The sequence below is a fragment of the Schistocerca nitens genome, chromosome 9, assembly GCF_023898315.1.
Source record: "Schistocerca nitens isolate TAMUIC-IGC-003100 chromosome 9, iqSchNite1.1, whole genome shotgun sequence".
Lineage (NCBI taxonomy): Eukaryota > Metazoa > Arthropoda > Insecta > Orthoptera > Acrididae > Schistocerca > Schistocerca nitens.
In genome coordinates this window covers 34213180-34357358 of record NC_064622.1, presented here as the reverse complement: position 1 = coordinate 34357358, position 144179 = coordinate 34213180, and the positions used below count along the sequence as shown (strand labels likewise).

At 43.8% G+C, this 144179-nt stretch overlaps 1 protein-coding gene across 2 annotated transcripts; it reads left to right on the top strand.

Moving 5' to 3' along the window:
• The first annotated feature begins 31166 nt into the window (after nt 1–31166).
• LOC126203273 (phenoloxidase 2-like) lies at nt 31167–143174 on the top strand. 2 transcript variants are annotated; one of them, XM_049937529.1, is made up of 13 exons: nt 31167–31264; nt 84299–84451; nt 86131–86326; nt 112718–112941; nt 121091–121293; nt 121632–121782; nt 123588–123689; nt 136134–136298; nt 136666–136794; nt 139572–139760; nt 139836–139971; nt 141842–142068; nt 142832–143174. In XM_049937529.1, exons 1-13 carry the CDS (start codon nt 31202–31204, stop codon nt 143087–143089), a joined length of 2196 nt encoding a protein of 731 aa, XP_049793486.1. In that variant the 5' UTR covers nt 31167–31201; the 3' UTR covers nt 143090–143174. The 2 variants fall into 2 exon arrangements, with proteins under 2 accessions (XP_049793486.1, XP_049793487.1); XM_049937530.1 differs by lacking the exons at nt 31167–31264; nt 84299–84451 and adding an exon at nt 84995–85108.
• Nucleotides 143175–144179: the final 1005 nt, after the last annotated feature.

Genomic DNA, 144179 nt, shown 5'->3' with positions numbered 1-144179 from the left:
CCGCGCTGAGGCGCTCAGTCACGGTTTGGCAGTCTTTGAGAATGGAGCTCCCGTTGGATGTTACCGCCTGGTGCGAGGTGCGCGCAGTTATTCGGTTTTTGAACGCAAAGGGCACTGCGCCCCGATTGAAATCCATCGCCAATTGACAGAAGTGTATGGTGAGTCGTGCATGTATGTCAAAAATGTTCGTAAGTGCTGTAGGTAGTTTGCAGCTGGTCGGACCGAAATTCACGACGAACAATGAAGCGGGAGACCGTCAGTTTCTGAGGAGACAGTGTTGAAGGTTGAGCAAAGCATGCGTGAAGATCGGCGGATCACCCTGGATGATCTCTGAACGTTGGTTCCTGAGGTTGCCCGAATTACCGCTCACAGAATTTTAACGGAAACATTGAACTACCGGAAGGTGTGAGCAAAATGGGTGCCACGCATGCTGACTGAGGGCCAAAATGCGGCAACGAGTTGAGGCTTCCCGCGCATTTCTTCACCGCCTTTCAGCCGAACAGGACAACTTTCTGGACTCAATTGTCACGGGTGACGAAACCTGGGCATACCACTGTACACCTGAGACCAAGCAACAATCAACCGTGGCGGCATCCCTCTTCGCCAAAGCCGCGGAAATTCAAACAAACACAGTCTGGCGGTAAAGTCATGACAACCGTTTTTTGGGATCGGAAAGGGGTATCGTTGGTCGATTTTGTGCCCACTGGGACCACAATTAACGCTGACAGGTACTGTGAGACTCTGAGAAAACTCAAACGGGCAATTCAGAACTGGAGAAGAGGAATGTTGTGCAAGGGCGTACACATTCGCCATGACAACGCTCGCCCACGCATCGCACGGCAAACCGTTGCTCTCCTACAGCAGTTGCAGTGGAACATAATCACCGACCCACTCACCCCATAGTCCTGACTTGGCGCCCAGTGACTTTCATCTGTTGTCTAGGTTAAAAGAACATTTGGCCGGAAAGCGACTCATCTCTGATGACGAGGTAAAAGAAGAGGTTCATAACTTTCTGAACACCTTGGCGGCGAGCTGGTATGACATGGGCATACAAAAACTGCCACAGCCTCTACAAAAATGCATCGACAGAAATGGTGATTATGTCGAAAAACAGCTAAATGTTCAAGCTGTAAACTGATGTAAACGATTGTAGAAATATACGGGTCTAGGTACTTATAAAAAATAGGAGACCTTACTTTTGGGAATACCCTTGTAATATGATGACGAAGAAAAGAAGAAAATGAGCTCTAACGTGGGAACGTAGGGTTTGCAGACTAATTTCCATGTAACACATTTTATTCCTCTAAGTGTGAGGAATGTTTCCTGACAGTTTGGCCGTACCTTTTTGTTACACGCAGTAGACAAGAACAGCATCCGCAGAACATTTGAGGTTACTATTAATACTCTCTGTTCTGTCAGTGATATACATGAACGCTAAGGAACCCAACAAGGTTTGCTAGTGTATTTACTTCTGAATCTGTCTATGGCTTACCATCCGAGATGACATGTGCGCCCCCCCCCCCCCCCTCCCCAAACAATCAAGAAATCCTCGTATGTTACCTGATGTGCAGCATGCATGACCCATTTTGGGAGAGCCTTCAGTGGTCAACCCAATGACACAAATTTCCTGCGTTGAATTTTGGTACTGTGAATGTAAGTCGCGAAATGGCTAATTTCCTAGTGATTTATCAGTAATGGCGTGTGCTGCTATTCATTGTTGTACCAACATTCCTGAGTGGGTATCGTTATCCTGTAGAAGTTTCTTCAGATCATAGTTTTTCAACATTTTTGCAAAAATAATTTTTATTTAACATCAATGTTATGAGGAATATAGGCAACATTTCTAAAATGATCCAACTGGAGATAATAACGTAGAGCTTAACATTGAACAGTACACGTTTGCTAAAATGGATGTTGAAAACGCACGAGTTTCAGAACCTAATTTGGCACCATCCTCTGGAATTGAAGCAGATGTTATGACATATAATTTATTGTGTAAGATGGTGCTCACTTAGGTAATCTTTCACCTAGTATAATTCATCAACCCAAGAAGTAAATGTTCTGGGGGGAGGGGGGGGGGTATATTTCACTTTGAAATGAACACCGAAATACCAAGTAATCTCGTTATTGTTTAAAAAAATTTATGAAAACGAGGGTACAATAAGAAAACAACCTGGTAACATAGAGAAATTGACTGCTAATGTTTCACAGTGCCTTTCACAAAAGGATGAAGAGGTAAATGACAAAATAAATTCCTAACTAGAGTATGTCGTAGATGAAACTGTCACAGTCTCTACGTCTGAATGAAACAGTTGCAGCGAACCTGTAAAATCAGAATTAAGTCAAATCGAGGCCACAGTAATTGAAGATTTACTGGAATGGCGTGACCAGATAAATGTGCAAGTTGAAAACGTACCACAAGAAATGTCTACAGTCGGGGACATGGTTCAAAGTACCCCACCGAATGTCGGTAAAGTACATGATTATTACGCCAATCGTACTGCAGTGAACAAGTGGTAGCGACACAGATTCTAATAATCTGTCGCAAGCTTTCGTACTATTATGAAGTAATGACTGCACAATCACTTTCTTTTATCCTACCTGAAGAAAGTTTAATTCAGCGCGGGACCATGTTGCAGAGCTGAATTACAGTTCTACTTTTTATTAATACGAATAAACCTAACGTAAACAAAGACAAATGTGATGATCGGTCAGCAGCCTCTCTCTCACTTTAACGACATTGTCAGTTAGATTAATATTCGTATTTTAAGTCATGATTTCGGTGTTCTCCAATACTACATTTGCTGTGTGTTGTTAATAACTTTTGGCATCAGGAAATTGTGTCCTGAATGTTCTTATAACTGCATGTGTAATCTGTAGAGAACGTACAGAAGTTGTACCCGAGGGGTTGTAGTGGAGGTGATGGACAACAGGGAGAGACATCAGTTGGAGGCCATAAATGCTGACTGCAGCGACATGGCTATGAGAGTGATTCTGGGAAGCAGCTCTCAATGGATCTTACCTTCAGAGGGGCTTCTGGCCAACGCCTTCTCCACTTTCCGCTTAGGGTTGGACAGAAAGGCGCCGGTTTGCAAAACATTTTACCTGGGCCAGGTGGCAGTCCATCACGAAGGTGTCCGGATGGCAGAAAGTGACTGAAGGAAACCATTTAAGAAGGACTGCAGCAAACTGAGCTATTGTGCAAATTGTGGGAAGGTGATAAAACTCTGTGCATCTCATGTTAGAAGCTGGGACGGTACGGAGACAGCAGCTGGCGCATGTGTTTAGTGTAGACAAGCCTGTAACTCTCCTGAAGCCAGGAAGTCGCCAGGTTCTTTTAGCAAGCGAACAAAACATATATTTACCGTGGGTGTGACTGTCTGGGGGAGCATAACGGCCTTTTTTCAAAAACTGGAAATGGTTGGCCTGGAAAGATCAGATATCTCCGTAAATGAGGGACTACAGTTCCATCTAGGTAGATGTTTTTTGCCAAATCATGGCTATGGTTGCCGTGAGAACGCCTCCCTAGTCTAAAATCTTCTTTTTTTGAGAAAAGAGAGATTTAGTCGCTGAATGGCTGCTCTCAGGATATTCAAAGTAGAGGCTTGCTCGCTAGTGCTGTGTCTGGATTGGCTACCAGGCCAACAGAACAGTCAAGAGGAGAGATTCAATGAGCAGAGGTTAGTGCGATTGGTTTGTGCAATGCGGGGGCGGTTTAGATTTTGCTAATTCGGCTCCCATACCGAGGCTTGGTGGAAAGCGGTTTTGATGCTTTGTCTTATTCGTCTTCTGGTCCTCCGCTGGTGGAGAGCTTCTGATTTACCCTAGTGAGTGAGATTTGCGATTTTTATCTTGTGGTGGACTATGAGCCAGTGGCAGTTTCCAACTGTACCGACAGTGAACTGCTTGTCATCTCGGACATATTGTGAGTCACGAGGGTGTACTTATTCGTCCTGAGTCGGCCGTGTGCGTTTGACAATTCCAGCATGCATCGTCGTGCCTTTGAGTCAAATTGGTTTGACCAGACCAGCGAACGGGTACAGCTCACGCTGAAATCTGCCGGGATTTCAGGGCTCTGATGGGGAAGTTTCCCGCGTTCTGACAATAAGAACGCCAGACCGCGTAGTTTGCATGTTTTCGTGGACGTATCAGCAACATACAGCTGCCGCAGCGCACCGCTCCGAAAATTGGTAAACTTCCACCCCAATGTATGCTTTGCTTATCAAACAACATTCCTTAACTGATTTCTGTTTGTCATTTTTGTGTACGATTTATCAGCTGGTTCTCCAGAAAGTCGTTGTTGCAAAAGGGTTAATAAAACTTGTCATTATTTTCTAAACTTAAAGATGCCACTGTTCTGATTCATATTCCTTCTGCTATTCACTGTTTTAATTTTATTGTGGTGTTCCATTTGTATACAAGCAATTTAAGATTCAATCTTATGAAATTAGTTAATTTAACTATTAATTTGAGTTCTGAAACTGAACACAGACATTAGGCGACGAAAGTGCCATGAGTAAATTCACTAATTCGTATATAAAAATTAAGGGTAAAGCACGCAGTTTGAAGATTATTGAGGAGATAATACTTTTCTTTATGTAAAAATAATAACATTTAGCAATACTCAGATGTATATTTATGACTGAAACAGGCGACAGCTTGCACTACTTATGTATTAGATATCTTATTACTAGGGACAGGCAAAAGTGGTGTTATTGTATGGCCAAAATCGGTGTTATTTTTTGCACTTTTCGGTGTTATTTGTCGGTGTTATTTTCTGGCAAGCTTTTTCTATTATCAGTTATCTATTTTTGTCATATTTAACCATTTTTCCATGCTATGTTGAAAATGGAACTATTCCTAAGATAGGTTGGGCCAAACATGATACAAGTGTAGAGAAAAATTATTTTAACAAAAATGTTTGATACAAATAATTATTTAAAAACAAACACCAAAGGTAAAAATGAAAATAACAGTGTGATGCAGATATTTTATTGATGACATGTTTCCCGTTATTCGTATCGTTCTTGAGCCGTGGAGGCCACAGAAGCCAGTCTCCGCTGCTCAAGAATGATCTGAAGATCCGCTAGGAGCGTGAAACGTGTCATCAATAAGGTATCTGCAACAGAGACTATTATTTAAATTTTTAACATTTGTATACTGTTGCTGTGCTTGGCCAGAATGGTGTGGAGTGATACATGTATTTTAAATACTGGGAAAAAAATAATTTATCAATTTTGTATACAGTAGATTAAAAAATATGAAGAGCTTCCCTTTTTTCCGGTCCGCAATCAATTTTTGGAACTCGACAATTTTTCTCATCGACTTAAATATTTATGTTAAATGGCTGAAATTTCTTATGGAATAACAATAATGAAACTTAGAAGAAAATCTTTTGATGTAAAGAAAAATGATTGCCTTTATAATGCTATTCTTAATAAATAAAATGTCTTGGCTTCATCCCCAAGAGATTTTTCTGTATGAATATCACCAAGAAGCCTTGAAGGTTATTTTTTAAGTATTCCTAAGTAACAAAATACTTATAAACATTTACAAAAGGTATCTAACTTGGGTTAAAAATAAGACAAAATTTCATTTTCTTAATTTTTTTATGTTCACTCAGACGTTGCTTGGAAACAAAGTTTATTTTATGTTTCAGCACACGGTTTGAGTTTTAAATTCCATTTTCCATCAGTAACACAGTCTTTTAATACAAAAATACTTTCTTTTCACGTAGTATCTTTTTTTGACACAGATATACAACTGGTAGTAAGACTCATTTATGTGCTGCATTTTCAGCTGTTCTTACACAGATCTACACAAAGTGGGTGAAAACAGGCAAAACATCTGATATGCTTACCTTACTATTAGCAACGAAGTGTAAACATGAAATATCCGAACGCGGGAACTGCAATAGCTTCGAAACGATTCAAAAATGCGCCACAAACAAACACGAGTCAAGTGAAGTGTACCCCCACTTTAACTCAGACAGCTATGCGCATCCACGGATCTGGCAGCTTTGCAGCGTCAGAAATTTTTTTTCCGGGTGGATGCTGGCTGCTTTCTCTCACTGTTTATACACCAAACAGCCACACTCCATGTAGCCAGAAGGAGGAGTAGGCGCTGCTTATATGCGATTTCAGTTCTGCGCATGCGCGGCAAGCTGTCTGGCAACTGCTTAAACGAACACTATTTCAACGAAATTTGAAAACAATCATATCGATGAAAATTCCCTGGCAGATTAAAACTGTGTGCCCGACCGAGACTCGAACTCGGGACCATTGCCTTTCGCGGGCAAGTGCTCTACCAACTGAGCTACCGAAGCACGACTCACGGCAGGTACTCACAGCTTTACTTCTGCCAGTACCTCGTCTCCTACCTTCCAAACTTTACAGAAGCTCTCCTGCGAACCATGCAGAACTAGCACTCCTGAAAGAAAGGATATTGCGGAGACATGGCTTAGCCACAGCCTGGGGGATGTTTCCAGAATGAGATTTTCACTCTGCAGCGGAGTGTGCGCTGATATGAAACTTCCTGGCGGATTAAAACTGTGTGCCCGACCGAGACTCGAAGTCGGGACCTTTGCCTTTCGCCTTTCGCGAAAGGCAAAGGTCCCGAGTTCGAGTCTCGGTCGGGCACACAGTTTTAATCTGCCAGGAAGTTTCATATCAGCGCACACTCCGCTGCAGAGTGAAAATCTCATTCTGGAATCATATCGATATTAATTAAAATTTTCCATAGTTAATACTCACAGAAAAATACACACTTAGGGTTGGCAGCAAGCATACGTAAAACAGTTGTCCTGCCAATGAATGGTCTCTCTAAACTTGACTAATGGCTTGAACACAATCATGTACAGTATTAACGTGGTTTGCGTTCTATTACGGATTACACCTTTTTCTTTGTTTGGATGATTTAAGAAAGGGTTCTGATACGTGAAACCGATCATCAATTAAACAAAAGTAACTGCATTTTGCAACTTTGGCTGTTTTCTACATAAAACTGATTAACACAAGTCGCTGTCCCGTTATTAATCCAGCGTGCTGGAAATCCAAAAAGGTGAATTTTTTAGCTGCTCGTTTCCGTCGTAGAAATTAGCGCTGTCCTGTAAAATACCTGCCTCACCAACCATTCGGAACTCATCACATATTTGGAAATAAACACCCAAATATTTATTTCATTCTCCGATCTCTAATCAGACGTTAGTGCATCATTTATTGCAGAACATATTTGTATTACACTTTCGGATTTTTTCCTTTACTTTTACTGTGAAAAGTTGAAGAATTGTAAGCTCAATGATCGATGACGGTGTTGGCAGTGTTCGCGCTCACCCTCCTTCCAAATACTTGCATTATTTTCACAACAAAAGACCGAAACAGTGTCGACAATGCTACGATGAAAAAAAAAATGTATTAGCATGCAGGGGAACACAAACTTACGTCCATTCGTATCGTAAACCACGAAACTATCCGTGACGTCATGGCTTACTCATTCGGCTGCTGTCTCCTCTCAATGATCACATTTCTTCAAGCCTTATATCGCTGCTGCGTTATTAACCGCATTTAATAAACATTGGTGCCGTGTTTGTGATAGATTTTCATTGCGCCATTGCTTTTAAACGGCATACTGCGGCACATACACTGCAGAAGAAATACGTAATCGAAATTCACACAGTGGTCGTTCGTACGCCATCGCAAAAGTCGATAGTCGAAAGGCCACTAGTTACGTCACGACTGCAAAAAGTAGTGCGACCGTTGAACATAGAATATTTCAACATCAAACGTCATTAGATTTACGACACTTCTTACGAGCACACAGAGAAATTTTGTAGAAAAACTCCGATTTTGCATTACTTCCTTAAAAACCGCCGAATTCGCGTTACCTCCTTAAAAACAGCTGAATTTGCGTTATTTCTTTAAAAACCACCAAATTCGTGTTATTCGTCGCGTTATCGTTTAAACGAATTTTTCCTGTCCCCACTTATTACTACATTACAGCAAATGAAGCTTTAAGATATTGATTGTATTACCAGCCATCAACGTTTTTCCTAGTCTTACTTTAGCTGTGTAGTTTTTATTTCAAAAATCGTCTACTGTCTCAGTCCGTAGTGTTGTGCTCTGACTGTCGCGCTGTTAATACTTAGTGTGAAAATGGCCGAAGCTGCTTCCTTCTCTGTAATGAAACATGCGCGTGGAACATCATAAAAAATGGCGAGAAATAGATTGTTCTTAATTTTTTTCACAAATTTACAGAAATAATCAGCTTCGAAGTTTTTTGAGGAACTATATTTGCCAAAGTTAAGGGGCGACCTTAAGCGAGATGTATAGCTGAAAAAAAAAAAAAATCGGTTGCGTTGTTGAATGGTAATCCTGTACAATCCGCGTTTCGATAGTTCCAGTGTCTCTTTGATGTTTCTTTTTTCCGTTCAGTGTGGAAATCTACATATTTTAAACGTAAATTCATCAAATATATGCTAATTAAAGCCTTTCTAATCATAATTTTAATGAAAATGCACGGCTTCATGTTTCTAATTGCATATTGCACATAAAATTACAGTTTTCATTGCAAATATGAATTCTTCGTTATCGATATTTTATAAAATATTGTTAGCAAAGGTTTTTCAAATTAAGAAAGCACAACAAATCACATTTTAGGACAAAAATATTAAACCAGATCCTTTCTTTTGGACTAAGTCCTTTGTTTTTAGCACAAATGTGTTGTCACACGAGCGATCAGTGTCGTGAAAACGCCGGCCGTGGTGGACGAACGGTTTAGACGCTTCAATCTGGAACCGCGCGACCGCTACGGTCGCAGGTTCGAATCCTGCCTCGGGCATGGATGTGTGTGATATTCTTAGCTTAGTTAGGTTTAAGTAGTTCTAAGTTCTAGAGGATTGATGACCTCAGATGTTAAGTCCCATAGTGCTCAGAGCCATTTCACCCATTTGAACCACTTGTCGTGAAAACAGGTTAAGCAATAATTTTCACATCATCGAGCACAGCATTTTTAGAGTTGCTACCATATCACTGAAATATGAGCCCAACAGAACTGATCTGGCGCTTGGACAGGTTCGTGGATTCTGTTGTTGATTGACTCGTTATCATTGTAGCGGGTTGCACTTCCAGTACTGAAATGTACAGGGTGATTCAAAAAGAATACCACAACTTTAGGAATTTAAAACTCTGCAACGACAAAAGGCAGAGCTAAGCACTATCTGTCTGCGAATTAAGGGAGCTATAAAGTTTCATTTAGTTGTACATTTGTTCGCTTGAGGCGCTGTTAACTAGGCGTCAGCGTCAGTTGATGCTAAGATGGCGACCGCTCAACGGAAAGCTTTTTGTGTTATTGAGTACGGCAGAAGTGAATCGACGACAGTTGTTCAGCGTGCATTTCGAACGAAGTATGGTGTTAAACCTCCTGATAGGTGGTGTATTAAACGTTGGTATAAACAGTTTACAGAGAATGGGTGTTTGTGCAAAGGGAAAAGTTCTGGACGGCCGAGAACGAGTGATGAAAATGTAGCACGCATCCAGCAAGCATTTGTTCGCAGCCCAGGAAAATCGACTCGCAGAGCTAGCAGAGAGCTGCAAATTCCACAATCAACTGTATGGAGAGTCCTACGAAAAAGGTTAGTTGTGAAACCTTATCGTTAACTACCCGAGGCGATGGATCGGCCGCCAGGCAGCCCGTGACAGAGCACTTCATCACTGGCCTCCAAGAAGCCCTGATCTTACCCCCTGCGATTTTTTCTTATGGGGGTATGTTAAGGATATGGTGTTTCGGCCACCTCTCCCAGCCACCATTGATGATTTGAAACGAGAAATAACAGCAGCTATCCAAACTGTTACGCCTGATATGCTACAGAGAGTGTGGAACGAGTTGGAGTATCGGGTTGATATTGCTCGAGTGTCTGGAGGGGGCCATATTGAACATCTCTGAACTTGTTTTTGAGTGAAAAAAAAACCTTTTTAAATACTCTTTGTAATGATGTATAACAGAAGGTTATATTATGTTTCTTTCATTAAATACACATTTTTAAAGTTGTGGTATTCTTTTTGAATCACCCTGTATTTCTCGGATTCGGATATGGGAGGAGTTCAGAGATTACTGACAACTGGCTGTAAGTAACACACCTCCTTATTATCATACTCGACCATATTCGAGACAGCTTCGCTACCGCTCCACTTGGAACGAAATCCATCGAGATTCCAGCAAACACAGAAGAATGCGTGGTGTAATGTTTACATCATTCTTATTCCTATAATGAACACAGTGTAGCCCACCTAATAGCTGCCGCGCTGCTCAGGTGACGTCATCTCCCACGTCACATGTTTGTGACGCGCGGCTTGTTGACCAGTGTACGCGCTACCAGAAACGTAAGCAGAAGAAAGTACAGTAAACGATACCACGTCACCAAGGAAGTGCAGGTGGACTATTCTACAGAAATAAACGCAACGGTGCTGGCATTTGCGAAATGCGAAACACAACCAAGTAAGAATAAAAATTACTCACATATAAAATAATCAGATGTCCCATGGTTCTCCTGACACTAGCTGGCAGAATTACGTCTTGTCCTTAAATATCCCTGATGTGAATCATAAACCACAATCGGACAACCATAACCAAGTTGTGACAAATTCATTTCGATGTTATTAAGCCCCCCGACGACGATTTATTACAGGGTGGGGGCAATCACGTCAATCTCTGAAGGTGTAATGACGGTATTGATATCAGAGATGAATTGATTAAAGGGCAATCTCTGAACACTAAACATACACAAGTTTTAGTACAAGCCTCAATACTTGCCACAGTGGGAAAAATTCCTACAAAAGCAGCTTAAGACACAGATGCCTCTGTTAATGTTTTAACACAAAACCTGTTTAAAAAGCAGACATAGTGCCGATCCACCCTGTACAAAATTGTATTGCTGAAGCTTTAGGAGCTAAGTCGCAAACTGTCAAGTGGCAGAAACAAGTAAACATTTTGTCGGAAACGGAGTGATCTTATGGCTGTCCCTGATTCCAAGGTATGTTATCGTCGACTGCTTGCTGGGTATGCAGTTTTGTCGGGAGAAGGGTGAAAAATTGGATTATTCTTTGGTTAAGTGCTACTTACGCATGGAGAGCAAGGATATTGAAGTAGATTTAATACAAATCCCAGTGGAATAATGTAAGTACTACCAGGGAATTAAAGTAAAATTTTTAAAGGCAGAGAGTGTACCCGTTGTTTCTCAATCCACTAAGGTGACAATGGCAGTAACAAACCATATGTACAAGATAAGGCAATGGAATCATATTATCTGGATTCCCAACAGCAGTTAGATTTAAGAAACACATTTTTGAAATTCTTAGGTGCTTTTGAGAAGAAACCTGGTGTAATAAACACGTATGTGTACACAGGGACGTGACACCATGTGATACATTTTGCCGTAAATCATATTCCATGCCATGGATGGAACGAGAGGCTGTCTATCAGAGGAAAGTAATTGAACCATCACATTCATCTTACTGTAGTCCATTATCAGCAGTAAAGATGGCATGCCATTAATAAAATAATAATACCAGTCTGTACGCAGGCAGAAAACCTAAAAGAGCAATTACAAAAGTTTTATGCAGTATGCTATTTGACTAGCCCATATCATTGCTGTTTCTACTGGCAGGACTTATTGTCGAATGAGTGTAGGAAATACACAGCTTTTGTCCATGCTGGCAAAAGTTGTTTACGTTGTGTTTTACGGTTTGGACTTAACTGAAGTTCTGGTGTATTTATTGTGGCAGTAAGTATAGTTCTCGGAACAAATCTCTTAGACAAAGTAAGACTCTATGTTGATGACAATTTGAGTGCAACTGTCACATGGGAGGAACACCTTGAATAACTGGACTGTACATTACGTAAATTTTCAGAGGTGGGAGTCACAGTTAACTTGCAGGAATCAATGTTCGGTCATAAGGAAATTAAATTTTGAGCCAAGTCGTACTCCTGCAGGAGTAACACATGATGCTGATACGATAAGTGCAGTAAATTTTCCCGTTGCAAACACAAAACTGCAGTTGTAACCTTTTCTTGGCATTTGTTCGCTTCTTGTCGTTTTGTTTCTGGACAGTTGCTTAATAGTCCAACATTGTTGGCACTATTAAAAAATAATGTCGCATGGCAATGGTCGTGAAATTGTGAAGCAGATTTGGATGCAATAAAGAATACTTTAGGAAATTCTGAAATCCTATGTCGTCCTGATATGAATATAGATTTTTGCGTTGCCACGGGCGCATCCTTTAGGGCAGTGTTTTTCAACCTGTGGTCTGCGACCCCCTGGGGGGTCGCAAAGTCTTGCTCAGGGGTCGTGGTCGTTGGAGAAAGCAGTTGTAACATGGCTGTTAACGTGAGTTTCATGACGATCATCTGCTCCAACGGTTAATCAACTTCTTTGGAATGTTTAGTTGAGAGGTGACGCAGAAGCGTTGATGGTTTCATACTCTCATGCGACAACACTTCGCCGCAAATTACACATTGCGGTTTATTGTTCATGACAGTAAAACCATACTTACAGATAACTGTCGTCATAAAGTCTATTTTTTCGATTTTGATTCGCTTCCGCCACTACCACTTGTACAAGACGTGGAGTGCTGCACAGATCTTTTAAGAAACTTGTACATTTCATGCTCGTTCAGAGCGAAGCACGAAGACAATAATCACGTCCGTACTTGCTGGCGTACTCGGTCAACTGGTTGTAGTGATGAAAATCACGCGACTATGCCCCCGCTGACCCCTTCTCGACACCACGCATCTACCCGGCAAAGAATATACGCATATCAAAAAAAGTTTTTCATCACCTCGGTACCGAGAGTTCCGGAAACTGTACAGAAAATTGGAATAGAAAGCAACATAAACATCATTTCCTCCCTTTTTATTGCTCATGAAAACCACACATTACATGTTGTACCACCATACAGCGAGACCTTCAGATGTGGTCGTCCAGATTGCTGTACACACCGGCACCTCTAATACTCAGTAGCTCGTCCTCTTGCACTGATGCATTCCTGTATTCGTTGTCGCATACTATCCACAAGTTCATCAAAGCGGTGTTGGTCCAGATTGTCCCACTCGTCAACGACGATTCGGCGCAGATCCCTCAGAGTGATTGGTGGGTCATGTCTCCATAAACAGCCCTTTTCAATCCATCCCAGACATGTTCGATAGGGTTTTTGTCTGGGGAACATGGTGGCCACTCTAGCTGAGCGATGTCGTTATCCTGAAGACAGTCATTCACAAGATGTGCACGATGGGGACGCGAATTGTCGTCTATGAAGATGAATGCCTCGCCAATATGCTGCCGATATGGTTGCACTATCGGTCGGAGGATGGCATTCACGTATAGTACAGCCATTACGAAGCCTTCCATGACCACAAGCGGCGTACGTCAGCCCCACATAATGCCACTCCAAAACATCAGGGAACCTCCACATTGCTGCACTCGCTGGACACTGTGTCTAAGGCGTTCACCTTGACCGGGTTGCCTCCAAACACGTCTCCGACGATTGTCTGGTTGAAGGCACATGCGACACTCATCAGTGAAGAGAACGTGATGCCAATCCTGAACGGTCCATTCGGCATGTTTTTATGTCCATCTGTACTGCGCTGCAAGGAGTCGCGGTTGCAAAGATGGACCACGCCATGGACGTCGGGAGTGAAGTTGCGCATAATGCAGCCTGCTGCATACAGCTTGCGTCGTAGCACGACGTCCTGTGGCTGCGCGAAAAGCATTTTTCAACATGGTGACGTTGCTGTCAGGGTTCCTTGGAGGCATAATCCGTAGGTAGCGGTCATCCATTGCGGTAGGAGCCCTTGGGCGGCCTTAGCGAGGCATGTCGTCGACAGTTCCTGTCTCTCTATATCTCCTCCATGTCCGAACAACATCGGTTTGGTTCACTCCGAGACGCCTGGACACTTCCCATGTTGAGAGCCTTTCCTGGCACAAAGTAACAATGCGGACGCGATCGAACCGCGGTACTGACTGTCTAGGCATGGTTGAACTACAGACAACACGAGCCGTGTACCTCCTTCCTGGTGGAATGACTGGAACTGTTCAGCTGTTGGACCCCCTCCGTCTAATAGGCACTGCTCATGCATGGTTGTTTACATCTTTGGGCGCGTTTAGTGACATCTCTGAACAGTTAAAGGGACTGTGTCTGTGATACAATACTCACAGTCAACCTCTATTTTCAGGAGTTCTGGGAACCGGGGTGATGTAAAACTTTCAGTATTGTATCGATAGAAAGAAAATTACATACGTTGCATTTGAAGTCGCTGACATGTTTTTAATATCGTTCTGGGGGTCGCCATAATATTTTTACTTGGAAAGGGGTCGCGTATTCAAAAAGGTTGAAAAACACTGCTTTAGGGGAATCGGTGCACGTCTATTTTAGATGTCTAAAAAGGAGAGAAAGATTGAACTTAACATGATTAGTTTTCTAGTTGAACGCTTTCGGAGTGGAAGTGTGGATATTATGCTACACAGTTAGTAAATCTGGTCGTGATGTGGGCATTCAAGATGTTCAGTTATTATGTTGATGGAAAACATATTAAATATTTTGTGACCTCCGCCCTCTAAGCTTTTTACTAACCTATAAACTACTGCAGCCTAGTCCTTAACTCGCGAGCTGACTTTTCTGTAACGTATACCACGAGGTGGGGTCTCCGGGACCCCCATGTTTAAACGGATAGTTAAGGCAAAAATCATTTGAAATTTTTAATTTATGCAATGTAAGATTTATTTTTACAATTATTGAAGTGTTGTTTAAATGCTTCTAGTTTATTTTATTGCACTAAACAAAGCCTGCAGCATTTTATTATTTATCACACAAAAGCACATAATTTTGTGTGGTTCTTCTAAATAGTACACATAAAGAGACTGTTAGAGTACTGAATTTTACATTCTGAAAAATTATACAGTCCTTGTAGCAAATAAACTTCCAAACAAAACTAAATTCCAGGGTTTAAATTTGCGCATAAAAATTCCGCGCGACAGGTACAAAAAGAGAGTCGGTCAAATAGACATTCATTGCTGGGAACCACATTTTTATCACCACTCAGAAGACATTCGATTTTAACAGAATCTTTAAGTACTTCATTAAAGAAACAGACAGATCCCTATCACAACTTTCCTGAAATTCTTCCTCTGAATGATATTCTTGTTCGATAGCAGAACTGTAAATGTCGTGTGACTAGGGCCTCCCGTCGGGTTGACCGTTCGCCAGGTGCAAGTCTTTCGATTTGACGCCACTTCGGCGACTTGCGCGTCGGTGGGGATGAAATGATGATGGTTAGGACAACACAACACCCAGTCCCTGAACGGAGAAAATCTCCGACTCAGCCGGGAATCGAACCCTGGTCCTTAGGATTGACGTTCTGTTCTGTCGCGCTGACCACTTTTTTTTTTTTTTTTTTTTTTTTTTTCGTTGCAATTGTTCGTGGAGGACGTCCCCTGACGCCCGTTGAAGTTCGTTATTGATCCATTCACTCAGTTGTTTTTATTACAGAGGGCTGCTAACCCTCTGACCGAGCACGCTGAGCTACCGTGCCGGTTACAACTCAGCTACCGGGGCACGGACAGCAGAAGTGTGATCACTGGCTAACGTAAAATCGTCGCCCTTTTCGTTTATTTCTTGATCTATATCACTGACACCTTCCTCAAACCGACTAACAATTTCATCAAACTCGGGAAAGTTAAAAATGACACATTCGTGCCAACGCATTTTGAGCTATAAGGTACCGTACTGAAGAAAAAAGGTTCGTAATTCATAGGGCGCGGTGTAGGAGACTCAATACCTATCAGTAACACGTGTCAACAATAAACAGAGAAGGCGATAACGCAACCGACAGCAAGACATCGTAGGCTTGGCAAATTTAAGGAGGGTAGGGGGAGTGGAGTATAGAAGCATTCCATCACAAGTGTCCTTGGAGAGCTAGTTCGAACATTTTCGCGCGGTCTGAGAGGCCACAATTCGTGAGTTAAGGGCTAGGATTACCATGTGGACAGATTTTCTACAGGAATCAGACTTCGAGGTAATGCACGTAAGAGGTAAGAACAATGTTGTTGCTGAAACTTTGTCGCGTCTAATGCAAGGACTAACTGATCCTTCAGATTTAACGGGACAAGTAACTGTTTACAGAATTTTGTTAATGAAAGACACATATTGCAAACAATACTATTTAATTATGAATAACAGCATGCTTACATTGCAAGATGCAAATCCGAGGTGGTGTAAAAAGAAAACTCTCCTTACATGAAACCACCTGTGAAAATTTTACAGCATTCAAAAAATCCAGGCTAACGTTTCTGGTGACAATAGAGACAGAGGTGTGTGTGTGTGTGTGTGTGTGTGTGTGTGTGTGTGTGGTGTATGCATTCCTGATACTTTTAAAGAAACTTTAGTTTGGCATACTGATTATGTTTGGGGTGATTACGGTATCACAAAATGTTGAATGAAACTGAATTTATTTGGTACTTTCGAAATCTGCGAAGGTTATGGTAAACAGCTGTTAAAATCTTGTCCACTGTGTCAGAAAGCAAAGCCTGTGTCTCTTGATGTCATCGGGACAATGCCCTCTGGACGAGGTGGTGTTTAGTATTTACATCTACATCTACGTGATTACTCTGCTATTCACAATAAAGCGCTTGGCAGAGGGTTCAATGAACCACCGTCAAGCTGTCTCTCTACAGTTCCACTCTCGAACGGCACGCGGGAAAAACGAGCACTTAAATTTTTCTTTGCGAGCCCTGATTTCTCTTATTTTATCCTGATGATAATTTCTCCCTATGTAGGTGGACGCCAACGGAATGTTTTCGCAGTCGGAGGAGAAAACTGGTGATAGAAATTTCACGAGAAGATCCCGTCGCAACGAAAAACGCCTTTGTTATAATGATTGCCCCTCCAATTTAGTTGCTCTGAATGACCTTTTTTTTTCAAAATATGGAAAGCTGTATGCTACAAGATCGTCGGTAGCGTCCACTTTCATTAGGAGAATCCTCAAACATTACATACCAGTAGTTGGCAAGACTGTCACATTCCTCACAGATGGTACGTCGAATTTTACGTGCAAGAGATGGAATGACTGTTTACAAGACAATAACAGTTTTAAGCGCATTTTGATATCCCGGTACCACTCTCAAAGTAATTCGCTTTAATGTATCTTCAGAGAATTCAGTCGCTTCATAAGAGCTTATGCTAGTACACATCACACACGACAGATGGAATTTATTGAACCGTTTGAAAATATTGTAAATAATTTACCTATTTACAAAACATAAACATACCTGTGGAATTACTTAATAACCATAAGGCAACTAACGAATGGATAAATCCCCATTGCCACGCCTTCCTAAAGAAGAATCCGTACTGGAGGGAAAGGTAAGGAACGCACTTGATGCACTCAATGATCAGTCTAGCATCAGAGTAAATACATACGACAGAAGGTTAGGCCATGTTTAGAAATATTGAGTTGGAGAAACAGTACTACTTAAAACGCATCCGAAATCGTCTACTTTACATTTGAAAAATAGCAAATGACAATTACTGTATACAGAACCCTATCGAATAGTCAACACACCACACCCATGTAGTTACCTGCTGGCTTTTTCAAAATCTGATCAAATTAAAAGACTTTATTGTCACCAAGATCTGAAAAGATATGTGCATGTGTAACGGTAATGATCTTTTTCGCTGATCTGAGAAATCATTATATGTACTAACTTTGTTTTGTTTTGCGAATGACAATTGCGAAAATTGAAGTAACCAGATATCGCAGCCTACGCTTTTATAGTGTGAATTTTAGATTTAGATTAATCACATATGTGTAAGAAAAGTACGAAGTAACAGACCACAACTTAGATAATCCTGCTGTAAAATGTGGGGATTTTGTTCACTAGCTTTTGTAATTATTAAGTCTGAACATAACAGTTTTATCTATGAACGGTAAATTTTCTCAAGATACAGCTTTTCTTCTTAATTAAAACGAACTTCTGGGTAATATAAAAATATAAAATATTTCAAAAAATACCGAGGAAACATTTTTCCTTTTAACACAACACATCCTCCAAAAGGAAAAATAAGAAATCAGTCAAATAAACAAATAAAAAGTTACTGTTGCCATACTGAACGCCAGTCTCTGCACGCAGTAGATTAAATCGAACTCTCTCACACGGCTTTGTCAGAACATCGGTTAACACATTATTTCCATATATATGTTCCTACATAGTTACACCATTCAGAAATCTTTCACGAACACAGAAGTGTTGGACTTTATACGCTTTGACTGACGATGATATTCAGAGTTTTTTGCCAATTTTAATGCCCTAGTATCGTCAATATCAAGTGTTGGAGGTTGTCCCTGCGTTTCAACTAATTCAGTTAATAAATGACATAACCAAATTAATTCTTTGGATCCTTATCTCGTTGAAATAATTTCCGCTTCAGTTGACCCATCTTCTGTAACTGACTTGTCCATGATATTGCTCTAACAGAGCACTTTTCCACAATGCCGGTTTTTGAATGTCTTGTCCGCTTGTTCCCAGTAAAATCAGCCACCGAAGATTCTCAAATATTTTCTCTTCATAAATAATACCAGAATTAATGTACATTTCTGATACTGGAATATGCGTCTCACTCGATTCCAGTCCTCTGTAGTTGGTTTTTCCACAGCTCGAGCAGCTTTATTCATTGCGAAAGTTATGTCTGAACAAGATGCGTAAGACAGCGAATTGCCTCGCAACAGGGGACAGAGAAAGAAACTGCTTCATCTTGATCATTTTCCTCATATCCAATGGGAGCTGAAACCATGTTGAATTCTACTATTCGAAACCTTTTCAATATTTGTTTATGAGTATTTTCCTTGATTTACCGTAATGGTTCCATCGACATTTTGCTATATTTTTATGCCACGGAAATTTACGAGTCCTCTCTGTTATATCAAATTCACGTTGTAAAGTGTTCAGAAAAGCTTTAATTTCTTCTTTGTCATTACCAACAGTTAGACCACCATGAACGTGAATTGATACATAAAGATTTCTTAATTATATTTAAGATAAAACGAACAAGGATCTGCAGCACTGTTTTGAAACCTCGCCTTATTCATGAGTGAAATATAACGTTTGTTCCAGGAGGGTGGTACTCATGTAAGTCCACAGAGACTCCGTTTTAAGAGACATATGCATTAACTTCACGGCCTTCTGGTTGTTCCACCTATACACTTCTTCTGGAAGTATTCCGTTCAAAAAGGCCGTCTTCTCATCAAATTGTTTCAAACCATCTTCTTTGAAGCAGCTAACGCTAGAAAAACTCGAATGGTGCCATAACTTGCAGCAGGATTATAGACATCTTCACAATCAATTCCTGATTGCTGAATATACTCTTTAGCAACCAATCGGGCTTCGAAGAGAGTGCTTCCATCAGATGCAGCTTTTCGACGTAGAACCCAGAGATTGTCAGTACTTTGGAATTAGAGAGGCATTCAACTAACACCAACGTATTTTTTCTCTTTAGTCTTCTATTTCTTCATTAATAGCTTGTATCCATTTTTCCTTTTCATTTGAGTGCAATAAGTCAGCAAAACAGTTTGGATCTTTATGTTCATCAGCAATAACTTTTTCTGGTGTCAAGAAATGGCCACTGTCTATCATGCTAATACTCTTCATTGTCTTCTGCTCTCCAATTTATCTACATCAGAAAATTAGCTGGCTTCAGCTTTCAGGAATTCTGCTGAGTCTATATTATTTGACTTCCTCCGCGAGCAGACTGCCAACGAATGTCAAATTTAATATGATCAGTACGGAAATTACAAACAGCTTCTGGCTTAAATTTCACATCTTGACTCATGACCACTTTCTTTTGGAAGGAATCCCGTCTCTAAATCGACATACCCAACAAGTTGACAAAAAAACAGCCTTATTATCAGACTTCGAAAGAAAATTGTTTATATGAACTCTGTACCTGTACCAAAAATTCTGAGGTGATCAAGTTTTCCTACTGCTCGACTGTGTCGCAGTTCATAAGAAACTATGTATGGATTTTCGTAACACGTTACACTGTCCGAGCATTTGTTGTGTTGTGTGATTAAAAGAAACTTGCGTCCCTGTATAAAACGGAACAGATCTTCTAGGACATTTTAGAATCTCTTGAGATCTCTTTGGATTTATCACAGCATTTATAAATTTTCATTTGGTTTTGGAAACCCTTTGGTTTTCAAAACATTTATTTTAGCACAACCGTCTTGAGTCGTGCAAAAGCATCATAGATTCTGTCGCACAATTGTTTCTTGATCCTATGTGGAAGATTTGACGGCTATCTAAATAACTTTTGGCCGAGTCGTGACATCCAGGAACAGTACGGACAAGAAACTCATCTCCTGGATCCCGTTCCCCCAAGTGGAACTGTCCACCAACTTCTGTCGCCTCTCCACCAACCTCTGTCGCCTCTTTCATCTGACTTCCCCGGGCATGTGGTCTACCGTTACACCGGTCGGTGGTAAAGCTTAGAAAGAAATGAAAAAATATCCGCTCAAAAGACAGAAAACAATTTCTACCTTTCTAAACGACATCAGTAAGTTGTTGGTTTGTTCATATGATACAATGTATTTCGTCTTATGTGAGTTCAAGGGGAAAAAGGAACGCATAGACATTATGTAGTGACTTGTTGAACGACATTGTCAAATTCATTGTGAAGAATTGTTCCAACGCCATTCAAGGTGGTTGTGTAATCCCACAATTTATTAGTCACAGCTCACTGATCTCTGATATACAGGGTGTTTGAGAAGTGATGTTCAAAATTCAGGGATATGACAGGAATGATAATTCGAAACAGAAAGGTCAAGTAAACATGGGCTCTGCAACGCATCCCTTAAGATCTATGGGCAATTCTTGATCTGCGATACTGTGAAACAAATCTCTTTTACTGCAAGCTCTATGCTTTCCATATTTTGGAAAGTGGTAGTATGGACCAAAACAAGAAAAAAGTGTCTAGTAAACAAGGGCTCTAAAATGCATACCTTAAGAGTTATGAGCACTTGTTCATCTTCGCTAGCTTGAAACACAACTCTTCTAATGAACAAGTGCTCATAACTTTTAGGGTACGCATTTTAGACCACTTATTCACTGTGCATTTTTTACTCGTTTTAGTCCATACTACCACTTCCCCAACTATGGAAAGCAAAGAGCTTGCATCACAAGAAATTTGTTTCACAGTATCGTAGATAAAGAATTGCTCATAGCACTTACGGTAAACGTTTTAGACCCCATGTTTGCCTACCCTTTTTTTTCGAATGATCATTCCTGTCACACCCCTGAATACTGACCATCACTTCTGAAACACCCTGTATGTTCTGTGACTTATTTACGATACGATATTGTTTTATAACAACTGCTAGTGTCTTATTACTGTCTTGTACTCACACTCTTCTGTCGTAGCCCTGCTAGTGAACGGATGTAATAAAAGGTGATGGCTTATTGTGACTGTTTAAGTAGCTTGAATTATATAAATCTGAAGATTTATTTTATTCACCTGCATTATTTAATTTACTCCTTGTTCTTATCAAATATTTTTAATATTTTTCAGCAAATATTCGTTGCTGGTCGTCTTAATATGATGATGCAGTGGATTCGTCGCCATTGTGAGAGCCTTAAGTGCTCATGACACTTTTCAGAAAACGAAACTGTCTTCACTTAATTACGTGATAGGGAAGTCCGATGCCGATTTATGAGCGTCATTAATTCTACGCACAAAACTGATAAATGATCTTTCCAAGGTACAGAGCAGGCTTCCCCGTGTTTCGTCGATCTTCTCATCAATATCTCTCTTTGATTTTTATATTCACTCCAACAAATATTAAAAAATTCTAAGCGGAAAGATTATAGTAGGGAGACCAAACATCCAGGAAAAACGGGACTGTGCAAATTTTTCATGGTAATATACCGGTGCCGAAAAATTGTTTCGGGACTCCCCGAAGGTCCCGGAATTCTGTTTTTAAATATATTTTGTGAAGTTGTACAAGGTTTTAGATATTTCGTACAACTAAACGGAATACGACACTTTCAGTTAAAACATTTTACCTTATTTTTCTATCCTCCGTAGTCCCACAGTAATTACAGAGTCAATGTTGATACATTAAAGCAATAATACATTTGAGAGCTACTGTCGCTGGAGAGCAATACAGTTCTGCAACAGTTCAAGGCTTTGCAATTGAGAAGAGTTATGATAACTGTCCGACTGTCGCATGACTAATCACTGATATTTTCAGAATAGTGTAGTAGCTGTGTCCGACAAGCTGTACCTGTGGTTTCTCGTATCAGTCATATTGTTGCCAGTGAGATAAAACGCAGTGCCGAAACGTGCCTGCAAATTCAGAGGAGGTTAATAGCATTACGTTTGATAATTCTTTCACTGTAAAAAAAAGTTTAGTTGGGCAGGAACTAAAGTATCAGCCTTAGTAAGCGGAGTTATTGCTCCACAGAGCTTAAAGGAAAGCTCTGAGTGCATCAAGATGTGGGATATCCACTGATCGTAGCGATCATAAAGCCGCTAAAATATTTCCGTTTATTGTTAAACTTTTCGATATTAATGAAGGAATTCAGTCCAAACGTTTAAAGGTGAGTTCCCTAGATAATGAAACATCTGATGAAATTTCAATATTTTGTATTAGTAGTATCGAAATGTTTGATCTCGAAAAAAATGAATGTGTGGCATTTTGTCTTCGACCATAAATATAAATAGACTGGCCCTGACGTCATTTTCGTGGCTCCAACATCTCTGGGCTAAAGTCACGTGAATGTTGCCGAAACATGGTTGTTTCGTGTTGCGCTTATGGCTGTACTCAGCGTTTTGTCGGAGAAAATGGCATTACATTTCACGTGTGTTTCTATGACAGTGCAGATGTGTTTATTGAAATCTGCTGAAGTGACTTTTATATGTTTTTTACACTTGAAATAGAGTATCACGTAAATTAAAGTGTTGAAAGTGATGCCTGTAAAGTCAGACTCATATTAAATTTTGGAAACTATCTGTGATAATTCGGTTACAGAAGTAAATATAACTGTTTCTCGTTCCTACTCATAGGTTCCCTAAGGATGAAAACCGAAGGCAGTTTTGGATACAGGCCCTGAAACGGAAAAACTTTAAGCCATCGGCATCGCCTTTTTGTATATACAAGTGAGATTATAATAAGGTAAGAGCACCTATAGTCGACACTTGAAGAGAATTTTTTTCTACCTTCTAATACTATCAAATAAATGTAGGCTTCAAAATTATTTTCTGAAACTTCAAAGTCTCACCTTTCATCTAAAATATCATTTTTTTTTTAAACTGATAGTTTAAACTTTTGTAAAAATAGTAGGAACTGAACCTTTGAAGTGCACCTAAAATTGATACTCTAAAATGGACCTGCTCCTAAAGTCTTCAATTTTGGCACCTATAGTTGACATAATTCCCATATCCCATTTTCTTTTATAAAGTGACTAGAGCTCAAAACGCGGCTAATCCAATATTTAAAGTTTTGACACAAGCCCACTCTTAATGTTTAAAAGAATTTTTATGACATTTTACTTTAATTGATAGTTTATAGTAATTTCGTCCCGCTGCCCACCAGAGGGGCGTTCGATGTATTTGTTAGATTTTATAAATGATACGGTGGGCAAATCCAGGTCAGATCTAGTTCTGCCATAATTTTTCGCAAATAAAAAAGGAAGCGTTTGACAGTCAATTGAGAAATGTGGGTAAAATACGATACAAGCATTGGATGGCAGACCGCTGATTTGAAATCCCGCCACGTTTTGCCAACAGTCACGTGGTTTATGTTGGAGCCACACCAGCCCTATAGCTTCTGCACAGCAAGGCCAGTCTACTAGTATCTATGGTCGAAGCATTTTGTTAAGACTATACGAACACGAACTTTGGTGGTTTAAAAAGAGAAGGCAAATGTAGTGTATTTACCAAATTAAAGAGAACATTGCATGAAATCATTTAAGGGATAAACTGTTCTTCACATGTTTTACGCAATGGCATGCAGACCTCTACTAATACTTTGAGCTGTGATGTTGAAACTATAATTGTAAAGGTATTCTCGTACATTTCTACGTACACAGTTAGAACAGAGAGTGTTAAAGAGTTTTGGTCGAAAATCCGCTGGTTATCACTTTTTTCAGTAGCTCAAAAGTCCTCAGGCCGTTTGGTGCGTTAAAAGATTTTTTTCCTAAACGAAGAAAGAGCGCCCAAAACATTGGTTAAATTTTTCAGCAATCTTTTAAATGAGGCCTACTTATGGTTCATCCACAGCAAGCTTAGCACTTTGTGGCATGGGATGAAGGAAATGTGAGGGAAATACGAAAAGTGTAATAGCGGTAAAGGATGTATCGTAACATACTCTTGAACTTTTGCTAAGAGAAAAGAGCAGAAGTTTATTCCTTTTAATGTTAAACATCTGATGAAATTCCCCCCCCCCCCCCCCCCATGAACCATAGACCTTGCCGTTGGTGGGGAGGCTTGCGTGCCTCAGCGACACAGATAGCCGTACCGTAGGTGCAACCACAACGGAGGGGTATCTGTTGAGAGGCCAGAAAAACGTATGGTTCCTGAAGAGGGGCAGCAGCCTTTTCAGTAGTTGCAGGGGCAACAGTCTGGATGATTGACTAACCTGGCCTTGTAACATTAACCAAAACGGCCTTGCTGCGCTGGTACTGCGAACGGCTGAAAGCAAGGGGAAACTACGGCCGTAATTTTTCCCGACGGCTTGCAGCTTTACTGTATGGATAAATGATGATGGCGTCCTCTTGGGTAAAATATTCCGGAGGTTAAATAGTCCCCCATTCGGATCTCCGGGCGGGGACTACTCAGGAGGACTGGCGTTCTACGGATAGGAGCGTGGAATGTCAGATCCCTTAATCGGGCAGGTAGATTAGAAAATTTAAAAAGGGAAATGGATAGGTTGAAGTTAGATATAGTGGGAATTGGCGAAGTTCGGTGGCAGGAGGAACAAGACTTTTGGTCAGGTGAATACAGGGTTATAAATACAAAATCAAATAGGGGTAATGCACGAGTAGGTTTAATAATGAATAAAAAAAATAGGGGTTCGGGTAAGCTACTACAAACAACATAGTGAACGCATTATTGTGGCCAAGATAGACACGAAGCCTACGCCTACAACAGTAGTACAAGTTTATATGCTAACTAGCTCTGCAGATTACGAAGAAATTGATGAAATGTATGATGAGATAAAAGAAATTATTCAGGTAGTGAAGGGAGACGAAAATTTAATGGTCATGGGTGATTGGAGTTCGAGAGTAGGAAAAGGGAGAGAAGGAAACATAGTAGGTGAATATGGATTGGGGCTAAGAAATGAAAGAGGAACCCGCCTGGTAGAATTTTGCGCAGAGCATAACTTAATCATAGCTAACACTTGGTTCAAGAATCATGAAAGAAGGTTGTATACATGGAAGAACCCTGGAGACACTAGAAGATATCAGATAGATTATATAATGGTAAGACAGAGATTTAGGAACCAGGTTTTAAATTGTAAGACATTTCCAGGGGCAGATGTGGACTCTGACCACAATCTATTGGTTATGAACTGTAGATTAAAACTGAATAAACTGCAAAAAGGTGGGAATTTGAGGAGATGGGACCTGGATAAAATAAAAGAACCAGAGGTTGTAGAGAGTTTCAGGAAGAGCATAAAGGAACAATTGACAAGAATGTGGGAAAGAAATACAGTAGAAGAAGAATTGGTAGCTTTGAGGGATGAAGTGGCGAAGGCAGCAGAGGATCAAGTGGGTAAAAAGACGAGGGCTAGTAGAAATCCCTGGGTGACAGAATAAATACTGAATTTAATTGATGAAAGGAGACAATATAAAAATGCAGTAAATGAAGCAGGCAAAAAGGAATACAAACGTCTCAAAAATGAGATCGACAGGAAGTGCAAAATGGCTAAGCAGGCATGGCTAGAGGACAAATGTAAAGATGTAGAGGCTTACCTCACTAGGTGTAAGATAGATACTGCCTACACGAAAATTAAAGAGACCTTTGGAGAAAAGAGAACCACTTGTATGAATATCAAGGGCTCAGATGGAAACCCAGTTCTAAGCAAAGAAGGGAAAGCAGAAAGGTGGAAGGAGTATATAGAGGGACTATACAAGGCCGATGTTCTTTGAGGACAATGGAAGACGATGTAGAAGTAGATGAAATGGGAGATATGATACTGCGTGAAGAATTTGATAGAGCACTGAAAGACCTAAGTCTAAACAAGGCCCCGGGAGTAGACAACATTCCATTAGAACTACTGACAGCCTTGGGAGAGCCAGTCCTGACAAAAATCGACCATCTGGTGAGCAAAATGTATGAGACAGGCGAAATACCCTCAGACTTCAAGAAGAATATAATAATTCCAATCCCAAAGAAAGCAGGCGTTGACAGATGTGAAAAGTACCGAACTGTCAGTTTAATAAGTCACGGCTGCAAAATACTAACGCGAATTCTGTACAGACGAATGGAAAAACTGGTAGAAACCGACCTCGGGGAAGATCAGTTTGGATTCCGTAGAAATATGGTAACACGTGAGGCAATACTGACCCTACGACTTATCTTAGAAGCTAGATTAAGAAAAGGCAAACCTACGTTTCTAGCGTTTGTAGACTTGGAGAAAGCTTTTTGACAATGTTGACTGGAATACTCTCTTTCAAATTCTAAAGGTGGCAGGGGTAAAATACAGGGAGCGGAAGGCTATTTACAATTTGTACAGAAACCAGATGGCAGTTATAAGAGTCGAGGGACATGAAAGGGAAGCAGTGGTTGGGAAGGGAGTGAGACAGGGTTCTAGCCTCTCCCCGATGTTATTCAATCTGTATATTGAGCAAGCAGTAAAGGAAACAAAAGAAAAATTCCATGGAGAAGAAATAAAGACTTTAAGGTTCGCCGATGACATTGTAATTTTGTCAGAGACAGCAAAGGACTTGGAAGAGCAGTTGAACGGAATGGACAGTGTCTTGAAGGGAGGATATAAGATGAACGTCAACAAAAGCAAAACGAGGATAATGGAATGTAGTCGAATTAAGTCGGGCGATGCTGAGGGAATTAGATTAGGAAATGAGACACTTAAAGTAGTAAATGAGTTTTGCTATTTGGGGAACAAGGTAACTGATGATGGTCGAAGTAGAGGTGATATAAAATGTAGACTGGAAATAGCAAGGAAAGCGTTTCTGAAGAAGAGAAATTTGTTAACATCGAGTATAGATTTAAGTGTCAGGAAGTCGTTTCTAAAAATATTTGTATGGAGTGTAGCCATGTATGGAAGTGAAACATAGACGATAACCAGTTTGGACAAGAAGAGAATAGAAGCCTTTTAAATGTGGTGCTACAGAAGAATGCTGAAGATTAGATGGGTAGACACGTAACTAATGAGGGAGTATTGAATAGGATTGGGGAGGAGTTTGTGGCACAACTTTACAAAAGAAGGGATCGGTTGGTAGGACATGTCCTGAGGCATCAAGGGATCACCAATTTAGTATTTGAGGGCAGCGTGGAGGGTAAAAATCGTAGAGGGAGACCAAGAGATGAATACACTAAACAGATTCAGAAGGATGTGGGCTGCAGTACGTATTGGGAGATGAAGAAGCTTGCACAGGATAGAGTAGCATGGAGAGCTGCATCAAACCAGACTCAGGACTGAAGACCACAACAACAACATGTTAAATCTGTTCTTAAAAAAGCAGAAGTAACACATTCAACAGAAAAGGACTTTAAACAAGAAGTTAGCGAATTTTATGATACTCGCATGGAATATCTGAGTAGGTGGACCACCTCATATCTATCATTATTGTCGGTGTTTGGTTGGATGTTATTGAAGGGAGCGCCAAAATGGGAAAACGTTAAACAGATAGTTTCTTATTTGAAGGGGAAAATTTGAAATCGATGACCCCACCCTCTTTGGTCAGTTATAGATAATAACAAAATTTTGTTGAAAATATTTACAAGTACAATGATGTAGACGAAGCACCACTGAAGTGTCATGAAAAGTGAGTCAATTTTTTGTGGCTGTCTTCAGCAATACTCTGAGATGGTAATAATTGCACCGTATTTGTTTGCAACATCAGTCCGTAATGTCAACGTAGAAAGAACTTTTCGTTCATGGATATCCAGTAGACTCATGCAAGGAACAGACTGGAGGGGGACTCTCTTGAAGCAATCCAACAGATCCTGTACAACTGAAAAAATCGAGCATGTAGAATTTTCCACTGTGTCTAAAAGAATAAAGACGTGATCAAGAAGTCATTTTTGAGAACATATGTCGTGGAGAAACAGAGCTCTGACTAAAAGTACTTTAAAAATGGACTGTATACAGTCTCAACCGCAAAACATTTATTTAGATGGCAACATTGACGTTCGTGGAGTCACTCAAGTCTGCTCCGTTCACCGCCACCGCGGATCATCATCGTATGGGGGTCTGAGGATGGTCAAATACTGACCTAAACGGATCACCATTGAAATAAGTGTTTTAGCGGTCGAGAATGTTTATAATCCATTTCCAAAATTATCAAGAAGTCTTGAAACAGTGAAATATACTTTTTTTCTCCAAGAGCAGTCAATGCCGTCTACCAGCTCTCAGTGATACTTAAAGCTTATGTTAATTTTCTTATATTAAAAATTTCATGGCTTTCATATTTTGAAAATATCATAATACGTTTTTAATAGTGTATATTAAACATCATCCATTAAACAGATATTACAGAAATAAATAAAGAAAATTGTGTTTATCTTTTTCATTGATAGTAAATAGGCTGTCATAAGGTTAACGAAATGTTTTAACAAAATATTAATATGAAAAAATTAAAGGAACTTGCGTACTTTTGGTGGGGGGGAGGAGGCATTGGATTCTGGCTCATTGTGTTCCCGTTTTCTCCGAAAATGGTTTGGATGCCCTAATCTAGTGACTTTTAAATACTTATCCAGTGTCCATATCAACAATGTTCAACATTTTAAATTTCATAAAATGGGCGCCTATCTCCTGTGTGACTACATGCCACGTCTTCAGTTTACGTCATAAGAGACAAGGAAACTGGATAGGACAGGAATGGGGCATTAATTCGACCACGGCATTGTCAACGGAACCTCTCCGGCATTAATGAATGTAAAATGAGTGAGAGAAAAGACGGAGCATCTAAATCTGAAAAGCAAGATATGGATTTGATGCCCCTTCTCCCGATTGCGAATCTAGTGACTTAACTAGTATGTCATTTCGTTAGTTTTCAGTCTTCCGTTCTCTGATAAGAACTAATTTAGTCACACATACACCGTGTTCCGCAGTCGCTGGAGAGTGGTCAGGTCTGTGGAACGGCCCAGGAATAATAGCAGTAAACAGCAGTTGTCACAAATTGCGTACGGTTGCTGGAGCAGTACCCATTATTATTACCTTATTAATGTACATCGGTTTGTGTTAGCGATAACAGGTCTTGTTTGGGTTGTTATGTCCTGAAATGATTGTGAACAGCATTCACTATTAATCTACACGGTATATCATTGCTCGGAAGCCTCTAAAGTTTTCTCTTTGGTCTTTTTATAGTTATGAACATCTTAGCATAATGTTTTTAACAGATTTCCGCAGAGTGTCTACGAATAAATTTAAAATTAAGGTTAGTAAAGGATGCTATACAGGGTAAGAATGCAAGAGACCTTTAATGGCCGACGTCCGTTTATTACGCTGTGCTATTTAAAATAATAATTGTTGTACTATACAATATGCAGTGTGATGCAAGATAATATGGTATATACCGGATGTTTCAGAAGTGATGGTCAATATTCAAGGAAATGACAGGAATGATCATTCGAAACACGGGCTCTAAAACGCGTACCCTACAAGCTATGAGCAAGTCTTGATCTAAGAAACTTTGAAGCAAATCTCTTCTACTGCAAGCTCTTTGCTTTCCGTATTTTGGGAAGTAGTAGTGTGGACCAAATCAAGAAAAAAATGTCCAGTAAACATATCCTCTAAAATACATACCTTAAAAGTTACGAGCACTCGTTCATTAGAAGAGTTGTGTTTCAAAATGTCGAGAAGATGAACAAGTGCTCGTAGAACTTAAGGTATGCATTTTAGAGCACATCTCTACTGTACGTCTTTTTCTTGTATTGGTCCATACTACCACTTCTCAAAATACGGAACGTAAGGGGCTTGCAGTAGAAGAGATTTGTTTCACAATATCAGAGATCAAAAATTGCTCATAGCTCAAGGTATGCGTTTTATAACCCATGTTTACTTAACTTTTTTGTTTCGAATGATCATTCCTCTCATATCCCTGTATATTGATCTTCACTTCTGGAACACCCTGTATAATGTCATGTGTGTTAAAACTAATAATTGATTGTATACAACACCTGACATAAATGAAGCATTGTACTACATGAAAATAGTCACCCAGTTTATAGGATTCTGCAAACATTTTACTGGCGTATTTAGCTGTACTTCAGTTAGTGAGTTACTAAGTTATTGGAAACATGACCTTAGCGTTCAGTAGATCAGAAACTGTGTTAAGCATGCTGCGTTACTGTACGGTGATGAGAGTTGCGTTTAAACTTCGACGATAGCCATTACACGAGGGGAAAAACGTGCTCAAAATGAATAACTCTACTGTATTTCACACTTCCAAAAATAAGTTACATCGATATTTATTAAAACACTGATCTGTTTGTTGAATGAAAGGAGGAACAACAGTTCGTCTGCGAAGAAGATTGGTAAAAAAAAAAAAATCTTGAACGATATATGGGAGAAATCTGAATCGCATGAAGATGCTATATGAGTTCTCGTGCCATTTTTTTAACCTACATGAGAATATCACAGTAACATTTCACACCGAGTCGAGACACGTGCAGATTTCAGTATCCGGTTTCCATTGAGAGATATTGGGGCATCAAGTAGAGCCGCTGTCACTGGACGAACCGGTACGAACGCAATGGTATCGTGTAACGGAAAATACCCCCTGCAGCGGATATCGCAGTGACGTGTACAGTGCGAATGTATATGAAACACTCGTTTCCCGAGAGCGTTTGGGTAAGCGTTGCGTGCATTCAAAGACAATCTTAGGACTGCTTTCGCGCAAATGAGCTTTGGAGACGCCGGAAAGTTTGCTCGTATATAAACGGCGTGGTAGGCACTGCGGCGGAGTATTTGCACCATGGAATCGTTGTTTGTGTGGTGGTGGCCGTTACTGGTGCTGCTGTCTATTCAATACGTCCAGGTAAGTGTATACAGGAGTGGTGTCGTGTGTTTGTTTTGTGGGAACGGAATGTGTGAATTGTACTCTGCATGTAATGTGACCATTTCCGATCCCTGTTATACTTAAAAGTTTGTTTTTCTTCAGTAATGTTCAGTGTTCTGCAGTTCTTTGAGATGAAGTAAAACGTGGCCATTTCACGAGTAAATATTGTAACTCGGCTCTCCAAAGTGTTTGTTGAAGCCGTACAAAAGTAACGTTTCCCTTTGTGGAAGGCAGTGAATAGGAAGATCGGTAGCAGAAGTAGTTACTTATTTATTCGATCTTAGACCATTCCGTTAGATGTATTATAGGAATAATACCGTTACATATACAAAACCTAAACAACGTAGGAAAGGGTTAGGCGATGATACGTTAGGAAGTTGGCCATGGTCTAATCGATGGAACCATTCCAGCGTTCATCTTATCAACTTAGGGAATTAAGTTTCCCTAGTTCCGATACAATAAAAATCTTCACATTTTGCTTACCTGTGTCTCCTTATAACTATAAATTTCAGTTCAATGTATGAATAAATATAACGTTGAACGCGTGAAGAAATAGTTAAATGTACGGGTCCCTTCATACTGACTGTACTTGGTGCCGATTGTTGTCTGGCGTTCAAAATTGTCTTAATTGCAGCCGCCCTCGATATCATTTGTTCTGAGGATGAAGTTTCTTCCATTGAAATTAGGATGGACAATGCATCGGCTTTTTATTGTAAAACTGTGTAAGCAACAGGAAAACCTTAAGTTTCAGATGTGAAAATTTCTTCCTTAATATCGTAACAAAGAAAATCACGGATTTCTGATGCGAAGTAATGAGACTGAACACTAAATCAAACAGGGCTCGAGAAACGTGTTGGCCCAGCGGTTGCAAGTGCGTCATACTCAGCGGACCGTAAGGCGGGGAGAGTCCAGACGTTGCCGTTATGCGAGAACTAAAATTAATACTTCGTCTGAGAACTGAAATATGAGTGTACCTGATGTTAAGGCAGAAAGTGGTTCTACGTTAAACTGAACGACGTAGTGGAAAATGTTCTAACTCTAGTCTAAATTGTGCAACGGCTTTCACTCATAACTAACACTGTAAATACGAACTCGGCAAGCAGCCACATTGAGAAAACTGTCTTCTGTTTTCATTACATCCATGGATGAAATGCGGCAACACTACTGTAAAACTTTGCCTCTAAGGCAGCATATCTTCACGGTCCCGCCGGGAAAACATTCGTAGATTAGTGTTTGAAAATCCGTTCTTGTTGTAAGTTTTCGTATCCATCGTGGGACTCTGTTTCTGCCCCTGCGGACGTAGTACCCGTGCTTAAACTTACCGTGGATGAAACAAGTAGTGTACTCGATTTAATCTAATAAGACCACTGTTTATTTAGCCGATATTTTAGTGCAAACCTTAGAAGTAGGCTGTATTACAAGCAATTTCTTCGACGAGCTTTGGCTTGTTGGTATAATTAAAGTTAATGGAAGCACTTCCTTTACACGGTCACTAAAATTGACCGTTCAAATTCATATCCACCCGCATTGATACATAAAAGGCTCGTAACTAACTCAAAACTGTGACTTGGTAATAATCAAATCAAACGATTCTACACTCACAAGGGGAAGGCCCACATTTGACATGCCGCTTCACTACAATCTAAAGGCACGAAGGTATTTTTGAGAAAACCAATCCTAAATTGATGACGCGCAATCGATTCAGTCGAAGAGATCTTTAAGTAACTGGACGTTCATCATGTATGGTATCAGCAAACGCATATTTTCCAGAAAATCGATGGAAGTAACTTTCTACCGCTTTTTGTGTGGACATAAAGTAACCGCAGTTAAAAGAGCGTCTGTAATAGCGACCAATGCATCTGGCTGGGGAGCACAGAAACTGGATTTCTCAGATGCGTTCTGTATTTTTCATTCTTTTTCCGCGTTGAAAGCAGTAGAAATAAGACAGGCATAAGGTAGGCAAATTACGCAAGACTTGGATTGGTAAGGAATTAAAATATTGTCTCATTATAGGGAAAAAAGAGTCGAATAAGATAGTTACGAAGACTATCATTTTACGCACGTAAGGAAGAGAAACGAACCCTTGTCGCAATTTGTAGTACACATAAAATAACGCACATTGCGCAATATTCAATCACATCGTCTGGAAAACTGTTGCTTAACATTTTCCTGTGCATATAAGAAACTAATTAAATTCGTCCTCGGAATATAATGGTCAATCGTTTAACCATCAGTATAGTTCAATGTTCACGACACTTGCTTCGTACGCCTGAAATTTTAAACTTAAGTTTAAAATACGTATCGTGAACGTTAGAAAAATCATAAGTTACTGATAAAAAGTTATATCTGATACGGGATTTCAGCGGTGGACAAGCTAATAACGTCATATATAACAGCATGTTTATATATGGTCAACCGACTTGAGCAGAAAAAGTAATACCGCCAAACTGGATGCCTGTGTGCCTGCCAGGTGATGCTTATTTCTATCTCAAAGTTAAAAACTTTATTTCGAAGCTACAAGATTGAAATTTGCTTCTGGAAACCAAGTGGAAATTGCACAATTGCACAACTGCGCGGATGCATTCTTTCACAGCATAATTGATTAAAAAAAACTTCCAGCATAACTTGGTGCCGCGAATATATTTGCTTCGAATGTTCTGAGACCGATTTGTTCGAGGGAAAATGGACATGAAACAATGAGAAAATCATTGTAAAGCGATCAGAATTAAATTTTTATTTATTTGCTAATCAAAATTATTTGAGAAATTTGCCTATTGTTTTATATTTACTTACCTTATTGACTGTCCTATTCCTACCAGTTTCGAAAGTGGAAAAAAATGAAATGCGTAATCCTTTCGGGAATCACAGGTTCTCTGATGTCCAGCCAGACGCTTTCATTTTGTTGCCGGTACGCCAGGGGCGGCTTCGCTTAGCAGCGTTTACCTTACGGGTAAATAAGCGGCAGTTGTAAAATTACTTTCCTCGTTTTGTATGTAGTCTGCAGATTTCATATTCATGAAGAATGCTCAATTTTAAATTCGATAGACTCCGCCAATGTTAAGTTCATCGTGCATCATCAGCTTTATTGGTGACTTTCTCGAAAACGGTTTTGCGCCAAAATATCTTAAATTTTCGGTTGAACACAAGCGACCTACCAAATGAGCTGACTCGGTTAATCGTGTCTGGGGCGCTAACGTTAAGTTTCGTGAACAGCGTTGTGCCGCCTGCGGAATGCATTACGGTACTGAAATCCAGTCAGGGATACACAAGAACAATAGCGACATTTGATTTGTTGAGCGTGAAGAAGGGAGGAAAAGAGGGGAATGTAGGAAATTGTTGCACAGTTTACAGATGTCGACTTACCTTTTCACTTCAAAACTAAAGAAGAATATCGATCTCTTCCTTTCGCATGGCGCCGGTAGCTCTAGATTATCTGAGCGAAGTATCCTAGCGTTTGTTTAATGTCTGGATCACATCTTCGGCCGTTCGGTTTATATCGGGCAGTAGGTTCTGATTATGCACATAATTGTCTGCAGAGAAAATGAGACCCGGAATACATAACAAAATAACAATGACGTTAGACGAAACGGCGCATACATCGTATAAAGCATAACAAAAATTATTAAAACCAAAAACTCGGTGGACTTCAATGAAGAATGCCACTAGTTTTATTTGCCTGTAAACCATATTTTTGCAGTAGATGCGTCATGTTCATATCTCTTGTACTGTTACACTAGGAGAAAAATGCACAATGAACTGCAGGAAAGCCGACATTCTGGTGACAAGAAAACATTATAGGAAATCCCATCCCGTCACTTGATCTGGGATTCTCTCCCGTCACCCAACAAAATGAATATCAGCAACAGTACAGTTAACTCTTCACTGGCACATTTTAGTACTCTTTCACTACAACAAATACGCGTTAAGTTGCAAAACCAGTGAAGCTTCAGGCTTCTGTCAAGTTTTGACCGAAGTAAACATTAATGAAGGCTTTCTCATGTGTGAACTTGCGTCATAGTGGGAGGAAACTGGTAGTCGCAGTAGCACTCACATAAAAAAGCCAAATTAAATCCAAGATGTTGTCAGTAAATTCTAACTTTAGGATATTTTATGGAAAGCCCAATATACATAGTGGGTGATCTTCAGATATATTTCATATAGGTTTACATTATTGTAAACACACTTGAAGCTGTTTATTATTTTAATAAAGTTGAAACATGTAGTAGAAGTAGAAGTAGAAAATTTAAATCTTTCAGAAGGATGCTCATTTTATAGCAGTAAAATTTCGTAATTTCCAGTTGTATATTTTACGTAAAAAATATTAAACATGCTAATAGTTTGATTCACACCTGACAAAAGAATGCCATAAGGAAACATGATTTATGGAAATGCGAATTTTAATGTGATCGTGTTACAGTATTAACAAAAATGGATGGAAAGAAAGCTCAACGACACACACACACACACACACACACACACACACACACACACACACACACACACACACACACAAACCATAATTTGTGCATAAATTGCAAGCATTAAAAGTAGGTAGGCTAATTGGTGTTTTATAAATTTTTACCAATCCTCCTTATCTCTGGGTGCACAAGACTCACAGCTTAGCCCATTCTTGTTTATGGATCTGTGTCATCAGATTCTGAATCTGAGCAGTTTCCTTAATTCTTCTTTCGTTAGTAATTTTTCTTGTGTAAGGGTGCAGCTCAAGCCTTCTAATTTATCACTGGCAGCTTTGTAAGCTGCCTCATAAAACAGATCAAAGTATGTAATCAGTACTGAGCATCTGAGAGAAATGACTGCTGTGTAAGATACTTGCGAAAGTTTAAAACAGTACTGAACGCAAATTTAGCAATTTTTCTGTATTTCATTAAGTGATGGCTAATGGACATCATATACATGGAACTGGAGAGCAAATAAATTCACATGTCCCATCCTTAATTTCAGTACACTTAATTCTTACTGCAAACTTCAACATTTTTGAGTCACCAGTCTTCTGACTGGTATGATAAGGCCAGCCACATATTGCTGTCCTGTGCAAACCACCTCAGAGTAATTGTTACAGCCTAGGTCCTTTATTACTTGATGGATGTGTTCGTCAGTCTTCCTTTACAATTAACCTGTAAAACTCCCTCTAGTACCAAGGAGGTTATTCCCTGGTGCCTTAACACATCCTATCATTCTCTTCCTTCTTGTCAGTGTTCTCCATGTAGTCCTTTCCTCGCCAACTCTGGTGAACCCCATTTTTTCTATCTTAAGGATCAAACTTTCAATATTTGTCGGTAGCAACATATCAAAAATGCTCAGATTCTCTTCTGTTCCAGTTTTCCTACAGTCCATGTTTCACTGCCATGTAATGCTATGCTCCTAACACACATTCTCCCAAGTTTCTACCAAAAATTTATGCCTATATTTGATACCAACAGACTTCTTGGCAAGGAATGCCCTTTTTGTCAGTGCTAGTCAGCTTCTTGTGTCATTCTTGCTCCATACATCATGGGTTACTTTGCTGCCTACGTAACAGAATTTTTGAACTTACTCTACTTCATGATCACTACTTCTTATGTCAAGTTTCTCTCTGACCTCATTTCTGCTAATTATCATTACGTATATCTTCCTTAAATCTACTCTCTATCCATACTTTGTGCTCCTTACTCTATTTCTTTTCAACACATCATAAAGTTCTTATCACCTTTCACTGATCATAGCAATGTCATCAGTGAATGTTATTAGTGATACCCTTCCACCTTGAATTTTAACCCCACTCTTGAACCTTTGTTTTATTTCAATCACTGACTCTTCGCTGTGTAACTGAACAGTAGCAGTGAAAGATTAAATCCCTGTGTTACACTCTTTAATCTTGTTCTTGCTCTTCCATTCTTATTGGTCTCATTGTTGTACACATTGCTTATTACCCAGCTTCCCCTATAGCTTACCCAGATTTTTCTCAGAATTTGTTAAATCCTACAGCAAATCCTATGAATGCATCAAGATTCTTTCCTCGCTCTTGCTTCCATTGTTAGCTGAAAAGTTAAAACAGCCTCTTGGGTGCCTTTACCCTTCCTACAGCCAAACAGATCATCTCACAAAGAGTAAATTTTCTTTTCCGTTCTTCTGTTATTCTTCTGAGCAACGTCAATGCATGAGCTGTTATGCTGATCGTGCAAGAAGTCTCACTCTTATCTTGCCTTGCTGTCATTGGAATTAGGTGGATGAAATTTTTCCAAAAATCTGATGGTGTTGCAGCTCGTAGGTTCATAATGCCAACTGCAGTTGTCATTTTGTTACTGCTTTCCCAAGAATTTTGAGATTCTGATGGAATGTTACATATTGCTCCCGCCATATTTCATTTTAAGTCGTCCAAAGCTCTAATACTGCATCCTGTTTCAATACACACTATCTGCTCTTTCCTCTGCATTTAACAGCGGAATTCCCATTTCCCTCCTGATGTTACTGCCCTTGGTTTTAATTTTTCAGAGGATTATTTTGACTCTTCTGCATGCTGAGTCGTCCTGACAATCATTTCTTTTTGGTTTTATTTTCATGCAGTCATTTCACTTAAAATTCACAGCACATTCTATTTATTTCATTCATAAGTAACTTAAATTTCTATATTCCTGAATTTCCTTGAACATTTTTTGTAAATCTTTCATCAATTATCTGAAGTATTTCTTCTGTTAGCCATGGCTTCTTCAGTTACATTCCTTCTACCCATGTTTTTCTTTCAAACTTCTGTGGCTGCCCTGTTTAAGAGGTGCCCATTCCTCTTAAACCGAACTACTTAATTAGCTATTCATTATCGCAGTGTCTATAGCCTCGGTGAACTCGGTCTACATCTTCATTCCTTAGTACTTCCATATCTCACTTCTTTGCCCATTGATTCTTCCTGAATAGTATGAGACTTAACCCTACTCTTCATCACTAATAAATTTTAATATAAATCTTTATCTGCTCCTGGCTAGCCTTACAATCCAGTATCTGATTTCAGAATCTCTGCCTGACCACAATTTAATCTAACTGAAATCTTCCCATATGTCTTGGCTGTTACCCAGTATACCAACTCATCTTGTGATTCTTGAACAGATTATTCACTAGTACTAACTGATATTTACCATGTAACTCAATATTTGCCCATAATCCCGTCTTCTATCATCTCCCTTACACTGCATTCGAATCTTCTATGGCTATTAGTTTTCATCTCTTCACACATTGAACTATTCATTCAGTATCGTAGTTTGCTTTGTCTCTTGATCATCTGCTTCTGATGTTGGAGTGTGTCAACGATTTTTATGAGTATTTGTTCGCTGTAGATTGTGATGAGCACGACCCTATCACTCTACTGTTAACAGTAACTCCCTTTCTACCCTACCTTCCTATTCTATCCCCATTGCATCATTTTCTGCTGCTATTACCATATACTAGGACAACCAGAAATCCTTGCTTTCCATTCCATTTCACTTCACTGTCCCATGCTCTACATCTAGATTGACTCTTAGCATTTCCCTTCAGATTTTGTAGCTTTTCTTCCACAGTCTACATTTACACCTATGTACATACTCAACAAGCCACTGTAAAGCATGTGGTGGAGGGTAAATTCTCACCACTAGTTTCCTTTCCTACTCTACTTGCAGTTACGGAGGGAAAAGTTACTTTCTGTATTCCTTAGTATGAATGTTAATTTCTGGTACCATATCTTTGTGGCTATTATGTGAGATGTATCTTGGTGGCAATACCAGTTCTGCAGTCAGCTTCAAATCTTTCTCTAAATTTTTTCAGTAGTGTTCTTCAAAAAGAATACCTCCTTCCCTCCTGGGATCACCATTCGAATTTCCGAAGCACCTTGGTAACACTTGCTTGTTGTTTGGACTTACTGGTAACAAATCTGGCAGTCCACCTCTGAACTGCTTTGATGTCTTCCATTAATCTAAACTGATGTGGATTCCAAACACTCCAGATGTACTCAAGAATGTGCTACACTAGTAATCTGTATACAATCTGCTACACTGATAAATCACTTTTTAAAAAATTCTCCAACTAAACGGAAGTCAACCATCCCCCCTATGCAACAATCCTCACATACTTAGCCCCCCCCCCCCCCCCCCCCCATGTGGCTCGCCACTCTTAAACGGGTTTGTGCTTGGCTACCACAGGGCCCCAGCATTTGCAGCATTTTTTCCCATCTGTACTGAAAGTCTATCCTCTGGCTTTTATTTTCCCCTCCTTTGGGGAACGTGTCTGGGGTATTACTGGAAATGTTCCGCATTCTATCGCTGACATGCGAAGTCTCACCTTTGTTTTTTGCTTCCTTTACCTTTGTTTCCCTTCTCCTGTTGTTCCTCCACTTCAGTATTTAAGTATCCTGTTTTTCTCCTTCCTCCCTGTGTGCTCCTGAAGGCCGCCCCACATGTCTAACGTGTAACAGGTGACTGGGTAACACGTAATTCCCAGCCCTGGGTCCACAGGCAGGGTTCACATATACCCCTGGTACAAGCCAGGCCCAGGGAGGGGTAATTGCCTGAACTGTAGCCTTCCCAAATTGCCGATTGGTCTAGAGGTGTGACCTGAGGTGTGAACAATCACCTAAGGCGGGTGCACCCCCTTGTGAAGGGGGCTCCCAGTTGCAAGGAGCACACTGAGACCCACTGGCAATTATGGGGAAATTCCCACGTGATTGGTCAATCATCTTCCCACTGTCTACAAAATGTAAACGTAATGAGGCTAATGATTCAAAGGCACTTCCCGCTGCACCAGTGTCTCGTGTACTTTCATTATTCGGAAAGGTGTTGATGCAATTGCTGGCCCTGTGAAATTCTGCTCTCGTCCACAAGTGGCACTTTGCTTTTGGAGACTGCTTCTTACCCTCGGGCACAATTACTGTTCACTGACTCGCTTCTCCACGGTTAACCTGTTTGTGTCGAGGCCCATAGAACTTTGAATTCTTCCCTTCATCTACATATACATGGTTACTCTGCAATTCACACTTAAGTGCCTGGCAGAGGGTTCATCGTACCATTTTCATCCTGCTTTTCTACCATTCCACTCTTCAATGGCGCGTGAGGAAAAAGGAACATAAATTTTTCTGTTCGAGATCTGATTTCTTATTTTATAATGATAATGACTTATCCCTAAGTAGGTGGATGCCAACAATTTTCTTTTTTTTTTTTGCACCCTTTCGATGTCCTCCGTCAATCCCACCTGGTAAGGATCCCACACCGCGCAGCAATATTCTAACAGAGGACGAACGAGTGTAGTGTAAGCTGTCTCTTTAGTGGACTTGTTGCATCTTCTAAGTGTCCTGCCAGTGAAACGCAACCTTTGGCTCGCCTTCCCGACAATATTATTTATGTGGTCTTTCGAACTGAAGTTGTTCGTAATTTTAACACCCAGGTACTTAGTTGAATTGACAGCCTTGAGAATTGTACTATTTATCGAATAATCGAATTCCAACGGATTTCTTTTGGAACTCATGTGGATCACCTCACACTTCTCGTTATTTTGCGTCAACTGCCACCTGCCACACCATACAGCAATCTTTTCTAAATCACTTTGCAACTGATACTGGTCTTCGGATGACCTTACTAGACGGCAAATTACAGCATCATCTGCGAACAACCTAAGAGAACTGCTCAGATTGTCACCCAGGTCATTTATATAGATCAGGAACAGCAGAGGTCCCAGGACGCTTCCCTGGGAACACCTGATTTCACTTCAGTTTTACTCGATGATTTGCCGTCTATTACTACGAACTGCGACCTTCCTGACAAGAAATCACGAATCCAGTCACACAACTGAGACGATACTCCACAGGCCTGCAGCTTGATTAGAAGTCGCTTGTGAGGAACAGTGTCAAAAGCTTTCCGGAAATCCAGAAATACGGAATCGTCCTGAGATCCCCTGTCGATAGCGGCCATTACTTCGTGCGAATAAAGAGCTAGCTGCGTTGCACAAAAACGATGTTTTCTGAAACCATGCTGATTACGTATCAATAGATCGTTCCCTTCGAGGTGATTCATAATGTTTGAATACAGTATATGCTCCAAAACCCTACTGCAAACCGACGTCAATGATATAGGTCTGTAGTTAGATGGATTACTCCTACTACCCTTCTTAAACACTGGTGCGGCCTGTGCAATTTTCCAATCTGTAGGTACAGATCTATCGGTGAGCGAGCGGTTGTATATGATTGCTAAGTAGGGAGCTATTGTATCAGCGTAATCTGAAAGGAACCTAATCAGGTATACAATCTGGACCTGAAGACTTGCCCGTATCAAGCAATTTGAGTTGCTTCGCAACCCCTGAGGTATCTACTTCTAAGAAACTCGTGCTAGCGGCTGTTCGTGTTTCAAATTCTGGAATATTCCATTCGTCTTCCCTGGTGACGGAATTTCGGAAAACTGCGTTCAATAACTCTGCTATAGCGGCACAGTCGTCGGTAACAGTACCATCGACACTGCGCAGCGAAGGTATTGACTGCATCTTGCCGCTTGTGTACTTTACATACGACCAGAATTTCTTCGGATTTTCTACCAAATTTCGAGACAATGTTTCGTTGTGGAACCTAATAAAGGCATCTCGCATTGAAGTCCGTGCCAAATTTGGCGTGTGTGTAAATTTTATCAAATCTTTGGGATTTCGCGTTCTTCTGAACTTTGCATGCTTTTTCCGTTGGCTCTGCAACAGCATTAGGACTAGTATTGTGTACCATGGGGGATCAGTTCCATCTCTTACCAATTTGAGGTATGAATCTCTCCATTGCTCTTCCTACTATGTCTTTGAATTTGAGCCACATATCGTCTACATGTGCATAGTCAGTTCGGAAGGAATGGAGATTCTCTTAGGAAGGCTTCTAGTGACACTTTATCCGCTTTCTTAAATAAAATTATTTTGTGTTTGTTTCTGGTGGATTTGGAAGAAACGGTATTGAGCCTAGCTACGACCTTGATTACTAATCCCTGTATCAGTCATGATGCTCTCTATTAGCTCTGGATTGTTTGTGGCTAAGAGGTCAAGTGTGTTTTCGCAACCATTTACAATTCGCGTGGTTTCATGGACTAACTGCTCGAAATAATTTTCGGAGAAAGCATTTAGGACAATCTCGGAAGTATTTTTGCCAACATATTGAGGGAAGGTTGAAGTCCCCACCAACTATAACCGTAGGAGTGGGGTATTTATTTGTTAAGAGACTCAAATTTTCTCTGAACTGTTTAGCAACTATACCATCGGAGTCTGGGGGTCGGTAGGAGCAGCCAATTATTAACTTAGTTCAGCTGTTAAGCATAACCTCCACCCTTACCAATTCACACGGAGTATCTACTTCGACTTCACTAAAAGATAAACCACTACTGACAGACAAAAACACTCCACCACCAAATCTGCCTAATCTCCCCCCTGCGGGTCCGGGGATTAGAATAGGCCCGAGGTATTCCTGCCTGTCGTAAGAGGCGACTAAAAGGAGACCATCCCCCTCACGGGGGTAGTTAGCGCCTGCGTCCGGAGACGGACGGTTTCCCGACCTATAATCGTGGTCTTTTTGGTTTTTCACTTCTCGTTTCTTCATTCCTTTTGTTGGTTCCTTTCTTTGCTCTTCTCCACTTCACTGTCTTCCTTACTCTTTCCCTTGACTTCTCCTTGCCTTCTCATTGCCTTTTTCTCCTTGCCTTCTCATTGCCTTTTTCTCCTTGCCTTCTCATTGCCTTTTTCTCCTTGCCTTCTCATTGCCTTTTTCTCCTTGCCTTCTCATTGCCTTCTTCTCCTTGCCTTCTCCTTGCCTCCTTCTCCTTGCTTTCTCATTGCCTTCTTCTCCTTGCCTTCTCTGGTCTCCGCCTCGGCGTTTGAGACAGTCTGTCCTCTTTCTCCCTCTCTCTTCTTTTTCCTCTTCTTCCTTCCTCCCTGTGCGTGTCTGAAGGCCGACCCACGCGTTCGCACGCGTAGCCGGTGACGGGGTAACGCGTAAGTCCCCGCCCTGGGTAGACATGTAAGGCACGCGCGTACCCCCTGGTAAAGGCCAGGCCCGGGGAGGGGTGATTGCCTGAGCTGATACCTTCTGACCATGCCGATTGGTCCCTCCGTCTGTTTCTCGGGAGGTGTGACCTGAGGTGTAAACATTCACCTAAGGCGGGAGTGCCCTCTGAGAGGGTCCCCACAAGGAAGGAGCGCGCCATCGGAGACGCTGGCAATCATGGGGGATTCCTCCGCAATGGATTCTACTCCATCGCTTTCGACTTCGACCCACAAACGGAAACGTGACCAGCCAACAGTGACAAAAATACTACCGCCTGCCCCACAGTTCCTCGTCGTTTCTCGATCTGAGGAAGGAAAGGATTTTTCCTCTGTCAACCCTTTCGTTATCCAGAAGGGCGTCGATGCCATAGCTGGATCTGTCAAATCTTGTACCAGATTGCGTAACGGTACCCTATTACTCGAAACTGAGAGCGCCTTTCAGGCACAAAAACTGCTTCGGGCCACACTCCTTTACACATTCCCTGTCCGGGTGGAGGCTCACCGAACTTTGAATTCGTCTCGTGGTGTGGTCTATACTAGATCCCTCGACGGCTTGACTGACGAGGAGATTCAATCTTTCCTCGCTGAGCAGGGCGTGACGGCTGTCCATAGGGTCATGAAAAAGGTCAACAATGACCTTGTACCGACCCGGACACTTTTCTTAACCTTCGATAGTGTTCAGCTGCCATCGCGCATCAAGGCGGGCTACGAGGTCATTTCAGTTCGCCCCTATGTCCCGACACCTACGCGCTGCTACCAGTGTCAGCGTTTCAATCACACTCGACAGTCTTGTTCCAATGCGGCTAAATGTGTCACTTGTGGCAGGGATGCCCATGAGGGTGACTGTCCACCTCCGTCTCCTCGTTGTGTGAACTGTCAGGGTGACCATGTCGCATCCTCCCGCGACTGTCCTGTCTATAAGGAAGAACGCTGTATCCAGGAAATTCGAGTCAAAGAGAAAGTGTCCACCTCGGCTGCTCGCAAGCTATTGGCTAGTAGGAAGCCCACGCTGCTCCCAGCGGGGAAATACAGCACTGTCCTCGCCTCTCCTCGGACTACCCGGGAGGTAGCAACCCAGACATGCGATCTGACCTTCAGCACCCCCCCTGCGGGTCCGGGGATTAGAATAGGCCCGAGGTATTCCTGCCTGTCGTAAGAGGCGACTAAAAGGAATCCATCCCCCTCAAGGGGGTAGTTAGCGCCTGCGTCCGGAGACGGACGGTTTCACGACCTATAATCGTGGTCTTTTTGGTTTTTCCTTCTCGTTTCTTCCTTCCTTTTGTTGGTTCCTTTCTTTGCTCTTCTCCACTTCACTGTCTTCCTTACTTTTTCCCTTGACTTCTCCTTGCCTTCTCCTTGCCTTCTTCTCCTTGCCTTCTCCTTGCCTCCTTGCCTCCTTCTCCTTGCTTTCTCATTGCCTTCTTCTCCTTGCCTTCTCTGGTCTCCGCCTCGGCGTTTGAGACAGTCTGTCCTCTTTCTCCCTCTCTCTTCTTTTTCCTCTCCTTCCTTCCTCCCTGTGCGTGTCTGAAGGCCGACCCACGCGTTCGCACGCGTAGCCGGTGACGGGGTAACACGTAAGTCCCCGCCCTGGGTAGACATGTAAGGCACGCGCGTACCCCCTGGTAAAGGCCAGGCCCGGGGAGGGGTGATTGCCTGAGCTGATACCTTCTGACCATGCCGATTGGTCCCTCCGTCTGTTTCTCGGGAGGTGTGACCTGAGGTGTAAACATTCACCTAAGGCGGGAGTGCCCTCTGAGAGGGTCCCCACAAGGAAGGAGCGCGCCATCGGAGACGCTGGCAATCATGGGGGATTCCTCCGCAATGGATTCTACTCCATCGCTTTCGACTTCGACCCACAAACGGAAACGTGACCAGCCAACTGTGACAAAAATACTACCGCCTGCCCCACAGTTCCTCGTAGTTTCTCGATCTGAGGACGGAAAGGATTTTTCCTCTGTCAACCCTTTCGTTATCCAGAAGGGCGTAGATGCCATAGCCGGATCTGTCAAATCTTGTACCAGGTTGCGTAACGGTACCTTATTACTAGAAACTGAGAGCGCCTTTCAGGCACAAAAACTGCTTCGGGCCACACTCCTGTACACATTCCCTGTCCGGGTGGAGGCTCACCGAACTTTGAATTCGTCTCGTGGTGTGGTCTACACTAGATCCCTCGACGGTTTGACTGACGAGGAGATTCAATCTTTCCTCGCTGAGCAGGGCGTGACGGCTGTCCATCGGGTCATGAAAAAGGTCAACAATGACCTTGTACCGACCCGGACACTTTTCTTAACCTTCGATAGTGTTAAGCTGCCATCGCGCATCAAGGCGGGCTACGAGGTTATTTCTGTTCGCCCCTATGTCCCGACACCTACGCGCTGCTACCAGTGTCAGCGTTTCAATCACACTCGACAGTCTTGTTCCAATGCGGCTAAATGTGTCACTTGTGGCAGGGATGCCCATGAGGGTGACTGTCCACCTCCGTCTCCTCGTTGTGTGAACTGTCAGGGTGACCATGCCGCATCCTCCCGCGACTGTCCTGTCTATAAGGAAGAACGCTGTATCCAGGAAATTCGAGTCAAAGAGAAAGTGTCCACCTCGGCTGCTCGCAAGCTATTAGCTAGTAGGAAGCCCACGCTGCTCCCAGCGGGGAAATACAGCACCGTCCTCGCCTCTCCTCGGACTACCCGGGAGGTAGCAACCCAGACATGCGATCTGACCTTCAGCACCACGGTCGTCCGTTCGGCCAGTGCTAAGATCGCGCGGTCGACGTCTCCTCTTCGTCCCATCACCCCACAGACACCAGCCCCTTCATCAGCTTCTGCTAAGACGAAGACCCAGAAGTCAGATGCACGGGCCTTCAAGAAGGAACCGTCCCGTGCAGACTTCCTACGTACCTCGACCTCCCAGCCTTCGTCCGGTACTTCCACCAAACGACCATCCAAGAAGGCTAATAGGAAGCACAGTTCTCCTTCTCCGCCACGGCGCATTTCTTCTCCTGCGCCACCCAGCGGTTGCCGCCCCAGGCCGTCATCCCTTTCGCCTGGCCGCACCGCTGGTAGCCGAACATCTGGCCGTTCACCGGCGGAGGAAGCTCCCCCTCCCGGCCATCTTCCCAAGATGGCCGATGAACCTATAGAACCAATGGACGATGACTGTCCGCCTACTGATAGCGGCGGCAGTGCTCGCTCGAAGCCAGGCCCTCAGCGGCCTTCGAGGTGACCCCTTCTCTCATCTTCCTTTTCTTCCGATGGCACTTATTAACTGGAATATTCGCAGCGTTCGCTCCAACCGAGAGGACTTGAAGTTGCTGCTCCGCTCGCATCGTCCGCTCGTCGTAGCCCTCCAGGAAACGAAGCTACGCCCATGCGATCAAATTGCCTTGGCACACTACACCTCTGTGCGTTTTGACCTACCCCCTGTGGTAGGTATCCCAGCTCATGGAGGGGTTATGTTGCTGGTCCGGGACGATATTTACTACGATCCCATCACGTTGCACACCGGCCTGCAGGCAGTTGCCATCCGCATTACTCTCCCCTCTTTTACGTTTTCCTTTTGTACCGTTTACGCTCCATCGTCATCTGCCGTTACCAGGGCAGACATGACGCAACTTGTTGCTCAGCTACCTGCACCATTTTTGTTAACTGGTGACTTCAATGCCCACCATCCTCTTTGGGGCTCTCCAGCATCCTGCCCGAGGGGCTCCTTGTTAGCAGACCTTTTCAACCAGCTCAATCTTGTCTGCCTCAATACTGGCGCCCCTACTTTTCTTTCGGACACATCTCATACCTATTCCCATTTAGACCTCTCTATATGTACTCCCCAACTTGCACGCCGGTTTGAGTGGTATGCCCTTGCTGATACATATTCGAGCGACCACTTCCCGTGTATTATCCATCTCCTGCAGCATACTCCCTCTCCGTGCTCCTCTCGTTGGACCATCTCCAAGGCAGACTGGGGGCTCTTCTCTTCCAGGGCGACCTTTCAGGATCAAACCTTCACAAGCTGCGATCGTCAGGTCGCACACCTCACGGAAGTCATTCTCGCTGCTGCTGAATATTCCATCCCTCACCCTACCTCTTCTCCACGTCGCGTACCGGTCCCCTGGTGGACCGCAGCATGTAGGGACGCTATACGTGCTCGTCGACGTGCTTTACGCACCTTTCAACGCCACCCTACAGTGGCGAATTGTATTAATTATAAACGATTACGTGCTCAGTGTCGTCGTATTATTAAAGAAAGCAAGAAAGCCAGCTGGGCTGCTTTCACCAGCACCTTCAACAGTTCTACTCCTTCTTCTGTTGTCTGGGGTAGCCTGCGCCGGCTATCTGGCACTAAGGTCCACTCCCCAATTTCTGGCATGAAGGTCGCGAATGAAGTCCTTGTGGCCCCTGAGGCTGTCTCCAATGCCTTCGGCCGCTTTTTCGCCGAGGTTTCGAGCTCCGCTCATTACCACCCTGCCTTCCTCCCCCGCAAACAGGCCGAGGAGGCTAGGCCACGTGACTTCCGCTCCTCGAATTGTGAAAGTTATAATGCCCCATTCACCATGCGGGAACTCGAAACCGCACTTGGCCGATCACGGTCCTCCGCTCCAGGGCCTGATTCTATTCATATTCAGATGCTGAAGAACCTTTCTCCTGCGGGTAAAGGTTTTCTTCTTCGTACATACAATCGCATCTGGATTGAGGGACATGTTCCCGCATGCTGGCGCGAGTCTATTGTTGTCCCGCTTCCTAAGCCGGGGAAGGACAAGCACTTGCCTTCCAGTTATCGACCTATCTCGCTTACCAGCTGTGTCTGTAAAGTGATGGAGCGAATGGTTAACTCTAGATTGGTTTGGCTGCTCGAGTCTCGACGCCTACTTACCAATGTACAATGTGGATTTCGAAGGCGCCGCTCTGCTGTCGACCATCTGGTTACCTTGTCGACCTTCATCATGAATAACTTCTTGCGGAAGCGCCCGACCGCGGCTGTGTTCTTTGATTTGGAGAAGGCTTACGACACCTGTTGGAGGGCGGGCATTCTCCGCACCATGCATACGTGGGGCTTTCGCGGTCGCCTCCCTCTTTTTATTCGTTCCTTTTTAATGGATCGACAGTTTCGGGTACGTGTGGGTTCTGTCCTGTCCGACACCTTTCGCCAGGAGAATGGGGTGCCACAGGGCTCAGTTTTGAGCGTCACTCTCTTCGCCATCGCGATCAATCCAATAATGGATTGCCTCCCAGCTGATGTATCAGGCTCCCTTTTCGTGGACGATTTTACCATCTATTGCAGCGCGCAGTGTCCACGTGTCTTGGAGCGCTGTCTTCAGCGTTCTCTTGACCGTCTTTACTCCTGGAGTGTCGCCAATGGCTTCCGTTTTTCTGCCGAGAAGACGGTCTGTATTAACTTCTGGCGCTACAAAGAGTTTCTCCCACCGTCCTTACGACTCGGTCCCGTTGCTCTCCCACTCGTGGAGACAATCAAATTTTTAGGCCTTACCTTTGACAGGAAACTTAGCTGGTCTCCACATGTGTCATATTTGGCCGCCCGTTGTACCCGTTCTTTAAATGTCCTCCGTGTTCTCAGTGGTATGTCGTGGGGAGCGGATCGAACCGTCCTACTTCGTCTATATCGGTCGATCGTCCGCTCCAAGCTGGATTATGGGAGCTTCGTATACTCCTCTGCACGGCCATCCATCTTACGCCGCCTCAACTCCATACAACATCGGGGTTTACGACTTGCGATCGGAGCATTTTATACCAGTCCCGTAGAGAGTCTTCATGCTGACGCTGGCGAATTGCCACTCACCTACCGGCGCGATATACTGCTTTGTCGGTATGCCTGTCGGCTACTGTCAATGCCCGACCATCCTTCTTATCATTCCTTTTTTGACGACTCTCTTGACCTTCAATACGGGTTGTATGTCTCTGCCTTGCTACCCCCTGGAGTTCGCTTTCGTCGCCTCCTTCAACACCTTCATTTTTCACTCCCTGCAACCTTTCGAGTGGGCGAGAGCCGCACGCCACCTTGGCTCCAGGCTCAGGTCCGCGTTCACCTCGACCTCAGCTCGCTCCCAAAAGAGGTCACCCCCGGTTCGGTCTACCACTCCCGTTTTTTGGAACTTCGTTCGAAGTTCAACAACATGACTTTCATTTATACAGATGGCTCTAAGACCAATGACGGGGTCGGGTGTTCCTTTATTGTCGGGGCACAAAGTTTCCAATACCGGCTCCATGGCCATTGTTCGGTCTTCACAGCTGAGCTCTTTGCCCTCTACCAGGCTGTTCTGTACATCTGCCGCCACCGACATTCTGCTTATGTCATCTGCTCAGATTCCCTGAGCGCCATCCAGAGCCTCAGTGATCCGTACCCGGTTCACCCTTTCGTACACCGGATCCAACGCTCTCTTCAGCAGCTGGTGGACGTCGGTACGCCGGTTAGCTTTATGTGGGTTCCTGGCCATGTCGGTATCCCTGGGAACGAAGCTGCAGATGCCGCGGCCAAGGCTGCGGTCCTCCAGCCTCGGACAGCTTCTTGTTGTGTCCCTTCGTCCGATTTTAGCAGGGTCATTTGTCGGCGCGTTGTGTCGCTGTGGCATGCCGATTGGGCTGCACTTACCGACAACAAGCTTCGGGCCTTAAAACCTCTTCCCGTGGCTTGGACGTCCTCCTCACGCCCTTCTCGGCGGGAGGAGGTCGTTTTAGCAAGGTTAAGAATTGGACACTGCCGGTTCAGCCATCGCCATCTGCTGACGGCTGCGCCGGCGCCGTTCTGCCCATGTGGGCACTTGCTGACGGTTAGTCACATTTTAATGTCCTGTCCCGATCTTAAAACACTGCGCCTCGATCTTAACCTGCCTACTACTTTAGATGCCATTTTAGCGGATGACCCACGAGCAGCTGCTCGTGTTCTTCGTTTTATCAATTTGACAAACCTCGCTAAGGACATTTGATGTTTTTTAATCCTATGCCTGTCAGTCTTTTATTGTGTTTTCCCTTTTAGTTGTTGTTGTCAACTTGTGCCTCGCGGTGCATTCTTAGAGTAGTCAGGGCGCTAATGACCATTGAAGTTGTGCGCCCGAAAACCACAAAAAAAAAAAAAAAAAAAAAAAATCTGCCTAATCTATCTTTCCTGAACACCGTCTGAGACTTCGTAAAAATTTCTGCAGAACTTTTCAGGCTTTAGCCAGCTTTCTGTACCTATAACAGATTTCAGCTTCTGTGCTTTCTATTAGCGCTTGAAGCTAAGGGACTTTCCCAGCACAACTACAACAATTTACAACTACAATTCCGACTGTTCCTTTGATCCAAGCACGTCCTCTGCCATGCTCCCGTTGAGATTGCAGCCCACCCCGTACTTTCCCGAGGCCTTCTAACCTAAAAAAAACCGCCCAGTCCACTCCACACAGCCTCCGTTACCTGTGTAGCCGCCAGCTGAGTGTAGTGAACTCCTGACCTATTCAGCGGAACTGGAAACCCCCACCACCCTATAGCGCAAGTCAAGGAATCTGCAGCCAACAAGGTCGCAAAATCGTCTGAGCCTCTGATACAGACCCTCCACCCAGCTCTGCATCAAAGGTCCACACTCGGTTCTGTCAAAGATGCTGCAGATGGTGAGCTCTGCCTTCATCTCGTAAGCAAGACCGGCAGCCTTCACCAAATCAGATAGATCTTGACCTGGAAGACTTGGTGTACTTTACACTAGGCTGCTCATTGGTCTAACGGAGGCTGAAATCCAATCTTACCTCTCTGATCAGGGTGACATTGCTGTCCATCGTGTAACGAAAAAGGTTGATTTCTCCTTGGCGCCCACCTGCAGTCTCTCATCTTCAATAGTGGTGCTTGCCCCCCTGCGGGTCTGGGGTAAGAATAGGCCCGAGGTATTCCTGCCTGTCGTAAGAGGCGACTAAAAGGAGTGTTTCAACCGTTTCCGCCTTCCATGTGATGGTCCCCCTTGGGGTTTGACCTCCATTTTTCAAAATTCTACAGAAGTACGAGCCTTTTGCGGAAGGACGCCTTACGTGGTGTACCACTGGTCCTCAGTGCACTAAGACCTTGGCACTCAGCATTGTAACGGCGTCATAACCATACCCACTATTCCTCAAATTGGGCCTAAACGCCTGATGGGTTGTACAAGTTACGCCCATAGTGCGTCCCCATCTGCACCTACGATCATGGACTTTCCATAGCACCCAAAATCCAGCACGGCAGCCAGCCCGTTGTGGTGGGGTCGTCATGTACCCTCAAGGTTGTAGCCCCCTGACAACACAGGGATCGTACTGCCGATACCTGAGCTGCACCCTCCCCACGTTGGCCAAGGAGTAGATGCCCGTCTCCTTGGGGCATCAGGACTCCCGGCAATGGTCATCCTGCCAGGTGGCCCTTGCTGAGGCTGGGTGGCGCCCGTGGGGAGAGCCCCTGGTCGGAGTGGGTGGTATCGGGGCAGACGTTTCGCAGATGAAACATCAACATGTATCAGGTCGCTCTGCGGCTGAGTCTTTTAAAAGGAAAGGTACTGTCTCTGGTTCTGGTTCTCCTGCCCTTGCCCCCTTGGCCACTCCCTGGGAGGAAGGACAGGCCCGCCGGCTTGGGGCGAAATACTTCCCCCACTATTTGGTCTGTTCTCGAACCGATGGGGGGACGTTCGCCACCTCCAAGCCCATGTTATTTGTTCAGTACATCGAGGACATCTTCGGGGAAATGGAGGCTCTCAGTAAAATGCGTTCGGGGTCCGTTCTTATAAAGACCACCTCCGCCACACAGTCGGCGGCGCTCCAGGCGTGCGACCGACTAGGGGACATCCCAGTGTCCATTGTCCCGCATCTGGCACTGAATAGGACGCAGGGGGTTATTTTTCATCGGGACTTCCTGCTGCAATCTGATGAGCTCAAGGCCAACCTGGAGCGCCGAGGCCTGCATTTCGTCCGGCGAGTCCAGCGCGGCCCCAAAGACCATCGCATCGACACCGGGGCCTTTATCCTCGCCTTCGAGGGGGACGTTCTCCCGGAGAAGGTAAAGGTGATGTGCTACCGGTGCGACGTGCGACCTTACGTCCCGCCTCCTATGCGCTGTTTTCGGTGTTTGCCCTTTGGGCACATGTCGTCACGGTGTGAGGCTGAGCCCCTTTGTGGCGATTGTGGACGTCCTCTTCGTGAGGAACATACATGCACTCCACCACCTTGGTGCGTAAATTGTCCTGGCATCCACTCGCCTAGATCCTTAGACTGCCCCGCGTATCAGAAGGAGAAGCAGATTCAAGAACTCAAAACTTTGGATAGTCTCTCTTATTCTGAGGCCAGGAAGCAGTATGACCGCCTCCATCCCGTGACGTTGACCACTTCGTTTGCCTCAGTCGTGTCCACTCCTTCCACAGTATCCACACCCCTATCCTGTCCCACCTCCACCTCCTCCCCCCATCCGGGGCCTATGCCTCCGCCTCCCAAATCCCTCCCTTCCAAATCCTCCTCCCCCACGGCCTCCGCCCTCTCTGCCCCAGGGGCCACCCTTCCTCCTCCTCCTCCCCCCCCCGCCGCCTGAGAAGCGATCCTCTTCTCAGGCGTCCATCGGGGAAACGTTCCGGACCACAGCTTCCGAGGTCCGGCGTTCCAAAACGGACCCCGCGCATAAGGACCTTCTTCGGGTCCAGCCCACCATCCCTGTGCCTCCTCGGACTTCCAAGAAGTAGTCTATCCCCCTCTCCACCCCGGCGCGTTTCGTCTGACACTCCATCCGTGGGTCGCTGCTCCCGGCCGCCCTCAGTTTCGCCGGGACGCTCTGCTGCCAGGCGCTCAGCTGGCCTCTCGTCGGCAAATGATGCTGCCCCTCCTACACAACCCGGGACAGCGGCCGCAGCTGGCGACGACTCGATGGAACAGGATCCGCCTCCCGCCGGTTGTAGCGTTGTTCCCTCGACACCTGGCCCTCTGCGGCCGTCGAGGTGACCAGCTCTTCCCCAGTCTTATTCCCCCTCTTTTCTGACTAGCGATGGCCTTGTTACATTGGAACATAAGAGGTATTCGATCTAATCGGGAGGAATTAAAACTGCTCCTCCGCCTGCACTGTCCACTCGTCCTTGGTCTCCAGGAAACCAAGTTGCGCCCGACTGACTGTATTGCCTTTACCCACTATACCTTGGAGCGGTATGACCTCACCCCTGTGGACGGTATCCCAGCTCATGGTGGGGTCATGTTGCTCGTTCGGGACGATGTCTATTACCATCCCATCCCATTGACCACCCCACTCCAAGCAATAGCTGTTCGTATTACTCTTTCTGCTTTTACTTTTTCAGTTTGTACCATCTACACTCCATCGTCATCCGCAGTTAGTCGGGCTGACATGATGCACCTGATTGTTCAGCTTCCTCCGCCGTTTTTATTGTTTGGCGACTTCAATGCCCATCATCCCCTTTGGGGCTCTCCTGCATCCTGTCAGAGGCTCACTCTTGGTGGATGTCTTCAACCATCTCAATCTTGTCTGCCTCAATACTGGCGCCCCGACTTTCCTCTCGCACTACTCATACCTACTCCCACTTGGACCTCTCGATCTGTTCAACCACTCTAGCCCGTCGGTTCGAGTGGTATGTCCTTTCTGACACCTATTCGAGCGACCACTTCCCCTGTGTCGTTCGTCTCCTGCACCACACCCCATCCCCACGTCCTTCGAGCTGGAACATACCGAAAGCTGACTGGGGACTTTACTCCTCCCTGGCGACCTTTCCGGACCACGATTTCCTAAGTTGTGACAGTCAGGTCGAATACCTCACGGCTGTTATCGTCAATGCTGCCGAACGTTCCATTCCTCATACTACCTCTTCACGTCGCGTTTCCGTCCCCTGGTGGAATGAGGCTTGTAGAGACGCTATCCGTGCTCGACGACGTGCTTTACGCATCTTTCGCCGCCATCCTACGTTGGCGAATTGTATTGGATACAAACGACTCCGAGCGCAATGCCGTACAGTCATCAAAGACAGTAAAAAAGCTTGTTGGGCCTCTTTCACCAGCTCCTTTAACAGTTTTACTCCCTCTTCTGTCGTTTGGGGTGGCCTGCGACGGCTGTCGGGCATTAAGGCCCACTCCTCGGTACCTGGCCTGACCTCAGGTAATGAGGTCCTTGTTGATCCTGTGGCTGTCTCCAACGCCTTCGGCCGGTTTTTCGCGGAGGTTTCAAGCTCCGCCCATTACCACCCTGCCTTCCTTCCCAGGAAAGAGGCAGAAGAGGCTCGGCGACCTTCCTTCCACTCGCTGAATCTGGAAACTTATAATGCCCCCTTTACTATGCGGGAACTCGAACGTGCGCTTGTTCTGTCACGGTCCTCTGCTCTGGGGCCAGATGCCATTCACGTTCAGATGCTGGCACACCTTTCTCTGGCGGGCAAAAGCTTCCTTCTTCATACCTACAATCGCATCTGGACCGAAGGTCAGGTCCCCATGCGTTGGCGTGACGCCGTCGTTGTTCCTATATCCAAACCTGGGGAGGATAGACACCTTCCTTCTAGTTACCGCCCCATTTCTCTTACAAGCTGTGTCTGTAAGGTGATGGAGCGCATGGTTAATGCTCGGTTAGTCTGGATTCTTGAATCTAGACGGCTACTTACCAATGTCCAATGCGGCTTTCGTCGCCGCCGCTCCGCTGTTGACCACCTTGTGACCTTGTCGACATTCATCATGAACAACTTTTTGCGAAGGCGCCAAACGGTAGCCTTGTTCTTAGATTTGGAGAAGGCTTATGATACCTGTTGGAGAGGAGGTATCCTCCGCACTATGCACAGGTGGGGCCTACGTGGTCGCCTGCCCCTTTTTATTGATTCCTTTTTAACGGACCGAAAGTTTAGGGTACGTGTGGGTTCCGTATTGTCTGACGTCTTCCTCCAGGAGAACGGAGTGCCTCAGGGCTCTCTTGAGCGTAGCCATTTTTGCCATCGCGATCAATCCAATTATGGATTGCATTCCACCTAATGTCTCAGGCTCTCTGTTTGTCGATGACTTCACGATCTACTGCAGTGCCCAGAGAACATGCCTCCTGGAGTGCTGCCTTCAGCGTTGTCTAGACAGCCTATACTCCTGGAGCGTGGCAAATGGCTTCCTGTTCTCTGAAGAGAAGACGGTCTGTATCAACTTTTGGCGATATAAAGCGTTCTTTCCGCCATCCTTACACATCTCGGTCCCGTTGTTCTCCCATTCGTGGAAACAACTAAGTTCCTAGGGCTCACATTGGACGGGAAATTTTGTTGGTCTCCGCATGTTTCTTATTTGGCGGCCCATTGTACATGTTCCCTTAATGTCCTCAGAGTTCTTAGTGGTTCATCTTGGGGAGCTGATCGCACTGTCCTGCTTTGCTTGTATCTGTCCATAGTCTGATCAAAGCTGGATTATGGGAGCTTCGTCTACTTGTCTGCTCGGCCATCCCTCTTACGCCGTCTCAACTCCATCCACCATCGGGGGTTACGTCTTGCGACCGGAGCCTTCTACACTAGTCCTGTCGAGTCTATGCTGAAGCTGCCGAATTACCATTGACCTACCGGCGCGACGTACTGCTGTGTCGGTATGCCTGCTGGCTGTTGTCAATGCCCGACCACCCCTCTTATCAGTCCTTCTTCGCCGATTCTCTCGACCGTCAGTACGGGTTGTATGTGTCTGCCCTGCTGCCCCCTGGAGTCCGCTTCCGTCGCCTGCTTCGACAATTGGATATTGCCCTCCCTACCACCTTCAGAGAGGGTGAGAGCCCGACACCACCTTGGCTCCAGGCTCCGGTTCATATTTATCTTGACCTCAGCTCACTCCCGAAGGAGGGTACTCCGGCTGCAGTGTATTGCTCACAGTTTGTCGAACTTCGTGCTCGACTTGCCGGTCACACCTTTATTTACACCAATGGCTCCAAAACTGACGATGGTGTTGGCTGTGCCTTTGTCGTTGGGGCCGCCACCTTTAAATACCGGCTCCTCGACCAATGTTCCAGCTTTACGGCCGAGCTTTTTGCTCTCCATCAGGCCGTTCAGTATGCCCGCCGCCATTCATCGTATGTACTCTGCTCTGACTCACTCAGTGCTCTTCAGAGCCTTGGAGCTCCCTATCCGGTCCTTCCCTTGATTCAACAGATACAGCAGTCCCTCCATTCTTTCACTGATAATGGTTCTCCTGTCAGCTTTCTGTGGGTTCCCGGACATGTAGGAGTGCCTGGGAATGAGGCTGTGGATGCTGCAGCCAAGGCTGCTGTCCTCTTGCCTCGGCCAGCCTCCTAGTGTGTCCCGTCATCTGACGTTCGTGGGGATGTATGTAAGAGGCTTGTGTCGTTGTGGTGGGATGCTTGGTCATCCCTCCAAGGAAACAAGCTCCGGGCAGTAAAACCGCTCCCAAGTGCTTGGACAACCTCCACCCGACCATCTCGGCGAGAGGAGGTCCTTCTGACCAGGTTGCGGATTGGGCATTGCCGGTTTAGCCACCGCTACCTGCTCACCGGTGACCCAGCCCCGCAGTGCCCTTGTGGTCGGGCATTAACAGTGCGCCATGTTTTATTGTTGTGTCCCCGTTTTATTCAATTTCGTGTTGTCCTGTCCCTGCCATCTACTTTACCGGATATTTTAGCTGATGACGCTCGAGCAGCTGCTCGTGTTCTGCGTTTTGTAACTTTGACTGGCTTGTCCAAAGACATCTAACCTTTTTACTTATTTTATCTGCATCTTTGTCAGGTCTTTCTGGTGTCCCCCCCCCTCCGCTTGAGTTTTACTAGATTCCATGTGCTCTAACAACAGTGACTGGGCGCTAATGACCTCAGTAGTTGAGCGCCCTTAAACCCCACAAAAAAAAAAATCCGCAATATCCTTTCTTTCAGGAGTGCTAGTTCTGAAAGATTTGCAGGAGAGCTTCTGTAAAGTTTGGAAGGTAGGAGACGAGGTACTGGCAAAAGTAAAGCTGTGAGGACGGGACGTGAGTCATGCTTGGGTAGCTCAGATGGTAGACACTTGTTCGTAAAAGGCAAAGGTCCTGAGTTAGTCTCGGTCCGGCACACAGTTTCAATCTGCGAGGAAGTCTCAATGTTATCCTTACTGCTTCAGAACGTTCCATTCCTCGCACTTCTCTTTATGATGTTGTTTTCCTGTCCCTTGGTGGACTGAGGCATGCCGCGATGCAATTTGCATGCAGAGATGTGCTCTTCACATTTTTAACGGTCATCCTACAATGGCAAACTGCAGTCATTGTAAACGGATGCATGCGAAGTGTCATCGTGTTCTTTGGGATAGCAGAGTGAGCATGATCTCATTCACTAGTTAAAGTTCCACCCCTTTCCTCTGTCATGAGGGTGAACCTCCAATGGTCTTTGGGACAAAGATCCATTCCCTCATTTCTGGCCTCACAGTAGCAGATGATATCGTGGACCCTATTGCCATCTCCAACTTGGGCCAACATTTGCAGAAGTTTCGAGCTTGTCCCACTATCACCCTGCCTTCCTCCATCAGGAACAAGCAGAGGAGGCTCGGGCGATAACCTTCTCTTCTCAGAATCGTGAGTGTTCTGATGCCACCTTTACTATGAGGGAGCTCAGTCATGCTCTCTGTTCACCCCAATCCTCTGCCCCAGGGCCGGACGCCATCCACATTCAGATGTGGCCTTTCTCTTCCAGGCAAGCACTTTCTGCTTAACACGTAAAACTGCATCTGGGCAGAGGGCACATTTCCCAGATGTTGGCATGAAGCTACAGCCATAAGTATACCTAAGCCCGGTAAGGACAAAAACCTTCCTTATAGCTATTGCCCCATCTCTGTTACCAGTTGCATTTGCAAGGTGATGGAACATATGATTCATGCCCGACTGGTGTGGTGGCTTGAGTCTCGCCATTTACTAACGAATGCACAATGTGGATTTAGAGTGCAGCGTTCTGCAGTTAACCATCTCGTTACTTTGTCCACCCATGTCTTGAATAGTTTTCTGCAGAAATCCCAGACTGTGGCCATGTTTTTAGATTTGGAGAAGGTCTAAGACACCTGCTGGAGAACTGGTATCCTCCATACTCTCTACACGTGGGGCTTCCGTAGCTGCCTGCCCTATTTCCTTCAGGCATTTTTAAAAGATATTTTTCAGGATGCTTGTGGGTTCTGCCTTGTCTGACACCTTTATCCAGGAAAATGGTGTGACTGAGTTACGTCCTGAGTGTCATCCTCTTTGCTATCACCATTAACCCTATCATGGCCTCTCCCACCGGGCGTCTCCAGTTCCCTTTTTTTTGTGATGTTTTTTCCATTTATTGCAGTTCTCCACGGACCTGTCTCACTGACTGGTATCTTCAGTGATGTCTTGATCACCTTTACTCCTGGAGCATAGACAATGGCTTTTGCTTTACCACTGACAAACCTGGGTGTGTGTGATTTTCTAGTGATTAAAGTGCTTTCTCCCACAATCTTTACATCTTGGGCTTGTTGCCCTTCCGTTCGTTGAAACTACGAAGTTTCTGAGGCTCATGCTCGATAGGAAACTCTTGGTCCTCCCATGTGTCTTACCTGGCAGCCCGCTGTACATGGTTCCTCAGTGTCCTACGTGTCCTCAGTGGTATGTCTTGGGGTGTCGATTGAACCACTGTCCTCCGTTGGTACCGGTCCCTTGTCCATTTAAAACTAGACTATGGTTGCCTTGTTTATGTGTCTGCATGCCCATACCTCTTATTCTGTCTGAACACTATCCTCCACCATGTCATCCATTTGGCCACGGGCACATTTTACACCAGCACAGTTGAGTCTGTATGCTGAACTACCACTGTCCTACTGCAGTGACTTTCTCCTCATCAGGTATGCATGCCGTTAGTCTGCTGTATCCATCCATCCATCCATCCATCCTATGCCTCCTTTGATCATCAGCATGGGGCTTGTCCTTCTGTTACCTCCTAGAGTCCGCTTTCGGTACTTGATACAGCGGCTTAACTCCACACTACCTGCGCTGTTCCCAGTGGGTGTGAACCCTTCACCACCTTGGCTTCGTGAAGTGGCCCATGTTAACCTTGGACTTCATTCGCTTCTTAAGGACACTACTCCAGCCTCGGTCTACCGCCTTAAGTTTCATGACCTTTGCATGGAACTTCACGATAGTACCTTTGTATACACTGATGGCTCTTTGACTGTGGGGATGAGTGTGTGTTCGTCATTGTTACCTGTGCCTTTCAATATCAGCTTCCGGCACATTCCTCAGTATTTACAGCTGAGCTCTTCACCTTGAATCAGGCCACAGAGTACACCCGGCGACACAGTGTCCTGCTCAAACTCTCAGAAGTGCCCTTCAAAGTCTATGTGCACTGTACACTGCCCATCCCTTAATGCAGCAGGTCAAGGAAAACTGTCAGCTGCTCGCTCTTGGGGAACCAGTGTGATGTTCCTGTGGGTTTCTGGTCGTGTTAGTCTGCCAGGGAACGCTGCTGCTGACGTTGCTGCCAAAGCTCCAGTCCTAGTACCTTGGCCTGCGAGTACCTACATTCCCTCTGATATGTACTGCCGTCTGTCAGTTACGGTGTCTCTATGGCATCGCCAATGGTCCTCCCTTCATGGGAACAAGCTTGTTCTTACTAAGCCTCTCCCAGCAGCTTGGACGACATCTCCTCAGCCCTCCTGCCAGGAGGAGGTTATCTTAACTCGGCTGCATACTGGGCACTGCCTTTTTGCCATCATTTGCTAAGTGGTGCTATCCCACCACTTCGTACAGATTGTGCCAACGTTCTAACTATACCTTTTCCTAATGGAATGTCCATTTCTTTTATCCTTTTATGTCTCCGTTTTTTGTTTGCCATCTTAGTGGCCAATTTAGCAAATGACGTGCGGGCTGTTGACCAGTTTACTTTTGTCAGGGCTATACAGTGAGGGCCATTTAATTTTTAGTTTTGGACCTCCATTTCTGTATGGTCTCCCTTTCAGCCCTTCTTCCACATGCTTTTTAGCTGTCTTCTATTATGTCGATTGGGACTGACGGTCATTTTTTAACTCCTTCTTTGTGTTCTGTAGTTTTGACTTGGGAGCATATGACCCCAGTTGTTTTTTGGACCCTAAAACATAACAAAACAAAACACTTGCATACTTACTCCATATCACTTCGTGACACTGCCGTGAAATTTGAGTAGTGTGACTGTCAAGCAGGACAGAGGTAACACTATCCAAACAGTACTAGTTCTCCCTGCTGATCGATATATTTTATACATTCAGAGCTAGTTGTCAGTCATCTTGGTCACTTACCTTCAACACATTCCGTTACACCACAGTATCAGCAGGAAACAACTACAGATTGTTGGCCATCCTGTCTGTGAGAACATTTATGTGTACAGAAAATAAGTGGTCCTGTTGCACTTTCCTGCATCACTCCTGATATCATCTTTTCTCTGAATACTTGCTGCTCAAAGCAACATACTGGGTTCTATGACATTAGTCTTAGAGCCACTCATATCTGGGAATCTATTCCATAAGCTTGTACCTTTAAGTATGTGGTGGGGTACTGTTTGATATGCATTCCATGTACCAACTTGATCATCCTTTCACTCATCATTTGATCTTTCTCTCACGATCACCTTCCCCTTGGCAGTCCCTTCCCAGAGATCCAAATGGGGCAGCATCACGTAACTTCCTCAGTTACAGGCCACATGGCCTTTAATAAATAATACATGTATTTAATGAAGTGGTTTCCTTTGCCTTTTGCATCTTCATGCTGTGATATATTTCCCAACTAGTATAGCCAGCCGCTGACATCGTCATTTATAACATTTATAAAATCTTTATACATAAATCTAACAGAACTGTTACAAAACCAGCAGTCAATGGCCTAAGAGACCATGACATGCAGCTCTTTGGTTAAATGTTAACATGGTACTGTGGAGGATATAAAATCTATTAAATCTGAGTTAAACAGGGTAGTCAGTAAGACAGTTATTTTAAGACGGTCTTCAGGTATCAGTGCTGGAGTGATGGGTGCAGTTGGGTGCAGTGCTCATGGTGTGATTTCACTGCATTTATCATCATCATTTACACCCCCCCCCCTCCTCCCTGCAGGTTTGGGGGTAAGAATAAGCCCGTGGTATTCCTGCCTGTCGTAAGAGACGACTAAAAGGAGTCTCAACCTTTATGTGATTGTCCCCTAAGGGATTTGACCACTCCATTTCACAATTTTCCGTTAGTGCGTACCATTTGGGGAAGGACGCCTTACGTGGTGCATTCTATATCCATCTTGCTCAAAGATCTGGCACACCCCATATTGTCTTGGAGTTTGACCTACAGAGCTTCCAGCCACATCAGCTGCAATATATTCTGGGCAGCATACATTAACTCTATTGTGAACTTCCATCTTTGTCCTCGTGATATACATGGATATTTGACACGTGACATCCAGCACGGTAGCCAATCTGTTGTGGTAGGGTTATCGTGTACCCTCTTGGTGGTAGCCCCCTGACTACACAGGGATCGCCCTGCTGATGCCTGAGCTTCTACCTCCCCACGTATGCCAAGGAGTCAATGCCTCTCTCTCTAGGGCATCAGGACTCCCGGCAAAGGCCATCCTCCCGCCAGGGGGTCCACAACTTTTGTGGATACGTGCGTAGTGAGCACGGGACCCCAAGCTAATGTGGCCCTCCTTCCTTTCCGGGCTGCATACCTTACTTTTCTGCATCCTTCCCTATCCCCTATCTTCACCCCACCCCCTCCCCTCGCTTCTGGCTATTTCCTTCCCTTTCTCCCCCTCTGGGAGTATGGTTTGCGCCTACGTCCGGAGACGGACGCTTGTAAATGTAACGCATTCTTCGCCTTCTCTGCTTGTATGTCTTCATCCATCCTTTGTCCTTCTCTTTTCCTTACCTCTTCTCTTTACCCATTTCTCTGCAGCAGCGTTTGAGATCTCTCTTCTTTCCTTACCCTTTCTTTGTTTTTCCATTTCTCTTTCTTCCTCCCTGTGTGTCTGAAGGCCGACCCACGCATTTTTGTGCATAGCCGGTGACGCGGTAACGCGTAATTCCCACCCCGGGTAGACAGGTAGGACACGTATGTACCCCCTGGTAATGGCCAGGCCCAGGGAGGGGTGATTACCCGAGCTGATACCTTCCGAAAGTGCCGATTGGTCCCTCTGTCCGTTTGTCGTGAGATGTGACCTGAGGTGTGAACAATCACCTAAGGCGGGAGTGCCCTCAGAGAGGGCCCCCACAAGGGAGGAGCGCGCAATCGGAGACGCCGGTAACCATGGGGATTCTTCCGCAATGGTTTCCTCACCTTCCACTATGTCTGCTCACAAGCGTAAGTTCACTGAGTGTCAGCCACAGACAGTTCTTCCATCATTGCCACAGTTCCTTGTTGTTTCTCGGTCTGACGACGGTCACGACTTCTCCACGGTCAACCCTTTCATTATTCAGAAAGGTGTCGACGCAATTGCAGGTCCTGTAAAGTCTTGTTCCAGATTACGGAATGGCACCTTGTTGTTAGAAACAGCCAGTGCCCTCCAGGCACAAAAATTGCTGCGTGCTTCACTTCTCCACACCTTCCCTGTCCGGGTTGAGGTGCACCACACTTTAAATTCTTCGCGTGGAGTCGTTTATACACGCTCCCTCGATGGATTGTCTGACGAAGAAATTCAGCACTACCTGTCTGACCAGGGCGTAACGGCTGTTCATAGTTATGAAAAAGGTTGACATGAACATCATTCCAACCCGCACTGTCTTCATGACATTTGACAAAGTTCAACTCCCATCGAAAATCAAAGCAGGCTGAGATAATTTCCGTTCGCCCTTACGTCCCAAACCATACGCGTTGCTATCGGTGTCAGCGGTTCAATCACACCAGCCAGTCCTGTTCCAATCTGGCCAAATGTGTTACGTGTGGCAAGGATGCCCATGAGGGTGCTTGTCCACCTCCATCCCCTCGCTGCATCAACTGTATGGGTGACTACGCTGCTTCCTCTCGAGATTGCCCCGTTTTTAAAGACCAAAAGCTCATCCAGGAAATCAGTCAAGGAAAAGGTGTCGACGTTTGCCGCTCGAAAATTATTCGCCAGTCGACAGCCCACCGTGCCTCAGACAGGAAAATACAGCACTGTCCTTGCTTCTCCTCGGCCAACAAAGGAGGCGGCCACGCAGACTTGAGACCTCACCTTTAGTGCCACGGTCGTCAGATCGGCCAGCGCAAAGATCGCCCGTTCAACCTCACCACTTTCGCCTGCCCACTCTATGGCTCACCCTTCATCGGGTTCTGCTAAATCTCGAGCCGAAAAGTCAGACACAAAGATTTCGAAAAAAGAGCATACTCGTGAAGATATTTTATGTACCCTAACTTCACAACCATCGGTTCCTCCTCCATCTAAACATCATATTTCCAAGAAGGCTACTAACAAGGGAACCTCCCCATCGCACCCCCCTCAGATTTAGTTATAAGTTGACACAGTGGATAGGCCTTGAAAAACTGAACACAGATCAATCGAGAAAACAAGTAGTTGTGTGGAACTATGAAAAAAATAAGTAAAATATGCAAACTGAGTAGTCCATGCCAAAGATATGCAACATCAAGGATAGTGTGAGCTGAGGAGCGCCGTGGTCTCGTGGTTAGCGTGAGCAGCTGTGGAATGAGAGGTCCTTGGTTCAAATCTTCCCTAGAGTGAAAAGTTTACTTTCTTTATTTTCGCAAAGTTATGATCCGTCCGTCCGTTCGTTCATTGACGTCTCTGTTCACTGCAATAAGTTTAGTGTCTGTTTTGCGACCGCACCGCAAAACCGTGCGATTAGACGAAAGGACGTGCCTCTCCAATGGGAACCGAAAACATTTGATCGCAAGGTCATAGGTCAACCGATTCCCCCACAGGAAAACACGTCTGATATGTTGTCGACCCACCTAACTTGTAAACTTGGCGAATGGGTAAAAAGATTCTTCTACCTTGCCCGATTTAGGTTTTCTTGTGGATGTGATAATCACTCCCAAAAAAGTGATGAAATCGCAAGAGTTTGTCACATAAACTGCAACAAATGAATGCAACAGTTTAACTGTCGCACAGTTTTCCCTGTGCTCTCTCAAAACATATGTTTTAACGTTTTCAAATTTTTCCGCGTGCACACCGTCAAATCCTGCATATGTCCAAGCAAATCTGAACATGTGCTGGAACTTTGGAGAGCGAAGTTGTGTGTGTGTGTGTGTGTGTGTGTGTGTGTGTGTGTGTGTGTGTGTGTGTGTGTGTGCGCGCCTGAACTTTGATAATTGTCTGAAAATAAAAAATTAAAATTTTCACTCGAAGGAAGACTTGAACCAAGGACCTCTCGATCCACGACTGCTCACGCTAACCACAGGACCACAGTGCTACTGAGCAGGTACTATCCTTAATGTTGCCTATCTTTCGCATGGACTACTCAGTTTGTATATTTTGCTTATTTTTCTCATAGTTCGACACAACTTCTTCCTGTTTTCTCGATCGATCTGTATTCACTTTTTCAAGGCCTATCCACTGTGCCAACTTAACTAAATCTGAGGGGGGTGCGATGGGGAGGTTCCCTTGTAAGAAACCCAGTTCATATCCTTCTCCGCCAAGGCGTGTCCCATCTACAGCACCACCTGGCGGAAATCGCCCTCGGCCGTCTTCTGTGTCGCCGAGGCGCACTGCTGGCGGCCGATCAACCGGCCGATTGCTGGTGGCAGGAGCTGCTCCAGAACAACCTATGGATCAGGATCTTCTGCCTTCGGCTGAATGCCATTCCATGCTGTCGGTCGCAAGCTCTGAGCAGTAGATGAGTTCACAGCAACCTTGGTCACATTCCTCCATTTTCTGTTCACCCTATGTCCATTATACACTGGAATATCCGCGGCATTCGAGCCAATCGGGATGAATTGACGATCCTCTTACGATCCTACTCGCCGGTCATCTTCTGTCTTCAGGAAACAAAGCTGCGTCCCCATGACCGCTTTGTTCTCCCCCATTTTCAGTCCGTCAGATATGATCTCCCTTCTGTTGAAGGCACTCCAGCCCATGGAGGACTCATGATTCTTCTCCATGATACTCTCCATTATCACCCAATCCACTTAAACACTTCCTTCCAAGCTGTCGTTGCCCGTCTTTCCCTTTCTGGATATACCTTTTCTCTTTGTACTGTATACATTCCATCGTCCACACCAATGGCACGAGCTCATCTCCATCTTCTTGGTCAGCTTCCACCCCCATATTTGCTGGTTGGGGACTTCAATGCCCACCACCCACTTTGGGGATCTCCACATCCTTGTCCACGTGGCTCACTATTGCTAGACGTCTTCCACCAAGTGGATCTAGTTTGCCTCAACACTGGGGTCCCTACATTTTTGTCTGCCTCCACGACAAATTTCTCTCACTTGGACCTTTCGGTCGGTACTGTTCCGCTAGCTCGGCGCTTCGAATGGTTCGCCCTTGACGATACACACTCGAGTGACCACTTTCCATGTGTCCTTAGACTGCAGCCTCAACTGCCATATATGCGCCCGCGACGCTGGAAGTTTGCCCAAGCCGATTGGACACTTTTTTCGTCTCTAGAGACATTCGATGACCGTCACTTTCCCAGCGTCGACGATGAGGTCACACATTACCGACGTTATTCTTACAGCTGCGGAACGTTCAATACCACGCACCTCCGCATTGCCCCGGCGCCCCCCAGTTCCTTGGTGGAACGAGGCATGCCGTGACGCAATACGTGAGCGGCGACGTGCTCTTAGCGTTTTCCGCCACCATCCTACTTTGGCCAACTGTATCCGCTATAAGCAGTTCCGTGCGCGATGCCGTCGCGTCATCCGCGATAGCAAGAAGGCAAGCTGGAAATTCTTTATTAGCTCATTCAACACCTTCACTCCCTCCTCGGAAGTTTGGAGTCTTCTTCGACGGTTATCAGGCGCGCCTAGTTTCTCCCTGGTCTCTGCACTCACTGTCGCGCATGATACATTAGTGGACCCCGTCGCAATTTCTAACTCATTGGGTCAGCACTTCGCTGAGATTTCGAGCTCTTCAAATTACCCACCAGCGTTTCTCCCGAAGAAACTTTCAGCGGAAGTGCGACCTCTTGCTTTCTCCTCTCAAAATCGCGAAAGCTAAAATACTGTTTTCTTCATGCGGAAACTCCAACATGCACTCCCTTCTCGCTCCTCCGCCCCAGGACCGGATGGTATCCACGTCCAAATGTTGCTGCATTTACCAACCCATAGTCTGCGTTACCTCCTTCGCCTTTATAATCGAATTTGGACTGACAGTACTTTTCCCAGACGATGGCGGGAAGCTATCGTCGTTCCTGTTCCGAAACCTGGAAAGGACAAACATCTCTCCTCTAGCTATCGCCCCATTTCTCTCACGAGTAGTGTCTGTAAGGTTTTGGAGCGTATGCTGAATTGCCGTTTAGCTTGGTGGCTGGAGTCCCGCAGTCTTTTAACACCTGCCCAATGCGGTTTCCGAAAGTATCGCTCTGCAGTTGACCATCTTGTTGCTCTCTCCACTTACATCATGAACAATTTTCTCCGGAAACGCCAAACAGTAGCAATATTTTTTGATCTGGAGAGAGCATACGAGGTGTGGCTAGAAAAAAACCGGACTAGTACTGGTGAAACAATAAAACGAATGCAATAGGGCAGAAAGTCGCGTGGCCTGTCACGTAACTCTCGCTCCGCCTACTGCTCGAGTTTCATCTGCCTCCTGCACTCAGTCTGCTCGTGGCGTCTGTTTTAAGTAGTTGACGTTTTCTCTGTGCGTCGGAAAATGTTGAGTGTACAGAAAGAACAGCGTGTTAACATCAAATTTTGTTTCAAACTAGGAAAATCTGCAAGTGAAACGTTTGTAATGTTACAAACAAGTGTACGGCGATAATTGTTTATCGCGAACACAAGTGTTTGAGTGGTTTAAACGATTTAAAGATGGCCGCGAAGACACCAGTGATGACACTCGCACTGGCAGACCATTGTCAGCAAAAACTGATGCAAACATTGAAAAACTCGGTAAACTTGTTCGACAAGATCGCCGTTTAACAATCAGAGCAGTGTCTGAGTTAACAGGAGTTAACAGGAGTTGACAAGGAAAGTGTAAGGCAGATTCTTCATGAAAGTTTCAACATGAACGAAGTGTGTTCAAAAATGGTTCCAAAGTGTGTCACAATTGAACAGAAGGAACGCCGAAGAATGATTTGTTCTGACATCCTGGAAAACATTGAAAGTGATCCCACCTTCTTACAAAATGTTATTACTTGCGATGAATGGTGGTTTTTTACTTACGATCCCGAAACTAAACGCCAATCGATGCATTGGTAAACTCCTGGTTCTCCACGACAAAAAAAAAGCACGAATGTCAAAATCTAAATTCAAGGCAATGATTGTTTTTTTTTTTTTTACATCAAAGGGATTGTGCACATTGATTGGGTACCAGAGGGACAAACAGTGAATCAGCATTACTACAGTAGCGTCCTGGCTACCCTACGTGAGCGAGTACGGAGAAAACGGAACGATTTGTGGAGAAAAAAAGTCATGGATCCTTCACCAAGACAATGCCCCAGCTCACAGTGCGTTGTCAGTGAAGACGTTTTTGGCAAAACACAACATTCCCATCTTAGATCATCCACCCTACTCACCTGATTTGGCCCCCTGTGACTTTTTCGTTTCCCTAAAGTCAAGTCAGCTTTGAAAGGAACTAGATTTGAGACTGTTGAAGCAGTAAAAGAAAAAGCGACGGAAGTAATGTATGGACTTACCGAAAATGATCTGCAGCATTGCTATGAACAGTGGAAAATTCGTATGGAGCGGTGTAGAGACCGAGGAGGAGAGTACATTGAAGGAGACAACATGAAATTGTAAATAATTGTAAATAAATGTTTTTTCCAGCATCAGTCCGGTTTTTTTCTAGCCGCACCTCTTACGATACCTGTTGGAGGACAGGCATCCTCTGCACACTGTTCTCTTGGGGCTTTCGAGGTCGGCTGCCCCTTTTTCTTCGCGAATTTATGGCAGAGCGCACATTTAGGGTGCGGGTGAACACTACTCTCTCCCGTACTTTCTCCCAAGAAAACGGGGTACCCCAGGGCTCCGTGCTGAGTGTTGTACTGTTTGCCATTGCCATAAATCCAATTATGGATTGTCTCCTTCCTGATGTCTCGGGCTCCCTCTTTGTGGACGATTTTGCGATCTACTACAGCTCTCAACGGACCAGCCTTCTTGAACGGCGTCTTCAAGGATGTCTCGATCGCCTCCACTCTTGGAGCAACGAAACCGGCTTCAGTTTTTCTCCCAGTAAGACCGTTTGTGTTAATTTTTGGCGACGTAAGGAGTTTCTTCCGCCCTCCTTACATCTAGGTCCTGTCAACCTTCCGTTTTCGGACGTCGCTAAATTCTTGGGTCTTATGTTTGACAGAAAACTGTGCTGGTCCTCCCACGTTTCCTAACTTTCGGCTCGCTGTCTGCGATCCCTCAACACCCTCCGTGTCCTGAATGGTACCTCCTGGGGAGCGGACAGAGTGGTCCTTCTCCGCCTCTATCGCGTCTTAGTGCGCTCGAAATTGGACTATGGAAGCATAGTTCACTCCTCTGCTCGGCCGTCTATTCTTCGGCGTCTCGACTCCATCCACCACCGTGGATTACGTTTAGTGTCTGGAGCTTTTTACACCAGCCCTGTGGAGAGCCTTTATGCTGAGACTGCTGAACCTCCGCTGTCCAATCGGCGAGCAGTCCTGAGTCGTTCTGCTAGCCATCTGTCTTCCATGCCTGCTAATCCAGCCCATGACATTTTTTTCCACGCCTCCTTTGATGTAGGGTATGCAGGCCGCCCCTCCTCCCTACTACCACCGGGAGTCCGCTTCCGTCAACTGCTCCATTCTCTTTCCTTCCGTTTTCCTAAAACCTTCTTGACAACTTGGGGTACAGCACCGCCTTGGCTCCGTCCCCGGATCTGCCTGCTCCGTGACCTTTGTCAGTTTACCAAGGATGGTACCCCTTCGCTTGTTCATCGTCGGGCATTTTCTGCTCTATGTGCACAAATGACGGGAGCCACATTTATTTACACTGATGGCTCAAAAACATCGTTTGGTGTAGGGAGTGCCTATGTTGTTGGCGACACCCCAAATCAATTTCGGCTTCCCGAACAGTGTTCGGTGTATACTGCGGAGCTTTACACTGTTCTCCAGGCTGTCCACTACATCCGCCGCCATCAGCGGATACAGTATGTTATCTGCTCAGATTCTCTCAGCTCTCTCCTCAGTCTCCAAGCTCTTTACCCTGTCCACCCTCTGGTCCACCGGATTCAGGACTGTCTGCGCTTGCTCCACCTGGGGGGCATCTTGGTGGCGTTCCTCTGGCTCCCGGGACACGTTGGTATATGTGGAAATGAGGCGGCCGATATAGCGGCCAAGGCTGCTGTCTCTCTTCTTCGGCCAGCTATTCAATCGATTCCCTTCGCCGACCTACGGAGCGTTTTATATCGTCATGTTGTTCTTTTATGGCACGCACATTGGTCGACACTTCCCCATAATAAATTGCGGGACGTGAAAGCTCTTCCTTGTGCTTGGACCTCTTCCTCCCGAACGTGTCGTCGGGAGGAGGTAATTTTAACTCGACTCCGGATAGGGCACTGTCTTTTTAGCCATCGACATCTTTTAAGTGGCGATCCTCCACCACTCTGTCCCCACTGCTCTCAGCTGTGGACGGTAAGACACTTTTTAATTGAGTGCCCCTATTTTACTCAGTTACGCGCCCGTCTACAGCTGTCGCCTGATATATCGTCAATTTTAGCAGATGACACGCGCTCGGCCGATCGCGTTCTCGAGTTCATTAGTGCCAGTGAAATGACGTCAGTCATTTGAAGCTTTTTTTTTTTTTGGGACAACCAACCCCTTTCTGTAGTGGAATTTTAAGCTTTCCTTCTGCTTTGTTTCTCCGATTTTTTGAGTTTCGTTCCCATTGCTGCTGGTTTCTATCTTCGTTTTTTACTGTTTCCTAAGTAACTGACCGGGCACTAAGGACCATAGCAGTTTTGCGCCCTAAAACCAAAACAAAAAAAGCCATCCTGCCAGGTGGGGAGAGCCCCTGGTCGGAGTGGGTGGCATCAGGGAAGATGACACGCAATGAAGTGTGGTACATAATCTCTCGCTGGTGGGCCTCCACCAGCAGTCTCTAAGTAAGAGGTCTACCCTCAATGGCAAGAAATGTGATCAGAGATCATTTCCCTCCCTGGCCACTCCAAGGGAGGAACGTATGGCTAAAGAAGGCAGTCGGGATTATTCACCCCGGTACCTCGTCTGTGCGAGAGTTGCTGGTGAATCATTTATGTTGACGAAGCCTCAGTTTTTGTGGAGCATTTAGAGGAAAAGTTCGGTGAGGTGGAGGGCTTCACTCCATGTTGCTCTTGCTCCATCTACTTCAGGAGCAACACGCACCCCCCCACCCTCCCCAACCATCGGGGACATCAGTTCCCCTTTCCCAGTTGGAGAAGCGTAAGACTTCTTCGGCTCTTCTCGCCAGGAAGGGGTCCCTTGGGGACCTACCTTCGCAAGTTAAGATCCACAGAAAAGCGGATACCCACAAGTGGCTGAAACGACCACCGGTCACTGGTCATAGGGCCTCACGGTCGTCGTCCGTCCTTGAGACTGACCCATGGAAGCCCTCCCAGCCAGAACCACCGAAGGTACAGCGCAAGAAACAGAAGAAAAAGGTTCCCAAGAATCCCGACATTGCAGTGGCACCCTTCCCACCACTTCCTACAAGCTCAGCGTCTGAGGATGAGGTAGAGATTCTGGTGTCTGCTGAAGACCTGGATCTCGCCGGTCCCTCAGACGCAATGGATGTCACTTGCATGGGTACTGAATCGGTGGCAGCAAGTGACCCTGCGGCGTAAACTGCCTCCTCAGTCCCTACATGCCTTTCTCAGCCATGGACAATACCAGCCTCCAGTCGAACTGCAGCGGTTTCTTCCACCATCTGGCAATGTGAACCCCTGCCCTCCTTGGCTATCGGGGTTATTATAAGAACAGGGCAGCTTATGAAAGGGTATCTGGTGGCGTCTTCATCTATGTCCTTCTCTCCCTTCACAGTGAGTCTGTCCCTCTACAAACACCTTTAGAAGCTATCGCTGTTTGGGTGTGGAAGCCACAGGCTGTTACTATCTGCAGTCTTCATCTTCCACCGGATGCTGATGTCCCACAGCATGTCCTGGCTGCACTGATACCCCAATTGCCGCCACCATTCCTGTTACTGGGCGACTTAAACACCCATAGCCCTCTGTGGGGTGGGTCAGTGGCAACAGGTCGAGCTGCCACCATTGAGCATGTATTGAGACAGCTCGACCTGTCCATTTTAAATGATGGTGCCTTCACACATTTCAGTGTGGCACATGGCACATACTCGGCCATTGACCTTTTCATCTGCAACCCTAGCCTCTTACCGTCTGTCCAACGGAGTGTGCATGACGGCCTGTGTGGTAGTGACCAGTTTCCGATCTTTCTGTCACTGCCACAGCGTCACTCTTCTGGGCGCCCTTGCAGATGGGCTATGAGTAGGGCTGATTGGGACTTGTTCTCCTCCAAGGCCGCTATTGCGCCTCTTTCTAATGAAGCCATTTGTGTGGTGGTTCACTCGGTCACCACCGGCATCGTTACTGCTGCAGAATGTGCCATTCCCCGTTCTTCTGGGTCCCCTCGGCGGAGGACTGCACCTTGGTGGTCGCCTGAGATCTCTGAGGCGATTAAAGATCGCCGGAGGGCGCTCCAGCGTCACAAGCGACATCCCTCAATAGAACACCTCATTGCCTTTAAACGGCTGCGTGCACGGGCCCGCCGCCTTATTCGCCAACGCAAGCAGGAGTGCTGGGAACGGTTTGTCTCCATTGGGCTCCATATCTCTCCATCGCAGGTTTGGGCCAAGATTAGGTGCCTCTATTGCTATTGGACCCCTGTCAGTCCCTGCGCTCTCACTGAATGGACCAGTTTGTACTGACTTTGACGTAGTTGCAAACCACTTGGCAGAGCGTTTTGCTCAGAGTTCCGCTTCTGCAAATTACCCTCTGGCCTTCCGCCGCATTAAAGAGCGGGTGGAATGTCGGAGACTTTCATTTCACACCCGCCATCCTGAATCCTACAATGTTCCATTCAGTGAGTGGGAACTCCACAGTGCCCTAGCCACTTGCCCTGATACAGCTCCCAGGCCAGATCGCATCCACTGTCAGATTCTCAAACACCTTTCAGTGGACTGCCAGCGACGCCTCCTTGACATTTACAACCGTATCTGGGTCGAAGGTGAGTTTCCGTCGCAATGGCGGGAAAGCATTGTTGTCCCCGTTTTCAAACCTGGTAAGAACCCATTGGAGGTGGACAGCTTCCGCCCTATTAGCCTCACCGTTCTTTGCAAGTTGCTCGAACGCATGGTGAGCTGGCGGTTGAGTTGGGTACTCGAGCCTCGGGGCCTTCAAGCTCCGTCTCAGGGTGGGTTCCATAAAGGCCGCTCTGCCGCCGACAATCTGGTGAGCCTGGAGTCAGCCATCCATACGGCCTTTGCCCACCGTCAGCACCTCGTTGCTGCCTTTTTAAACATGCAGAAGGCGTACGATAAAACATGGCTCCATCAAATCCTCTCCACACTTCATGGGTGGGGTCTTCAGGATCCACTGCCGATTTTCCTATGAAATTTTGTCGCGTCGTGCTTTCCGTGTGCAAGTTGCGGCCACCCATAGTTCCTCCTGAGTTCATAGGGATCTGTCTTAAGTGTCTGCCTGTTTTTAATTGCAATTAATGTACTCGCTGCGGTGGTGGGAACGTCTGTCTCGGCGTCCTTGTATGCTGACAGCTTCTGCCTCTACTATAGCTCCATTGGCATTGCAGCTGCTGAACATCAGCTGCAGGGTGCTATCCGCAAGGTATAGTTCACGCTGAGCCGCGGCTTTACCTTGCCGGCGAACTTCTTGCTGTGGTGGAGACATATCGGTTTTTGGGTGTGGGTTTTGATGCCCGGTTGACTTGACTCCCACATTCGGCCGCTTAAACAGGTGTGCTGGCGGCATCTTAATGCTCTGTGATGCTCAAGTCGCACCAGCTGGGGCACCGACTGATCTACCATCTTAAGACTCTACCAGGCATTAATCCATTCACGTCTCGATTATGGGAGCCTGGCTTATGGTTCAGCATCCCATTCTGCGTTGAGGGTGCTGGACCCAATCCTTCACAGCGGGATACGACTTGCTACTGGTGCTTTCCGGACCAGCCCTGTGAACAGCTTACTTATGGAGGCAGGTGTCCCTCCACTGCAGTTACGGCGCCAATGTTTACTGGCCACTTATGCTGCACATGTCTGTAGCTTGCCTGGGCATCCTAATTATTGTCTCATGTTCCCTCGGTCAGTTGTCAATCTCCCAGAACGTCGGCCCCGGTCGGGCTGCAAGATCGCAGTCCATGTCAGAGCTTCTCTCAGGGCTTGAGGTTTTCCCTCTTCCACCTCCTCTCTGGACCCCTCTGCGTACACCCCCGTGGTGCGCGCCCCGCCCTTGCCTTCAGCTCGAATTGGCACTGAGCCCGAAGGACTCAGTCCCTCTGGAGGCCTTCCGCCACCGCTTTCTTTCCATCCTTGCCACATATCAGGGCTCTGGCGTTGTTTACACTGACGGTTTGATGGTTGCTGGTCGTGCCGGTTTTGCTCTGACTCTAGGGGACCATTACAAACAATATTCATTGCCAGCTGGCTGCAGAGTTTTCACTGCTGAGCTGCTCGCCATCTCTCGTGCCCTAGAGTATATCCGCCCCTGCTCAGGTGAGAGTTATCTGTAGTGACTCCCTGAGTGGTTTACAAGCTGTCTACCAGTGTTTCCCTCACTCGTCTGGTGATGGCTATCCAGGAGTCCCTCCATACTCTTGACTGTTCTGGGCGCTCTGTGGTTTCTGTGTGGACCCCAGGCCATGTTGGGATACCCAGCAATGAACATGTTGACTGCCTGGCCAAACAGGTCACCAGTAAACAATCTCTGGACATTGGCCTCCCGGAGACTGATTTGCGAGCAATCTTACGCCGCAAAGTTTTCGAACTTTAGGACGCTGAATGACGCAACCTGACCCCGCCAAACAAACTGCATCCTATCAAGGAGACGATGGATGTGTGGCGGTCATCCATGTTTGGAAGCAGTGGGGGTGGATCACGGTTGGATAGAAGAGTGAACAGAGTTAGGCAAGGTTCAACATTGGTCTTTGGTTGAGTCTGATTGGTCAGCTTGGTGGCGAAAAAGTGTTTCCACTGTAGGGACCGGGAGGAGGTGGGAAGGTCTTAAACTAGTCCTGTATGGTTGAATTTGGGAGTGGGGTAAAACATGAGGCCTTTGGAAAAGATTGATATTTCTGTGGGACTAAGGGTTCTGGAGGAAAGGCTCGTAACTGTGTTGCAGGTCTGTTTAGGTTCTGGGTTCTGTGTGGTGGTGGGAGTGAGTTTTGGAGGGTGGGGTAAGTGTAGTAGGTCTGTGAGACAGGGTTTGTCAGCTATGAGGGGGTGTGAGGTGGTTTGGAGGTTGTTGTAGAAGTAGACAGTGGTACTCAAAGGTGGGAATAGGAAGTGAGCAGGATGGAAAGCTTTTTGAGGTGGTGGTGTGCATGTTCTTAAAGTTCCTGCAGGGCAAGAGTTTCAATGTGTGTTAAGAGTTCCAGGAATTTGGGATTGCACAGCTGGAGAATTTTGCAGATGGAGAGAAGATACTGCAAGGAGGATTGGGCTTGGTTGATATGGTTTTGCAGGACTGTGTTGGTGAGGGCTAAAGATTGGTGGAATCTGAACAGGTGGTCATTGTGGAAGGAGTGGTGGCAACCAGAGATGGGTAATTTGATGGTAAGGCCATTAGGGGGATTTCATGAGCCAAGTAACAATGCAGGAACAGTATGTGGGGCTGGGATCTGGCTAGGGATAAGGAAACTTTTCTGTATCGATGAAGATGGAAAGGGCAGGATCCATGGTGGTGCAAGAAAATCCGAAAAATTACGCAAGAAAGTGGAATTATGTCCGAAAGATTACACAAAACTACACTCAATACATGTGAAAAATGTGAAAAGGGCAAAATGGATGCACAAGGGAAGAAACGAGATGAAATCTTAGGAAGATAATAGTGGAAGGCGAAAACTCACTAAAATTGGCGAGTCAAGGGTCAAAGTTGAGAATAACTAATAATTATTAAATATATGTATATTACTGTGGGTAGCAGGTTTAAGGGCAGATAAGTGTAAAGAAGGGGACAGCAGATGTGACTGACTGGATGAGGTGGATTTAGTGGGTGGGAACAGAGATGGAACTGAGAAAAAGGAAAAGTAGCAGTTGTTTGTTAATATATATTAAGAAAGAGCACAATTTCAAAAACATAGTAGTGATTGGCACACAGAGGTGTCAGAATTAATACTGAAAAATAATTAACTTGCAGTTATACCTGTACACAGATCCTCATTGGGAAAATTTGAACTTTTTGAGGAATCTAGGTGCCTTGCTATTTGTCAGAAAGCAGCTAGCAGAAAATGGTCTGTGGCGACTTCACTAGAGATTTTCTAATCTCAAAGTCTCTCTTGGACCCTACGATTTGATCTTAGTAATTAATTTCCAGACATGGGTGGATAGACAGGAGGACCCTCAGTGGTAATGGTCTTTGGTGTAGCTAAAAGCAAGAAAAAATTGTTCACCCAGTAACATATGCTATCTCTGATTATGATGCACAGTTAACATATTATATCGCCTTTCAGTATGGATTCCCCTCAATGGGAGTTGATTAGAATACTTAATGTGCCAGGACAAATATTCTTAAGAAAAGCTTAGAAAAGGTAACCTTAGTTGAAATTTATAATGAACAAAGTGCTAACATTAAATAGAATTAATTCTATGATGAGTGTATTCCATTATTTGAAAATAGCTTTGGAAGGTGTGTTAAGATATGTTTTTCTTCATAAATGTTAGTGTTGTTTTCACATATTCTGTATCTGGGAGGATTTCCTCATAATGGATCCATTGAAATGAAGAGTGAATCTAATCTAAAATGGAAACAGAGGTATATGGAAGACTTACCTAGCTCGAGAACAGACATACTACCTTCTTTCATCTTTACTATTTGTCATGGGGTTGTTTCCTAGAACTTGTTTCTACACTAAATGATTTTGAAACACACAAACAGATTAATATTGTCAGACTTCATCATTGGAACTTATGCCTTTCCAACAAATTAGATGATAGTGCACTGTTCCTGACATGTCTGTGCAATTTCATTTCTACCCATACCTCTCCTATCTTCCATACTTCATTCTCCAGCATACCTTTTTAGAAGGTATTTGTTGAAGCAAAGCTGTAGAGGTGGGTCATCAGTTGTGCTTAAATAGCTTAGTCAGAACAGCATTTGCCCACAAAAAGCACAGGTCCTGAGTTTGAGTTGCAGTATGGCAAATAGTTTCAATCTGCCAGGAAGTATATTCTGTTCCTGAATAATTCTGAACTGAGTAATTTAGCTAACTTGACCTGATTGTTCCTTTGCAATTTCCATCATGAAAGAAATACTAGGTATTGCTGACATAAAATTTAGAATCACTCGGTGAAATTCAGTTTTTCTAAAGGTGGTGGCCTATTTGGTTCATTTCATTGCAACATGTTACACTGCTGAAAGCAGTGTATCAACAAGGCCTCAGCTAGATAAGTTACTCTTGCCCAATCAAAGTACATGTGAATCTGGATACTGAGAAAGTTTTAAAATTCTACTCCACTTCTTACATACATGGTCCTCTCCTCCAGGCAAGGAAACAATGCAGTAAAAAAATTCATTGCCTCTTAATTTCATTTCCTTATTCACTTACAGGAACATAGTGAATAGAAAATTTTGATTCGGTGGTGTGCATGTCAGTTTGTGAAATTCCAACTACATACATACATACATACATACATACATACATACATACATACATACATACATACATACATACATACATACATGTTCCATAGACCATGAATGACATATCATAATTATGTGGAACATGTCACTGTAACATAAGTTTCCTTTACACAAAACAATTAATTTTTCTGTTAACACTTCACATCTAAAAAGCCATCTACTGAGTAGTCATTCAGAAGGTCTTTTAATTTGTTTTTAAATGTTGGTTGGCTGGCTGTCAGACTTTTAATGTTATTTGGCAAATGACACAAAGATTTTTGTGACAGCGTAATTCACCTCTTTCTATGCCAAAGTCGGATTTAAACCAGAATAGTAAAGATCATCCCGTCTTCTAGTGTTGTAGCTATGTACTTCACTGTTAATTTTGAATGGGGAGGGTTATTAATAACAAATTTCATAAGTCAATATATGTATTGCAGAGGTACTGCGAATATCCTGAGTTCTTTAAATAAATGTCCGTAAGGTAATCTTCAGTGGGCTCCAGCTATTATTCTGATTACACTTGAGTGCAATGAATTCTTTTTCTCTTAGTGACAAATTACCAGAAAATATGCCGCCATGTGGAAGCGGTGAATGAAAATAGGCATATTAGGCTAATTCACTGATAAGTTTATCACCAAAATTTGCGATAACCCTAATAACAAAGTAACTGAACCTAACTGTTTAGGTACATAGATGTTTCCTCCAATTCAGTTTCTCATCAATGCACATACCCAGAAATTTGGAATATTCTGTCTTAGCAACAGATGTCTGTTCATAGTCTATATTTGTCAGTGGTGTTACACCATTTACTGTACAGAATTTTATATACTGTTTTCTCAAAATTTAGTCCATTTGAAGGGAACTATTTAATTTTCTGAAAAGGGCATTATTTACAGTCTCCTCAGCTGATTATGGTTTGTTGGGTATGATTACTTGTATCAGCAAAAAGCTTTGCATCTTAATTAATGTAGTGGCAAGTCGTCAATACACATAAAGAACAATAAGGGATCGAAGACTGAACCCTGCTGGACACCATTCTTGATATCTCCCCAGCTGGAGGACTCTACTGATTTTTGCAAACTATCTATACTGTTAAATTCAACCTTCCACATTCTTCCAGTTAAGCTTAATTAGAATAATTTCATGATTCAATCAATCAAAAGCCTTTGAGAGGTCACAAAATATCCCAAAGGGTGATATTCAGTTACTCAATGCATTTAATACTCAATCAGTGAAAGCATATAAATCACTCTGTTGCAAAGTCGTTCTGAAAACCAAACTGACATTTTGTTTGTATTCTATTTTTACAAATACGTGATGCTACTCTTGAATACATTACTTGTAAAGAATTTTCAATAAAGCTGTCAGAAGTGATAGGGCAGTAGTTGACAGCATCAGACCTATCTCCCCTCCCCCCTTTTCATGCATAGGTATTTACTCTTCCACATACAACCTTGCATTTTCTAATGAATAGCTGGATCCTATTTTCTCTAAAACACTTCAAAATGTTTTCTACTTCTGACATACTGTTAAATAACTTTTCAATGAGCTTGATAGAAACACATTCTTCTTGTCTTCTGTTGCTCTGTTCCCCTTTAACAATATTCCAAACTTTTAATTTTCAGATGTGCTAGTCTCGGACATAATGCACATGCTTCTGAACTCTTCCATAACTTTCCTTAATACAGTGCACTAATTTTTGTGCTTATTAAAGGCTACGCAGGGATGGCTAGAGGACAAATAGGATGTAGAAGCTTATGTCACTGGGGGTAAGATAGATACTGCCTACAGGAAAATTAGAGACCTTTGGAGAAAAGAGAACCTATTGTATGAATATCAAGAGCTCAGATAGAAACCCAGTTCTAAGCAAATAAGGGAAAGCAGAAAGGTGGAAAGAGTATGTAGAGGGTCTATACAAGGGTGATGTACTTCAGGACAATATTACAGAAATGGAAGAGGATATATATAAAGATGACATGGGAGATACAATACTGTGTGAAGAGTTTGACAGAGCACTGAAAGACGTGAGTCGAAACAAGGCCCCGGGAGTAGACAACATTCCATTAGAACTACTGATGGCCTTGGGAGAGCCAGTCCTGACAAAACTCTACCATCTGGTGAGCAAGATGTAGGAGACAGGTGAAATACCCTCAGACTTCAAGAAGAATACAATAATTCCAATCCCAAAGAAAGCAGGTGTTGACAGATGTGAAAATTACCGAACCATCAGTTTAATAAGTCACAGCTGCAAAATACTAACACAAATTCTTTAGACGAATGGAGAAAGTGGTAGAAGCAGACCTTGGGGACGATCAGTTTGGATTCCGTAGAAATATTGGAACACGTGAGGCAATACTGACCTTAAGACTTACCTTACAAGAAAGGTTAAGGAAAGGCAAACATACATTTCTAGCATTTGTACACTTAGGGAAAGCTTTTGAAAATGTTGACTGGAATACGCTCTTTCAAATTCTGAAGGTGGCAGGGGTAAAATACCGGGAGTGAAACGCTATTTAGAATTTGTACAGAAACCAGATGGCAGTTACAAGAGTCGAGGGGCATGAAAGGGAAGCAGGTTGGGAAGGGAGTGAGACAGGGTTGTAGCCTATCCCCGACGTTATTCAATCTGTATATTGAGCGAGCAGTAAAGGAAACAAAAGAAAAATTCAGAGTAGGTATTCAAATCCATGGAGAAGAAATAAAAACTTTGAGGTTTGCCAATGATATTGTAAGTCTGTCAGCGACAGCAAAGGGCTTGGAAGAGCAGTTGAACAGAACGGATAGTGTCCTGAAAGGAGGATAGAAGATGAACATCAACAAAAGCAAATAGAGGGTGATGGAATGTAGTTGAATTAAATTGGGTGATGCTGAGGGAATTAGATTAGGAAATGAGATGCTTCTAGTAGTAAAAGAGTTTTGTTGTTTGGAGAGCAAAATAACTGATGGTTGAAGTAGAGAGGATATAAAATGTAGACTGGGAATGGCAAGAAAGCGTTTCTGAAGGAGAAATTTAACGTAGAGTATAGATTTAAGTGTCAGGAAGTCGATTCTGAAAGAATTTGTATGGAGTGTAGCTATGTATGGAAGTGAAACATGGACGATAAATAGTTCAGACAAGAAGAGACTAGAAACTTTCAAAATGTGGTGCTACAGAAGAATGCTGAAGATTAGATGGGTAGATCACATAACTAATCAGGAGGTATTTAATAGAATTGGGGAGAAGAGGAGTTTGTGGCAGAACTTTACCAGAAGAAGGGACTGGTTGGTAGGACATGTTCTGAGGCATCAAGGGATCACCAGTTCAGTATTGGAGGGCAGTGTGGAGGGTAAAAATCATAGAGGGAGACAGATGAATACACAAAGCAGATTCAGAAGGATGCAGGTAGCAGTTCGTAGTGGGAGATGAAGCAGCTTGCACAGGATAGGGTAGCATGGAGAGCTGCATCAAACCAGTCTCAGGACTGAAGACCACAACAACAATCTTTGTTTCACTGTTTCTGGATCATTGCTCCTCCTAGCTTTCCTGTTTACAAGACAATTTTGTCCCTTTAGTGAGCCATGGATTTTGAGATGGTTTCTTGAAATTGTATTTGTTTCCAAGTATACTCACAAAGGTTTCATGAAATAAGTTTAATTTCAAATTTGTGTAAGGTTCCCTGAACACCTCATACCAGTCTGTTGGAAGCTTATCCTAAAATTTTAGATTGTTAAATCATTAATTGAATGCACTATTTTGGAAGACTGTTCTCCATTACTGTATGAAGCTACCTCATATACTGTAATTAGATGTGCATCATGATTGGACAGACCACTCTTAACAGGAAATGTTTTTGTTTGATCAAATTTATCTTGGTCTATAAAAAACATGCCAGTGTGCTGTTTTCCTGTACTATCCAAGTAGGAAAAGCAATAACTGACTTCCAATTGAAAGAACCAAAAACTACTTGAAGATCAAACTTCATATCAATATCTTTCTGAAAATCTACATTGAAATCCTCACAAATATTAATTTGCTTCCCTCTCTGACAGACAGGAACCTATGTCGTCGTCGTCGTCGTCAGTCCTGAGACTGGTTTCATGCAGGTCTGCATGAGACTCTATCCTGTGCAAGCTCCTTCATCTCTCAGTACCTACTGCAGGCTACATCCTTCTGAATCTGTTCAGTGTATTCATCTTAGTCTCCCTCTACGATTGTTACCCTCCCCGCTGCCCTCCTGTACTAAATTTGTGATCCCTTGATGCTTCAGAACATGTCCTACCAACCGGTCCCATCTTGTCAAGTTGTCACAAACGCCTCTTCTCCCCAATCCTATCCAGTACCTCCTCATTAGTCATTTGATCTACCCATCTAATTTTCAGTATTCTTCTGTAGCACCACATTTCGAAAGCTTCTATTCTCTTCTTGTCCAAACTATTTACCGTCCATGTTTCACTTCCATACATGGCTACACTCCATACAAATACTGTCAGAAACAACTTCCTGACACTTAAATCTATATTCAATGTTAACAAATTTCTCTTTTCAGAAATGATTTCCTTGCCATTCCCAGTCTACATTTATATCCTCTCTACTTCAACCATCGGTTATTTTTCTCCCCAAATAGCAAAACACCTTTACTACTTGAAGTGTCTCATTTCCTAATCTAATTCCATAAGTATCACTCGACTTAGACTACATTCCATTATCCTAATTTCGCTTTTGTTGATGTTCATCTTATATCCTCCTTTTATGGCTTTTAATGCCTACTCTGAACTTTTTTGTTTCCTTTACTGCTTGCTCCATATACAGATTAAATGGGAACCTATACACTTCTACAATTACAAAAGTACAATTATTTAGTTAAGGATCTCTCTTGAGAGAGCAGTTCAATTGGGGTCGATCATACCACATGAAAGCAAGAACCAAACCAACATTTGTGTTTGTTTGCAGATGCTATTTTTACCAGGTCACACTAAATATTGTATCCCTGATCCCTATAAATACTGTTTCCCACCCCACCCAACAACAGATTCTGCTTTATAAAATGACTGCACGACAATCCTACATTCTTTATTATTTGGCTAAGACATGCACTGGGCTTGAAAAAACTAGTGACCAGGTACCTGTCACCTAATTTTTCCTTCAAGATCTGGCCCACACTTCTTCCATGGCTACTACATAACAGAACTTTTCTCCTACATTTTCCTTTATTTGAGACAGTTGGTTTCCTAGTGAAAGTCTGTTGAGTGCTGAGTACACTTAAATCTACTTGTGCCTCTTTCTTAGTTGACTGAGATAGTAAGGCAAATGTATTGATTGTGCCAATGGTGAAACTGTCAGATACCGTTCTCTCTGTGGTCCCTGTTCCTTGCTACCACTTCCCACCTGTCTTCACCCTCCCCCCCCCCCCCTTTCCCCCCTCTTAACCTTGTCAGATCCTAACACTATCCAGTTCAGCCTTGAGGGCTCTAATCTTCTCTTCCTGTTCAGCTATTTTCCTATCCCTTGAACATCCTCTGCAATACCATAGAAGAGACCCATTTACTGCCCCAATTCCCATGCCTCTACATTCCTCCCATTGCAACCATCTGTCACAACAGCTGCACAGAACCCCAGAACTAACTTTCCTATGGCAGCTCAAGCACTTCGTGCTTGTGGCTGTTTACAATATTTTTACAAAATTTATGTAGGTAATAACAGTAATATTTCTATTACAGATCACAAGAGTCAGTAAAGTTATGTGGACGACTAATATACTATTATATTATTAATGTAGTAATGTAATGTACTTTAACTAATGTTAAAAATTAAATCTGGTGTAACTCAAAAATTAGGTCTAAGATATTGTATGTGCAATATATACTTTACACTATTTGAAAGGAAATAAGAGACCTTAAAACCTTTAATTCCTCAAGTAGATATGGTACTACTAAATGTATGTGTAATCAAAACAACCTAATTCTTCACTTCATACTGAAGCAAATGTCTTAAATTTGTATGTAAAACTAAGACTAAAGTACGTGAAAACTGGCACTTATGTTTTTTTTTTCTTTCTGGGAAATTCTTTGATATGAGTGATACCTCAAATAGACAACATGAAACCCTCTAGCTTCCTTACATGCTTAATTAAGTTGTTATAGAATTAACTACTTACCTTCACAAGCTCAATATTGCGTGTGGTCTGTGTCAAGGCTGAGAGTGAAACTCAAACTAAAACTAGAACCTGGCTCTGGCTTTCTTGAACAATGTATTAAGAAGTCTTCTCAACAGGTTTCTTCTGCCATGTGGTAAAAGATTAAGATGGAAAGTTGCCAAGTTCTGATAAGTAGTAGAGAAAGAGTAAAATTCAAAATTGCTATTGAATTTTATTTGATCCTGTAAGATTACATTGTGTACAGTAAATGTACGTGTAATACAGGACATGTCAAAGTATTAAAATTCTTTCACTTATTTTTCTACACCTTTAGCTTACATTTTTACATCACTGATAATGAGTAAGTGTCAAGTGGAATACTGAAAAGAAATAACACATTTTCAATTAAGTTTCTGAACTAGTTGGTTAGGAAAATACAGTAAATATGGCCTGGGAATGCTAATTGTAAACAAACATTCAGAAGCATGTATAAACAGTTCTGATTTGGGGCTGAGACATGGACTTCTAAAGTGAGAACCATTTGCAAATTAAGGCTTGCTTAGTGAAGACTGGAAAAGTGAATATTTACCTATCCAAAATGGCGTATAGGAGGGTATAGAAATTGAATATGGTCTGCAGCACTTGGATGGACAGCACTGGATACTTCGTGCACTGAATTCTGTTTGGAAGAATTTCTCAACAAAGCAGACAAGTTCTTACATCTGAACATTGTATTCTGGGTCTCTAGCCTTGTCTAGACATCCCTTCACTGATAGTTACCAAACTTCTAGATTCATATAAAGGTTAGCAACCTCAACTGGAACATACCTACAATATTTAGTAATATTCTGGCCAGTGTGCATACTGTGAGTGTACTCAAACAGCCAGGAGAAGTAAACTTTGGCCTTGTTGTCTCGTGTAGATATGGGGTAAGAGTTCTTTTTGGTTATATAGAGATAAGACTGCAAAGATGTTAGGTAAAGTGTAGTGTACTACTAATGTAATGGCATAGTTATATAATGCAAAATTGGACAGTAAATTCATGATTCTATTAATGCTGGTCATTGATCAAATTTTCAGGCACAACGGCTCAATATCACAGCAGCTTCAAGATCGATTGCCTTCAACAACCATAGAAATGTACTTTACCTGTTCGACAGAGTTGCAGAACCACTATTTTTACCAAAAGGAGAAGAGAATAAAATAGTGTTCAAACTTCCACCTGAGTACTTGGTAAGTGATAAATTTCTTACCCAAAAGCAACAAATCTGTAATTACATGTAATTTACTGGTATGACAATGTTACCAGTTACATATCTTTAGCAGGCAGTACTGAGAAACTGGAGTTAGAAGTGGAATGAGACTTAACAAAGCACAGGGAATGGTTGACGGCAAAATACGAATTTTTTTTTTAACTGTACATTCCCATAACACTCCTGGCCTCAACCTTTATTAGTAACTTTTCTCACTCATTTCCTGTTCCCATTCCAGCACAGCCCTCATTCAACCAACACACCCAGTCTTCACTTGTCTCCTTTCTGCAATCCCCCCCCCCCCCCCCCCACCTCTCCCTGGACCTCAATCTGACCTCCTGACTGCTCCTAGATGCCCTATCCTTCACCTCATCCTTGTGTGTTCCCCCAGCAGTGCTTCTCAGCCCCCACCCCTACCTTGCTATTCCTCTCTCCTCCCTGCCCCAGCCTCCTCATTACCCGCACCTAGTTGCCACTCCTATCATGCACTGCTGCTGTTGCTTGCAGTGTGGCTTCAGCTGCCAGAGACTGCGTGTGTGATCTATTTTCGACAAAGGCCTTGATGGCCAAAATCTTACATTGTGAAGGTGTTCCTGTTGTACCCATCTGTGGCACAGCATTGCATCTCTCCTGTATGGTGAGAAGCAAAATTCCTTTTCATAGTATTGTCATATTCCATCTTACTTTCCATTGTTTAATTTTAGCTAAAACCGACTAGTAATCGGTGTGAAATAAGCAGACTGGAGGAGGAAAAATTGATACAGAATAAATAGTAGGCAAGGCAGCACAATGGAAGACAAGGTATGGGAGAGTAAGCATAGATGAGAGATAACAAGGTGTAAATAACAGTAAAGTACAGTGAATGGTAATTGAACACCCATGGTTTTCATATGGGGGAAAAGGTTGCACATAATTTTCACGCATTTTCTGATAAGGGATCAAGTATTCATGTGAATATAGATAGATGAAAACTAAAATTTCCAGCCAGGAGCCCCATTAACATACCGACTGGAAACACACGAGCTTTTCATCAGATTAAATATTCTATTTAAAGTACTTGCTCTGCTCATTTTATATTGACAAGAGTTACCAACACCTCAATGAACTGGAAGTGTTTTTTTTGTCACATAATTTGTGAGTCTGGCAAGTTAAAATGTTTCTGATCTTCATTTGGTGTTGAATACCAGGTACAGGAGAATTGTTGGCTTAAGGTGGTCATTCCAAGGCAAATAACATGCCTGGATGCTAAGATTGTTGTACTAACTCACACATGGAACATTTCTGAAATTCCTACCTTGAAATTTACAGAATAAGTGAAATAAGTGGTAAACCTTTTTACCTCGGCATAAATGTTTCTCAAACAGCATCAAAAAGTTCATAAAATTTATTCATGAATGGTCTTTGTAGAGACAAGTCAGTTTAACTTTGTGAAATAGTTATTGAACTTACAGAAAGGTTGGGAAGATACACTGCTTACAAATGAGCAACAATACGTAACTTTCCTGAAAAAAGTTAACATGTTACTACTTCTAAATTGTATTGGGGCTGTTTTTAAGAATGTCATATTTTTCACAAATGTTATTTCCTTAAGAACTTACCATCAAAGAATGCAAATAAAATTTCTATGCAGGATTTTCTAAAATTTGTCCTTCTTTCCAGACACCTCGTTACCAGTCAATAGTTTCAGAAATTACAGACAGATGGGGTGGAGTTCAAAATAGAATGGAAATTGATGTTAAGCCAATCACCTTGCCTGATCTTTCATATCCAATGACACTTAGCCGTAGAGAGAACTTCTCTCCTTTCCTGCCACATCACAGGAAAATGGCTTCAAGACTAGTGGAAACATTTCTTGGTAAGTGAAACTACTGAAGGTTGGTGACTGCATAGTTATATTCCTGAAGCGTCAAATGATTGGTGGATTCAAAGGTAATGAAGTGGGGAATGGAGAATTGACTATCGATAAGTCAGTGATGCCAATATTTTAACAAAATTAAACTGCTCATTTACAAATAATGTGAATTTCTCTACAGGCTTCAATTTGGTTGTAATAACTCAGAGAAAAATAATATTTAATATCATAAACAGAACACATGCAAATTATCTGTTGTGCAGTTACTGGTCCAGTCCCTCATACCATCAAAGGATAACTTACATTTTCATAAAGAGCAATCTCACTGAAAATAAGCAAAATATAAAGCACTTAAATCTCTTTGACGGTACATGCTGTGTCAGCATGGGACCCAAGCCCTTTGCAGCACTACTTCCCTTTCTGTGCTGAAAGTCTTTCTCCTATTCCCATGGGGTAGTCCTCCTAGTGAGGAGGATCATCTAGCACTTACTTCAGAGGTCAAATTATAGTGACTTGTCCATTCTGAGAATGTTTCTTTTGAAGTCTTGTCAGATGACACTTTCCCACAGCTACAAGGTCTTTCTCAGCCACTGACCTTAGTTTTCGCTTTACAGCTATTGCAAACTGAGTTCAGTGGGAAGTGGCTACAGATACATATTCTAGTGGCCACTTCCCAGTGGAGATCTGTCTCCAAACTCAGATAGTGGTTGAAAGAAAACCGTGAAGGCGGATGATGATTCAGAGGGCATATTGGTTGCTGTACAATTGAGGGGCTATTTTTGAACAACATTTTAGTTTTCAGGGAATGGTCCATTTTTCAGTTTATCTGACTTGGCTTCCATACCTGAAAGACATATGAACAAAATCCAATCCCTTCATTAAATATTTTTGAATGATTTACAGGAAAAGCACGGAGAGCTGACAGATCCTGCCTAGGGTACTTGTTTGATCATGTTTAGATTAGGGCAGCATAGTCTCTGGATCAGTCCTTACTTCCAATCTGAAAATGTTAGATGCTGTCCACCATGAGGTCATTGGAATATTGAATGGGTCCTTCTGGACCAGCCCAGTGCAGATTGCACTCTAGATATGGCTACATATCCTTTTGGCTTGACAGGCACTGACAATCTCAGCATCACCTCAATCATAGGCATTTAGTGCTGTAGTCCAACCAAATTCTGAATATCTCTTAAGGGAATGGCCCCATATGAACAAGCCACTTCGGATATGTGCCGCTGGCAGTCGAGGCTCTGTATCAGACATCTGAATACGCAGGCAGGGATGGAAAGCATTGCCACCTTGGTGTCTTTAGAGGCCTAGAGTGATTGTAACAACAAAAATTATGCAGCAACAATCTTCAAATTTTAGATAAATTCAACCATGAGAATCTAAAATGCGACATTTTCATCTTCAAGAAATACACCCCTAGACACACAAAGCTTAGTAAACTACAAAGTTTACTGTAATCTTCCCTCCTATTAAATTTTTCTTAGAAGACTATGCTTATTGTGGACAATAGCTGCAAGTGGGAAGGAGGGGGTGGATTACAATGAGTTATGAGAAAACTTCAACTTGTGATTAGATTTTTAAAACTTTTCCTTGTATTTTAAGTGTGTACCACAATTGTATCACTGTCTACACTGATGGATCTGAGCAAGTGAATGTCCTCAATTGATCCACTGTTTTCCCTCACAGTGTTACCAAAGTAAATCTTCTGTAATAATTTGCAAATTAAGATGTAGGGTTACATGGCATTATGGGTGATTCAGACATCACAGTACAAGGTTTCTTTTGTGTTCACTCTTAAGCACTAAAAGTGCTTCACCAAATGTATCCAGCAGACCAGTTGATTAAATCCATCTAAGAACCCTACGGTGGCTCTCACACAGTGGTAACCCCCCCCAGGGGATCCACAACTCTTTTGTGGATACGTGCGTAGCGAGCACGGGACCCCGAGCTGATGTGGCCTTCCTTCCTTTCCCGCATCCTTCCCCATCCCCCATCTTCGCCCCCCCTCTTCACCTCTGGCTCTTTCTTTCCCTTTCTCTGGGGTTTTGGTTTGTGCCTACGTCCGGAGACGGACGCTTGTAAATATACTACATTCTTCGCCTTCCTTCCCTGCTTGTAAGTCTTCATCCTTACCTTGTCCTTCTCTTTTCCTTACCTCTTCTCTCTACCTTCTCCGCTGCGGCGTTTGAGACCTCTCTTCTTTCCTTTCCCTTTCTCTTTCTTCCTCCCTGTGCGTGTCTGAAGGCCACCCCACACACTTCCATGCGTGCCCCCTGCGGGTCCGGGGATTAGAATAGGCCCGAGGTATTCCTGCCTGTCGTAAGAGGCGACTAAAAGGAGTCCATCCCCCTCACGGGGGTAGTTAGCGCCTGCGTCCGGAGACGGACGGTTTCACGACCTATAATCGTGGTCTTTTTGGTTTTTCACTTCTCGTTTCTTCCTTCCTTTTGTTGGTTCCTTTCTTTGCTCTTCTCCACTTCACTGTCTTCCTTACTCTTTCCCTTGACTCCTCCTTGCCTTCTCATTGCCTTTTTCTCCTTGCCTTCTCATTGCCTTCTTTTCCTTGCCTTCTCCTTGCCTCCTTCTCCTTGCTTTCTCATTGCCTTCTTCTCCTTGCCTTCTCTGGTCTCCGCCTCGGCGTTTGAGACAGTCTGTCCTCTTTCTCCCTCTCTTCTTTTTCCTCTTCTTCCTTCCTCCCTGTGCGTGTCTGAAGGCCGACCCACGCGTAGCCGGTGACGGGGTAACGCGTAAGTCCCCGCCCTGGGTAGACATGTAAGGCACGCGCGTACCCCCTGGTAAAGGCCAGGCCCGGGGAGGGGTGATTGCCTGAGCTGATACCTTCTGACCATGCCGATTGGTCCCTCCGTCTGTTTCTCGGGAGGTGTGACCTGAGGTGTAAACATTCACCTAAGGCGGGAGTGCCCTCTGAGAGGGTCCCCACAAGGAAGGAGCGCGCCATCGGAGACGCTGGCAATCATGGGGGATTCCTCCGCAATGGATTCTACTCCATCGCTTTCGACTTCGACCCACAAACGGAAACGTGACCAGCTACCAGTGACAAAAGTACTACCGCCTGCCCCACAGTTCCTCGTCGTTTCTCGATCTGAGGACGGAAAGGATTTTTCCTCTGTCAACCCTTTCGTTATCCAGAAGGGCGTAGATGCCATAGCCGGATCTGTCAAATCTTGTACCAGGTTGCGGAACGGTACCTTATTACTAGAAACTGAGAGTGCCTTTCAGGCACAAAAACTGCTTCGGGCCACACTCTTGTACACGTTCCCTGTCCGGGTGGAGGCCCACCGCACTTTGAATTCGTCTCGTGGTGTAGTCTATAGTAGCTCTCTCGACGGATTGACTGACGAGGAGCTTCAATCTTTCCTCGCTGAGCAGGGCGTGACGGCTGTCCATCGGGTCATGAAAAAGGTCAACAATGACCTTGTACCGACCCGGACACTTTTCTTAACCTTCGATAGTGTTAAGCTGCCATCGCGCATCAAGGCGGGCTACGAGGTTATTTCTGTTCGCCCCTATGTCCCGACACCTACGCGCTGCTACCAGTGTCAGCGTTTCAATCACACTCGACAGTCTTGTTCCAATGCGGCTAAATGTGTCACTTGTGGCAGGGATGCCCATGAGGGTGACTGTCCACCTCCGTCTCCTCGTTGTGTGAACTGTCAGGGTGACCATGCCGCATCCTCCCGCGACTGTCCTGTCTATAAGGAAGAACGCTGTATCCAGGAAATTCGAGTCAAAGAGAAAGTGTCCACCTCGGCTGCTCGCAAGCTATTGGCTAGTAGGAAGCCCACGCTGCTCCCAGCGGGGAAATACAGCACTGTCCTCGCCTCTCCTCGGACTACCCGGGAGGTAGCAACCCAGACATGCGATCTGACCTTCAGCACCACGGTCGTCCGTTCGGCCAGTGCTAAGATCGCGCGGTCGACGTCTCCTCTTCGTCCCATCACCCCACAGACACCAGCCCCTTCATCAGCTTCTGCTAAGACGAAGACCCAGAAGTCAGATGCACGGGCCTTCAAGAAGGAACCGTCCCGTGCAGACTTCCTACGTACCTCGACCTCCCAGCCTTCGTCCGGTACTTCCACCAAACGACCATCCAAGAAGGCTAATAGGAAGCACAGTTCTCCTTCTCCGCCACGGCGCATTTCTTCTCCTGCGCCACCCAGCGGTTGCCGCCCCAGGCCGTCATCCCTTTCGCCTGGCCGCACCGCTGGTAGCCGAACATCTGGCCGTTCACCGGCGGAGGAAGCTCCCCCTCCCGGCCATCTTCCCAAGATGGCCGATGAACCTATAGACCCAATGGACGCTGACTGTCCGCCTATTGATAGCGGCGGCAGTGCTCGCTCGAAGCCAGGCCCTCAGCGGCCTTCGAGGTGACCCCTTCTCTCATCTTCCTTTTCTTCCGATGGCACTTATTAACTGGAATATTCGCAGCGTTCGCTCCAACCGAGAGGACTTGAAGTTGCTGCTCCGCTCGCATCGTCCGCTCGTCGTAGCCCTCCAGGAAACGAAGCTACGCCCATGCGATCAAATTGCCTTGGCACACTACACCTCTGTGCGTTTTGACCTACCCCCTGTGGTAGGTATCCCAGCTCATGGAGGGGTTATGTTGCTGGTCCGGGATGATATTTACTACGATCCCATCACGTTGCACACCGGCCTGCAGGCAGTTGCCATCCGCATTACTCTCCCCACTTTTACGTTTTCCTTTTGTACCGTTTACGCTCCATCGTCATCTGCCGTTACCAGGGCAGACATGACGCAACTTGTTGCTCAGCTACCTGCACCATTTTTGTTAACTGGAGACTTCAATGCACACCATCCTCTTTGGGGCTCTCCAGCATCCTGCCCGAGGGGCTCCTTGTTAGCAGACCTTTTCAACCAGCTCAATCTTGTCTGCCTCAATACTGGCGCCCCTACTTTTCTTTCGGACACATCTCATACCTATTCCCATTTAGACCTCTCTATATGTACTCCCCAACTTGCACGCCGGTTTGAGTGGTATGCCCTTGCTGATACATATTCGAGCGACCACTTCCCGTGTATTATCCATCTCCTGCAGCATACTCCCTCTCCGTGCTCCTCTCGTTGGACCATCTCCAAGGCAGACTGGGGGCTCTTCTCTTCCAGGGCGACCTTTCAGGATCAAACCTTCACAAGCTGCGATCGTCAGGTCGCACACCTCACGGAAGTCATTCTCGCTGCTGCTGAATATTCCATCCCTCACCCTACCTCTTCTCCACGTCGCGTACCGGTCCCCTGGTGGACCGCAGCATGTAGGGACGCTATACGTGCTCGTCGACGTGCTTTACGCACCTTTCAACGCCACCCTACAGTGGCGAATTGTATTAATTATAAACGATTACGTGCTCAGTGTCGTCGTATTATTAAAGAAAGCAAGAAAGCCAGCTGGGCTGCTTTCACCAGCACCTTCAGCAGTTCTACTCCTTCTTCTGTTGTCTGGGGTAGCCTGCGCCGGCTATCTGGCACTAAGGTCCACTCCCCAATTTCTGGCTTGAAGGTCGCGAATGAAGTCCTTGTGGCCCCTGAGGCTGTCTCCAATGCCTTCGGCCGCTTTTTCGCCGAGGTTTCGAGCTCCGCTCATTACCATCCTGCCTTCCTCCCCCGCAAACAGGCCGAGGAGGCTAGGCCACGTGACTTCCGCTCCTCGAATTGTGAAAGTTATAATGCCCCATTCACCATGCGGGAACTCGAAACCGCACTTGGCCGATCACGGTCCTCCGCTCCAGGGCCTGATTCTATTCATATTCAGATGCTGAAGAACCTTTCTCCTGCGGGTAAAGGTTTTCTTCTTCGTACATACAATCGCATCTGGATTGAGGGACATGTTCCCGCATGCTGGCGCGAGTCTATTGTTGTCCCGATTCCTAAGCCGGGGAAGGACAAGCACTTGCCTTCCAGTTATCGACCTATCTCGCTTACCAGCTGTGTCTGTAAAGTGATGGAGCGAATGGTTAACTCTCGATTGGTTTGGCTGCTCGAGTCTCGACGCCTACTTACCAATGTACAATGTGGATTTCGAAGGCGCCGCTCTGCTGTCGACCATCTGGTTACCTTGTCGACCTTCATCATGAATAACTTCTTGCGGAAGCGCCCGACCGCGGCTGTGTTCTTTGATTTGGAGAAGGCTTACGACACCTGTTGGAGGGCGGGCATTCTCCGCACCATGCATACGTGGGGCTTTCGCGGTCGCCTCCCTCTTTTTATTCGTTCCTTTTTAATGGATCGACAGTTTCGGGTACGTGTGGGTTCTGTCCTGTCCGACACCTTTCGCCAGGAGAATGGGGTGCCACAGGGCTCAGATTTGACGTCGCTCTCTTCGCCATCGCGATCAATCCAATAATGGATTGCCTCCCAGCTGATGTATCAGGCTCCCTTTTCGTGGACGATTTTACCATCTATTGCAGCGCGCAGTGTCCATGTGTCTTGGAGCGCTGTCTTCAGCGTTCTCTTGACCGTCTTTACTCCTGGAGTGTCGCCAATGGCTTCCGTTTTTCTGCCGAGAAGACGGTCTGTATTAACTTCTGGCGCTACAAAGAGTTTCTCCCACCGTCCTTACGACTCGGTCCCGTTGCTCTCCCACTCGTGGAGACAATCAAATTTTTAGGCCTTACCTTTGACAGGAAACTTAGCTGGTCTCCACATGTGTCATATTTGGCCGCCCGTTGTACCCGTTCTTTAAATGTCCTCCGTGTTCTCAGTGGTATGTCGTGGGGAGCGGATCGAACCGTCCTACTTCGTCTATATCGGTCGATCGTCCGCTCCAAGCTGGATTATGGGAGCTTCGTATACTCCTCTGCACGGCCATCCATCTTACGCCGCCTCAACTCCATACAACATCGGGGTTTACGACTTGCGATCGGAGCATTTTATACCAGTCCCGTAGAGAGTCTTCATGCTGACGCTGGCGAATTGCCACTCACCTACCGGCGCGATATACTGCTTTGTCGGTATGCCTGTCGGCTACTGTCAATGCCCGACCATCCTTCTTATCGTTCCTTTTTTGACGACTCTCTTGACCTTCAATACGGGTTGTATGTCTCTGCCTTGCTACCCCCTGGAGTTCGCTTTCGTCGCCTCCTTCAACACCTTAATTTTTCACTCCCTGCAACCTTTCGAGTGGGCGAGAGCCGCACGCCACCTTGGCTCCAGGCTCAGGTCCGCGTTCACCTCGACCTCAGCTCGCTCCCAAAAGAGGTCACCCCCGGTTCGGTCTACCACTCCCGTTTTTTGGAACTTCGTTCGAAGTTCAACAACATGACTTTCATTTACACAGATGGCTCTAAGACCAATGACGGGGTCGGGTGTTCCTTTATTGTCGGGGCACAAAGTTTCCAATACCGGCTCCATGGCCATTGTTCGGTCTTCACAGCTGAGCTCTTTGCCCTCTACCAGGCTGTTCTGTAAATCTGCCGCCACCGACATTCTGCTTATGTCATCTGCTCAGATTCCCTGAGCGCCATCCAGAGCCTCAGTGATCCGTACCCGGTTCACCCTTTCGTACACCGGATCCAACGCTCTCTTCAGCAGCTGGTGGACGTCGGTACGCCGGTTAGCTTTATGTGGGTTCCTGGCCATGTCGGTCTCCCTGGGAACGAAGCTGCAGATGCCGCGGCCAAGGCTGCGGTCCTCCAGCCTCGGACAGCTTCTTGTTGTGTCCCTTCGTCCGATTTTACCAGGGTCATTTGTCGGCGCGTTGTGTCGCTGTGGCATGCCGATTGGGCTGCACTTACCGACAACAAGCTTCGGGCCTTAAAACCTCTTCCCGTGGCTTGGACGTCCTCCTCACGCCCTTCTCGGCGGGAGGAGGTCACTTTAGCAAGGTTAAGAATTGGACACTGCCGGTTCAGCCATCGCCATCTGCTGACGGCTGCGCCGGCACCGTTCTGCCCATGTGGGCACTTGCTGACAGTTCGTCACATTTTAATGTCCTGTCCCGATCTTAAAACACTGCGCCTTGATCTTAACCTGCCTACTACTTTAGATGCCATTTTAGCGGATGACCCACGAGCAGCTGCTCGTGTTCTTTGTTTTATCAATTTGACAAACCTCGCTAAGGACATTTGATGTTTTTTAATCCTATGCCTGTCAGTCTTTTATTGTGTTTTCCCTTTTAGTTGTTGTTGTTGTCAACTTGTGCCTCGCGGTGCATTCTTAGAGTAGTCAGGGCGCTAATGACCATTGAAGTTGTGCGCCCGAAAACCACAAAAAAAAAAAAAAAAAAAAAAAAAAAAAAAAAAAAAACTTCCATGCGTAGCCGGTGACGGGGTAACGCGTAATTCCCCGCCCCGGGTAGACAGGTAGGACACGTACGTACCCCCTGGTAACGGCCAGGCCCAGGGAGGGGTGATTACCCGAGGTGATACCTTCCGAAAGTGCCGATTGGTCCCTCCGTCCGTTTGTCGGGAGGTGTGACCTGAGGTGTGAACAATCACCTAAGGCGGGAGTGCCCTCAGAGAGGGCCCCCACAAGGGAGGAGCGCGCCATCGGAGACGGCGGTAATCATGGGGATTCTTCCGCAATGGTTTCCTCACCTTCCACTATGTCTGCTCACAAACGTAAGTTCACTGAGTCTCAACCACAGTCAGTTCTTCCATCGTTGCCACAGTTCCTTGTTGTTTCTCGGTCTGACGAAGGTCACGACTTCTCCACAGTCAACCCTTTCATTATTCAGAAAGGTGTCGACGCAATTGCAGGTCCTGTAAAGTCTTGTTCCAGATTACGGAATGGCACCCTGTTGTTAGAAACAGTCAGTGCCCTCCAAGCACAAAAATTGCTGCGTACCTCACTACTACACACCTTCCCTGTCCGGGTGGAACCGCACCGTACCTTAAATTCCTCGCGTGGAGTCGTTTATACGCGCTCCCTCGATGGACTGTCTGACGAAGAAATTCAGAACTACCTGTCTGACCAGGGCGTAACGGCTGTTCTTAGGGTTATGAAAAGGGTTGACACGAACATCATTCCAACCCGCACTGTCTTCTTGACATTTGACAAAGTTCAACTACCATCGAAAATCAAAGCCGGCTATGAGATAATTTCCGTTCGCCCTTACGTCCCGAACCCTACGCGTTGCTATCGGTGCCAGCGGTTCAATCACACCAGCCAGTCCTGTTCCAATCCGGCCAAATGTGTTACGTGTGGCAGGGATGCCCATGAGGGTGCTTGTCCACCTCCATCCCCTCGCTACATCAACTGTATGGGTGACCACGCCGCTTCCTCTCGAGATTGTCCCGTTTTTAAGGACGAAAAGCTCATCCAGGAAATTCGAGTAAAGGAAAAGGTGTCGACCTTTGCTGCTCGAATATTATTCGCCAGTCGACAGCCCACCGTGCCTCAGAAAGGAAAATACAGCACTGTCCTTGCTTCTCCTCGGCCAACAAAGGAGGCGGCCACGCAGACTTGCGACCTCACCTTTAGTGCCACGGTCGTCCGATCGGCCAGCGCAAAGATCGCCCGTTCAACTTCACCACTTTCGCCTGCCCACTCTCTGGTTCACCCTTCGAGTTCTGCTAAATCTCGAGCCCAAAAGTCAGACACCAAGACTTCGAAAAAAGAGCATACTCGTGAAGAGTTTTTACGTACGGCAACTTACCAACCATCGGTTCCTCCTTCCTCTAAACATCATACTTCCAAGAAGGCTAAAAAGAAACCCAGTTCCTCTCCTTCTCCGCCAAGGCGTGTCCCATCTACAGCACCACCTGGCGGAAGTCGCCCTCGGCCGTCTTCTGTGTCGCCGAGGCGCACTGCTGGCGGCCGATCAACCGGCCGGTCGCTGGTGGCAGGAGCTGCTCCTGACCAACCTATGGATCAGGATCTTCTGCCTTCGGCTGAATGCCATTCCGTGCTGTCGGTCGCAAGCTCAGAGCAGTCGTTGAGTTGACAGTGACCTTGGTCACATTCCTCCATTTTCTGTTCACCCTATGTCCATTATCCACTGGAATATCCGCGGTATTCGAGCCAATCGGGATGAATTGTCGATCCTCTTAAAATACTACTCGCCGGTCATCTTTTGTCTTCAGGAAACAAAGCTGCGTCCCCATGACCGCTTTGTTCTCCCTCATTTTTAGTCCGTCCGATACGATCTCCCCTCTGTTGAAGGCACTCCAGCACATGGAGGACTCATGATTCTTCTCCATGAAACTCTCCATTATCACCCAATCCATTTAAATACTTCCTTCCAAGCTGTCGCCGTCCGTCTTTCCCTTTCCGGATACACGTTCTCTCTTTGTACTGTATACATTCCATCGTCCACACCAATGGCACGAGCTGATCTCCTTCATCTTCTTGGTCAGCTTCCACCCCCATATTTGCTGGTTGGGTACTTCAATGCCCACCACCCGCTTTGGGGATCTCCACATCCTTGTCCACGTGGCTCACTATTGCTAGACGTCTTCCACCAAGCAGATCTAGTTTGCCTCAACACTGGGGTCCCTACGTTATTGTCTGCCTCCACGGCAAATTTATCTCATTTGGACCTTGCGGTCGGTACTGTTCCACTAGCTCAGCGCTTCGAATGGTTCGCCCTTGATGATACACACTCGAGTGACCACTTTCCATGTGTCCTTAGACTGCAGCCTCAACGGCCATATATGCGCCCGCGACGCTGGAAGTTTGCTCAAGCCGATTGGACACTTTTTTCGTCTCTAGCGACATTCGATGACCGTCACTTTCCCAGCGTCGACGATGAGGTCACACATATTACCGACGTTATTCTTACAGCTGCGGAACATTCAATACCACGCACCTCCGAATTGCCCCGGCGCCCCCCAGTTCCTTGGTGGAACGAGGCATGCCGTGATGCACTACGTGAGCGGCGACGTGCTCTTCGCGTTTTCCGCCACCATCCTATTTGGCCAACTGTATCCGCTATAAGCAGCTCCGAGCGCGATGCCGTCGTGTCATCCGCGATAGCAAGAAGGCAAGCTGGAAATTCTTTATTAGCTCATTTAACACCTTCACTCCCTCCTCGGAAGTTTGGAGTCGGCTTCGACGGTTCTCCGGCGCGCCTGGTTTCTCCCAGGTCTCTGGGCTCACTGTCGCGCATGACACATTAGTGGACCCCGTCGCAATTTCTAACTCGTTGGGTCAGCACTTTGCCGAGATTTCGAGCTCTTCAAATTACCCGCCAGCGTTTCTCCCGAAGAAACGTGCAGCGGAAGTGCGACCTCTCTTGCTTTCTCCTCTCAAAATCGCGAAAGCTACAATACTGTTTTCTCCTTGCGGGAACTCAACATGCACTCTCTTCTTCTCGCTCCTCCGCCCCAGGACCAGATGGTATCCACGTCCAAATGTTGCTACATTTATCAACCCATAGTCTGCGTTACCTCCTTCGCCTTTATAATCGAATTTGGACCGACAGTACTTTTCCCAGACGATGGCGGGAAGCTATCGTCGTTCCTGTTCCGAAACCTGGAAAGGACAAACATCTCCCCTCTAGCTATCGCCCCATTTCTCTCACGAGTAGTGTCTGTAAGGTTTTGGAGCGTATGGTGAATTACCGTTTAGCGTGGTGGCTGGAATCCCGCAGTCTTTTAACACCTGCCCAATGCGGATTCCGAAAGCATCGTTCTGCAGTTGACCATCTTGTTGCTCTCTCCACTTATATCGTGAACAATTTTCTCCGGAAACGCCAAACGGTAGCAATATTTTTTGATCTGGAGAGAGCTTACGATACCTGTTGGAGGACAGGCATCCTCCGCACACTGTTCTCATGGGGCTTTCGAGGCCGGCTGCCCCTTTTTCTTCGCGAATTTATGGCAGAGCGCACATTTAGGGTGCGGGTGAACACTACTCTCTCCCGCACTTTCTCCCAAGAAAACGGGGTACCCCAGGGCTCCGTGCTGAGTGTTGTACTGTTTGCCATCGCTATAAATGCAATTATGGATTGTCTCCTTCCCGATGTCTCGGGCTCCCTCTTTGTGGATGATTTTGCGATCTACTACAGCTCTCAACGGACCACCCTTCTTAAACGACGTCTTCAAGGATGTCTCGATCGCCTCCACTCTTGGAGCATCGAAACCGGCTTCCGTTTCTCTCCCAGTAAGACTGTTTGTGTTAATTTTTGGCGACGTAAGGAGTTTCTTCCGCCCTCCTTACATCTAGGACCTGTCAACCTTCCGTTTTCAGACGTCGCTAAATTCTTGGGTCTTATGTTTGACAGAAAACTGTGCTGGTCCTCCCACGTTTCCTATCTTTCGGCTCGCTGTCTGCGATCGCTTAACACCCTCAGTGTCCTGAATGGTACCTCCTGGGGAGCGGACCGAGTGGTCCTTCTCCGCCTCTATCGCGCCTTAGTGCGCTCGAAATTGGACTATGGAAGCATCGTCTACTCCTCTGCTCGGCCGTCTATTCTTCGGCGTCTCGACTCTATCCACCACCGTGGATTACGTTTAGTGTCTGGAGCTTTTTACACTAGACCTGTGGAGAGCCTTTATGCTGAGACTGCTGAACCTCCGTTGTCCAATCGGTGAGCAGTCCTTCTGAGTCGTTATGCTAGCCATCTGTCTTCCATGCCTGCTAATCCAGCCCATGCCCTTTTTTTCGACGCCTCATTTGATGTAGGGTATGCAGGCCGCTCCTCCTCCCTACTACCGCCGGGAGTCCGCTTCCGTCAACTGCTCCATTCTCTTTCCTTCCGCTTTCCTAAAACCTTCTTGACAACTTAGGGTACAGCACCGCCTTGGCTCCGTCCCCAGATCTGCCTGCTCCGTGACCTTTGTCGATTTCCCAAGGATGGTACCCCTACACTTGCTTATCGTCGGGCATTTGCTGCTCTACGTGCACAAATGACGGACACCACATTTATTTCAACCGACGGCTCGAAAACATCGTTAGGTGTAGGGAGTGCCTATATTGTTGGCGACACCCCCAATGAATTTCGGCTTACCGACCAGTGTTCGGTGTATACTGCGGAGCTTTACGCTGTTCTCCAGGCTGTCCACTACATCCGCCGCCATCGGCGGATACAGTACGTTATCTGCTCGGATTCTCTCAGCTCTCTCCTCAGTCTCCAAGCTCTTTACCCTGTGCACCCTCTGGTCCACCGGATTCAGGACTGTCTGCGCTTGCTCCACCTGGGGGGCGTCTCGGTGGCGTTCCTCTGGCTCCCGGGACACGCTGGTATCTGTGGGAATGAGGCGGCCGATATAGCGGCCAAGGCTGCAGTCTCTCTTCCTCGGCCAGCTATTCAGTCGCTTCCCTTCACCGATCTACGGAGCGGTTTATGTCGAAAAGTTGCTCATTTATGGCATGCGCATTGGTCCACACTTCCCCATAATAAATTGCGGGAAGTGAAAGCCCTTCCTTGCGCTTGGACCTCTTCCTCCCGAACGCGTCGTCGGGAGGAGGTAATTTTAACTAGACTCCGGATAGGGCACTGTCTTTTTAGCCATCGACATCTTTTAAGCGGCGATCCTCCCCCAATCTGTCCCCACTGCTCTCAGCTGTGGACGGTAAGACACCTTTTAATTGAATGCCCCTATTTTAATCCGTTACGCGCCCGTCTACAGCTATCGCCTGATCTATCGTCGATTTTAGCCGATGACACGCGCTCAGCCGACCGCGTTCTCCAGTTTATTAGTGACAGTGAAATGACGTCAGTTATTTGAAGCTTTTTTTGGGGTTAACAAACCCCTTTCTGTAGTGGATTTTTAAGCCTTCCTTCTGCTTTTAGTTTCTCCAATTTTATGACTTTGTTCCCATTGCTGCTTGTTTTCAATTTCGGTTTTTTTACTGTTTCCTAAGTTACGGGCTGGGCGCTAATGACCATAGCAGTTTTGCGCCCTAAAACAAAAAAAAAAAAAAAAAAACACAGTGGTAAGAAGTTTATCTTGTGTGGGGTACTGATCAGGTAGTGGTATTGGAAAATGATATGGCCAACGGAACGGCCAATGTAGCATGTCAAGATGGAGTTGGCAATTAATGTCCCATCCTGTTGCGTACAGTCTTCTCATTTTCTGAAAGCTGCACCATGCATTAAAAGACTGAATGGTAGAAGGTGACAGAACAAACTGCAGTTGTTCAAATCGACCACACAGGCATGGTGGGCTTCATGTCAGACTTGCCACTGGAAGGAGGTTCTGCTTACCAGGCTGTGCTTTGGATATAGCCCTTTACCACATGGCTTCCTCTTTTGATGGAAGGATCCACCACTCTGAAGTTTGTGGTGTACCACTTTCAGTTCACCATATTTTGAGTGTGTGTGTCTTTCATTCTGATATGATGGCTGCCCTCAGTCTTGCTGATATTGATTCCAGTGTTAGAAGTGTGGTGACATCCTGTGAATTGTCAGACCTCATCTCTAAATTGGTGGGGAAGGGAGGCAGACTTTAATATATTATAAACATACTCTGCATGTTGGGACAGCCTTCATCTGAACCTATGCCTTCTCAACAGGACACTGATCACCATGATGTTGGGTGCCCCTCACCTAAAATAACCACCACACCCACTGGCCTGGTAGTGGAGTAATGTTGGTGCTGCTTCCCCACACCCTCTTAGGGAGTTCAAACTCCCTATCCATAAGGGATGTCAGTCCCCAACCCCAGCAGGAGAAGTAATGCCATCCTCATATATCCCTCACCAAGAAGGTGTCCTTCGGGATGCTTCCTCTTAAAGACTAGGCTGACCTGCAACTGAATGCCAGCCAGTCAGTGGCTGATAGCCATAGGATGCTCTATGGGCACCAGTGTCCTGAAAATGTACATGGTATATCTGTTACTGGTGATGTCTACATCCAGATGCCGTTGGCAAATATTTTCATTTTAAGCGTACTTGGGCCTTTCCATGTGGGCTTTATCAGCCTGTGTTTAGTGTCCTCAAACAGTAGGTAGAGAGAATTCATTTACAGTTTAATTTAATAAATGTCACCTGGAACCTTAGTTATTCATTCAGTGAGTTGGAATTCCTCAGTGCCCCAGCCCTGTGCCCTGAAAAGACTCCAGGACCATGCGAAAACACTTGGCAATGGATTACCAACATCACATACTTGACATTTTCAACCATATCTGCACTGAAGCCAAGTTCTCATCTCAATAGTGAGAGGATGTGATACTCTAGTACTGAAACTGGTTAACTCCCCTTGACACTGACAGCTGTCACTCAATTAGCCTCACTAATATTCTCTTAAAGTTGCTCGAACGTGTGTGAGACAATGACTGTGTTGATACAGTGAGTCTCAGGGTCTTTCCACTTCATCTGTGGGTGGTTTTTGCCAAGGCCACTCTATTACTGACCATTTGATATGCTTGGAGTCTGCTATTGTCAGCTTTTGCCCACTGTCAACATACTGTGAATGTCTTCAACTTGTGTAGTGCTCGTGACACCACACAGCATCACCACATACTCATTACTCTCCATGAGTGGGGTCTCTTGACTCAGCTCCACAATTCTGCCTGGAGCAGTTTGTCTCACCCTACTTCTTGTGTTCAAAGTGGTGCCACCCACAGTACTCGCTGTGTAAAAGTTACTCCAATTATTTTCTGGGTGGGCCTACTATCCCACAGTTACATTGCAGATCCATACACAGTCCCTGATACTTAGACAAGGAATAACTTATCTGAAACCTCAAGATCAAGCAGACCCAGCAAAATATCGCCCCATAACATGCCTATCAACAATATACAAAATATTAACTTCAGTCATTTCACAGAAATTAATGACAAAAACACAGAACAAAATTATAAATGAACAACAAAAAGGCTGCTGCAAAGGAGCATGAGGATGTAAAGAGCAACTGATAATAGATACAAAGGTGACATATCAAGCTAAAACTAAACAAAGGTTGCTGCACTACGCATACATTGATAACCAAAAAACTTTTGATAGTGTACCCCACTCATGGTTGCTACAGATATTGGAAATATACAAAGTAAATCCTAAATTGATACAGTTCCTAAACATAGTAATGAAAAATTGGAAAATCACACTTAATATCCAAACAAATTCAAATATCACATCACAGCCAATACAGATTAAGCGTTGAATATACTAAGGAGACTAAGTCCTTTCTGGTTCTGCCTTGCTCTGAACCCACTATCCAACATGCTAAATAATACAAATTATGGATACAATATTACTGGAACATACCCACACAAAATCACACATTTGCTATACATGGATGATCTAAAACTACTGGCAGCAACAAATCAACAACTCAACAAATTGCTAAAGATAACAGAAGTATTCAGCAATGATATAAATATGGCTTTTGGAACAGAGAAATGTAAGAAAAATAGCATAGTCAAGGGAAAACACACTAAACAAGATGACATATTGGATAACTACAGCAGCTCCATAGAAACGATGGAAAAACAGATGCCTATAAATATCTAGGATACAGACAAAAATAGGAATAGATAATAAAAATATTAAAGAACTAAAAGAAAAATATAGACAGACTAACAAAAATACTGAAAACAGAATTGACAGCAAGAAAAAAGACGAAAGCTATAAATACTTATGCTATACCAATATTGACCTACTCATTTGGAGTAGTGAAATGGAGTAATACAGACCTAGAAGCACTCAATACACTTAAAAGATCACAATGCCACAAATATAGAATACATCACATACATTCAGCAACAGAAAAATTCACATTAAGCAGAAAGGAAGGAGGAAGGAATTTATCAACATAAAAAACCTACATTATGGACAGGTAGACAATTTAAGAAAATTCTTTCTAGAACGAGCAGAAACTAGCAAAACACACAAAGCAATCCCTCATATAAATACATCGGCTACACCATTGCAATTTCATAACCACTTCTACAACCCATTGGACCACATAACATAAACAGATATGAAGAAAGTAAATTGTAAAAAGAAAACACTACATGGCAAGCACCCGTATCATCTAACACAGCCACACATCGATCAAGACGCATCCAACACATGGCTAAGAAAAGGCAATATATACAGTGAGACAGAAGCATTCATGATTGCAATACAGGATCAAACAATAAACACCAGATATTACAGCAAGCATATTATTAAAGATCCCAATACTACAACAGATAAATGCAGACTTTGCAAACAACAAATAGAAACAGTAGATCACATCACAAGTGGATGTACAATACTAGCAAACACAGAATACCCCAGAAAACATGACAATGTATCAAAAATAATACATCAACAACTTGCCATACAACATAAACTAATAAAACAACACGTTCTCACATAAAAGTATGCACCACAAAATGTACTGGAGAATGATGACTACAAATTATACTGGAACAGAACAATTATAACAGATAAAACACCACATAACAAACCTGACATCATACTCACCAATAAAAAGAAGAAATTAACACAACTAATTGAAATATCCATACCCAATACAACAAATATACAGAAGGAAACAGGAGAAAAAATGGAAAAATACATCCAACTGGCTGAGGAAAAAGTTGGGAAGGGAACAGTTGTGACAGCCTCTTCATTCATATTAAAAGGGGTGATGTGGATAAGATTGTAGCTCAGACTTCCACCACTGGTGTTAACTTCAATGTTTGAAATGACACAGTGAATGAAACGCTAACAGTGCTGTGAGAAAAGTAAATGTGGTACTAAAGAAGGTACTGGTAATGGTTTTTGACAAGGAATAAGGTTTCTTTTTTGTGTAATGATTTGTTGGTCAGATCATAATAGACACGAACTAGCTTCGAATGAGTGGACAGAGGTGGTCATTAAAGATAAATACCTTAATGTGTGAATCAAGGCTCACTGAAGTACAAATTCCTCTGGGAACATGTAGAAGGGTGATTCATTTTTAACAAGTGAATTGAGGCACACTCGAAGAATAAAGTTCCCTTCAAGGCATAAAATAATTGTGTAATAAAATATCGGGAAATTATGGGCACTTCTTTAATGAACTTGAGGGGATTAGAGGTGAACTGCTAAAAATATTGGCTCTGATGTTTCTTAGTATCATTTGTGACTGTGTCCACTTAAATTTGATAAATTTCCCAAGTAGAGTATATGGAACAGTAACTAGGAAAAAGTAGATTTTACAATTGTAGTTGGTCACCTTTTTGGAATCTACAGTAACATGTTGTTGCTCTGATTTCCTAAGTTTACTGGTGGTGGTGGTGGTGGTGGTGGTGGTGGTGGTGGTGGTGGTGGTGGTATCATCTTGGCTGACTTTTCGTCATCAGCCTGCTGACTGGTCTGATATGGTCTGCCATAAATCCCTCTCCAGCACAACACTCTTCATCTCAGAATGGCACTTGCAACTCACAACCTCAGTTATTTGCTGTATATATTCCAATCTCTCTCTCTCTCTCTCTCTCTCTCTCTCTCTCTCTCTCCCCCTCCCTACAGTACCATGTAAGTTATCCCCTAATGTCTTAACAGATTTCATATTATCCTGTCTCTTATCAGTAGTCTCGATATATTCCTTTCCTCTCAGATTCTGAGCAGGACCACCTCATTCCACATCCTGTCTGTTTTCAACATTTGTCTGTAGCACCACATCTCATCACTTCAGTTGTCTTCTCCAGTTTCCCCACAGTCAATGTTCCACTACTATACAGCACTGTGCTCCAAACATAAATTCACAGAAATTTATTCCACAAATTGAGGCCAATGTTTGATACTGGTAGACTTCTCTTGACCAGAAATGACCTGCATGCCAGTCCTAGGCTTTTGATCGTCTTGCTCAGTCTGCCATGGGTTAATTTGCTGACTAGGTAGCAAAATTCCTTACCTTAATCTACTTCTGACCCCCCCCCCCCCCACCCCCCCACCCCCCCCACCAATCTAGATGTTAAGTTTCTTGCTGTTCACATTTCTGCTACTTCTTGTTAATTTAGTCTCCTAGATTTACTCTCACTACATATTCTGTGCTCATCAAACTGTTCATTCCATTGAGCACATTCTATAATTCTTCATTCATAGAGGATAGCAAAGTCTACAGTGAATCCTACCGTTGATACCCTTTCACCTCAAGCTTTAATTCCACTCTTGAACCTTTCCTTTACTTCAGTGATTCAACAGCAAGGACAAAAAAATGAATACCTGGCTTACACCTGCATCCCTGACAGAGCACTTCATTCTTGGTCTTCCACTGTTGTTACTCTGTTGGCTTTTGTACGTGTTGTGTGATTATATATAATATCCCCCCCTCCCCCCTATAGCTTATACCTATTTTTTGTAGAATTTCAAACATATTGCACCATTTGATATTGTCATTGATTTTGCTCAAGTAAATAAACCCGCTAATTTCTTAACCCGAGGTTCTCTAGTAATAAGGAAAAGATACATTAGATAGTGGGTACAGTGAGAGAATTTTCCAGTACTAGTCACAGAAAGCTATGTTCACAAGTTGTTCTTCGGTTTGGTACATACTGTGAGAAAGTCAAGGCAGTGGTGCATGAGAGGAATGGGGAGTCATAAAATAGTGGTGAAGATTTATAATCAATGATCCACTGGTGATGCAGACTTACAGCTCATTTTGATATGCACAATTAGCAAGAATTCCGCAATATCCACACAGAAAACAATTTTTAAATGTTGCATAATATTCTGTGATAGTTAACTTTAAAGCTGTAGAAAGCAATTGAATGATTGCTACCAGCCATATAGGTGTTCAGTTGCAGACAGGCACAATGAAAAGTAAACAAGTTTTAAATTCTGTGTCCATCTTCTGTAGACGTGAGTAGCAGTCTAGCTATTTCATAACTTTGTTTCACGGGTCCACAAATGCAAAAAACCATGCTCTGCCAGAGATGTAAATCATATTAAACAATTACTTCCAGTCAATAACTGAGAAATAGTCACACCTATTACCTCAACCAGGTACAGTGCATTTCAAATGGTTCAAATGGCTCTGAGCACTATGGGACTTAACAGCTATGGTCATCAGTCCCCTAGAACTTAGAACTACTTAAACCTAACTAACCTAAGGACAGCACACAACACCCAGCCATCACACCCCCCAGGGGATCCACAACTCTTTTGTGGATACGTGCGTAGCGAGCACGGGACCCCGAGCTGATGTGGCCTTCCTTCCTTTCCGGGCTGCATACCTTCCCTTTCCGCATCCTTCCCCATCCCCCATCTTCGCCCCCCCCCCCTCACCTCTGGCTCTTTCCTTCCTTTTCTCCCCCTCTGGGGGAATGGTTTGTGCCTACGTCCGGAGACGGACGCTTGTAAATGTACCACATTCTTCGCCTTCCTTACTTGTAAGTCTTCGTCCTTCCTTTGTCCCTCTCTTTTCCTTACCTCTTCTCTCTACCCTTTTCTCCGCTGCGGCGTTTGAGACCTCTTCTTTCCTTTCCCTTTCCCTTTCTTTTTCTTCCTCCCTGTGCGTGTCTGAAGGCCGACCCACGCGCTTCCATGCGTAGCCGGTGACGGGGTAACGCGTAATTCCCCGCCCTGGGTAGACAGGTAGGACACGTACGTACCCCCTGGTAACGGCCAGGCCCAGGGAGGGGTGATTACCCGAGCTGATACCTTCCGAAAGTGCTGATTGGTCCCTCCGTCCGTTTGTCAGGAGGTGCGACCTGAGGTGTGAACAATCACCTAAGGCGGGAGTGCCCTCAGAGAGGGCCCCCACAAGGGAGGAGCGCGCCATCGGAGACGCCGGTAATCATGGGGGATTCTTCCGCAATGGTTTCCTCATCTCCCACTATGTCTGCTCACAAACGTAAGTTCACTGAGTCTCAACCACAGTCAGTTCTTCCATCGTTGCCACAGTTCCTTGTCGTTTCTCGGTCTGACGAAGGTCACGACTTCTCCACAGTCAACCCTTTCATTATTCAGAAAGGTGTCGACACAATTGCAGGTCCTGTAAAGTCTTGTTCCAGATTACGGAATGGCACCCTGTTGTTAGAAACACACAGTGCCCTCCAGACACAAAAATTGCTGCGTACCTCACTACTACACACTTTCCCTGTCCGGGTGGAACCGCACCGTACCTTAAATTCCTCGCGTGGAGTTGTCTATACACGCTCCCTCGATGGACTGTCTGACGAAGAAATTCAGCACTACCTGTCAGACCAGGGCGTAACGGCTGTTCATAGGGTTATGAAAAGGGTTGACACGAAGATCATTCCAACCCGCACTGTCTTTTTGACATTTGACAAAGTGCAACTCCCATCGAAAATCAAAGCAGGCTATGAGATAATTTCCGTTCGTCCTTACGTCCCAAACACTACGCGTTGCTATCGGTGCCAGCGATTCAATCACACCAGCCAGTCCTGTTCTAATCCGGCCAAATGTGTTACGTGTGGCAGGGATGCCCATGAGGGTGCTTGTCCACCTCCATCCCCTCGCTGCATCAACTGTATGGGTGACCACGCTGTTTCCTCTAGAGATTGCCCAGTTTTTAAGGACGAAAAGCTCATCCAGGAAATAAGAGTGAAGGAAAAGGTGTCGACCTTTGCTGCTCGGAAGTTGTTCGCCAGTCGACAGCCCACCGTGCCTCAGACAGGCAAATACAGCACTGTCCTTGCTTCTCCTCGGCCAACAAAGGAGGCGGCCACGCAGACTTGCGACCTCACCTTTAGTGCCACGGTCGTCCGATCGGCCAGCGCAAAGATCGCCCGTTCAACTTCACCACTTTCGCCTGCCCACTCTTTGGCTCACCCTTCGTCGGGTTCTGCTAAATCTCGAGCCCAAAAGTCAGACACCAAGTCTTCGAAGAAAGAGCATACTCGTGAAGACTTTTTACGTACGGCAACTTCACCACCATCGGTTCCTCCTTCCTCTAAACCTCATACTTCCAAGAAGGCTACAAAGAAACCCAGTTCCTCTCCTTCTCCGCCAAGGCGTGTCCCATCCACAGCGCCACCTGGCGGAAATCGCCCTCGGCCGTCTTCTGTGTCGCCGAGGCGCACTGCTGGTGGCCGGTCAACCGGCCGATCGCTGGTGGCAGGAGCTGCTCCTGACCAACCTATGGATCAGGGTTTCTGCCTTCGGCCGAATGCCATTCCATGCTGTCGGTCGCAAGCTCTGAGCAGTCGTTGAGTTGACAGCACCCTTGGTCACATTCCTCCATTTTCTGCTCACCCTATGTCCATTATCCACTGGAATATCCGCGGCATTCGAGCCAATCGGGATGAATTGTCGATCCTCTTACGATCCTACTCGCCGGTCATCTTCTGTCTTCAGGAAACAAAGCTGCGTCCTAATGACCGCTTTGTTCTCCCTCATTTTCAGTCCGTCCGATATGACCTCCCCTCTGTGGAAGGCACTCCAGCCCATGGAGGACTCATGATTCTTCTCCATGATACTCTCCATTATCATCCAATCCCCTTAGACAGTTCCTTCCAAGCTGTCGCCGTCCGTCTTTCCCTTTCTGGATACACGTTCTCTCTTTGTACTGTATACATTCCATCGTCCACACCAATGGCACGAGCTGATCTCCTTCATCTTCTTGGTCAGCTTCCACCCCCCCTATTTGCTGGTTGGGGACTTCAATGCCCACCACCCGCTTTGGGGATCTCCACATCCTTGTCCACGTGGCTCCCTATTGCTAGACGTCTTCCACCAAGCGGATCTAGTTTGCCTCAACACTGGGGTCCCCACGTTTTTGTCTGCCTCCACGACAAATTTATCTCATTTGGACCTTGCGATCGGTACTGTTCCGCTTGCTCGGCGCTTCGAATGGTTCGCCCTTGATGATACACACTCGAGTGACCACTTTCCATGTGTCCTTAGGCTGCAGCCTCAACTGCCATATATGCGCCCGCGACGCTGGAAGTTTGCCCAAGCCGATTGGACACTTTTTTCGTCTCTAGCGACATTCGATGACCGTCACTTTCCCAGCGTCGACGATGAGGTCACACATATTACCGACGTTATTCTTACAGCTGCGGAACGTTCCATTCCACGCACCTCCGAATTGCCCCGGCGCCCCCCAGTTCCTTGGTGGAACGAGGCATGCCGTGACGCAATCCGTGAGCGGCGACGTGCTCTTCGCATTTTCCGTCACCATCCTACTTTAGCAAACTGTGTCCGCTATAAGCAACTCCGTGCGCGATGCCGTCGCGTCATCCGCGATAGCAAGAAGGCAAGCTGGCAATTCTTTATTAGCTCCTTTAACACCTTCACTCCCTCCTTGAAAGTTTGGAGTCAGCTTCGACGGTTCTCAGGCGCGCCTAGTTTCTCCCCGGTCTCTGGGCTCACTGTCGTGCATGATACCTTAGTGGACCCCGTCGCAATTTCTAACTCATTGGGTCAGCACTTTGCTGAGATTTCGAGCTCTTCAAATTACCTGCCAGCGTTTCTCCCGAAGAAACGTGCAGCGGAAGTGCGACCTCTTGCTTTCTCCTCTCAAAATCGCGAAAGCTACAATACTGTTTTCTCCATGCGGGAACTCCAACATGCCCTCTCTTCTTCTCGCTCCTCCGCCCCTGGATCGGATGGTATCCATGTCCAAATGTTGCTGCATTTATCAACCCATAGTCTGCGTTACCTCCTTAGCCTTTATAATCGAATTTGGACCGACAGTACTTTTCCCAGACGATGGCGGGAAGCTATCGTCGTTCCCATTCCGAAACCTGGAAAGGACAAACATCTCCCCTCTAGTTATCGCCCCATTTCTCTCACGAGTAGTGTCTGTAAGATTTTGGAGCGTATGGTGAATTACCGTTTAGCTTGGTGGCTGGAATCCCGCAGTCTTTTAACACCTGCCCAATGCGGATTCCGAAAGCATCGCTCTGCAGTTGACCATCTTGTTGCTCTCTCCACTTATATCATGAACAATTTTCACCGGAAACGCCAAACAGTCGCAATATTTTTTGATCTGGAGAGAGCATACGATACCTGTTGGAGGACAGGCATCCTCCGCACACTGTTCTCTTGGGGCTTTCGAGCCTGGCTGCCCCTTTTTCTTCGCGAATTTATGGCAGAGCGAACATTTAGGGTGCGGGTGAACACTACTCTCTCCCGTACTTTCTCTCAAGAAAACGGGGTACCCCAGGGCTCCGTGCTGAGTGTTGAACTGTTTGCCATCGCTATAAATCCAATTATGGATTGTCTGCTTCCTGACGTCTCGGGCTCCCTCTTTGTGGACGATTTTGCGATCTACTACAGCTCTCAACGGACCAGCCTTCTTGAACGACGTCTTCAAGGATGTCTCGATCGCCTCCACTCTTGGAGCCTCGACACCGGCTTCCGTTTTTCTCCCAGTAAGACCGTTTGTATTAATTTTTGGCGATGTAAGGAGTTTCTTCCGCCCTCCTTACATCTAGGTCCTGTCAACCTTCCGTTTTCAGACGTCACTAAATTCTTGGGTCTTATGTTTGATAGAAAACTGTGCTGGTCCTCCCACGTTTCCTATCTCTCGGCTCGCTGTCTGCGAACGCTCAACGCCCTCCGTGTCCTGAATGGTACCTCCTGGGGAGCGGACCGAGTGGTCCTTCTCCGCCTCTATCGCGCCTTAGTGCGCTCGAAATTGGACTATGGAAGCATCGTCTACTCCTCTGCTCGGCCGTCTATTCTTCGGCGTCTCGACTCTATCCACCACCGTGGATTACGTTTAGCGTCTGGAGCTTTTTACACTAGCCCTGTGGAAAGCCTTTATGCTGAGACTGCTGAACCTCCGCTGTCCAATCGGCGAGCGGTCCTTCTGAGCCGTTATGCTAGCCATCTGTCTTCCATGCCTGCTAATCCAGCCCACGACCCTTTTTTCGACGCCTCCTTTGATGTAGGGTATGCAGGCCGCTCCTCCTCCCTACTACCCCCGGGAGTCCGCTTCCGTCAACTGCTCCATTCTCTTTCCTTCCGCTTTCCTAAAACCTTCTTGACAACTTGGGGTACAGCACCGCCTTGGCTTCGTCCCCGGATCTGTCTGCTCCGTGATCTTTGTCAATTTCCCAAGGATGGTACGCCTTCACTTGTTTATCGTCGGGCATTTGCTGCTCTATGTGCACAAATGACAGACGCCACCTTTATTTACACCGACGGCTCGAAAACATCGTTGGGTGTAGGGAGTGCCTATATTGTTGGCGACGCCCCAAATCACTTTCGGCTTCCCGACCAGTGTTCTGTTTATACTGCAGAGCTTTTCGCTGTTCTCCAGGCTGTCCACTACATCCGCCGCCATCAGCGGATACAGTACGTAATCTGCTCAGATTCTCTCAGCTCTCTCCTCAGTCTCCAAGCTCTTTACCCTGTGCACCCTCTGGTCCACCGGATTCAGGACTGTCTGCGCTTGCTCCACCTGGGGGGCGTCTCGGTGGCGTTCCTCTGGCTCCCGGGACACGCTGGTATCTGTGGGAATGAGGCGGCTGATATAGCAGCCAAGGCTGCAGTTTCTCTTCCTCGGCCAGCTATTCAGTCTCTTCCCTTCACCGATCTACGGAGCGGTTTATGTCGCAAAGTTGCTCATTTATGGCATGCGCATTGGTCAACACTTCCCTGCAATAAATTGCGGGAAGTGAAAGCCCTTCCTTGCGCTTGGACCTCTTCCTCCCGAACGAGTCGTCGGGAGGAGGTAATTTTAGCTAGACTCCGGATAGGGCACTGTCGTTTTAGCCATCGGCATCTTTTAAGCGGCGATCCTCCCCCACTCTGTCCCCACTGCTCTCAGCTGTGGACGGTAAGACACCTTTTAATTGAATGCCCCTATTTTAATCCGTTACGCTCCCGTCTACAGCTATCGCCTGATCTATCGTCGATTTTAGCAGATGACACGCGCTCAGCCGACCGCGTTCTCCAGTTTATTAGTGACAGTGAAATGACGTCAGTCATTTGAAGTTTTATCGGGGACCATCAACCCCTCTCTGTAGTGGACTTTTAAGCCTTGTTTCTGCTTTTCGTGTCCAATTTTTTGAGTTTTGTTCCCATTTTTGCTGTTTTCCATTTTCAGTTTTTATTCTTTCCTCAGTCGCGGACCGGGCGCTAATGACCATAGCAGTTTTGCGCCCTAAAACCAAAATAAATAAATAAAATAAACCCAGCCATCACGAGGCAGAGAAAATCCCTGACCCCGCCGGGAATCGAACCCGGGAACCCGGGCGTGGGAAGCGAGAACGCTACCGCACGACCACGAGATGCGGGCTACAGTGCATTTTTAAAGGTTGATGTGTCAGATATTTATAATAGCTGTAGGAGACAAAATGGGGAGTTTAACATGTGACATAAGTGAAGAGTACATATTGTGGGTTTTTTGTTGTGAAATAACAGACATACAAAAATAGTCAGCTTAAATTTGGCTTCATGAAGAGCATCAACCAAAAATAATTGTTTTCTGAAACACTTAAAGATTTAAATAATGCATTTTGATGTGCTGTTCCAAAGTGAAATGTCCTGAGAAATCTAAATCTAGATTAGAAACAACTGTAATTTAATATAGTGTTTCAGTAGTTACATATTAATTTGTTAACTTTTTCATTTCAGGAATGCGGACATATGAAGATTTTCTTTCCCTGTCAGTCTATTGTCGTGATCGTATAAATCCATACATGTACACTTATGCATTGTCAATTGCAATGCTTCATCGTTCAGATACACATGAACTTCCTCTGCCACCTCTAACGGAAGTGTTTCCAGACAAGTATATGGATGGTGCAGTTTTTTCACAAGCTCGTCAGGAAGCAAATGTTGTCAGCAGTGAGAACAGGGTAAGAAAATAAGTAAATTAGTGTTGTCACCAGCTTATGTAACTATCATTCACTGACAATGTAACACATGACCGTTTCGTAAAGTACACAAAAAACTTAATTGGCTCCACAACCCAAACAGTACAAAGTTAAAATACTGAGTTAAATGAATAAAAATAAAGTAGGGGAAATGAAATAAGGTATTGGAAAAATTGGTGCCTGGTTTTCTCTTCTGTATTGCATAAATGACCAATCAAAAGTAACTGTTTTCAGGTAAAAAGTATATGAACATCACTATCATTTATTTCCTTGGTTGAAAAGCTTCAAAATTATTGAAAAAACTTAAATATAAATCTTAAAAATCCCAATTCGTGCAATACTTGCATGATATGCACATAAACAAAAGTGAGTTTCTATGTACCACATGAGTCAGCTCTGGTGATAGCCTTCCCTTTGTTATGTGTGTTGTTTCATCCAGGAATTCACGTTGTTACAAATGTGTTGGTTAACCAATTACTTTAAAGAAAATTTCTCAGCATTCTGATATGCAACAAAGTAAAACAGAATCAACAGACTAAACTGGTAAAATTAGTTGGCCTTCAATTTGAACTTTCTCTTAATACAAATACAAAATATTTTTCTTTTATTGCTATTCGAAATTTGAATATTATCCCAGTATATAATACTGACCTAAGGTAATTACAATCAAGATAGATCCTGAAAAAATAAATGCTAAAGAAATTAAGCAGTTTATTTGAAACTGCAATTACAATTAACAAGACAACTTGTATTGTGCAACAGTCTTCATATCTACAAAAAAGTGAATACGAGAAAAGCTAACAACATTTATCTTAACTATGTTACACAGGACATTTAAAAAAATTAAATAAGTGATTCATAATGATAAATCACAGAGAATAAAGGTTATGGGCCTGTTGAATAGTTAGAGCAACATATACAAAAAGGAACACATACCATGTGATAGTAATAACTCAAGAGGGACTAAAATCCAGAGCATCAATATTCTATAAATTAGGTTATGTACTAGCAAATAATTACTGCAGGCAATACCATAAAGGTGATCTGGAAATTTTATTAGCCTAGCCCCCCCATGAACCATTGACCTTGCCGTCGGTGGGGAGGCTTGCGTGCCTCAGCGATACAGATAGCTGTACCGTAGGTACAACCACAACGGAGGGGTATCTGTTGAAAGGCCAGACAAACGTGTGGTTCCTGAAGAGGGGCAGCAGCCTTTTCAGTAGTTGCAAGGGCAACAGTCTGGATGATTGACTGATCTGGCCTTGTAACAATAACCAAAACGGCCTTGCTGTGCTGGTACTGCGAACGGCTGAAAGGGGAAACTACGGCCGTAATTTTTCCCGAGGGCATGCAGCTTTACTTTACTAGGTAAAAACATGGCAGTTAGTTTATTTCTTGAGCACAGGACCAATAATCAGTCACAATGAGGTGTTGGGCTCCACATTAATGAGCTCAGCGAAGCATAAAGCGATAGGGTTGTCATCAAAATGGTGATGTAGTAATGTTTATGGCTACTCGGTAGTGTAGTCGGACAGACCAGTGCTAATGGCTTAACTGTGTGCGATTATTACATTAGAAATAGATTCAGATAGTATAGTAAACTTGAAACTCATTGATCTATTACAAATTCAGAGTTCTAGCCAACCCTGTGGAGTCATTGATCATTGTTGTCCTGCTGTGAAGTAAAAAAGATACTGCCAAAATGGAAATAATCAGAAGTAGAAACACCTGCCAAGTTGGATTAAGCACAGGCAGGTTGAGAGAGAGAAACCTGCTTTATACACTGCACATTAAGGAGAAATGCAATCGGGCAACGATCACTTTTAAAACGGAAATTGCTAACTACAAGAACTAAATAGATATAGAATACTCTTAAGTAAAGCATCATGGGAGCTAACTAAAGAACTATGTAAGTCCCAAGGAGATGAACATAACACCTCGCAGATGCTGCTTTGACAGGGGTACACATCATGCTGATGCAGTCAATCATGGTCTCTACACTATCCCTTTATCAAGCATTTTTCTAGTTTTCATGGTGTAATGACTGCTCCATTAAATTTTGCAATTGTGGCCACATAAATTCTGTTTGTAAAATTTTGACTGTTTCATTCAGATAGCTTCAGAGGGAGCCAAGGCAGATGCTCCAGCTCACTCTAGTTTTATAATAGGCACTGTGCCACAGTGCCACAATACTTGCAGTTAGCTACAGAAGGGCTGGAGACATTGATCGGCAGCAAAATAGTAAGATATGGACAAGTCGGTCATTCCACACTGGGATATGGTTGTAATCACTAAAAGCTGTGCTACAAGAATGTCTTCACAATTTTATTACAGTAACTTCCATAGTAAAAGACGTACTGAAACTGAAGCTGTCGTTTCTTACTAAATTTGTCACAATGTGATGCTTCAGCTTGATGTGAAGATGTCACTTTGGGACATGCAGTGTATGGGAAAAACACACACACACACACACACACACACACACACACACACACACACACACACACACACACACACACACTCACTTATGTTTATGTGCAAATAGCTGCCACCACTCTTCCCAGAGGAAGAGTGTTCTCACAAATTTGGTTCAGAGTGCACATCATTGCTGATGAGAGCAGTCTTCAGGATGAACTTCTGCACTTAAGTTTTCTGAGCCAATTGGTATTTTCCACAGCAGATACATATAGCATTATGGATAAAATTAAAGGTGAACAGAGAGTTAAATCTGTGGCTTTCCTGCAGTATGTGGGATGCCTATCATCAGAAATAGGACAGATTCTCAGTAAGCATGGACCAAGTGGTATTTCATCCTCCACTAAAGACAGAAGCACTCCTGGCTTGCATAAAATGTTTTGGTGCTCTGGAGGGCTTGGCTTGAGTTAAACAGATTCTCTGCAGATGTGGCCTTTCATACATCAGACTGAGAAACTGAGTCTGTGAAAGGTGTGCAGAACACTGTAGGTACACCTGGCTTTTCAGCTATTGTGGCAGAGCAGTGTATTTACGATGGTCATTGTATGTTGTACAAATAAATCAACATTTTAGCACCCACTTTCTTTTTGGCGCTCAGTGTGACAGGGAAAATTAAAATTTGCTTAATGAAGAATTGAATTAATAGTGATAGCAGCTTCAGTTCGGATAAATCAAGGAATCCAGCACTTCCTGCAAATGTAAAAAGCATTTCCACAGTACAGCTTGCAGTGATACATAAACATCCCAGGAACTGTGCAGCCATAGCTAGAATTCATGCATATCATACTTCCTTAATCAGTCATTAGTGCTTGTGTATCTGTGCATGAATGCACAGTGGCACAGTCGTAAGTATAAAAACATGGAGTGGTTACTGGAGTGTCAATCTTCCAGCTCACTCTAAAATTATATATATATATATATATATATATATATATATATATATATATATATATATATATATATATATATATATATATATATATATAATTAGCCAAAATATTAGAAGAAACAATTAATGCAGCTATTCCTTTACTGTACATAGTATGCAGGACTGTAAAATGTGTTCATACCCTTCATTTCTTAAACACAAGGTGACCACTTCAAAAGCATGAAAACCACCACCACACCCTCAGTACTTCCACTGCACTGCCACAGGGTGTTCATTGCTTGAAATGACAAAATTCTGGTCATTTACCGCCCACAGGTCACTCTTTACAGCACCTAAAGTAATGCGTTGCATTGCTTGACCGTTCTACCACATTCCTTTTAACTTTGTACAATCTTGTTAACTGCAGTAGCAATCTAGACCTTGAATGATTCTTCTGTTTATTTCATGAAGTTTTTACAACCCTTAGCAATGCTAGATGTCAGCTGTCCCTGTACATGAGGCCTGCTTGGTCTTGGTTTAGCCATGGTTGTTCCTTTGAATTTACACTTTACACTCTCATCACCAGGTGACTTGGGCAGTTTTAGAGGGGCTGAAATATCCCTGTTAGGCTAGCCATTTGGTGTCACCCAAATAGCAAATTTATGTTCGAAGTCGCTAAGCTCACTTGACTGACCCATTCTGATGTTAGTGTGTTTCTGCTGACAATAATACTCATTGCCTTCTTTTGTACTAGAAAGTCAACCTCTCATGATGTTCAGTGGTCAATTAGTCAATGTGTACGGGTGTCTGAATAATGATAATTATAAGCATCCATCATTATAAACTTCCAATTTACCAGTAAAACTATAATATGAACCTTGTGATTCAATCCTTTGTACACTGCTTTTATGAATGACTTAACACAACCCTTTAACCCCCACATAATTAACTATGGAAATGAGTTATCTTGTCCTGTGGATAAATATGTTAATGACAATAATGAAGTTTTGAAAATAGAATTGGCTGGCTAAAAAGTAATTAAAAAGTGGAACAGGAGAAAACACACAATTTATGGAAATGTGTGAACGTCAGGAGCAAGTTGCTCCTTCTAACAAGGTTGAAAGGAAAAAAGATAAAAGAAAAAGATTAGAAAGTTTTAAGAAATGGGAAGTTATGGAAAAGTTGCCCAGAGCATTGGGTCAAGGGAGACTTGCTGGGTGGGATGAGAAGATTGAGTCATTCCTGTTCATTGCATCTGGTAAGTCTCATTGACCTGGGGTTCTGAGAGACTTTCCTATAACTCTCCCATTTCCCAAAACTCGCAAGTAATTTCCCTTGATCCCTCTTCCTTCCCCTTCAACACACTGCAGAAACTGCCACTGATTCCAAAAGCTTAAAAATTTCCTTAACTTTTGTGTGTTTTCCTCTGCAGTCACATGAGTAGATTCTTTATCAATCAAACTAAATTGTATTCACTGGTTGCAACTGTAGTGAGTAAGTATCTTTCATTACTAGAGCTGTAACAAACTTAACAAAATACTTCAATGTGAATGTCAGTAAATCTCAATTACTGAAATTTAAAATGAACAGTTCTCAACACACGAATGTCAATAATGTAACTTCTCAACAACAGAAATTTGCAGCTGTAAATTAATAGGTGGTAACGGTGGTGGAAAATTTGTGAACAAACCACATTATTGTATGTGGAAAAGACAGTAGTGTGTTATCTCCTTAGCCAGCTAGCAATGATAGTGCCCAGTGATACCTTAAAAGTAATATACTACAGGAAGATTTAACTTTGGGACTGAATCGGGGGCTGTGCAGCTGATGACTGCATTAAAAAAACTTTACAGAAAAGAACAACAAAACTTGCACATAGCTTTTTCGCAGAGAATCTTCTCATGAAATTAATGAAAAACAAACAAAATTGAAACTGACAAATCTAAGCCCCTGCTTCAGTGGTTTGGTTTGTCAAATTACCAAAGGCCCTAATAAAATGTAAGTGGAGTGACGTTAAAATTTTGGTGTTATCTTTTCTAATAGAACATGTTCTAATATGAAGTCGTTGAATTTTAAGACACTGATTGTGATAATGGAACAGTATATCAGCTGTAAAGTAATAAATCTATAAAATAGATATGACTAAAAATTGTAGTATATTACATAATTTGTAAATGAAATTACTGTAATACCTTAATTTCTTATGTTTGCAAAAGCAGTTGTCATAACTCTGTGTGAAGAAATTTTATTTAAATCTTTAATCTTCAAAAAAGGTATTGGGAAGTGATAAAACTTGATTACAACTAAATCTCATTAAATATGTTATTTGGTTAATGATTTATATATCCAGAGGATCATGATAAACCTATTTTCACACAACACATGCATAATTACATTGTGCACCCTAAACAGCTTACTACTATCATAACCGGATCCTTTCTCAGTGATTTAGAAATTAATGTATTTCACTCACTACATTAAACAATAAATGTCTGTATGAGGCTGTCACTCAATTTTAGTAAATGACTATCATATGATAAGAAGTTAATTCCCTATTAACTTTGCATCCCTGCCTAATGAATCGAGCAGAGACTTTGATCTGCCACAAATGTTCCTGATCAGTTCTCCATGTATACAAAATAAAGTTAATGTATGCTAAGATAAGTGAAACAAACATCAAAATTTATCCTGCTTGCTATTCCTAGAAGACTTTGAAAGCATATTGTGAGTTAACAGGTATTTCTCTCTCATTTAAATATATGGCCGAAAGAGGCAGCTTTCCTGTCATCCAGGAACCTCTGCCACAAAGAGCGCAGATTCACCACGAGCTGAGGAAAGTTCACAGGCAGTTACTGTGATGAATGGGGCCAGGCTAATCAGCCCAAGTGCTGTAGTGTGCAAGTGAGACAGACCCTACATCACAGGAAAACCCAGGGTAGCATAGCAGTGTTCAATATTGCGGACCTGAGGTCTGCTATAAAGGGAAAAATTCATGAAAACTATTAAATTCTGTAATTCAGGGAATTAAGCCACACTTATTTTATTCTACCATCCTCCATAAATTTTCATGGTGATCCCAATAAAACTTGAATATTGATCATATCTATAATAGTTTAGGATATACTGTTACAATGAAATTAACAGGTTTACTAAAAGACCTGAATGCTAAAATCTGAAAGCTTTGGTCGATCTTAACTACCGACATTTCATATAGAAGCGTGTCATTAACATGACAAATGTTGTAAATATCAACTCTGTAACTTTGTCTAAAAGATATAGTAAATTCAAATTATCACTACTTAAAGTTAAGCATCAGATCATTTCACCCACACAACACATTGAATGATGCCAGCATGACACCTTACTGAATCATTAGGTAACAGAATATTTGTTGTAAAGTTTAGTGCATAAGTTACTTTTGTTCTTTATTTATCAGAAAGCACATTGGTGCTAGACTACTGGCTGTGACATTCAAAGTTGAGAAGGAAATTGTATTGATGTTATGTAAAAGAATTTAACATTTATTATGTAATGCATACTATTGTTACTTTATTTGGAATGTGACAGTGGTGAAGCTTTGATTATTTAAATACGTTAAAATGTAAAATAATGTAGAATAAGCTGTAGCCAATCAGATGCACAGCTTCAATAAAGGGAACTGCCCTAGTGAATTGATGAGTGAGGATACTAGACGTGCAGGAAATGCAGCTAGGGATGCGCAGAGGAACAGTGTGGCTGGAGGCAGCAACGTAGACGGTGCTGGAGCAAACACGAAAGTAGACAGTTCTGGTCTAGACACCAAAGGGAACAGTTCAAATAGACATGCAAAAGCAGACATATCTTTAGATAACTAGGAAGTGAAAGGGCTTAGCAAAGTTCATTTTGTGTGATACCACGGGACTTCGTCTCCAAGAGGTGAGCAGCTGCGCACCTGGTGTGAACTCACTTTTCATGTAAATATTGAGATGGAGTATTGAACTTGTAATTCTCGATGAGATGGTGAATGATTGAACTGTCACATGGATATGTGCTAAAGGGCAATAGTAATTCTAAATATGACCACTTTCACAATTAGTTTGCATTCAGAATAAACATTATTCTAACCAAATTGCAACTTTGTGGCCTGCATCACTTATGGGTCACAGAGTTCCTGATATTATTATTACGGTTATAATATATTACATTAACTTTGCTTTCCGCAAACATGCCATCAGCCAGACAATTTAACCAAAGGGCCATAAGTGTCTAATTTAGGGTGTGTAATGTGACATGTGCGGTTGAACTCCTAGAAGAGTTTGAGCCAAGAAATTTTGACAACGAGGAACTGCATGTGAGCCCGAACATTTTTACCATGTTAGCTTGCAATTTTGGTAGCACTTTAACACAGTTCATTATAAACACACCACAGGACTGTACATACTCATTCTTAAAGTGTAAACAGTGTAAGTAGTCCAGTTCCTTGGTCTTCGGCAAAGTGCATTATTTTAAAAACTGTCAAATGCATTTTCTTATGTAATGTTGGAAATCTGACAGATGGAGTAAAATCAATTACAATGAAATAATTGTTACTGGAGAGCACCCATATAGGGAAAGCATTGGTTATGGTGGCTTCCTTGTTTATGGAATACATTAATCAGCTGAGTTCCCTTGTATTTTTAGAAGTATTGTGCCTTGTTTGATGCCACCTACTCATTTCTTGCGTTGCTCCAAATGTGATTATGAAGTTCCAGTAATGTCACCATGTAAATTCATTACTATATGCAGATTTTAATTCTGTCCTACTTCTAGCTTCCAATCGTAATTCCACTGGATTACACTGCTTCTGATCTGGAGCCAGAGCACCGTGTTGCATACTTTCGGGAGGATATAGGCATAAATTTACTGCACTGGCAATGGCATCTTTATTACCCATTCTCTGGCATGATGGAAATTGTCAAGAAAGATCGTCGAGGTGAACTGTTCTATTATTTTCACCAACAGATCATAGCAAGGTTTGTATTTCTTAACTGAACTTGTTAGTGATGTATCAAGAAAAGCTTCACAATTGACTTAATTGTACCTTCATTTCATTTTGTGAATCAAGATAATAAATTTACGCCCTTCCTTTATTTAGTTAGATTTTGGTACTGAGAATATCCCTTGTGATGTCGGAGCATATCAAAGTATATGGAGAAGACACACACTTGGTTAAACTATTTCTTATGTTTACAGAGAAAGCAAGTGGTTCTGGAGAAACTAGTGATAACAATGATACTGTCTTAAAATTTTCTCGTTAAAATGAGTTAAAACAGCCTGAGAAAGCTAAACAAAGTTAAATTTCATCTTCCAGGTACAACTTCGAGCGGCTGAGCAACAAGCTTGCTCGTGTAAAACGCTTACTGAACTGGCACGAACCAGTTGAGGAAGGCTACTTTCCAAAACTTGATAATATCGTTTCCAGCAGAGTTTGGCCGCCAAGGAATTCATTTACGACTCTCCGGGTAAGATTGCCTAATACAGCAATAGTAGCATACCTGTGCTGAAGGATTTTTGTTTTACTGCTATGTCTGTTGATCCCAGTAGCACCAGAGTTACTAGAATCTGGAATGAGTCAGTGTTTTTGAAGAGTGGTTCCAATCAACAGTTCTTTAATAAACAAGGTTAATAACACAAGGAATCATCATTAATATTTAAGCATATGCTGATACATTCATATTAGTAATACCTTACACTTAAAAACTAATCATTTATGACAATAAACCCTTGCACGTGCATGCTCATTTACACTAAAAGTTTACTAACTGAGCAGAATCTATTTACTGTGGGTACTCTATAGATTTGCTTTGTCAACTGGCAACTTTCATAACTGCAGCACCACACCAAAGTATACCATTCTCTTCATTGTGCCACAGACGGCGATCTAATTGGACAAATAGAAATGGGGGTGTGCAATCATAACTTAAGACATGATACTCAATGGCATGAGAGACCTCATCTTCCTGCTTTGAGGGTAGGACAGACCAGTATTTCATAACTTCAAATCAGAAACCCTATTCATAACATCGTATTCCTCTGACATGCTGAACAGGGGACTACTCGATGTGCAATTGTGGCTGTGGGTCGAGGCCAATGCTATTGTACTTCTCCAATAAGTGTTCAGATGTAGAGCTGCCAGCTTCAGTACAGTTAGTGATATGCTTCCCAAGTGACAATACAGAAAGAAATCTGGGGACCTGGTGGGCCAATTAATAGGTATAAGTTTTAACTTAATTTCTAGGAAATGTGGTCATGTGCACAAGACTTATTATCTAAGAAACTAAAATTTAGAAGTTTTTGGCAGGGAAGAAATAATTTACTTATCAAACCAGACATGGACAACTTAAGCCATGTGAATACATACCCTTGAAAGGTGCACTCTCCTGCTAAAAACTACTCAAGTCAGTAAAGGAAGTAATTAAAAATGGTTGTGTTGATAGTTCCAGTGTCTTGTCTTTCCATTTAACCTAATATGCCATTGAAATAAAATAAAACTACACGAAAAATAGGTGTCCAGAATTCTTGTGAGTGGAAGATAATTGGACTGTGTACTTCAATCACTGTTTCATGGGACTGGTAGTATAGACTTGTTTTCACTGCTGTATTGTACACTACTTTGCACTTGTTTGGGTTGGAAAAAAGCTGACAATAACATGGATGTTTGATGTGTGCTGCATGCATTTTTCATTCAGTGTTCTCTAGTCACATGTGGTTGGTGTTATTAGAGATATGGCCTAACAACCTTCTTTAATGACCCCTTTGGAACATTAAAGTTTCCTCTACAATTTTATGTAGCAAATAAATTGCCCACATAATCTGTGTGCAGCGATTCTCCACGCTTTATAGATGTGTGTGGAATAGTTGAGGCTGTAATCACATGTGCATATAAAATCAATAAATTCTGCAAAGACTGTAGGGACAAAGAAACAAGGTATAAAAAACTTACTGGCTGTCACTTCAGAGTGCAAGGAAGAAACAAGAAATATTTATTTTACTAATGTAATACACAGCTAAAGATATATCTTTGTGCTACAGTGTATTTGTCCTAGCTGCTGCAGAACTACACCAAAGCAAGGAAATTTATGAAAAATGGCTTTAAAAGGAATAAATTATTTATAAGGTGTTAATGAAAAAATGGGATTGAACACAATTACTAATGGGAGTCCTAGACATGGTGGGAACATATGCTTTCTGCAGTTATTCTGCAATGTTTCCAATGATGCAGGGTGGGTAATTGTGCTTTCATTAATGAGATGTCTAATTCTTGCAGGACATAAACAGAGAACTAGATCAAATTAAGTTTGATATCCAGGATTTAGAGCGTTGGAGGGACCGCATCTTTGAAGCTATCCACAGTGGATCTGTTATAAATGTGAGTATTTGCTAATAGTTAACGGATATGTGATGAACAATGTACAAATATTTGGTTATCTCTCTCTCTCTCTCTCTCTCTCTCTCTCTATCTATCTCATCTATCTATGACCTGGTAAATTCACATGAGTTTAAGCCTTTGCTTGTCATTTATTAGTGACATTAGAAATTGGAAAGTCTGCATGTAGCAGTATTAACAGCTGGTGTATAACATTGAATCATACTAAGAATGTACAATGTATAAAAAAATTAGGACATAAACTTTCACTCAATGTCCACACAACACAAATTGCGTTTGCAGTGGTGCCATGATCACGAAGCATGCAATACTGATGGTGTTACACTATGTCGAGTAATTAGTTCTACACTGTGCACAATAGTCCCTAGTGTCAAGCAGTGGCCTGTGCAAATGTTAAATAATTCCCTAGTTTTGGAGGGGTGCACAACTGTTGTTCCCAGTGTCCAGACATTGGGAGCAATCGAGTTGGAGATCAGGTCGGAGCTGCTGGTAGTGATGCTGATGGCATGCTGGTACGTTAGACGTACCGCATCTTCATGTTACCTCCTGTGTGACAGTATCTTGGTGCCATTTATCAACTGCACAATGCTTATTGACAAATACGTGTGTCTATCGTGAACTCTGTATTACAATGCTCCAACGGCCAGCGAAAGCCCCAGATCTGGCCCTGATACAACATATGGGGGGCCAGCTTGGTTATAAACACCATCCCAGTCCCCAGTATTCAGGGTACAAAGCACCAGTTAGAACAGCTGTGTGCCATATTGCCTCATAAGAAGAAAAACAGCTTTGAGCCCCTTCCCAACTGAGTCATTGCTCACATGCATCCTGGCCAGAGGACGGGTACAATATCATACTGCCAAGTTCATTGGAAATTTGACTCTATTTTGTAATCACTGAAGCAACATCACACACCCTTTCAACCCAAGAATTTCCTCTCTCTTCAGAGTGCTTCAATTCTTGCCAAATGATACATATATATTTTTCAAAACTAAAATTGCAATCAATATGAAAATTGTGCATATGTCATGAAGCAAGAAACATCAAAATTAAACTTTCTCAGGAACTGCTTAATCACACTGTGGATGCATTCTTGTTATAATTTGCTTTGGCTACAGAAAACAGAATTATTTTCTTAATTAAGAATCCATGTTAAACTGTATTTGCTAATACATTTAGTATCCCTCCCAATGTAAATGATCAGCTGCCAGCGCCAGATGCATGTTGAGTTACCTTCATGCACATCTGATGGTACAGACTTTATGCTCCCTGTAGAGTGAGTCACATGGAGTGTATAAATTTCCCCTCACTGGGTTCTGTACCCCTTTTCTAAAGTCACAATCAGCCCACAAAGTGCTCCCATCAACAGTATAGTGCAACAGTGTTGTCATGCCAGGCAAATACTAAAGTAGCAGTGGAAGACATTCTCATTTGTGCAGTTGTTAACCTTTCCCTAGTGTTAATTTTGGGGTCACCATGGACCCAGCATTTCTTCAATGCTGGCAGGAACTGTTACGCTTACGGTGGCAACAGCAGGAGCAGATACAGGTACTGGTGTGCAAGAATGTGGAATTGCTTCATGTCCTTAACCTGCCAGTGGTGGGCCAGATGACCTCTTGCAGACCAGGTAAGACTGCTTTGTCCAGCAGTGCAGGTTTGAAGACGTCCCGAGATACTTCTCTTAGACCAGTTTCGTTGGTTGCTGGTGTGATATTATGGACACTAAACAAATATTGTGTTGCAGTTAGAGCACCACAGGCTCTCTGGCTGTAGTATGTGGTCTAGATCGCCAATAATCACACTCCCCTGCAAGTGTGATTTTTGAATGACAGAAATGTTGTTCATTTCTGTTCACTCACTAATTGTGGATGTGATAGTCTGCTTATCACTAAGTCCAAAGTTCAGACTAGGCTGTTGACCACATTGGACCCTTCTGTAGCCAACATTGATTTGATTATCAACTCTTATTAGCTGACGACGACCTGTGTGTGTGTGTGTGTGTGTGTGTGTGTGTGTGTGTGTGTGTCACTGGACACTGGGGATGTCCTTCCCACTCGGAGCAGATCACCCAAGCATGTTTCACTGAAGTTTATGGAGCGGTGGCCCATCGAGTTTAAAGTAGATATGGGAGAGACGATAAGCCTCATTACTTGAGGTATGTACAGGCTCAGTGCTCAGAATTGCAACAGCTGTTGTCAGGTTGGGGCTTACAATAAATGGTGTGTTCATTCACAGGGGCAATTCTCCATTTGTGCACATTATAAGAAAGTGGAATGGCTGCTCAAATTGTTCGTGGTAAATTCGCTGTTGCCAGAAACTGTTCTTGGCTCAGAGACGGTTGTCTTTGTGAAAAATGTGTTGTCACTAAATACACAATTTGGACTCCCTATCCATTCATAAGGCCTTCTGTTTGAGAGTACTTTTGAACAGGCTGAAAATTTAGGCATTATGCTCTTCAGCTGTCAACACTTACTAAATATTGTTGCCCTCCCCCATTCACTTTGCCATGTGTGAAAAGGTAAAAGTAGAAATTTGGCAGGGGTAAGCCTTAATTACTGCTATTATCTAAAGTCAGTGGGCCTCCCCCTTCAGTGATGTCTAAAGACAGATAGTACCATGTGACTGCAGCAATTTTAAACAGATGGTCAATGCACAACGTCCTGGATTTGTATCCAATTCCACAGGTGGTGGTGTGACTGGAGTTGTTGGGAAATAAGTATATTTCATGCAGTGACTTCCGCCATGTCTACTCAAAGTTGCTGTTGGATTGTCACAATGACTCTTACTAATAAATATCCCCTTTGGGCTTCACTAGTTAAATTGCTAGCCTTTCAGAACTTTGTCTGTACCAAAAATTGACATAATTTGGAGCAGATTATTACAGAAATTATCTGTTGCATCGGTTACCTTGACATCTTAACCAGCCCTACAAGAGCAGCATTCCCTTCATTGCAGCTGAAAAACAGTCTTCTCTCCTCAAAGGTGAGCTTCTTGTACATTTTTACAATGGATGCCCACACAAAACCTAAATCAACATGCCAGTGCCCAAGAACTTGAAGGATCTCCGGTGATTTCTGTATTATCCACAGTTAAGCGCACCCCCCCCCCCCCTTCCTTGGCTATGTACATCTACCATCCTCTAAATTGGTATTGCTAGATGGGCTTCACGTTCATCTGGTCTGCAGATTGATAAATGGGATTTTCAGTCCCTCAAGCAGTGTTCATGCTCTGCGCCCTGTCTCACTACTTTTACACAGTGAAACTTTACCCCTGGCCTGTGACGTTCCATTATGGCACAGATGCAATTCTGACAGAAACGTGTATGGCACCAAACAGCCCATCGCCTATGCATCGGACGTTTTCTGCCATGCAGTGTAATTACTCAGAAGAGGAAAACGAAGTGCTAGCTGTTAGTTTAAAGAGTTCAAAAATCCCCCGTTGTCTTGCCTGTGGATGATGTTCCCCCTAATCCCTGACAAAGCCACTGGTGTCTTTGACTCTCATTCCAAGCTGTCCGACAGGACTACCCACAAACTGCAGAGGTAGTTCCTCTTTCTCAGTAATTTTTGCTATCATTATTAAGACTCCACTGCTCAGCATTCTCATGGCTTCGTGTGGGGCCCCAGGCAGAGTTCGACTGGCAGGAGGCTCTGTGTTCATGCTGAAGACTTTCTGAAAACCCAGTCAGATTTTCTGTTCACAGTATGAGGTGTTATAACCACTGCAGTTGCTGACCCACGTTTCTGGAAAATTGTCCAGATGTGTTGGCCAGACTGCATCTCTCCTGCTGTGGATCACCCTCTCCCCTCCCTGCCCATGATGGACTAAACAATGTCAAGGAGATCATGCTTGCCACATAGGAGCAATGCTGTCATCTCCCAGTTGTTGCATGCACTGCAGTTGTTGCATGCACTGCAGTTGTTGCATGCACTGCAGTTGTTGCATGCACTGCAGTTGTTGCATGCACTGCAGTTGTTGCATGCACTGCAGTTGTTGCATGCACTGCAGTTGTTGCATGCACTGCAGTTGTTGCATGCACTGCAGTTGTTGCATGCACTGCAGTTGTTGCATGCACTGCAGTTGTTGCATGCACTGCAGTTGTTGCATGCACTGCAGTTGTTGCATGCACTGCAGTTGTTGCATGCACTGCAGTTGTTGCATGCACTGCAGTTGTTGCATGCACTGCAGTTGTTGCATGCACTGCAGTTGTTGCATGCACTGCAGTTGTTGCGTGCTCTGGGGAATGGCTTATGTGAAGGTATTGTGCTACTTCAGGTCTACTGATCTGCAGTAGGTCAAAACATAGAATGTCAGATGTGGGCTTGTGCACAGAAGCAGACTGTGGAGCCATTAGTTTCCTCCTTAGCTGGTCCTGGAGCATCCTGGGGCAAAGTGCATGTTGATTTTGTGGATCTGTTTCGGGCAGCATGTAGTTGTTGATGATAGATGCAGTATTAAATTGACGATTGGTCCTTCTGTCAGCTGTTTGGGGGTGTGAACAATCACCTAAGGCTGGTGCCCCCCCCCCCCCCCCCCCTTGCGAAGAGGGGCCCCAGTTGGAAGGAGCACGCAATCGGAGAATCTAGCAATCGTTGCAAATGTCCTCATGATGCATCAATCGTCTTCCCACTCCCCTTCTACAAAACGTTAATGCAATGAGGCTAATGATTCAGACCCACTTCCTGCTGTACCACAGTTCCTCGTGGTCTCACGTACTGAAAACGGTCATTTCTTCGCCCCGGTAAATCTGTTTTTTAGAAAGTTGTAGATGCAATTTATGGCCCTGTGAAATCCTGCTCCAGTTCACAGAATGGCACTTTCCTTCTGGAGACCACTTCTGATTCTCAAGCTCGACAATTGCTTGCTGCCTCACCTCTCCATTGTTACCTTGTTCGTGTCTAGGCCCGCAGAACTTCGAAATCCTTCTGTGGTGTAATTTACACCAGGCTGCTTGACGGTCTGAGGCTGAAACACAATCTTAACTTCCCGATCAGGGTGTCATTGCCATTCATTATGTAATGAAAAGGGTAGAGTCTTCCTTAGTGCCCACCTGCACTCTCTCTCACCTTCAATAGTGTTACTTCCATCCAATCTCAAAGCAGGCTATGAAATCGTCGAACCACACATTCTGAACCCGATGTGCTGCTACCAGTGTCATTGTTTCATCCACACTAGAAGGACTTGACACCCAACCAAATGTCATCTGTGATAGGAATGTTCAAGAGGGTCATCGTCCACCACCACCTCCTCCCTGCTGTACCAACTGAAATGGTGGCCATGCCGCCACCTCTCAAGAATGTCCAGCGTTTCTTCATGAGCAGGCTGTTAGAGATCTGCATAAAGGAAAAGGTCCCTTATCCATTTGCTTGCAAGTTACTGGCTAGTCGCAAACTGTGTTCTCCCATCAGGTACCTATAGTTCTGTTCTTGTTACCCCCTTGCTCCATGAAGGACACAGCCATGCAGACATACAATTTCCAATTCAGCTCTGAGGTTGTGAAATCGCCCAGTGTCAAGATAGCATAATACCCGAGTGTTCTTCTAACCAGAAAAGCTCAAAGAAATCCTCCAAAGGCAAACAGTCTCCTCCTTTGCCACCATGAAGATCCTCTTCGATGGTGTCTGCACGTGATACCTTAGCCCAGCCAGTCTCCATATCGCCAGTGCGCACCAACATCAGTTTCTCAGCGGTGGGTTCCAGACTGACCACACAGGCAAGCTGATGCTTCTGTAGACCCCATGGAGCAGGATCCTCCTCCTTCTGTGCCCTGTAGCAGCAACTCTTCCCCAACAGCCGCCAAGGTGACAGTCCCACGTCTCTACATTGTGACTCCTCCAATGGAATATTTGCGGCCTTCAGTCCCATCAGGATGATTTATGGCTGCTTTTAATGTAGCAGTGTCCCCTTGTACTCTGCCTTCAAGAAACAAAATTGTGTCCTTAAGACTGCTTTGAGCTTTCACATTTTTTATTGACTGGTTTTGATTTTCCCCCTGAAGTCCCCATTGCCTCATATGGGGGTGTCATGCTGTTCATACAGAATGAAACTCATAGTCAGCCAATCTCGCTGACTACCTGTCTTCAAGCTGTTGCAATTCTCCTTTTCCTCCCCTGCCTGACTTTTTTCCCCCCTCTGTACCATTTATGTCCCTACATCATTTGCTGTTGCCAGGGCATACTTCTTAAAACTTACTGGGCAGCTACCTCCCCAATTTTTGTTACTTGGTGACGTTAATGCACATAATCCCCTTTGAGGCTCTCCCAGGACCCTCTAAAGTGACTTTCTTAACTAACTTAACCTCTTCTGCCTTAATACTAGAGCACCCACTTTCCTTTCGGACTCCTCGCACACCTATTCCCCTCCACTTCCCCGCTTGCCCATCATCTTGAGTGGTCCGTTCTTCCTGACACCTACTCAAGCGATAATTTCCAGTGTGCTATCAATTTGCTGACCCCTACCCCCCCTGCGTGCACATTTAAATGGCAGCTTCATGGGGCTGACTGGCAGCTTTACTCCTCCCTGGTGACCTTTGAAGAAAAAGATTTCCCCAGCTGTGATGACAAGGTAAAATATCTCACAAAAGTTATCCTTACTGCTACAGAATGTTCCATCCGCCGCACTTCCTCTTGACCACGTTGTGACCCACTCCCTTGCTGGACTGAGGCATGCCACGATGCGAATCACACATGTAGAGGTGCTGTCTGCATTTTTAACGGCATTCATTATAGATAGATTAGTGACAAGTGTCATCCTGTTCTTCAGGATAGCAAGAGCCAGCTGGATTTCATTAATTAGTTGTTTCATCAGTTCAACACCTTCCTCTGTGTGGGCAAACCTCCGACGGCCCTCTGGCACAGAGATCCATTCCCCAATTTCTGGCCTGACAGTCACTGGCGATGTCATCGTGGATTCTATTGCAATCTCAAACACCTTGGGCCGCCATTTTGCAGAAGTTTTGAGTTCTTCGCACTATCACCCTGCCTTCCTCCATCAGAAATGAGTGGAGGCCGCTGGGGTGATACCATTCTCTCCTTCGAATCGTCAGTGCTACAGTGTCACCTTACTATGACTAAGCTAGATCCTGCTCTGTTCATCCAGATCCTCCACCCCAGGGCCAGACGCCATCCACATTCAGATGTCACAGCACCTTTCCCTTGCGGGCAAGAATTTTCTGCTTAATGTGTACAACTGCATTGAGGCAGAGGGCACATTTCCTTGATGAAGCCATTGTCATACCCATACCTAAGCCCGGTAAGGACAAAAACCTTTCTTCTAGCTTCAGCCCCTTCTCTCTTGCCAGCTGCATTTGCAAGGTGATGGAACACATGATCTATGCCTGGTTGGTGTGGTGGCTAGAGTCCAGACCTCTACTAATGAATGCACAGTGTGGATTTAGACTGCAGTGTTCTGCAGTTGACCATCTCATTAATTTGTCCATCCATGTCATGAATGGTTTTCTGCAGAAATCACAGAATGTGGCCATGTTTTTGATTTGGAGAAGGCCTATGACATATGCTGGAGAACTAGTATCCTCCATACTCTTTACATGTGGGGCTTCCGTGGGCACCTGCCGTTTTCTTCAGGCATTTTTACAAGACAGTGTGTTCAAGGTGCATGTGTGTTTTGCCTTGTTGGCTACCTTTATCCAGGGAAATGGTGTGCCTGAGGGTTCTGTCCTGAGAATCATCCTTGGTATTGCCATACAGCCCCCTCCCCCCATTCATGGCCTGTCTTCCACCAGACATCTCCGGATCTCTTTTCGTTGACAATTTTGCCATCTATTGCAGTTCTCCCCAGACCTGTCTCACTGAGCGGCGTCTTCGATCTGCTTGATCACCTTCACTCCTGGAGCATCGACAATGGCTTTAGCTTTCTGGTGGCACAAATGGTTTCTCCCGCCATCTGTTCACCTTGGGCCTGTTGCCATTCCGTTTGTTGAAACTGCGTAATTTCTGGGGCTCATGCTCAATAGGAAACACTCTTGATTTTCCCATGTGTCTGATGTGGCAGCCCGATATACACAGTCCTTCAACCTCCTATGTAGAATCACTGGTACTTCGTGGGGGGTGCCGAGGGGAACTACCCTCCTCAGTTCGCACCGGTCCTTGCCCATTTGAAACTAGCTGATGGGTGCCTTGTTCGTGTGTCTGCTCGCCCATCCCTCTTACGCTCCCTCAACATATCATGTCATCCGTTTGGCCACAGGTGCCTTCTACACTAGCCTGGTTTAGTCTGTATGCTGAAGCTGCTGAACTGCTACTGTCCTACTGCCGTGACTTTCTCCTCAGCAGGTATGCGTGCCATTTGTCTGCTACGCTTGGTCACCTCTCCTATGCCACCTCCTTTGACACCTCCTTTGACAATTCCTTTGATCGTCAGTATGGGGCTTGTCCCTCTTCTGTTACATCCTGGAGTCCACTTTCGCCACTTGCTACAGTGGCTTAACTTCACACAACCTGCAACTTTCCCAGTGGTTGTGAACCCTTCACCTTGGCTTCCTGTTAACCTTGGCCTTCATACGCTTCCTAGGGACACTGCTCCAACCTCGGTTTATCACCTTAAGTTTCATGACCTTCACATGGAACTTTGTGATACTACCTTTGTATACACTGATGGCTCTTGGACTGACTGTGGGGTTGGGTGTGCCTTCATCATTGGCACCTACGTCTGAATTTACAGCCGAGCTCTTCACCTTGTATCAGGCCACTGAGTACATCCGGCAATACGGCTGCCCATTTATGTCCTCTACTCGGACTCACTCAGTACCTTCCAAAGTCCATGTGTGCTGTACACTGCTCATCCCTTAGTGCAGCAAGTCCAGGAAAACTGTCAGCTGATCACCTTTGGTGGAGCCATTGTAATGTTTCAGAGTCTCTGGTCATGTCGGTGTGCCAGGAAATGCGGCTGCTGATGCTGCTGCCAAGGCTGCAGTCTTTGTACCTCGGCCCTCAAGTACCTATATTCCCTCTGACAATACCTGTGTTGCTGTCTGTCAGGAGGTGGTGTCCATTTGGCATCACCAATGTGTATTGGGCACTGCCTTTTTAGCCATTGTCATTTGCTAAGTAGGGCTACCCCTCCACTTTGTTCACATCGTGCCCAAATTTTAATTGTTTGCCACTTCCTGCTGGAATATGCTTGTTTTTTTTTAACACTATACGTCCCAGCTTGGATTTGCCTTCTGATTCATCACCCATTTTAGCGAATGACACGTGGGCTGTTGACCCATCTTACTTTCAATCTGCCGAAGCAATATGTTGAAGGCAATTTAATTTTTGATTTTGGACCTCCAATTCTGTATGGTGTTCTATAAGCCCTTTTTTCATGTGCCTGTTTTTGCTGGAGCTTGACTCAGTTACTCCAGTGTCAGTTCATTATATTTGTGGGATTATGTGAGTTTAATATATGTAATTTTCAAGTAGGTTATACTACAAGAGTTTGCATCAATATTTGTCTCCAACTATGCTAAGGTCAGTGGGGCCTGTTTGTCTAATTGCCCTGTTGAGTCTATATAGTACCACACACCTGTATTTGGTGGGCAGTACATACCAACTAGTTTATGCTTAGCTAACCTACTTGAACGAGTATTTATGTGGACAACAACACCAGCCATTTGAGTTGTCCCTTCTTTGCAGTATTGTTTAACAAATCAGATCCTCTTAAATGGAAGATGTTCCTTTACAAATATTATCACTCCACCCCCTTTATGTTGTAGCCTACAATAACTATCTACTAACACACAACCATTTAGTTCGTAATACTCGATTTCACTGCCCTTTAGTCAATGTTCTGCAATTAAGAGGGTCACTCCAAAAGAAATGCACACTATTTTCTAATCCATCTTTTATTCTACATGTTTAAAAGATTTTTTGTATAGATACACCCTTCGGGAACAATACTTTCATTTCTCCACATAATTTCCATCCCTCTCAACTGCCTTGCACATTCTTGGAACCAGCGCCTGTATACCTGCATGGTAAAATTCTGGACCAACCTGTTGGAGCCACTGTTTGGCAGTGGGCACAAGGGAATTAGCTTCAAACCTTGTTCCACAAAGAGTCTTTCAGTTTTCCAAAGAGATGATGGTCACATGGTGCCAGGTCAGGACTGTAAGGAGGGTGTTTCAGTGTTGTCCATCGGAGTTTTGTGATCAGTTCCACGGGTTCTTGACTGACATGTGGCCATGCATTGTCGTGCAACAGCAAAACATCCTGCTTTTGCCAATCTGGTTGACCACGACTCAGTAGAGCTTGAAGTGTCTTCAGTGTCGTCACATATGCATCAGAATTTATGACGGTTCCACTTGGCATGATGTCCACAAGCAAGAGTCCTTCAGAATCGAAAAACACTGTAGCCATAACTTTTCCAGCAGAAGGTGTGGTTTTGAATTTTTTTGTTGGGTGAATTTGCATGATGCCACTTCATTGATTGCCTCTTCGTCTCTGGTGAAAAATGATGGAGCCATGTTTCATCACCTGTCATAATTCTTCCAAGAAATTCATCTCCACCATTCTCATACTGTTCCAAAAGTTTGCTGCATACTGTTTTTCTTGTTTCTTTGTGAGCCACTGTCAACATCCTGGGAACCCACCTGACAGTAACCCTTTTTAACACACACTTTCAGTATTCTGCAAACACTTTCTTCCCCTATCTGAACGTAGTGTGACAATTCGTTTACTGTGATGCGTCTGTCAGCAGTCACCAATTCATTAACACTCTGCACATTGTCTGGAGTGTGTGCAGTATGAGGCCTGCCACTGCGAGGACAATCATAAATATTGCCATGCCCGCTTTCATCACTTAACCTGCTTGCCCCCTGAGTAACTGTACTGCAATCAACAGCAGCATCTCCATACACCTTTTCAACCTCTTGTGGATGTATCCCAATGTCTCATTGACAGCACAGGAATTCTAGGACAGCACATTGCTTTTGACAAACGTAAAGTGTAGCAGCCATCTTGAAGACATCCTATGACGGTGCCACTCACGGGAACAGGCTGAACTAAGTTTGAAAAAAAGTGGGGAAAATGTATCTACACACTGTAAAACTTTCACACACGCAGAACGAAAACTGTATTTTTTTAAAAAAAAAAAAAGTGATTTCTTTTGGAGTGACCCTCATACTAAGAGGTGTGGTGAATTCTCATCCACAGATTTGTACAGCAGTTTTTTATTCCTAAGATACTGCACATTTCGATGAATTATCCTAAATGGTACTGATATCTTAAGACACTGTGAATTGGTATTCTGAATCAGTTGAATTATCACCAGAGTCTTTAACACTGAAGACAGTAAATTGTCATTACAGTGCAAAGTCAGTTCCTTTGGCATGTGACCAGGATTCTCTCCAATCCAAGGGGTTTAGTTCAGCAAAATCGTGTTGCTTGAAATTGAGCCTAAAAAACTTGTTGATTATAATCTAAAATGACGGGGTCAATGGTTTTATGCAGCTCTTTAGAGTTACATTATCTGGTTCACTAACTTGAGCTTTCCATTTCTGTTTGTCTGTGCCAGGTATGTTCATATTTCAGTTCATGTCTAGCAAGTGCACATGATTTGGTTTTTTACGTAGTTTCTACAGTTCTAAATTATAGCACCTTACTTCTGTAGTAACACAAGACCACTGCAGGAGAGTCGTACTGGTAGGTTTGTAGGTTTTTAGGTTAACATTTGTGTTGTACAGTTTTGGCAATAACATCCTATAAACTGAGTGCTTGCTTGCTCTTGTTTTTGTAAACACCATTGGTGCCACCAATGATTAAAACGTAGTCATCTTTTTTCAGATTCTTTCTGATAAATTCTTGGCTACAGCATGTAATGTAGCTCCTGGTTTAACTTAAGCAAATACAGAACACTCATTGTGTACAGCTTCATGGAGGGGAGCTGAAAGGCTTTTTCCGTGGCTGTCAGCGTACAGTAAATTTTTTTTTTGTGCTTCAAGGTGTCAGAATTTTCCTGTTACGACCTTTATTGGAGGATTCATTATATTTACTTTAGCTTACACTATTCGTTGTTTCGCTGGATGAATCTAGTGCTGAAAACTGATGTAACTGGTGCACTGTTTCTAGTGCTTTGTTTTGGTTTTCTATTTTCTTGATAGTTTAGTGTTCTGTTTTTGGGCTTTACTGCAGTCCACATAAATTTATTTGTAGTCTTGACATATTCTGAGTTCGATATTACATTTTTCATCATAAATAACACCTTTTTTGGTTTGCAAATCACTCTTAACAATATCAATATGACTGTTTTTGTGACTACTTTTCACCACTGTTTTCACTACACCACTTTTTTTCACTTAGTTTTTGTTTTCTTGATTTAGGAAGGCTGTTCCTTTCTTGAGGGTTTAAATATCCCTTCATCATGCATATTTTACATGCAGATTTATTGGTTCAATTCATAGTAATGTTTTACTTTCCCTTTTCTTAGGAAAAAAAGCAAATTGTTGAACTGACAGAAACTGATGGTATAGATATTCTTGGTAACATCGTAGATGCAAGCATACTGTCTATCAACCCCAATCTGTACGGCGATCTACACAACCTTGGCCATGTTATGATGGGATTCTGCCATGATCCTGATGCCAGACATCTCGTAAGTGCAAATTCTGCTTATTAAGAACCTTGTATTGTAAATTCTTCTGCATGCAAAGTAAATTGTACTGTATGTATAAAAACATATTTTGTGGTATAGACTGGAATGCATATTGATCAGAAAAAACTGGCTAAAATATCTTACAAAATATAAGCTTTGCAATGTCATGCGTACAAGATTATAAATTGGAAGCTAATGTACACACTTAATAATATTGTCAGTGTCAAACAAGAAAAAAATTTCACCAGTAGGGGATAAACTGAAGCAAATTAGGGAGATTTTCTTTAGAAATTTAATTTCCATTAAAGGTAATTCCTGTAGGGTGTATCATTTTATTCACTTCTCACTAATAATTCTTCCATGACAGGAAACATTTGGGGTCATTGCTGATCCAGCGACGACAATGAGGGATCCTATATTCTACAGGTGGCATGCTTTCATAGATGGCATCTTCCAAGAGCACAAGAAGGTTCTTCCTAGGTACACTGTCCAGCAGGTATGGTATAATTTGATTGCCTAAAATACATACTGTTTTTACAGGTCTTGACCAATGTAAATCATCAGTTCAAATAATAGTGATCTAATAATGTTCTGACTCCCACAATTGTTTTTCTCATTTTTTAAAAAAGTGAACAGTAAGCCAAACAGACCCTGAATTGTTGACTTAACAAGCAATGCTAATGCACAAAATACACAGGATTACCAAATAGAGATTTATGGAGTATAACATTTACAACAAAGATGATTTTTTAAGGAGGGTATTTTACAAATGGATGCAGGTCAAAATCTGCCATATTGGTTTAAAAGAACAAATACATGTACCTAATGAAGAATCTGTCAGGAAAAAAAACGTATATTAACTATAGTTTGGTGTTGCAGGCACAAAAAATTAACAAGGTGCACAGTTAAATGTTAATGCTCCAACTGCAGTTTTGCTCAAGAAACGTTAATTCCATAAAGTAATATCTAATAGAAAAAAATTATCCTCTACCTATTCACGAGTCCAAAAATGTCCAATAATGAACAGGAACTGGTTAGAAACATTACTGTCACTGTGTAATTGGTAAAATACCAAATGCATTTGCAATTGAAATATCTGAAGGTTAAAATCGAACAGATATGATCAGGAAAGATGTGTATTGGGTTGGTGCAAGAGTTCGTAGCATTTGTCCATAAACTTAATAAAACAGATACACACATGACTTCAGTCATCAGTAATAGTGTCTCCTTTACTGTTCACAATGGTCTACCAATGCTGAGAACTTTTATTCCATGACTGTAGAAATTGAGTGATTTTGTGGTGAAACATTTCAGCCATGTTTGGAGCACATTTCCATCTGGAAAGGAATTTCCTTGGACTTTGTTTAAATAGAGAACAAAATGGTGAAAATGTGAGGGCACAAGATCATGTGAATAAGGGGGCTGTGGAATGACTTCGCATACAATCACCTGTACAATATCATGTCAGTGTAGCAGATTGTTGGTGGGAGTTACTGTGGATTAGCATCACTTCATGCAATCCTCCTGATCACTATTTTTGGATAGCATTTGGAAGGAACACAGATAGTTAACAATAAATGTGGGCAGTAGTAGTTAAATTTCAGGAAAGCAATTCGTAGTACAAGACACTATTGCTATTTCACCAGATGCATAACATTATCTTTCATGGGTGCACACAGGTTTATGTACATGAAGTTGCTGTTCTGTTTGGGCTGAATCATTTCTTTCCTTGTTTCATGTTAGCATAAAGACACAATTTCTCATTGTCAGTAATAAGAGGCAGGAAAGGTTGCTGCTGCAGCTGCTGTCAATGAGCTGACTGAGGAGGAGCAAGCAGAGATGCACATGTCCATCCACTGAGTTTGTTTTCATTGGTACACATACACCAGATTTTTTATACCTTCCCCATTGCATGCAAATGTCACTGATAGTAAAATGGCCAGTTACTCACATTGGCCAGTTCTGGACTTCACCGACATGTCATGACATTGTATTAATGAATCTGAAAGATTTCATAAAACCCCAAAGGTCTTCCCTAATAGTCGCAAATGTCAACATGCACATCCTTAAAATTGGAACAATTTTTCTTGCTGGGCTATCAAATGGTGTGATTGCCATATGTTGCGCAAATGTTCCTGGTTGCCTCTGTTGCTGTCACCCCTTAACTGCACTCGGAACTCTTGACTTGAATAAGCCATGAAGACAAAAAGGTACCAACTGGCTGCTGTCATCCTCAGCCCACAGGCATCACTAGATGCAGATATGGACGAGCATGTGGTCAGCACATGGCTCTCCCAGCCATAAGTCAATTTCAGACTGGAGTTGATATTTCTGTCGAGTAGCTCCTCAGTGTGCCTCACAAGGGCTGAGTGCATCCTGGTTGTTAACAGTGCTTGGCGGACTGGATGGTCACCCGTCCAGCTAGAATAGTGCTTAACTACAGTGATCTCAAGGAACTGGTGTTCTTGCTGCAGCAAGGCTGTTGGCCTATTGCACTCAAACAGAACAAGAGGTCAAAATTGCTCAATTTCTCCACCCATACGACAAAATAAAAATATGTAAACCCAAATAGAAATGGTGAGCTACAAATTGAAAATGGCAGTTTATAAATAAGCCCACAGCAACCAGAACATAAACAAATGCTATCAACTTACGCACCTACCTAATTCAACCAAAAATTCACTTCATCAAAACACTTCGAAAATAAATTCATATAGAATAAAACTACCTTGGGGAATGCCAGAAACTGGTTTAGTTTCACTTGAAGACTTATCATCAATAACACTATGTTAACATTTGTATTTATTTATTTAGTTAGCACAAATAACTTAGTGGTTTCAGTGATGATAAATTGAGGTGCCAAACAGAAGCTGAGAAACATCTACATGAAAACAAAGAATCTGGGATGTATGCTGCTATAGGTAGCAAACATACAAAAGAAAAAACCCAACAATACAGAAAGTAAGAGATAGTGGGGCTTAATGTCTTTCTAGACCTGTCATTTATTACCACCTCTTCAAGTCTTTAAAGTACTACTCTAGTCTAATCTATGGTGTATTGTTCAGTTACTGTGTGTGTGTGTGTGTGTGTGTGTGTGTGTGTGTGTGTGTGTGTGTGTGTGTGTGTGTGTGTGTGTGTGTGTGTGTGTGTGTGTGTGTGTGTGTTTTTAACATTTTGTCTAAAGGTATAGAGAGTAAGGTTTGTAGTTTCCAACTTTGTTGGAAACATGTTGCAGTGAAACGATTAAATTATTTTATTTAATTATTTTTTCAGCTAAGCTTTGATTATGTTCATGTTACTGGTGTTGAAGTCATATCAGAGAAAGCTCCAAAGAATGAATTTGTCACATACTGGCAGCAAAATGATATAGATCTTTCACGGGGACTTGACTTTGCACCACGAGGTCCGGTGTTCGTTCGTTTCACACATTTGCAGCATGCACCATTTGTCACTAAGATACAAGTACGTATCAATCATCTACTAAATTTTACAATTTGCTATTCAATGAAAACAAACTAACATAATTGATACTTGTAGGTTGAAAATAAAGGACCTCAAAGACCAGGAACTGTGAGAATTTTCATGGCACCAAAGTACGATGAAAGAGGTCTTCCAATGTTGTTAACAGACCAGAGATCCCTCTTCATTGAAATTGACAAGTTCTCTGTGCAGTGTAAGTATTTACTCTTATAAGCAGCATGTATAATGTATATTAAGACTTTTTCAAAGTCTCATCATTATGACAAAACTGCTGGATGAAAATACTTAAAGATCATCTCCATAAAAGATATCATCATGAGGCAATTCCCTTGTCACAAAATTCCTCCAAAACAAATTTTGGTAGTTATGCCCAGTGGGTTGTAACTCAAAGCCCAGTCTGTGAGCAAAAACTGGATTGGTTACATCACCAAATACTTTACTTAGTTGCACTTGAGTGTCACATTGAAAATACATGATGCAATAGTTTTGTGGAATGAATGAAGAAGAAAAATACAAAAATAGACCTTGTGTCTGTACACAGCTATTACGGCTGTAATGTACCTGCTCTGTTATTGTTTTCTGTATTTTGTTATTGTAGTTGTAGAGATATGAAATTATTGTAGCGGTTTGCTTAGTCAGCCGTAATTCAGAATTTTTTGACATTAAATGGAGCCTGAAACTTGAGTAACAGATACTTCGCGTGAAGTGTGATTTGCGGCATAAACAAAAATTAATTGCGGAGATGCAATCCACAGAATATTAACAGAAAAGCTTTAGAACAATGCGCATGACTGACTAGACACATTCAGAGGGTACGTACATTCATGTAAGAGTGGTTGCGATCTGATGAAAGATCTATCTTAAATTTTTTTGTGTAAAATAATTATGTCGTAACACACTCGGAGACTGCGAACGTACAATCAGGGTAGAGGCATGTACTTTCTATCATTCCCCGTGGCCTGGGTAAAAAAATTGCAATTATTTAAATTTAAGAATATTTCTTTTCCAATCAGACTCCTATTTTTATACCAAAAGGAAGATTGCAGGTTCTGAATGTCTTGGCAAAAACACACCGAAATTAATCTTAGCGGCCACCAAAGGAAAGTAGTGAGAACAATCGCGTACCTCTATTGTTGAGCAGCGCCGTCGTAAAGATCGTCGCCTCCATCTAAAATTCGTCTTGTCGAATTAACAGAATAATTTGTACTCCATTGGTATGGGATTTAGGCTTGATCTTGACAGAAATTATAAAACACATTTTTCATCATTTGACACCTTCATTTAACACACACATAGACATGAAACTATACAGTACGTCTTTATGCCAGCACATCAGAACAAGAAGGTAGTTAATACTAGAAGTATAAAAGCATCTCGAAATTAGTCCTTTGTCTCTCAATGATAAAGTTTACCAGAGTATTCCTCTGGTGTGACAAACAAATTTTCTTCTTGTATCTTTGAGATTAAATTACAACATTTTTTATTTCCTTTTCACGGCTTATAAATCAAAACTGCAAAGAGTACGTTTCAACTATACTATTAAAATCATATGACTGGTTTCCATAGTTAAAATCTTAAAACTTCATTTTTTTAGCTTATGCTTTCTTAACCCTGCTACATTCTTCAGGTATTAAGTTAACGTAGTGTTAAAAGATGAAGGTACACTTCCAAGTGACTGCAGCTTGGATTCTAGTGTGAATGTGAAAAATTATTTTATTGTGGAAGGATAAGCTGTGTATCAAACATCAATTCTTGAAGTTTCCATAAAGATATGTTGTGAAACACCTTAACAAAATTATTCTGCTAGTTCAGCAATTTAACAGGTGTTAAACAATATCAAAGGAAATAACCCATAATTTGTTACATTTATGGACAATTTAAGATATTTTACTTCAAATCCCATCTCCTAAAAGAAGCCAGTATTACATTCACCACCATGTAATAATAATGAAATTTATAATGTATTGTCTACTTCCAGTGTATAATACTCCATTGCATCTTATCTATAAATCCAATTGTAAATGTTTTCTCACTTAAATTCAGTGGTAAATTCCCTTTTCCAGTAAAGAGTGGTAGCAACATCATACAGCGCCGTTCAGATGAATCATCAGTAACAATACCATTTGAGAGAACATTCCGCAATTTGACTGGAGTAGGAGAGTCTCAACAGGTGGCGGAATATACCTATTGTGGCTGTGGATGGCCACAACACATGTTGATACCAAAGGGGCGCCAAGGGGGCCTACCTGCTGAGTTCTTTGTCATGGTATCGGACGGTAGTATAGACAAGGTGAGTTTCCTTCTGCCAGCTGTTTGAATTGCCCATTTCCAGCAAAAATTGCTATAAAAGATTTCTCGTAAATTATGCACGAGGTGGAAAATTAATTGAAAATAGTTTGTCAAAAAATAGCAGTGCTTAAAGGTTAGTAATTCCCCATAATTATTTGATGGACATCCTATCTGAAAGATGAAACCATGTGATGCCTACATCTCAGATCTGCTGGCCACTGAATGGGGTTCCAGTTTCTTGTCATTTAATATGGAAAAAGTATTCACATCATATTTACTGCAGTTTGTAATTAAAGTGACTATCACTTCAGATTCTTTTAAGGATGTTCTCATGAGCATTTAAAGTGCTCATAACGAAGTGCCTGATTAAGTTTGTCAACCAATTTGTCTATGAAGTACCGTAAAATCTCCTATCGTGGTTGATAATTTTCACAATGCATGAACTGGATCACTTAGAGGTTATTAAAATTATAAACAGTATCACCTGCATAAAATGTGTTCATACATTGCAGACTTGGTATATTAGTTTAATTACAGATAATACTTGCACACAATTTTTCAGCCAGATCACCCAAATAGTCTGCTGTAGCATTAAGGGCTCTACAAAGTGTTTCATATGGCTTTGTACAAAATGTCATGGTTTTCAGCCGCTACATAGTTCTGTGGATATAATGAGGCACTACTTACATTAACACACATCTTGAATATACTTACCACTACCTTACATGTGGAACAAACAGTTCAAATTGTGACACTGCTTCCAGGTTGAACAACCCCCTCCGGAACAAAATTGTCGTGCAGCTCATAGTTACTGTGGATTGCACAAGCGTCTCTACCCAGATCGCCGCAGCATGGGCTACCCCTTTGACCGCGTGCCAAGAGATGGTGTAAATACTTTACGCCAGTTCATGACACCAAACATGGGCTTAATTGATGTGAAAATAAGGCATTATGAAACCACTGTAGGCCCAGGGCCTGGAAATGTTCCTGTGCTGCCTCCTAATCTGATGAGCCAACTATGATTTTTATTATTTATTATTAGTATTTTATATTCATGACTTACTGCAGATGCCTTATATACTCCTACAATAATTTTGGATAAAAACTTTTGCTTGTATAATTTTAATAAACAAAATTTCAACATTGCTGTTTGTTATTTTTATAAAGTTAGTAATAATGAAAACTCTTCCAACAAAATTAAAAGGCTTTTTTTCGCAGAAAAAGAGGCACAAATTATTTACCAGACAGTAAATTCTAACCTAAGCAACAGGAAATAAAGTTAGGGATAAGGTACAAAACACACAGTGGCACTGCAAGCATGACAACAGTGGAGAACTTTTGACCTTAAATGAACTAAAGTTTGGTGCTTACTTTTTGCAAAAGATAGTAGCAAATATCTATTACTGAATTTGCAGGTATGTCTTGATGCACAACAAATTAGTAATAGTAAGGGATGAAAACTGCTAACGAGCGTCTAGAGAAAAGTTTCCATATTCTCGTGAATCTGATAAAGCATCTAGAAAGGTTAATGTGCTGCGCTCACCCAATAGGTATGCAAATTGACATACTTAATCTAAAAGATACACTGAAATGTGACTATAAGGTTAGCTGTGATAGTTCATATGTGGATTTAAACAATAGAAATCCCTGTAGATAGGTTACATCAGTTCACAGTTCACACGAACATCATAGATCATTTACAAAAAGGCATGACACAGAACATGACCCAGTTTGGGAAATTGGAAACAACCTGTTTTCCATTGAATGAAGCAATACCAGGATGAAATACTTAAATTGGCTGCTAGATTAAGTGACGAACAACTAAGTTCATTCAACTCGCACAGTAAGAGTAACTGATAAATCTGCATTTACTGAAATGAACACAACTTGCACACACATTTGATACTTCAGTTTCATGCACACAATCTGAAATTGTCACAATTGTTACATTGATGAAAAGTGACTCGGGCTACATTGGGGTTTCTAAGAGTATTAGAATCTGATTAAATTTTTATTGCAATGTCACTGACTCGAGGCATTTTGTGGCAATTTATAAATGCAAGAAATATTTCTCATGTTCACTTCTGGAAAAGATTTTATACACATAATGCA

Excerpts from the sequence above, each read along its gene's own strand:
- LOC126203273 (XM_049937529.1), top strand. The coding sequence starts at position 31,202 with ATGGAATCGTTGTTTGTGTGGTGGTGGCCGTTACTGGTGCTGCTGTCT. Across the intron at positions 123,690-136,133 it reads ACAGTGGATCTGTTATAAAT|GAAAAAAAGCAAATTGTTGA; the intron begins GTGAGTATTTGC and ends CCCTTTTCTTAG. Across the intron at positions 139,761-139,835 it reads CATTTGTCACTAAGATACAA|GTTGAAAATAAAGGACCTCA; the intron begins GTACGTATCAAT and ends TGATACTTGTAG.